This window comes from Scyliorhinus canicula, chromosome 8, assembly GCF_902713615.1.
Source record: "Scyliorhinus canicula chromosome 8, sScyCan1.1, whole genome shotgun sequence".
NCBI classification, from domain to species: domain Eukaryota; kingdom Metazoa; phylum Chordata; class Chondrichthyes; order Carcharhiniformes; family Scyliorhinidae; genus Scyliorhinus; species Scyliorhinus canicula.
In genome coordinates this window covers 12,424,518-12,568,696 of record NC_052153.1, presented here as the reverse complement: position 1 = coordinate 12,568,696, position 144,179 = coordinate 12,424,518, and the positions used below count along the sequence as shown (strand labels likewise).

The window sequence follows — 144,179 nt, the reverse complement described above, 5'->3', positions numbered from 1 at the left end:
ACTGCAGTAATAAGCACCCATTTCTCAAAAGTATTCTCACTACAGCCATTTATCTACACCCCCATTTATAAACACCCATTTCTTAAATGTACATTTCTTAAACACCCAGTTCTTAAAGGTACTCTCACATGACAGTGGGACTTTGTGATTTAGGGTTTGGCATTGCCACATGAAACAAACACCAACTTGCATTGATACAGTGTCCCTAACACAGTAAACCATCCCAGGGGTGGTCAGGGGGGGAGATCTCACAGAAGGCATAATTTGATACCAAGCTCCATAAGGAAATATTGGGAGAGATGACCCCAGCTTGGTCAGGAGCGGTGATTTTAAGGAGCGAGTTAAAGCGGGTGGGGGGGCGGGGAGAGAGGGTGATGTTAAATGAAGGTAATTTCTGAGCTTAGCCACAAGGCAACGGCACACATGATTGTCAAGGGTAGCTGGAAGGAAATCGGAGATATCAAGGCCAAAATTGGCAGTGCAAAAAGGCCTTCAAGAGTTGTAGGTCTAGAGGAGCCTCGAGGGATGGTAGTGGGATGTGGGGAGGGGGTGTGTGGAGGTAGTAAAAGCCATGGAAAGACTCAAACACAAGGAGGAGAACTTTTAGATTGAATTCTGCCGGATTGGGAATCAATATAATTCAGCCAGTAAAGCACTGGGATAGTCAAGTCTGGAAGTAACTAAGGAATGAATAATGGCTTCGGTAGCAGATGGTCTGAGGCAAGGGAAGAGGTGGGATCATCTTACAACACCATCAAATGGGAGGTTGTCAGGAAGTTTGTGTCTTCTTGCAATCTTCTTATACTAGATTTGTTGATCCTATATGGAATGGAAATTAGCCATTGATGCGCAATAAATTACCACAAAGACGATAGTGGAATAATCGAGGCTTTATTGAGGAAAGATGTTGTGCCTCCTGTAGCTGGAACCAGAATGGCTGCAGCACCGGCGAGCACACACATTTATACTCCGCCTACTGGGCGGAGCCAGCAGGCAGGGATTTACCCATGCACCTCTAGTATATGAGTCTTACCGTACTACATCTAATACAGCTAGTGGTGACTACCACAGCCATCTTCTTCATTGGGTAGACTAACTGATCCACCAAATTATAGTTTAAACGGTGAAGGTTTATCCAGACAAATTTGCTGTTGCCAAGCAATGAGAATCTGGGGAAAAAGCTCCACTGGCTGGAGCCGTATCCAAAACAAAGGAAGATGATTGTTTTTGTTGGACGTCAATCATCTCAGACCCTGGACATCACTGCTGATATCCTTCAGAATAGGCCCAGGCCCAACCTTCTTCAGGTGCTTCATCGATGGCCTTCCCTCCCTCATAAAGGGTTGTGCCCTGATGATTGTAGTGTTCACTTCCATTCGCAGTTCCTCAGATAACGAAGCAATCCATGCCTGTATGCAATCAGATCGAGACAATATTTATGTTTGAATTGATAAGTGGCAAGTAAGATTCGTCTGACAGGTTCCAGGCAATGAGCATCTCCAAGAAAGTGTGTAAACATCTCCCCTTGACAATTCTCATTCGGCCGACGCCAATATCGAGAAAGCCGACTGGGCGGAGGAGCGATCTTGATGCCGAAATCGTGGCCGGTGTTGAGTTCACGCCAAATCATAGTTTTCCGCTGCCTCGATAGCGACGTTAATGCGTTCCACTCCACATGTACAGTAAACACCGTTTGCATATCATTAGCGGCCTGACCCGGTATTCTCCGGGGCCTCCGCGATGCTCTGCCTCCACTGGGGGAAATTCCTGATGGTGAGTTTAACTTAGAACCATAGAAGAATCATAGAATCCCTACAGTGCAGATGGAGGCCCTTTGGCCCATCGAGTCTGCACCGACCCTTGGAAAGAGCACCCGACTTAAGCCCACGCCTCTGCCCAGTAGCCCCACCTAACCTTTTGGCCAATCCACCGAACCTGCAATCGTTGGACAGTGGGAGGAAACCAAAGGACCCGGAGGAAACCCACGCACACACGGGGAAAAAGTGTAAACCCCACACAGTCATTCAAGGTCGTAATTGAACCCGTTCCCCTGGAGCTGTGAGGCAGCAGTGTGAACCACTGTGCCACCATGTCACCCATGTGCAACTGTGCCGCCCACTTGCACTTTGAAAAATCAGGAAATAGGCGTGTGGGAGAGAGAGGAGGTCGGGCACGAATGGGTTGACAGTGAACTGCCCGTCCTGACACATGGTAGGCCTGACCAGGGCCGGGTAGGGGGGCGGAGGAGGGAGGGGGGAGTGACAGGGGGACAGGCTGTGGGGCCAGGGTAACCCCGCATGGGACCAAGTGGTGTCCAGGAATGGACCGCCATTTCTGCAGACAGCAAGACAACCATCTTGCTGCGCATCCCACTGACCACCCACATTGGCCCGTGGTTCTGCAGAGTGGCACAGGCTGCATGGGTGCCCCCACCCCACCACCGCCACACCCCAGCACCCACTCTCCACCCCTCCAGCCCTGAACTTCAACTCTCACCCACCACCGCACCACCCCGCACTGCGCACTCTGCTGTACCACCCTCTCCAACCAGCCGCCACCACTGGAGGGGCATCACGTGGCCAATCCAGGGCAAAGTCACATTATCCCCTACAGGGGGGCATGGATGGGCACCGTGCAGCGTACGGCTGGCAAGGACAACGGCAGCCGATGGTACCCCTGTCAGCAGGGACGGGCCCCAGGGCTCGAGGCCCCCACTGTGCCAGGCACGATGGGGCCAGGAGTGCAGAGATATGGGAGAAGGGGGTCAAGCGAGTGCAGAGTCCGCAGTGCCAACCAGGGCCACTATGGAGTGCGAGCCCTGGGTCGGATGATGAAAACCCACCCGCTAGGCCGATGAGCTCTGGTATTCTGCATCGTTTCACAATGTCTGACTACTACCCACAGCAGCACTTTCCACTGTCCATCTGAATGATCCCTGCCGGCAAGCACACGGTCCCATTGAATCCCTGAGGTGACAGAGGTCGGGACGTTGAGGGGGTGGGGGTGCTGGAAGGGGATAGGGGATGGACAACGGAGCAGTGAATGCTGGCTGAACTGCGGTCCCCAGGCCAATCCCACCCACAGGATCTGTCCATTCCACTCCCACACCCCGGCTCACCCACTGCGGCCTGCCCAGATCACCTCATTCCTCTTTCCCATCTGAGGAAGCGCCAAGGCAGGTTGTAATGTTGCGCACAGGTGTCAATGTTAACAAATATTTACAGATTTGTGCCCTAGCCCCTATCACTAAACTGTGCCCTTCACCCATGCCAACTTAACTGGTGTCTACTCTTCTGGCCTGTGGGACCTAACGCTACATCTAGGTGGATCCCCAGATGGTACAGCCGGAGTGGGGCGGCCTGCTGCAATTCCCCCTGTGAGCTGGGTCCCCTTTGGCAGCCGTATTCTGATGCGACCGGGCCTGGACGGGCCCGGCTGCTGCCCGGGTGAACCACGTGGCTCTGTTCTGCCTGCTGCCCATGTGATGTGCCAGGGACAGGAGGGGGGGGTGGGGGGTTGGAGTTTGAGGCGCTGCGGTGTTCTGGCACCTCCCCCGTGGGAGTCACCGGCATGGGCCCCATTGCCTCCTCCTCCTTCGGGGTTCCTGATGGCCCCTGGGCTACTCCATGGGGTGGGGATGCGAGTGGAGCTAACTCTTCAGGCTCACAGGTCACCTCGTGCTGGCAGCCCTGGAGGCCCACTCTTGTCCCAACCAGGGCCCGCGCGCTCGTGGTCATGGAGCACAGGGAGTGGACCACCTCCGCCTGGGACTGTGCCACATCAGCCAGTGACTGGGCCACCTCCCTCTATGTCTTTGCTAAGTCGGCCAGCGGCTGGGCAATTCCGCCGATGCTCTCAGCCACGGCCCGCTGTGACTGGGCCACGCTCAGGAACGCTGCTGCAAGGTAAAGGTAGCTCTGGTACGCAGCTCCCTGTAATAGGGCAACCCTGTCTTGGGCCTCAGCCACCGCCTGCACAGATTGCCCCATGCCTTGGACATGTTGCCCATGGCTGAAACCTTCGACCCAAGGCCTCCCCCACGGACACCACCCATGCGGTGTTGGCCTGGATGACACCTGTAGTTGCCGGATTCTCGCCGACAACCCGCCACGGAGTCTCTGACTCCGTGACGGCATCTCCAATCGACGGGATGTCCATTCCAGAAACGTAAAACATGTCTGGATGGCAGCTATTCCCTGGGGTCAGCCCACCTTTCCGACCGCCCGCCCCGTCCGGAGTTCCTACTGCCATCTGCTGCGGTGGAGCAGCTGTGTGGTGAGCACCAGATAGTGCCCAGGGAACTTCTTCACTGAAGTTCCCAATCGAGGTGAGCGTCTCCGGGATGGTGGGGGGTGTTGGAGACAGCTGTGACGGGAAGTCAGTGTCATATTAGGACTCGAGCTTGAGGGGGTTGTGGTGGGTGTGGGGCCGGTGTGCTCTGGGGGTGGTATGGGTGTGGTGGCGGTGGGGGGATGGCGTCAGTGTGGGTGTGGTGTCGGTGTGGGTGTAGTGTCGGCGTGGGAGTGGTGAGTTGTGGGGGTGGTGTCGGTGTGGGTGTGTGAGTTGCGGGGGCGCACGGTCGTTGGTGTGGGGAGAGGTGTGGGGGTGGTGGCGTGGTGGGAGTGGGTGGAGGGATGGTGGTGGGGGGCGACGCACGTGCCATGGGGAACCGCAATGCCACCAGAGCCTCACTTCCTCACCCGATGCTGGTCTCTGCCCCGGTGACTGCCCTTTCCCCGGTTCCTCGGACCACGTCCCGAGCCCTCTGTTCTGCTGCAGTGAGTGGTCTCAGGCCTGGCGGTCCCCTCCTGTCTTCTCCAGCTCTCGGCAGTGTGCGCGGCCTTCTCCATGGGGCGGCGGGGGCGGGGGAGGGGGTTGCAGAAAACGCACATAATGAGACAGACCAACACACGCAGCCCAGTCAGTGGGTAGCTGGTGGATTCAGTGGCAGGGCACCTCACCATGGTGGCCAATATGGGTACCGGCATGTGGCGCAGGATGGGGGTGGGGTAACCAGTGTGTGGGACAGGGGTTGGTGCCAGGAGCACAGGGCTGCCTACTCACCCCAGCAGTTCCAAAAGAGGCCACGCAGTTTATTTTGGCATTGCTGGCCGGTCTGGATGTTGTTGCCCACGGTGCCGATGTCGTCTGCCTCCTGTGCATAGGCCTGGCAAATTGCTGCTGGCAGCCTCCTTTCCACCCCGAGGTACAGGTTCGTCCGCCTCTCCTTCATGGCGTCCAACTCCGAGTGGGTAAATCTCGGTGCCTCTCTCCTTGCTGCCATCTTGCTGGCTGGGAAGGTGTGTGTGCGGAGTGCGGTGTGCAGCGGTATGCGTCTGCAGCTTGTTAGCCTCCTGGGTATCATTCACGAATTCTGACACCGTTTCTCATAGGAATCGATAGTGTTCCACGTGGCGCCTTTGCCAGCCCCTTAATGGTCATTGAATTGGACCAGATACAGCGGCAGTTTTGCTGCCCCGGTGGCGAGACTTAAAGCAGGATTCTCTGACCCCCGCCGGGCGGGGGGAGGGGTGCCATGAATCCATGAATACCGCCCCGACGCTCCGACGCTGGCTACCAAATTCTCCGGCGCCGGTTTTTTGGCGGGGGCAGGGATCGCACCGTGCCGGTCATGGGCCGTTGCCAGTGCCACCCCCCCCCCCGCGCGATTCTCCGGACCCCAATGGGCCGAGGGCGGGCCTGTGCCATGGGGCAACTCTTTCCCTCCGCACCGGCCTGTGTAAAGCTCCGCCGTGGCCGGCGCGCAGAAGCAACCCCCTGCGCATTCCCAGTGGTTCTGGGAACACGCTGGCGCTCCTGCGCTTGTGCCAACTCGCGGTGGCCGGCGGAGGCCCTTAGCCGCCAGTTGGTGTGGCGCCAATCACTCCAGCGCAGGCCTAGCCCCTGAAGATGCGGAGGATTCTGCACCTTCTGGGAGGCCCGACGCCAGAGTGGTTAACGCCACTCTTTTTGCGTCGGTACAGCCCACCCCGCTGGTTCCGGAGAATCCCAGCCTTAGTCTCAGGAATGGAGAATCCGGATGCAAGGCTTTACTATCACTTACTGATGCTCACCCAGCTTTCATCTCATCATATATTATCTCATATCCACATATCCTTCTCTTCCTTTTTCCCCCTCATATCTTCCAATCAAGTATTTGCCGCCGCTTCTTATTTGTTAGCGAGTTCCCCCACATTCTAACAACTCACGTGAAGTTTCTCCTGAATTCCCTATAGAATTTGAAATAAGGTCTCACTCTCTCAAGGAGCAAATCCACTACACTTGCGGATCAGATTGCAAAGAAAGAAGCAGATTTTCTGTCAACTGAAAGAAAATGTTGGAAGTTCTGGACTATTGATTGAATTTTGTCTGTACCCAGTCTCTCGGTTCACCTCAGCATTATCTTCATTCTGGCTGACAAGGAAATATTCAGAGCAAGCAACTATCGGCCTTTTGTTTTCAGAGAAAAAGATCATTTTAAGTCATCCTGTGGAAACTTAAGAATGCAAGTTAAATTGATGAGCATTGAAAATCAAATAAATTACCAATGGAGAAATTCAAAATGTCCCCAAGATGTTGTGAAAGTCGCTTTTGTACGTTTTTACCCAATATTGCGATTGTTTGTCACAAGAGTGTTCCATGGATTGAATTTTGTTAGAATTAACATATTTGTTCATAGGATTCTTGAACTAATTATTCCATCATAAAAGACAATCTTGCATTTATATAGCGCCTTTCATGACCTGAGCACCAAAGTACTGTACAGCCATTAAAACACTTCTGAAATATAGCAACTGTTGAAATGCAGGATATATGGCCGCCAATTCCTGACCAGTATGATTCCACAAGCAGCAAATAAATTCAAGTCCACATTGCAGTGTTCAATGGTTGGATTGATCTGGGTTAGATTGTGATAGCCTGTTGACTGATCTATGTTCACTGTTCTTGAGGGCAGCACGGTAGCCTTGTGGATAGCACAATTGCTTCACAGCTCCAGGGTCCCAGGTTCGATTCCAGCTTGGGTCACTGTGTGGAGTCTGCACATCCTCCCCGTGTGTGCGTGGGTTTCCTCCGGGTGCTCCGGTTTCCTCCCACAGTCCAAAGATGTGCAGGTTAGGTGGATTGGCCATGATAAATTGCCCTTAGTGTTGGATGGGGTTACTGGGTTATGGGGATAAGGTGGAGGTGTTGACCTTGGGTAGGGTGCTCTTTCCAAAAGCCAGTGCAGACTCGATGGGCCGAATGGCCTCCTTCTGCACTGCAAATTCTATGATTGATTGATTAAGTCTGGGTGTGGGCTCTGAGAGCTGAAGTAAGCAGGAGCTTCCGGAAAAACCTAAGATGCCCGAGCTGTGAACATGTGTGTGGAATTCCTGCGATTGCTGAGATATTTTAAAGTATTGTAAATAAGCTTGCTGTAGATTTAGAACTAGTGTCATCACTGCATAGCTCTTAGGTAAATCAAATACATAAAATAGACAACAAATCAGTGAATACACGACACTGTTTGTTTCTATTTAGCTGTTGATTTAGGGATAAATATTGGCCAGGGCCTTTTGAAAACTACCCTTTTTTGTCAAAATAGCGCTGAGAGAGCCTCAGCTAAAACCATGGGCATTTAAACACTCCGTTCTTACACATATGCCATTGATCACTGATAATATCGGCATGATATCACCTGAAGCCAGAAGTACTTCAGGCATAAAGTTCAATAAAAACTTGAGCATTAAATAATGCTTACGCGTTTCGACATGGACAAACATGGGGTGGCATTCTCCATCCTGCCAGCCCCGTTTCCCAGCACGGCGCGCCCCCGCCGGCAGCAGGAGTCTCCGTTCCCACAACTGGCCAATGGGATTTCCCATTGTGGCCACCCCCTCGCCGTCGGGAAGCCGACGGTCATGGCTGCACTGCCAACCATGCAGAGCATACCGCCGAGGGAAAATTCCGCAGACATTCTTCCAGTTCCCTGTTTGATTTGCAGCGGCCGGGGTGTTATTAGTTCCTCGTCCAGCAGTGTTCCAACTCTGTAAAGGTGGCCTTTCAGAATTTTTCCTGCAGGGCTGGAGATTACAGAAATGCAAATTGGAACGGAGCGCAAGAACCACTTGTGCGAAAAGTAGAACGTTGTTTTCAGCACTGTTCCAATCCGTGCTTCCTAAGACCTGATGCAACGTTTGATACCAGCGCACAGAAGCAAATTTGGAAAGATTGAAAGTGGCATAAGAATAAATACAATGGTGCCACAACGTGGAGTACAAGCTTGGATTGCTACCTGCCAGCTGGACTCTCACTATGCGAGACTGGGCTTTGCATCAAATTGTGAGGCAACGGAGAGGATTCTCAAGATTTCTGCATGTTCTCTCACATAATAATGGCAGGTGTTATCCTTCCCAGCGATCTAATTATTTTCCGCTCAACTCTGACTGTGTAGCTGTCTCTATTCCGATTTAAATATTGTACTTCTCAAACCCATTTTCTTCCAGAGATTATCAAAGGTTCCATGAGTTTGAAGTTTCCTTTTTGCGTTGCTTGTCGTTTGTGGATGTCCGCGCACAGATCCGCATCCAACGCATAGGCCTGGTCCTCTGAGTCCTGCTGCGAATAATATGTAATCAAAAAAAAAGAATTGCTCCTTTCTAATGCTAATTTGAATTAAAAATCCTGGCAAAAGGTCAGGTTTGGATTATTCTGCAACGTCTCACACTAATGCAACAAGGCAGCATCACTGATTGCTTATCATAAAAGGGCCACGTTTTGAAGGTTGAGAGGAAGCCAAAACATTTGATGAGCCAACAAACAGGTTTCAGTTTTGTCTATCAACCCTTGAAATGCTGTCTTCACTGACCTAACGGCATTCAGAATCAGCACCCACAGTGGAGCTAGAATTAGCACTGCTGCCTCACAGCATCAGGGACCCGGGTCTGATTCCGGCCTCGGGTGACTTGTCTGTGTGGAGTTTGATCTTTCTTCCCGCGTCTGCATGGGTTTCCTCAGGGTGCTCTAGTTTCATCCTACATTCCAAAGATGTGCAGGTTAGATGGATTGGCCATGCTAAGTTTCCCCTTGGTGTATGAAAGATGTGCAGGTTAGGTGGGGGAATGGGTCTCGGTCGGGTGGTCTTTTGGAGAGTCGGTGGAGACTCGATGGACCGAATGGCCTCCTTCCTTTAGGGATTCTATCAGGGGAGTGGGTCGCCTGTTCCCTTCTCTGAAGGGCATTAGTGAATACATTAGGTTTGTAAGGTAGTTTTATTGAGCCAGCCTGCAAGTTCACAACTTGCAGAGGAGCATTCGATCTTACACCTGTGGCTTGCTAGTCCAGCAATAATAATTATGAAACTAATGCACCACACAATGTACGGACTTCAACCAATCCAGTCTAAGAATAAGCAGCGGACAGCTAGATTCAGGTATCAGACCTGAGGGACCTATACTTAAGAAGGAAAGGTGTTGCATTTATGAGACATCCTGAAGCACTTGACAACCAATGAAACAAAACTGAGTGTGGTTGATGTTGCAAACATTGCAAAGAACCTATACCCAGCAAGATCCCGCAAATCACGGGAGAGAAAATCCAACGCTGACTGGGAGACAAAATGGACGACAGCAAGTCAGTGTTAAATAACAGGTGGTCAGTTCACTGCCTGTTAAACTTGAGTTGCGTCCCTTTTTTAAAATTCAGATTCCAAATTAGAAGTACAGATTACCTACTGTGTTTCCATGTTTGTGTCCAAAACCCCAATTGGTTCCTTCGCATGTCAGTCAATTGCCAATATGATTCACTCCAAGGAATGGCTGAAGGCACTGGATACTGCAAAGGCTATGGGTCCTGACAATATCCCAGCAACAATACGGAAGATTGCCCCTAGCCAAGCTGTTCCAGTACAGCTACAACACTGGCATCTATCCAGTAATGTGGAAAATTGCCCAGGTATGTCTTGTACACAAGAAATAGGGCAAATCCATACCAGCCAATTACCGCCATATCAGTCTACTCTCCATCATCAGCAAAGTGATGGAAGGGGTCATCCATAGTGCTATCAAGCAGCACTTACTCAGCAATAACCTGCTCACGACTGGCCCAGTCCGATTCTGCCAGGGTCACTCAGCGCCTGACCTCTTTACAGCCTTGGTTCAAGCATGGAAAAAAGAGCTGAATGTCCTAAGTAAGGTGAGAATGACTGCCCTTGACACCAAGGCAGCATTTGACCGGGTATGGCATCATGGAGTCTCAGCTAAATTGGAGTCAATGGGAATCAAGGAAAAAACTCTCCACTGGTTGGAGTCATACCTGGCACAAAGGAAGATGGTTGTGGTGGTTGGAGATCAATCATCTCAGCTGCAGGAGTTCCTCAGGGTAATGTCCAAGGCCCAACCAAATTCAGCTGCTTTCCGTCATAAGGTCAGGAGTGGGAATGTTTCTGGATGACTGCACAATGTTCAGCTCCATTTGCGAGACTCCTCAGATAATGAAGCTGGCCATGTCCAAATACAGCAAGACTTGGACAATGCCAGGCTTGGACTAACCAGTGGCAAGTTACATTCGTGCCTCGCAAGTGCCAGGCAATGACCATTTCCTACAGGAGAGGATCTAACCATCACCCCTTGACATTTAAAGGCATTACCATCGCTGAATCCCCCACAATCAACATTCTAGGGGTCACAGAAGCTAAAATGTACTAGCCACATTAATACTGTGGCTACCAGGGCAGGTCAAAGGTGAGGCATCCTACGGCAAGTAATTCACCTCCTGACTCCCCAAAGCATGTCGATCATCTACAAGATACAACTCAGGAGTGTAATGGAATACTCTCCACTTACCTGGATGAGTACAGCTCCAACAAGACTCAAGGAGCTCAACACCACCCAGGACAAAGCAGTCTTCTTGATTGCTCCCCATCGACAAACATTAAAACTCTCCACCATCGACAAACAGAGGCAGCCGTATGTATCATCTACAAGATGCACTGCAGTAACTCGCCAAAGTTCCTCAGGCAGCACCTTCAAAACCCACGACCATTACCATCTAGAAGGACAAGAGCAGCAGATACCTGGGAACCCCACTACCTGGAGGTACCCCTTCAAGTCACTCACCACTCTGACTTGGAAAATATTGGCGTTCCTTCACTGTCACTTGGGCAACATCCTGGAATTCCCTTTCTAACAGCACAGTACATGTACCTACATGACAGGGACTGCAGCAGTTCAAGAAGGCAACTCACCACCATCTTCCGAAGGGCAACTGGGGATGGGCAATAAATGCCGGCCTAACCAGCGACGCGCACATCCCGTAAATTAATTTTAAAAATAAAATGACCAAATGCCTTTTTGCAGCCGGTTCCATCCTCATAATGTCGGCCCAACCTCCAACAATATGGGATTCCACTCCGTCAGAACACCATTGTTATCCTCCAGTGATGGCTATGGTTCAGCCAGTACCATTCACGGCTCAAGTCAGAAGGATGTGAGTTTAAATCCCACTTCAGGGACTTGAACACCAAAGTCTAGGCTGGCACTCCGGTGCAGATCTGAGGGAATGCTGCACTCTCCGCCGTAGCTGAATTTCGGACGCGACGAATCAAACAGATCCGGCTCGCTTTTTCCAGTCAGCGTGAAAGATTGTATGGCACTATTTAGACGAAGAGCAGGCAAGTTATCCCCAGTATCCTGGCTGATATTTCGCCCTCAGACATCACTAAAACAGATTATGTGGTAATTATCACACTCCTGCTTGGGGGAGCTCATGTGTGGAAATTGTTTTTTTGTACATCAGCGATAACGCTTAAATTGCATTGAAGTGGCTGCAAAGCACTTTGGGGAATCTTGAGATCAAGAAAGGCACAATACAAATGTGAATCTTTCTTGCTGGATTTACAAGTGACTATACAGTTCCTCTTTTAAGTCGGAGGGTGCCTGAATAGTTAAAAACAAACACAACGAGGAGCTCTAATCCATCGAGCTTCGATCCATATTTTTACCCTTTTAGACTAATCCACATTTTTAAGAAAGAACATATGTCCCCTGCAATTCTCCTCCATCTGAAGATTCTCATCAAAAAGAAAAGGACAGTAAGAAGTCTTACAACACCAGGTGAAAGTCAAGCATGTTTGTTTCAAACACTAGCTTTCGGAGCACTGCTCCTTCCTCAGGTGAATGGAGAGGTAGGTTCCAGAAACATATGCGAGCATTTGCAGGTAATTACCTGCATTACCTGCAAATGCTCACATTCTGAGCATTGTCTGGCATCTTTCAATTTGTCTATATATATGTTTCTGGAACCTACCTCTCCATTCACCTGAGGAAGGAGCAGTGCTCCGAAAGCTAGTGTTTGAAACAAACATGTTGGACTTTAACCTGGTGTTGTAAGACTTCTTACTGTGCTCACCCCAGTCCAACGCCGGCATCTCCACATCAAAAAGAAAAGGATCGCAGGAGCTCGCTGGAATTGTCTGATAGACGATTGCAACTGAGGTCTTCGTATATTTCCAATAGTATAAGGAACATGTTGAATTTCCACAGATGTTTTCCAATATGAGAATGAAACATCTTGTACAGTTATGGACATTTGACCAGCGAGCCATCCATAAGCAGAGCAGTCAGACCTAAGAAAATCCCCAGGAATGAGAATGCAAGAGTCACGATCATAGGACTCGATTCAAAATAAATTGATTTATAACTTAAACAGCACCTTTACCGTAACAAAACATCCCAATGTGCTTCAAAAGCACATAATAATAATCGCTTATTGTCACAAGTAGGCTTCAATGAAGTTACTGTGAAAAGCCCCCAGTCGCTACATTCTGGCGCCTGTTTGGGAAGGCTGGTACGGGAATTGAACCCGCGCTGCTGCCTTGTTCTGCATTACAAGCCAGCTGTTCAGCACACTGTGCGAAACCAGCCCTACATGGGCGGCACGATGGCACAGTTGGGCAGCACAGTGGTAGAACGGTTAGCACTGCTATCTCACAGCACCAGGAACCCGGGTATTGATTCTGACCTTGGATAACTGCCTGTATGGGGTTCGCACGTTCTCCCGTGTCTGCGTGGGTTTCCTCCCACAGTCCAAAGATGTGCAGATTAGGTGGATTGACCATGATAAATTGCCCTTCGTGTCCAAAAAGGTTGGGTGGGGTTACTGGGTTATGGGGTTATGGGACTACGGGGATCGGGTGGAGGTGTGGGCTTAAATGGGGTGCTCTTTCCAAGGGTCGGTGCAGACTCAATGGGCCGAATGGCCTCCTTCTGCACTGTAAATTCTATATATAATGGTTTATGCTTCCTTTATTACTTGAATCATGTTACACTGCACTGAGCAGAACAATAAGCAAAAGATGTGTGTTCTGCGATTTAGACTGATGAATGATTATATTCAAAGACTGTTGAATTCCCTTCACCGTTAGAATAATGGTCTTTTCAGCTGTGACGCAAGGAATAGATCACCCATAATGCCCCCAATTACCGAGGCAAATAATTTGCACTAATTATCGTTATGACAACAAACCCACAAAAATACTTAACACCTGTAAGTTTTTAGATCGGCGCATTAAACCTTGCTGCTGAAAATTCATTAGAGTTATTGCCAGCCTAATGAATCTGAAATAAGGGATTGCTTCAATATCTTACAGTGTTATTTTTGAGTCATTTGGATCACGGGAATTTTCCCCTTCTCGTTAAGTGCTGGGAGACGCAACGCTCTTTTATTTTTCTAGAACCAGCGTCAATCCCTTTCTGGTTAGGCACAGCATGGCCCAATCGTGTGTGTAAAAAATAATTTCCCGGATTCCGACCAGTATTTAGGCCTAAACTGTGACATAATAATCTTTATTATTGTCAAAAGTAGGCTTACATTAACACTGCAATGAAGTTACCGTGAAAATCCCCTAGTCACCACATTCCGGCGCCTGTTCGGGTACACAGAGGGAGAATTCAGAATGTCCAATTCTCCTAACAAGCACGTCTTTCAGGAGTTGTGGGAGAAAACCGGAGCACCCGGAGGAAACCCACGCAGACACGGGGAAATTGTGCAGATGCCGCGCACACAGTGACCCAAGCCGTGAATCAAATCTGGCACCCTGGCACTGTGAAGCAATAGTGCTAACCGCTGTGCTACCGTTCAGTAACGTCAGGGAGCATTTCTATTGCAACACTTCCATTAGCTACTGTAGCTATTGTGATTTGGAGACTGCCAGATGGACACTCATTCCTGTGCCGTTCACGCCGCTCCAGCCTTACTTCCTGGCATGCACTGGGGGCGGCGCCAACCCGCGCATGCGCAGTGGCCTTAATGAACGCTCCAACCCCGACGCAACATGGCGCGGGGGTTCTGGGGCCGGACGCGCAACAAAGTAGGCCCGGGGAGGGAGAGGCTGGCCCCCGATTGGTGGGCTCCGATCGTGGGCCAGACTCCATCGGAGACCCCCCCCCCCCCCCTCCCGGGGATGGAACGCCCCTCATTCCCCTCCCCCCACACAGGCTGCCCCCCCCCCCCCCGACCCTTTGCGCAGAGTTCCCACCGGCAGCGACCAGGTGTGGATGGCGCCGGCGGGACTCTGCTTTTTCCGCGCGGCCGCTCGGCCCATCTGAGCTGGAGAATCGGCGGCCCCGCCACGTACAGCGGCCCGCGGCCGGCGCCGCGCCAAATGCGCCGGCGCAAACGGCGCCGATTCTCCGCACCTCGGAGAATCGCGCACCGGCGTCGGGGCGTCGGGGCGGCGTAGCACGGTTGCGCCGATTCTCTGGCCCGGCGCGGGGCTGGGAGAATCGCGCCCCTAAAACGGAGAAATGATACTGGTCTGAACTGGTCTTGTGGACTTCAAAATGGAACACTGGTGCAATGGGGGAATACCCGAATACTGGTCTGAGGTGTTATTACCCTCTGCCAAACTAGCTTGAGTCCGGACAAAGGTATTTCATCTTCAGTGGCCATAATCTGAGGGTTAGGTGGGCCTAGTGTTCAGGTTGCTGCACTCGTATTCCACGAGGGCTAACACTCTGTCAGTGCGAATTCCAATCCCACCATGGCAGCTGGTACAGCTGGAAGCGCAGCAGAAACTCAAATATTGTGGATCTTAGTCAAGAAACGTTGGAAGGGTTGGCTTGTTTTGAGGAGCAATTTGAACTGAACTTCCACAATTTACTTCCACTTTGTAGCCACAGCTTTGATGTGGGGAAACTTTGATATCAGTGAAAAAGGGATTTTGGCAGATTATGTCGACGCTGAGGAGATGGCTTGCTGTGAGAATTCGCAACGTGATCAGTGGTCTGTTCCAAAAAATTAAATTGCAGCCTCAAGTGTTAAAAGGGCCTGGGCCTCAGGCGTAACTGCACACCCACCTCGCAGTCTCCCAAGTTAATGTCAGGGCCATGCTGGGCTGTTGCTCAACAAGCACGTCGAGACGAGATGATGGGCAGGCCTTTCAGATTAAGAATTTTTTTTTTTAAATAGAACTCCATGCTAAGTGTGGTTAAAATGCCATAACCAGCAGAGGATGAAAATTAAGAGCCCAGAAGGACTGATTTATATTCGGCATTGTGGACGCCTTTCCTGATTCAGTGATAATGAAGAGCGGTTCCCAAGGGAAAGCTCAACTGTAATAGCTTGGTTTATTTGAAGTTTAAATTATGCTTTTCGCACAGTAGTAATGCAAGCAACTATCAACTCAGATTGCAACATACTGTCAGACGGGTTTTATGAATGGGAAGAATTCTAAATCGAAAATATTGCACACATTCAGCGGGATTCTTCGTCGGGGGAATGCTCCAGTCTGCCGGCAACGCACCCATGCCCGCAGCTTTCCCGACGGCCGGGGTGGCCACAATGGGAAACCCCATCAGCCAGCTGCAGGAACGGAGTATCTGGCTGCCGGTGGGGGCGTGTCAGAAACTGTGGCTGGCAGACCGGAGATTCTAACCCATTGGGTTGAAATTTCTGTTGCGGGGACATGGCAGCATGGTAGCATTGTGGATAGCACAATCGCTTCACAGCTCCAGGGTCCCAGGTTCGATTCCAGCTTGGGTCACTGTCTGTGCGGAGTCTGCACATCCTCCCCGTGTGTGCGTGGGTTTCCTCCGGGTGCTCCGGTTTCCTCCCACAGTCCAAAGATGTGCGGGTTAGGTGGATTGGCCATGATAAATTGCCCTTAGTGTCCAAAATTGCCCTTAGTGTTGGGTGGGGTTACTCAGTATGGGGATAGGGTGTTGATCTTGGGTAGGGTGCTCTTTCCAAGAGCCGGTGCAGACTCGATGTGTTGTATTTTATATTTTTCCCACGTCTCGACTGTGATAGAGAAAATCAAACATGATTCATTAGGTAAGCAAAACTGAACTTTATTTCCAAATTAGAACTCACTGCTAGCAGTAAATGGCTGATACTTGGAGTCGGAAGGCAGTCAATTACAAACTGCGGAGTCCGTCCCAAGTCTGCGATATTACAGGAAAAGAAGGCGATTCTTATACATTATAAGATCAAGATAACATGAATACAGCTTGGTCAGGAATTTGATTGAAAGTAAAACATAAGTAATAATCGTTACAATGGCGTCACCTTGCTGACCTCCAGGGGACTTGAGTTTCATATCATTATCTTGTCTTTGTTTTAAGAAAGGGAAGAAGTTGTTTAGGAACAGGAAGAAATAGTTGTTCAGCTTGTTATTTATTGAGACTACTTTGGTCTCATGATGAACGAACTTTATCTGAGTGTTAGAGTCAGCCAGTTCTTAGTTGACCTCGGCTGTTTGTATCTGTGCCTTAGGTTTAAATTCAATTGTACTAAGAAGACTTGACTACTTTTCCCATCATGCCATTATTTGCTTCACACAATACCACAGATGGGCCGAATGGCCTCCTTCTGCACTGTAAATTCTATGTAATCTATGTCCTGGGAAAAGCTGGTATGGGGGAAAGGCACAGCTTCCCATCCTGTGGCCCTCAGTTTATAAAGCACGTATGGTGAATTGAAAGAAATGAACTGGCATCGGTTACACCAGTATTCTGCCAACACAGACTGCCAGCCAATTTTCCAGTCAATATTTGGACGACTTCCTGTTACGTATCAGAGAATACATCCCTACTGGTGAAGTGTGACAGGAACTGTAATGACGTCAGCAGTGAGTAGTTTGCACGGGCTTCGGTTCTGCGTCTTAGATTGTATGAGCAACATCTTCTGATCAAACATCTCATCGTGTTTTTAAGAATCCAGAGTGCCCTCAATATCTTTCATCTTTGCGGCAACTCAGAGATACAACAAAAGATAAAACTGGCGACGGGGATCGGGGCAAAGAGACGGAATTGCTGACCGAGAAAACAAAAACCGTCGACTGAATCGGTGGAGGTGGGTTCGAGAGCGGAGAAAGATTCTCGGGACCGGACGCACGCCCACACATGTTGGGCGAAGCATGCTGAAGGATTTTACAAAAAACAGTTGACTACAACCCATAAGCAAAAAGAATGACAGCTCAAAAATCTGCTTCCCGTTGAATGGGGTTGAGTCTGGCTTGCAGGGACTGCGCACGTGGCGAAGCCAAAAGCCTGTAGGAGCCGGGAATCAGAAGTCTTCCAACTCACACTTCAGGTGACGTCCTGAGGCCGACCCAACGGCGGCGGTGTACCCCACGATGACGCCATTTTGGAAGGGGCGGAGCATCCGAAAACACATGCCGTCCCCGATTTTGGCATCAAAAGGGATTCTCTGCCCGATCCACGATTACGATATCGGCATCGGGCAATGGAGAACATCACCCTAAGTTCTCTCACCGGAGCTGAATTGCCTCAGTTCCGCACTGCTGTTGGAAGTGGCGCCCAGAAGTGATTCAGTGCCCTGTGCTATACAAATATTTGCACTTCAGCGATTGCAAGGGATTCCATCGTCAATCTCACATTAGGCCACCATTTTGAGTGGGCGGCCCGAAAACCAGGTCTGGCGGCTGTTCCCCTCCCACCCCCACAATGCAAAACCTGCACCCTGACAGGTAGGGGCATCCTCCCCTATCCCGCCCCAAAATGGGATTTCTGGTTCACCCCACCCCTCCATAGAACAAATGCATGAGTATGACCTGATTCCCCAAACAACTCCCCAGCAGAGACCCCAACCAGAGACACCCCCATCAGAGACCCTCAGCAGAGACCCCATCAGAGGCCACCCATATCAGACTCCCCCATAGCAGAAACCCCCATATGAGAAACTCCCATAACAAGCTCCCATAACAGATGGGCAGCAGGGTAGCATGGTGGTTAGCATAAATGCTTCACAGCTCCAGGGTCCCAGGTTCGATTCCCAGCTGGGTCACTGTCTGTGTGGAGTCTGCACGTCCTTCCCCCTGTGTGCGTGGGTTTCCTCCGGGTGCTCCGGTTTCCTCCCACAGTCCAAAGATGTGCGGGTTAGGTGGATTGGCCATGCTAAATTGCCCGTAGTGTCCTAATAAAAAAGTAAGGTAAGGGGGGGTTGTTGGGTTACGGGTATAGGGTGGATACGTGGGTTTGAGTAGGGTGATCATGGCTCGGCACAACATTGAGGGCCGAAGGGCCTGTTCTGTGCTGTACTGTTCTATGTTCTAACAGTGACCCCCCTTATCAGAGACTCCTCCCATAACAGAGACCTCCCCAAAAAACAGAGAAACACCCAAAATAGAGAACGTCCCCTCCCAATCTGGCACCCCAGACTGGAAGCTAAAGAGCAGTACAGACAGAAAAAGAGAGGAAAAAAAAGTCACTGCTTTAAAACTCACCTGTCCCTTACAACTTGCGCCTCAGGCAGAGAAGGCAGCGGCTCTAACTTCATTGAAAATGAAAACTGCATCACCAGCGTCTAAACCCCCTCAGATCCTTTGGACTGCAAGGTTTCTATTCACTTCAAAGAGAAAAGGCTTTTACTGGGCTGTAATTGACAGCTTCCACACAACCAGAGGTCTGGATTGCTTAATTTCATATCCCTTCATGCTTGAGTGGTTTTCAAGTACCATGCTGTAAAAGTAACCACAATCTTTATAAACATCTAGCTGTGATTGACAGCTCATGACCACATCGAAAGGAGTTAAAAGTTTTCTGAGAGGAAGTGAAAGCACTTAACTTCTGGACGTTTAGAAACATTGTTGTTAGTGGGGATTGGGCTGAGGGGGATTGTGGTGGGTGGGAGGGGTGATGTCGGGTCTGGCTGGGGAGGAAGGAGGGGGATCAGGCTGAGAGGGAGGATGGTGGGTGGGGAGGGGTAAGGAGAGAGGGGGTGTCAGGCTCGGGTTGGGTTGGGCCGGGTCAGGGACCAACGGGGGGTTGGTGGAGATCAGGCCTGTAGGGGGTGGGGGTTTCAGGCCAGGGTTGGGGGGGAGGGGTTGGTTGGGGGGGGGTGTGGGGGGTGCCCTTGTGGTTCGGGGTGGGCGGTGTCCCATGCGGAGCTAGGTTTGACTCCTTAAAATAGTTACTCAGAAGTTAGAACTGCTTTTATTCCTTCTAACTCTTTCAGAGTAAGTATGCGGGTAAAACTGACCCAATCAGCCAAAGTTAGTGATTTAAACCATTTTGTTGGCTCGTTCCTGCCCAGCACAATTGTCCAGGGGAAGTTATAACTTCTGGGCAATTATTGGGTATACCCTGACCAGTGCCTCCTTCCACTGACCACCTGCCCTTCTCCCTCTCCTTCACAATGTTCTCCTCCTCCTCACCGGGAGATGTGCCTTCCTCAGGGACCACAGTCCCCAAATCGCTCAAAGTACAAAGTCTGCAAGTGTAGATGAAGCGCTAAGTGCACAATTCTGCAGTCAGGTTTCAGGATTAAAACCCTTAGTACACCCCAATGAATCCTCACCGTCCCAGAAGAACCACTCACCATCTGTAACTGCTGAAGCCACACACTGACCCAACTACAAACTTTAAACTCGGAAACCATGGGCAAAAAAAAACTGAGTTCCCTGTGTTGTTGAAAACTCACCACTGTTCTTAGAATTCCCCCTATACCAAAAAGGGTCGATATTCTGAATGGTGAACAAGGTTTCTCACTCCCTGACTCCGATGCAGGGTTCGGTGGGTGCTATTCAGGTCAAACTATATTTTCAAGTTATCACCCGGTATAACCCATACCTTCATCGAAGATTTCATCAACTTACCACTTAATAGCATCGATCCTGGGTCCCGCATTGCTGAGTAAGTAAAGTAGACTTAGGAATAACCACTGTTTCAGGTTAAATTAAGTTATTTTATTATTATATTTTTACTTTTAAAAGCTGCAATCACTGTCCTTACAGAAAGGTAAAAAGATCTTGCTTCTGGATCCTTCTGGTTGGTTGAAGGGACCTTCAGGCCCAAATTGACAATCAATCTTCTTTTTAAAATCTGGTCTTCTTTAGATGTATTCGCTGATGAGCTTGGTTGCTATGTCCAATCTTTCCCATGTACTGAGCTATGAGAGCTGGCTCTGCTGGCTATCTCTGAGCTGACACTGCCTCCTCTTTAAATTCTAGTCTTCCTTAGATGTATTAGCTGTTTTAGCTCGGCTGCTGTGACTTATCTTTCCCATCACCGAGCTGACCGTAAGCTGACTCTGCTTGCTTCTCTTGTTCCTTCTCTGCTTCTCTCCTCTCTCTGAGTTCTGGTAGTCCCTGCTCTGGTCTCTGGGTTTATATTCTCTTTTTAACAGTTATTAAGTTTTTATGACTTTATTGTAAAGTAACTTTTATTTCACTTTGATTGTAAAAAGTATCTTTGATCTAAATATACTTATACAACTAAGTATTCATTTTGACATGATCTCATCTCTCAGGTCTCTGATTACATTGTTTTCTTTGTGATGTTCAAAGTTTCTTTGTGATATTCAAAAATGCTTTGATTTCAATAGAGGTGTGAATTTTGGTTTGGTTCCTGTCATTTCCATATTTTTATTTTCCAATTGTGTCCCCAGCTCATAACTTTGACTTTGATTTTAGCTTTAAATTATGTTTCTCATAGACTGATAGTCTCCAGTTTTCTTTAATTTACCTGGTGTTAGCAGAATTTCACACCTAGACTTGTCACCAAATTCAACTGAACCTCATCCTTTCCTTTCCAGCTGCTTACTAAGGTAGTTAACTTCGATGAAGGTGTGAAACATTGCTTTTAGCGTAATGCTAGAAATCCACTTGGTTATAACTTGAAAGGTTTACATTTATCACTTAGCTCAATTGAAACCCTCATCCATGCTTTTCCAGATGCTGACTGAGATAGTTACTTTCAATGAAGATGTGAACCATTGTTTTTACCTTCATACAAGGTTTGATAAGCCTGTTTGGGAGAAAGAATCTGCATTTTATAATCCTGCTCTTTGCAGCTGCTGTTAACCCTTCGTGGGATCTTTCCCTGTATCCTCTCATGTTTCTCTCAGACCAGATAGTGCCAGACTTCCATTTTCCAAATGACACATATTTTCAATAACACCTGTCTTCCCCGTGCTGTGAGCGGACTCTTGCAGTTGTTGGGACTGCAAATTAATTCAGCCAACCCTTAATTGATCATTTGAAATGGGCAGGTGGGGGAAGCTCCTGATTTTGAGGGTCACGCGCCCATTGTATAATTGCTTCCCAGCCTGATGACATCGGAAATGCGACCCAGTGCTATCCCGCCGGATCTTACGGACACGGCGCAGTCCTGTTTAAAAGTTGTGTTATTCAGCCCATATTCTTGTTGGGTTTGCTTTCCCATATTCTTGTTGGGTTTGCTTTCCCTTGTGTTCTGTATCGTTCATATGGCCGTGATTCACCTGTAAATTTACATTGAGTTTGCGTTGATTCTGAATCATATTTAAGTAAAAGGTTGCAAATGTGGAAACATGCTGATAAGTTCTCCATGTTATGGAGGTCGTCGGGTGCCTTTGGTTATTTTGATTGATGGTTTCCCCTCGGGCATCAAAAGAAGGATGCACAAAACAAACAGTTCTTCCAACAGGGATAAGGGGTGGGATTCTCCGGTACCCCAGCCGCCTGTTCCCCGCGGGATTTTCTCTTCCCGCCACCCGCCCAGCGGGATTTCCCATTGTGGCCACCCCTCGGCCGGATTGGAAGATCCCACCAGCGTGAACAGACGGAACGTCTCGCCCGAGGAGTGCAAGGGATTTGAACAAAGGGTTGAGAATTTTCACGCTGAGACATTGCCGGCACAGAAGCTGCAGTGCAGTGTGGAGAATGACGAGGCATTTGTCCTCAGCCTGAAATAGTGGCATCCATCTGAATAACTGTGGCCTGTTGGAGGTTCGTGTTCACACATATGAATTGAAAATGAGAGCTGTGAACGTGACAATAGGGCTTGCCAGGAAGCTGCAATCTTTCTTCCAGTTTGAAGGAATGACTTAAAGTTCAATCATCAAAAGCTTGTGCAGATGGTTCAATTATTGCATGGAAAAGGTCAGCGAAAGTGAATAAAAAGGGGAATTTTCTTTCACTAAAACTACCAATGTAGAAAATGTCACCTTTCGGTACCCTCTCTCTGATGGTGGTGATCATCGCTAGATGGTCCTCAAAGTGCTGTTATGACTTTGAAAAGGACAAGGTCGATAGGAATTCTGATCCATCACTTGATATATTACTTTGATTGCAGAGATTGCGATAAGTGCAATGTTGTGATTTTCAGCCCTGTATCAGGCTTCCTTTATTTTGGAGCATGGGGGCTTATGGTGGTTCAATAACATGAGCCAGAAGTGCATCAGACACTAGGGCGCGATTCTCCCAAACCGGGAGAAATCGTAAGGCTGGCGTCAAACCCGGGCGGGTTTGACGCCAGCCCCCCCCTTCCCGACCGGGAACCGATTCTGGTCCCCGGTCGGGGCTAGCAGCCCGACGCCGTAAGCTCCGGCATCACGGGCTTAACGAATTTCGTTAAGCCCGCTTGCCCGAGTTAGCGCCGGCTGACGTGTCATATGACGTCAGCCGCACATGCGCGGATTGGAAGACTCCAACCCGCGCATGCGCGGATGACATCATCGCGTATTTGCGCGAAACCAGCGCATGCGCGGGCCGGGATGCCCCTCAGCCGCCCCGCGAATGGATACTGCGGGGCGGCGGAAGGACAAATAGTGCGCGGGCATCGGGCCCGCTGCCCGCGATCGGTGCCCACCGATCGCGGGCCCATGGCACCCTTGGCACGGCCGTGGTACTGCCGTGCCAATCGGTGCCATGGTTATAAAATGCGAGTGTTTACGGCCGTTTTTACGAACGGCCAGACCAGGTGTGTTTGCCGTTCGTAAAAACAGCCGTAAAGGGCTGGGAACTCGGCCCATCTATCAGCTGTGAATCGCTGCCGGCCGTAAAAAAAACGGCGGCAGCGATTCGTGTCGGGAGTTGGGCGTGGGGGGGGGGGGGGAGAATAGCGGGAGGGCGTCGGAACAGCGTGGCCGTAAAATTTTACGAGCCACGCTATTCTCCGCACCGTCGGGAGTGCGGAGAATCTCGCCCTAGGGGTCTCTATCAGTTGGATTAACTTGCGTTTTCCGTTGAAATCAGGCGGTTTAGCGACATTAAACAATGGAAAAGTCAGGTTGAGCCGCCTCAGGCTATTTCCTGGCCTACCTACATTTTCCATCTCACACCCTCACCAGAAGTGACGATGACCACGTTGTCCACACTTGTTTCTTGCAAGTATCCGTGGGGACAGGTTTTTTTTGTCACTTACCTCAGTTAGCACCCTGTTTTTGAGGCCATCCTGTGGAAGGGAGGCTGAGAGGCCCTCGGAAGCAAATACAATAGTCCCTAGGATAGGAGAGAGCGTCCTAAACACCTCCACCCCCCCCCCTTCATTTCACCCCTAACGCTTGCCTTCTAAAGATCTCGGTCTCAGGTGAGGCCCAGAGTAGATGGCAGATGTGGCGAAGATGGCAGGCCTGGCGAAGATGGTGAATGTGCAGTGCTGGCAGAAATACCACAGAATGGAGAACGATTAGAGAGAAAGAATAATTATTTGTTCTTCGAATTGTTGTAATTTCGGAATTTGGGCTCAATAGGATTTTGTTGGTGGTTGACACTGGTCGCTCCCAGGTGCATATGAAGCATTCAAACAGTTTCTGGGGAAATTTTCATTCAGAAATAGAAGAAGCATATCTATTCTCCTTGGAACTATTTTGGGAAGGATTGTGCTCCCACTTTATCGGATCCAGTTTCTGTCACTCCCTGTGGTCGAAATGTTCCCAGTTTGGACGATCAAATTAATGTCATTCCGAAGATGGGTGAAGATTTGTCAACAGAATTGCAGGCTGTGCAAACTGACTGGTCGAACCAGGAGGTTCAAACACCTCGATCTTTTGTGCCTGTTGTTTGGAGCTTGATTCATTTAGCATTACTGGAGGAAGAATCGAAATGTGATGCTATATTTATCAAAGGTGAGGAAATCGAACTGGATAAGGATTTTCCGCCTGAATTGTGTGACAAATTGGATTTTCGGCCAAAACCAACGAGGATGCAATGTCTAGGAAAAAGGTTTGGACATCTCCCTCGGCTATCTAAAGCTACTATTCCAACCCAAGTTGATGCTTGGGCATTCCGTGCATGTTTTGAGCGAGCTACGAGAGAGGACGTTAGCCTCTCAAATATTCATACGGCGCCCCAGCCCCAGAGGGATGAGCGGGTTGTTTTTGGTAAACCTTCGTTGAATTCAGCAGAAGAGCAAGTGAACAAGGGAAAAAGGAAAGTTACAGTGAACATGATGATGGACAGATTTGGAAATACTGTCAAGGAAATTATGGGAAATATGTTCATGGCCGCTCTTGGAAACAATCTACTACTGGTAAGGGAAATTAGTAAATGGCTTTAAAAAAAATTTATTATTAAGGCTCTAGCATTTGTAGCAAATTGCACTTGTGGCATTTTAATATTTTAAAAAATAAATTTAGAGTATTGTCATGTGAGAGTACCTTTAAGAATTGGGTGTTTAAGAAATGTACCTTTAAGAAATGGTATTTATCAGTGATGTCAGAGTGTGGGTGGAGCTGGGCTGTCTGTCAGCTTTTTACTTTCATTTTAGGCTGTTTGCTGCAGGGTGTGTTTTAGTTTCGCTTTCAGTGTTGGAGCAGAAGCCAGACAGAGCAGGTGTACTGCTGTTCTCTCTGCCATGAAAAGACTATCTCTTGATCATTTGGTGAATTCAGAATTATAAATGTTCTCAGTAGTGAATGTAAACCTAATGTGCTTCTGTTAAAAGGTGTTTCTTCTGTCTTCTGGATGTTGTTTGGGAAGTTATTAAGGGTTACTTAGTGCTGTATTCTTTGGGGGTTATATTTGAATTGATGGTTGCTAATATATTCTGTATGTTTTAAAAAGGTTAACTTGAGTTCATAGAATAAACATTGTTTTGCTTTAAAAAATACTGTTCCATTTCTGCTGTACCACACCTGTAGAGTGGGCCATGTGCTCCCCAAACCACAATCTATTAAAAGTTGTGGGTCAGGTGAATGCCATGATACACTTTGGGGTTCTCTAAACCCTGGCCCATAACAGTATCCAATTTTTTTTTCTGATTAAGGGGCCAATCCATTTACCCTGCACATCTTTGTGTCATGAGGGTGAAACCCATGCAGACACAGGGAGAATGTGCAAACTCCACACAGACAGTGACCCGGGACCGGGATCGAACCCTGGTTCTCAGCGCTGTAGGCAGCAGTGCTAACCACTGTGCCACCGTGCCGCCCGTTGCATTTTTACATGACCCCGACTTGTAACCTACTTTGCAGTGATCGGAGTGTGGGCAACTCCTCAGTTATCTAATGCTGCGCTTGCTGTGCCAAATTATTGTTGCTACAGAAAGGATCGAACTGATCGATGTAGAGGAGGGGTGTTGCTTTATGTGAGCAGGGATTTTACCTCATTGTCTTGTACACGGATGAATTATGTTGCATTTGAAGATTCAACTTGAGCTGCTGTTACTCTCCCTAATCGTGCTGGAATAGCAATAGGAGCGGTTTACCAAACTACTGATTCGAAACAAAAAACACTGACTTCATAGATTATCATAGAATTTACAGTGCAGAAGGAGGCCACTCGGCCTATCGAGTCTGCATCAGCTCTTGGAAAGAACACCCTACCCAAGGTCAACACCTCCACCTTATCCCCATAACCCAGTAACCCCACCCAACACTATGGGCAATTTTGGACACTAAGTGCAATTTATCATGGCCAATCCACCTAACCTACACATCTTTGGAAGGAAACCGGAGCACCCGGAGGAAACCCACGGACAGACGGGGAGGATGTGCAGACTTGGCACAGACAGTGACCCAAGCCGGAATCGAACCTGGGACCCTGGAGCTGTGAAGCCATTGTGCTGTCCACAATGCTACCGTGCTGCCCACGTACTTCATACTACAGAATTTGCTTGGGGTAGTGGGTGATCAAAAGACAAATAGTTGCGGGTGATTTTAATACCTGCTATTGACGGGGAGGCCTTTCAATGGACACCACAACTTGATGATCTTATGGATGCAATTCTCGATGGTGGATTTACACAGCATGTCAATCAAGCAACTCGGGGAGGTGCTGCTTTTCGCTTCTGACCCGGCCCTTGCTTTATCCATTGAAACTCTTGAACCGCTTGGAGACTCAGATCACAACATTATATCGATTGACCTTAACTTGGAGTTAAGGCAAGACAGTGTTAAATTATTAAAACCTGATTATGTGGCGACTGAGATTATTTTCAGGAACCTTTGCAAGAGAAAGACTGGACTGCAGTTCTCCTCCGTGATACAATCGATGATGTGCGGGCACAAATCTCATCTGGGATTTGTGAGGCTCTTGGCAGGTTTAATCTTGATCCCTGGGAAATCACTGCATTTGGGGAATAGCCCGGAATGAAGTTGAAAAGAGGCGTGGGAACGTTGGTAGACCTGATACTCAAATGTGGCCTCCCAAGGGAGAGCAGGAATCGACAATGCCACTACAATGTTGAACTAGAATGTCGGCCGGAGGAAATTGTGATCAAATCATATGGTGTTTGCAGAAGTAAAGTGTCAGTCAAAGAGCAAAATGGATTTTATGTAGCCCTTTCCGTGGCCTCAGCATGTGCCAAAAAGCGCTGTGGCCAATGAAGTACTTTTGAAATATCGCATAACAGAGGCACATTAAATTCCCATCGACCACATGATCAGAAAATTGTTTTTTCTTGCCCATGATGTTGGTTGAGCAATAAATATTAGTGAGGACTCTCTGGAGAGCTTTGTTGCTTTCTCCTTTTGCATCCATCTGAAAGGGCAAATGGTTTTTGCAAGAAAACACCTCCAACCGCGCAGTGTTCCTTCAGTAATGCACTGAAGTGTCAGCATCAATTATGTAGCCAGGCCTCGGCTGCCAACTGAACCATGACTGAGACCAGTCGGATATACGGGAGAAATCAAGCATTGCTGGAAAAATTTATCCCCAGCAATAAAGGTCCGATCTATTGGGAAAGTAGCAAGTAGTTGTACTAAACTAGAAAACTGTTTCTATCTTCTTTGTAGAAGTCGAAATGCTCGCTCGCCATCTTTCCCGACCTTTCTTGCTTAATTTCTGCTCAAGTTTCATGATTGTTAAGCCCATTTCTCTGAAATCCATGGAATCCATAGAATCTCGACATTCGGCCCATCAAGCCTGCAGTGACCCTCTGAAAGAGCAACCTGCCTAGGCCCACTCCTTTGCCCTAATCCCGTAACTCCACTGGACACTAAGAGACAATTTTAGGCATGGCCATCCCACCTAACCTGCACATTTTTGGACTTTGGGAAGAAACCGGAGCACCCGGAGGAAACCCACGCAGGCACGGGGGGAAAGTGCAAACCAAAAACAGACAATCACCGAGGCCGGAATAGAATGTGGGTCCCTGATGCTGTGAGGCAGCAATGCTGAACACTGTGCCAGAATTCTTTGTGTACGATTCTATGACTTTCAGCTGAAAGGCAGCAAGATTACAAAACTGATAAGATTGTTCGCGGCTTAACGTGCTTTTGAAATTGGCCTGTTTCTGTGGACTGTGCTTTGCTCTTTTGTTTCAAGTGTGGCAACTGATGAAGGAATACAGGCTGTATCCTCTTTGTTGCAAATAACTGGGGCCAGTAAGCTGACTAAAGCAGCTCTGAAGAGGAGTCATGCAGACTTGCAAAGTTGACTCTGTTCCTCTCTCCATAGATGCCACCAGACCTGCTGAGATTTCCCACCACTTCTTGTTTTTGTTTCGCTGAGCTGATCATCATCCTGCAATGTCTGCAGTCTTAAGAAGCCCTTGTTCCTGCTTGATTCGAGTGGATGGGATTGGTAAAGTAATCGTTGTGGTCATATTGTAACTGAATGGCTCAGCAAGCCTGCGTTGTGGGGCGGCTGCTACAAAGTCAAGATAAAGATGGAACTCAATTAAACCGCGATGCCGATTACGCTACAGAAACTAACGAGAAGCATCTATAGACGTGATTGATTTGAACTTTGCAAAGTCTATCGGACTTGCGGAAACGACTTTCTCGACTGATCTTGCAAACATTATCGGCATAAATTGATGCCGGACCTTACAAGAAAGCCACAAATCACCTAAAAAGGAGAAGATTGCACAGCCTCGGGTACTGCAGTTGGGGAGGAGCAACTTGGTCAATAACCTGAAGACGTGGAGAGACGGGATGACGTGGCGTATCCAACCAGTGAAATCCGTTCGCACCTATGGGTAACTCAGAGATTCGGGGCATTGTAAGTGTAATTTTTCCAGAAACCGTAATTTACAATAAACGCACCCATCCTGAGTGGAAACAAATTGAATCTGATCTGAGTGTATCTCATTCATAATATTCTGGAGTGAGACTCCAAACTTGTGAATAAGGGGCTGGATTCTCCGGCTCTCCAGCCATGTTTTCTCGGCAGCGGGCCGCTTGCTGGTGGCAGGATTTTGTAATTCTCATGAATATGTGTGAACGACTGGCTGACCAAGTGATTAGGACCTCAATGTTATGTTAACTGGCACAGCATGGGAAAACAAGAGTGTCACGAGGGGAACCCTGGTGAGACTGGCTTGGATAGCAAGGAACCACAATGAGAACAGGTCAGCAGAATGGATTCTCTGCTGAGGGGGGTGAGATGATGCATTTTGGTAGAAGAAGAGGAAATATTGTTTAATGGCACAGCTCTAAGGAGTGTGCAGGGACAAAGGGTGCATGCGCATATTTGAAGGTGGGGGAAAATATTTTGAGGGCAGGTTGCAAAGTATTTGGGATCTCGGGCTTTGAATTGAATTTGTAAAGCTTGGGTTAGGCCTCCATGAGAGTATCATGTCCAGTTCTAGTGACCAGAGCTTTGGAAAGGATCTGAGGGTCCTTGAGGGTGGATTTACCTGAATGTTTCTGGGGATGAGGGAGTTTAGAGACAGGGTTAGCTTGGAGAAGCTAGCGGTGTTCTCCCCGTAGCAAAATAATCCATGGGGAAATTCTGAGAGAGGTGCATAAAATGTTGGCAGGTTTAGACAAAGGAAACCTGTTCACCTGATTTCACTCCACCATCCCCCTCCCATCTGATGCCATCCCCCTCCTTCGACCCACTCCATCTCACCCACTCCCCCCATCCGCTCGCACCCCTCCCAGCCCCTCCCCGTTCCCTGATCCAACTTCCCGCCACCCCCCCCACCGGTCTGAACCCACCCTCTACCCTCCCGGTCCAACCCACCCCCCCACCCCAACCGATCAAACTACCTTTGCCCCCACCGTGCTCTCCAGTCCGACCTGTCATAATATACACACAAGTATATGATGGTGCCCAGACAGACATTGATTGACACACAGGATGACCAATGAACACACAGAACACAGCAGCCAATCACCAGACAGGACATGACCACTATAAAGCCAGAGGGCACTAGTTTTCCCGCTCTCTCAGGATCCAGCCGCTGAGACAGTCAGAGCCCGTGAGCAACAACTAGTAAATACACCATGTGGTAGTAATATAGTCTGGTCAGGTTAGCCTCAGGTCTCCAGTCAGTCAGCATAGTGTCAACCCAAGTTAAAGTATGTATGATAGTTAAGAGTTCAATAAAATCGAGTTGCATTTCTCCAAGTGTTGGAAGCCTGTCTCTCTCACTGCTGCAGTAAATGCAGTCCTCGCAGACCCAGCTTACCTAACACATCACGACCCATTCCACCCACTCGTCCCTCCGATCCGCCCCAGCACCCCCACCCCGGTCTGACACCACCCAACCCCCCCCCCCCCCCCGTCTCCCCTGTGACCCAACCCCTCCACCCTACAGTCAGACCTATTCCCACCCCCCACCCCCACTTCGACCCAACTCCCCCCTTCTCTCTGATCCACTTACCTTTGAAATTTACTTTCTCCTTCTATCACGGCATTGGGCCATCAAAAGTGGACATTTATTTCTCCCCTGTACCGGAAATTGCCACTCTGACGAAGTTAGGGGCCAAACACTTAGAGCCACCATGGACTCAATGGGCCCAGTATCCTCCTTCTCTTCTCTAACAATGGCTCAATGACTGTTCGAAGACACTGCAATGGTGGTTTTTCTCTGCTGTGCCTTTTGTGGTCGATATTTTGCGTGGTTTTGTTTAGGAAATGAAGAAATCTAAAGAGATCAGTGGTCACACCTCCTACATATGGATGTTGAACATTGGGACAACATGCATAATATGCCATAGATCACCGTACTCACCATGCTGAATGGTGCCTGGGAACAATAGGGAACTCAGCTCTTCGATGAATATTCCCAGTTCAGATGTGCAGTTCCACCTCTGGAATGGCTGATTTGCTTGTCTGACTCAGGTTCACCAGTGAGAGAAGTGGAACAAAATGGCACGTCCATTAGATCAAGCAACATGGGGAATTGCACCTGCTCTGGTTACTGCTAAATCCAGTGCAGAGCCCAGTCATCCAGTTACTTATTATTATTTATAGGAAAAGTTAAAAGAAAGTTACGAGATACTAAATGAATACTTTTTGTCAGTATTCACTCAGGAAAAAGATAATGTTGTGGAGGAGAATGCTGAGACCCAGGCTATTAGAATAGATGGCATTGAGGTGCGTAGGGAAGAAGTGTTGGCAATTCTGGACAAGGTGAAAATAGATAAGTCCCCAGGGCCTGATGGGATTTATCCTAGGATTCTCTGGGAAGCCAGGGAAGGCTTTGATTTTTATGTCATCATTGGCTACAGGAATAGTGCCAGAGGACTAGAGGATAGCAAAGGTGGTCCCTTTGTTCAAGAAGGGGAGTAGAGATAACCCCGGTAACTATAGGCCGGTGAGCCTCACGTCTGTTGTGGGTAAAGTCTTGGAGAGGATTATAAGAGATACGATTCATAATCATCTAGATAGGAATAATATGATTAGGGATAGTCAGCATGGTTTTGTGAAGGGTAGGTCATGCCTCACAAACCTTATTGAGTTCTTTGAGAAGGTGACTGAACAGGTAGACGAGGGTAGAGCAGTTGATGTGGTGTATATGGATTTCAGTAAAGCGTTTGATAAGGTTCCCCACGGTCGGCTATTGCAGAAAATACGGAGGCTGGGGATTGAGGGTGATTTAGAGATGTGGATCAGAAATTGGCTGGTTGAAAGAAGACAGAGGGTGGTGGTTGATGACAAATGTTCAGAATGGAGTTCAGTTACGAGTGGCGTACCACAAGGATCTGTTCTGGGGCCGTTGCTGTTTGTCATTTTTATAAATAACCTAGAGGAGGGCACAGAAGGTTGGGTGAGTAAATTTGCAGACGACACTAAAGTCGGTGGAGTTGTAGACAGTGCGGAAGGATGTTACAGGTTGCAGAGGGACATAGATAAGCTGCAGAGCTGGGCTGAGAGGTGGCAAATGGAGTTTAATGTAGAGAAGTGTGAGGTGATTCACTTTGGAAAGAATAACAGGAATGCGGAATATTTGGCAATTGGTAAAATTCTTGGTAGTGTGGATGAGCAGAGGGATCTCGGTGTCCATGTACATAGATCCCTGAAAGTTGCCACCCAGGTTGATAGGATTGTGAAGAAGGCCTATGGTGTGTTGGCCTTTATTGGTAGAGGGATTGAGTTCCGGAGCCATGAGGTCATGTTGCAGTTGTACAAAACTCTAGTACGGCCACATTTGGAGTATTGCGTACAGTTCTGGTTGCCTCATTATAGGAAAGACGTGGAAGCTTTGGAACGTGTGCAGAGGAGATTTACCAGGATGTTGCCTGGTATGGAGGGAAAATCTTATGAGGAAAGGCTGATGGACTTGAGGTTGTTTTCGTTAGAGAGAAGAAGGTTAAGAGGTGAGTTAATAGAGGCATACAAAATGATCAGAGGGTTAGATAGGGTGGACAGCGAGAGCCTTCTCCCGCGGATGGAGGTGGCTAGCACGAGGGGACATAGCCTTAAACTGAGGGGTAATAGATATAGGACAGAGGTCAGAGGTAGGTTTTTGCGCAAAGAGTGGTGAGGCCGTGGAATGCCCTACCTGCAACAGTAGTGAACTCGCCAACATTGAGGGTATTTAAAAGTTTATTGGATAAGCATATGGATGATAATGGCATAGTGTAGGTTAGATGGCCTTTAGTTTTTGACTTCCCATGTCGGTGCAACATCGTGGGCCGAAGGGCCTGTACTGTGCTGTATCGTTCTATGTTCTATGTTCTAAAGCAATCAGCTCTGAAGTGCTACCTTTGATTCTATGGCCCACATTTTACAGTCAGCGGACAAGCAATGACGCTCGGCGCTGACTTTAAAGAACGCTGCCCACGGAAATCTAAGGCTCTCGATGGAGTATATTTCCCCATTCCCAACAGCTGCTTGCATCTAGATCCAAGTAGAGGGGAGCTCCAGGTGTGGAGCAACAGTCATATCAGCAAGCAGGCCAATCGGCCAATCGTAGATTTCATAGAATTTACAGAGCAGAAGGAGGCCATTCGGCCCATCGAGTCTGCACCGGCTCTTGGAAAGAGCACTCTACCCAAGGTTAACACCTCCACCCTATCCCCATAACCCAGTAACCCCACCCAACACTAAGGGCAATTTTGGACACTAAGGGCAATTTATCATGGCCAATCCACCTAACCTGCACATCTTTGGACTGTGGGAGGAAACTGGAGCACCCGGAGGAAACCCACACACACACGGGGAGGATGTGCAGACTCAGCACAGACAGTGACCCAAGCCGGGAATCGAACCTGGGACCCTGGATCTGTGAAGCGATTGTGCTATCCACAATGCTACCGTGCTGCCCTTGGCATTCCGACAGAAAGTAAACCAGAAAGTTATAAGCACCGGTGTCACTTTACTTTAAATTTAAATGGGTCCCTCCAGCCATGTTGTCAGGCAGCAGACAACCTAGAAATCCCCTTCTTGGCAGGTTAGAAATTGTCATTGGAATGGCATTGGGTCCACTCAACTTTTGAATGTTAACTAGGTCCAGCTTGCGAGTCTTTTACTGCCTGCTTGATTTTGAGGCAATGATTGGTTAAGCAGCCAGGGTGGTGTTTGGGTGGCTCGATTTCAATATTTAACCCACCCCACTGCGCTCCCCACCCTCTATCCTTCCTCACCATAGTTACATGAATCAGGGCTGAAGCTGATCCTCACAAGACTGAATGACAATCAACCGGATAATCTTCATTAGTAGTAGGGCATCCGACTGAAGCTGGACAAGTAAGGAAAAGCAATTCTTGGTTCCAAACCATCTTGAAGGGAGCATTGCAGACACAAAATAAGTTGCTTCAACTAGTGATTAGCACTGTGGCTTCACAGCGCCAGGGTCCCAGGTTTGATTCCCTGCTGGGTCACTGTCTGTGCGGAGTCTGCACGTTCTCCCCGGGTCTACGTAGGATAGGGTGGAAGTCAGGGCTTAACTGGTTCGGTGCAGACTTGATAGGCCGACCGGCTCCTTCTGCACTGTAAGTTCTATATTCTATGTTCGTCTGAGCATTCGGCAGATGAACAGATTTCGGCTGAAGTGATAAATATTGTCTGTTTTCAGGGGATCCAATTTATTGGATGCTTTTGTTTGTAAACGAGTGGCAAATGGTCAATGTGCCTTCAGGAGGGTTTGAGTGGATGAAGCAGCTGGACTTAAGATGGCATCAAGTCCACATGGGTGCCAATTTGGAGTTGGCTCCATTACCTGAAAGGAAGTCACTTTTTGACTGGTACATTTCTCATCGCAGGAGAATAGAGAATTGCAGCTCATCCTTGCTTTTCAGAATCGAGGGAAAAAAATCCCATTCCCATCTAATTAATTTCTTTGTGTCAGGCACCTCGGGCAGGAGTCTCCCTTTTAGGGACTAAGTCCCCAGGCCCGCCAGAAAACGAGTGAGAATCACTCCGGACTTTTTCCTCAAAAGTCCGGGGTGATTCTCCGTTTTCCAGGGGGCTAGCAAAGCCCCGGCATGCGTCCTGCAGCTCTGGCTGCCGGGCGGGGCCCTGCCGTCCAGACCGTGCGGCCGCGCATGCGCACGGCAGTCACATGCGCGCGGCGGCCCACTTCAGCGCGGGCGCCGGCGACATGGCAAAGCCACACAGCAGGCCCACGCGGAGTAAGGTAGGTCCCCGTCAGATAGCGATGGCCCACCGATCGGTGACCTCCGACCGCGGAACTGGCCACCGCTGAGGCCCCCCCCCCCCGGGAGTCAGATACACCTCCCCCCCCCCCCCCCCCCACCAGGACCGCCGCCGTGGCTGCGGGTCCGAGCTCACACCGGGTGGTACCAGATGTAAACCACGCCTGGGAGAGTTCGGCCGGTCGACCATGGAGAACCGCCATGGGGGCCTGTTCCAACGGCCCCCAACCTGCGCCGCGTCTACCGCGTGCTGGATTTTCAGCGTGAACGGCTATTCTCCACCCCCGTGCCGGGCGCGATTCCGGCGCGGAGGGTCAGAGAATCCCGCCCCTTCTCTCTTGCCTTTGCTGATTCGATCAGCTGTGTTCCATGTCATAATATACACATCAGTATATGATGGTGCAGAGACAGACACTGACTGACACACTGCAACACCAATCAACACACACAGCACAGCAGCCAATCACCAGTTCGGGCACGCTCACTATAAAGCCAGAGGGCACTAGTTTTCCTGCTCATTCGGGATGCATCCTCTGAGAAGGACAGAGCTCGCAGCTTGTAGCACAGACCTTCACCGTGTGCTAGCAGTTTAGACTGGTCAGGATAGGCATAGATCTTCAGTTTAATCTAACATAGTGTCGACCCACAGTGCATGTATGTTCAACAGTTCTTCACTTAATAAAATAGTGTTGTACTATTACAAGTGTTGGTAGCCTGTCTATGTTACTGCTAAGGTAAACGCAGTCTCCACAGATGCAGAGTACTCAACACATCATTCCATACGTTCATTACCCTCGTTTTCAATATTTAAAATCAAAGCCATCTTTTTGCCCTTCTTTCAAGTTCGAGACCACATGTCCTCATTCCAAATCAAGCCAGGCATCAATAATCTTCTGGGAGTCAGTCAGTTCAGTTGCCCCCCACAAGCTGACTGTAAGTTTTAATGTGCCAGAGTCCACTTGGACTGTTTAATATCTGCTAATGTAACAGAGTGACTCAAAATGGACAGCAGTACCTGAGATCGGAACTGACTATTCATTTTCCTATTACGTGAACCTTTGACTGATCCGGGTGATCGGCAAAGGAATTGACACCGACAATAGAACTAACGTTTTTACACAGTGTGATGATACGCATAAAGCAAATTTGTACATACTGTTATGCACGACCTCCCACCACTAGGTGGCAGTGTAAACCCGTGACTCTGTGGCTGGGTGTTGGGGGTAGTTGGTGTTGGAGGACAGACGTATTTTGCAGTGGCTCAACAATACTTAATCAGTGTTAGTAGTTTGTTATTTTATTTATACTAGTTATCTTATCAGGCAGTTGTTTAATAATAAATTATTTAAACTCAGATGTTCTGTGGTGCTTCATTCACTTTGGCCAGTCTGCAGAACGTGACACACAACATTCTTCTTCAGTGATCACTCACTAACAGGTATGATTGTCCACCTAAGAAACTCCATGTTACCGGTCATGGGCTCTTGCGTGACTGATAAGCCCGATCCTCGAGCCGCATCTCTGACCGCGCACTTGGTTAGGGTCCAGACTGCACTGTCTGAACGTATGCTGGAAGCAGACACTATTGGGGCTTTCAAGATGGACTCAAATATGTGCCTGAAGAGAAAATAATCTCGGCACGAGGCAGAAAGGGAGCAGGAGTGGGACGAGTTGAGTTGCTCTTGTGGAGAGCCAGCATATGGAAGATTGTCTGAATGGCCTCCTTCTGTGTTGGTTCTGTGTAACCATTCTATGACCGGCACCCCTCCCTCAACCTCTTTCCTAGTGAGACTGACGAAAGTCTGAGCAAAGTGAGACCGGTTATAAATCATCAAGTGGCTTCCGATACTGCAAGCGAACACGCAGAGTGTTTATCATGATCGATTTGCATAACTCAATCAGTACAACCCATCAATGTGTAACGATACAAAAGAGTGACCACGCTACGCATTCCCACGTTATAATTACCTTACTGCATGCTCCATTTAAGTTTGGCAGAAGCTTGCTGCTACCACTTTATGTTCATGTTTCTTTCCGCATGAGGGGACCGAATGAATGTGAGCTAAATTTACTGATGACACAAAGATAGGCCAGAAAGAAAGTTGTCAAGAGGATGCAAAGAGTCTGCAAAGGGATATCGATCAGTCAGGAGAGTGGGCAAGATTTTGGGAGGGGGAGTATAACGTAGGACAATGTGGTGCGGCGCGACCCCGCCAGCAGTGGGGGCCCTCCTCCCCGGTAGCCAGCCAATAGAGTTTCCCATTGCAGCCACCCCCCCCCCCTCCCGCCGTCGGGAAATCCGTGGGCGCGAATGCGCTGCTGGCCAAGTGGAGGATCCCTCCGATGGAGAATCCCACCTGTGAACCTTTCCACTCTGGCTCGAAGAATGGAAAAGCAGTATGTTATTAAAACGGAGTGAGATTGTTGAACTCCACAGTACAGAACGTACCTGGGTGGCCCTAATACACAAATCACTAAAAGTTAGAATGCCAATTATTAGGAAAGTAAATGGAATATTGTTCCTTATTGAATTGTGTGTTGTAGGGAAGCTTTGGTGCGGTTGTTCAGGGTCTTAGTGAGTCTGTACCTGGGGTATTGTGCACAGTTTAGGTCTCCTCATATATTTATGGATAGAATTAGGTTAGAAGCAGTTCAGAAAAGGTTCACTTGACCGATTCTTGGGTTGAAGGGGTTAGCTTGAGAGGAAAGGTTGGATAGGCTGCGCCTACATCCATTAGATTTTCGAAGAATGAGAGGTGATCCTATTGAAACATGGGCCAGAATTTAACTTTGCTCAGATGGACGTGCGCCTGACTCAGAAACATATGAAATGTCGCTCGAAAACGATGAACATGTATCCTGAAATCATTACGCAATATTTCGCTTGGCGGGCACACGCAAGAGTCGGAGGCACGCCCACCGACAATCAAGCAGGCACATTTAGTCCATGGAGGGGCCAATTGGATGAAATTTTGCGTGGCATGTCTGTTCTTACGGTTGGCAAGCGGGGCGAATGGTCGGGAGGCCTCTACGTTTTACCTGGAAATGCTTCCAGTGTGCGTTCCACGCTGGCTGTCCATTCATTGGTCAGCCGGCATGGAGGCACTGTTCGGGGGCCAATCGGGGCTCGGAGTGCATTTCATGCCTGCTTCCAAGACCGCCAACTTCCCACGCCTGACATGCAGAACATTAAGGCACAGAAGGTTGAAGGGACCTGAACACTGGAAGGAACCTATACCGTCATCACTTTGTGTCGCCACTCTCTGGAAACCAGGAAGAAGTGGTTTTGGTGAGAACAGAGAAGGAGATGCCTTGGATGTTTGGATAGGTCAACGCAGTGGAACCAGGAAGAAATATTGTGATATTGTGTGTGTTTAAAAAGTTACTTCATCTAATCTAAAGTCATAGGGCGCAATTCTCCAGCCTCGTCCCGCTCTCGCTCAAGTGTAAGAGGCCGGTGAATAGCGGGAGAGGCCAAAACCGAGATCCACGCCAGGCCCCAAGCAGTTTGTGATGAAACCGGCCCGCTCCCCGTGGGCAAAATCAGGATCTCGCCGCAGCGTGGTGAGAAACCTATTATGAACACACAAAACGTCTGAACGCCCCAGGGGATGGGACACAGCTCTGGGGACATGTCCACGGCCGGAGATTGGGTAGTTGCCTCGGGGAGGAGGAGATGCCTGGAGAGATGGGCAAAGGGTCCAGGGTTCAGCCCGCATTGCTGAAGTGACAGAGGCATCATAATGGTTGTGCAAAAAGGAGTTTAATGTGCTGTACAATACCCCAAACCCATCCCCCTCCCTACCCTCGACCGACAGCCCCCCCCCCCCTCCCACCCCCTACATACTTCCCCGGAACCCTCTGTGATCCTCGGTGTGCTTGGCCCTCCTTGCTCTACTATTATGTCTCGGTGTGTCCCCAGGATGCACATGTGAGGTGGAGGCAGCCAGCTGCCTACCTCGCCCCGTGGTCCTCGACACCCGTGGCAGGCGTCCTCGGGGGGCTCTGGGGCTGGAGGGTCCCGGCTCACTTGTCCCGTGTGCTGACTGTGCGACGCAGCCGCATCATAGGGTTGGAACTCAGAGGAGCTGGTGGCCACTGTCGCCACTCCACGGGACGGGTCTGGGTTGACACTCAGTGCCTCCTCCTCCCGGCCAGTGCCCATAAGACCCTGGTGTCCACCTTGGGGTGGAGGGGCAGCCGATTCGAGCCCTGTGTCGACGCCCTCAGCAATGCTCCTCAGTGACTGGGACACATCCCCCAGTAACCGGGCCATGCTCTGCAGCGCCTCGGCAATGCCCACCTGCGACTGGGACAAGCTGCTCAGCACTGTGGCCATTCTTATCCGAAAGCGGCACATGCGGGACGGCACGGCAGCACAGTGGTTAGCACTGTTGCTTCACAGCTCCAGGGTCCCAGGTTCGATTCCCGGCTTGGGTCACTGTCTGTGCGGAGTCTGCACGTTCTCCCCGTGCCTGCGTGGTTTTCCTCCGGGGGCTCCGGTTTCCTCCCACAGTCCAAAGATGTGCAGGTTAGGTGGATTGGCCATGATAAATTGCCCTTAGAATCATAGAATTTACAGTGCAGAAGAAGGCCATTTGTCCCATCGAGGCTGCACCGGCCCTTACAAAGAGCACCCTACTCAAGCCCACGTATCTACCCTATGCCTGTAACCCTGTAACCCCCACTTAACCTTTTGTTTTGGACACTAAGGGCAATTTAGCAATCTAACCACTATGCTACCGTGCTGCCCTGAGTGTCCAAAAACTTTAAGTGAGGTTTCTGGCATACTGGGATAGGGTGGAGGTGTGGGCTTAAGTGGGGTGCTCTTTCCAAGGGCCGGTGCAGACTCGATGGGCTGAATGGCCTCCTTCTGCACTGTACATTCCATGATTCTATGATTCTAAGGCCCGCGGAACCTCACCAAGGTCAGCCTGGTACTGGGTGACATCCCCCATTGAGGCAAACATTCTGTCGAGACCCTCGGCGGTGGCTGTCACCAATTGCGCAAAAGCCTTAGACACCTTCACTCATGGTGCCGACATCATTCACCACTGTGGTTGCCACCCTAGCAGTGTTGGCCTCTGTGCCTCTCATTGCCGGCGCCATCTCCAATACTCGTAGCCTCTGGGACTCCGCCAAGTCGGCTGGAGTATCGCTGACATCTCCCTCTCAATGTCCTGACCGCTCCCTATCGTCTCCATCAGCTCCGGGTAACCCTCTTCCAAATGGGCCCTGGTATCCAGCAGCCCTCAGACTGCTGTCATGCCTGGGGGCTCCGGCTTCCACCAGATGTGCATCAGCAGCAGAGTGGAACTCGCCAGATTATTTCCCAAGAGCCTGTCCACTGACATTTCCCACCGACACGTGTGCACCTGTGCTGGTGGAGGATGGGGAAGACATCTGAGATATATCGACTGTGGTACCCTCAGATCTCTCCTCCGAGGTCTTCTCCTCGGAGTCAGGAGAGGGGGGCCACCCAGGATGGGCCAGCTCTGTTGGCTGGAGTACCTGTGGGAGAATGGACATGTGGTCAGTGGGAGGGATGGGTCAGTGAGACAATCCTCCGGGTGGAGCCTAGTGGTTCCTCATTTCTGCGGCCTCCGTCAGACTCCGCATTGGCGATCGCCCTGTCCTGGACCAAACCGGTCACACACAGGGCCCGCTCCTCAAGGGTGGTGAGGATTCTGATGTCTGGCACCCCACTGCCAGTCTGGGCCCTCCCCCTGCCGATTGTGGGAGAGTTTTTCCTGAGGAGACACAGAGAGGGCATCGTTAGCCGCACGCGTGCTTCACAGTTGTGTGGGGGGGGGGGGGGGGGAGGTGGTGTGAAGGAGGGTTTGGGGGAGTTAAAGGGGGAGTGAACGCTCCCATGGGGGGTTGAGAGTTCTCGATGGAGGGAGGGGTGGGGGTGGGTGGATGGGGGGGGATATGGGAATATGGTGTCTACTCACTCGTGCTGCCTGGTCTTACAACACCAGGTTAAACTCCAACAGGTTTGTTTCAAACACTAGCACAGCTCCTTCCTCAGGGGAATGAAGAGGTATGTTCCAGAAATATATATATAGACAAAGTCAAATATGCAAGACAATGCTTAGAATGCAAGCATTTGCAGGTAATTAAGTCTTTACAGATCCAGAGATAGGGGTAACCCCAGGTTAAAGAGGTGTGAATTGTCTCAAGACAGGACAGTTGGTTGGATTTCGCAAGCCCAGGCCAGATGGTGGGGGAGGAATGTAATGCGACATGAATCCCAGGTCCCGGTTGAGGCCGCACTCATGTGTGCGGAACTTAGCTATAAGTTTCTGCTCGGCGATTCTGCGATGTCGCGTGTCCTGAAGGCCGCCTTGGAGAACGCTTACCCGGAGATCAGAGGCTGAATGCCCTTGACTGCTGAAGTGTTCCCCGACTGGAAGGGAACATTCCTGCCTGGTGATTGTTGCGAGATGTCCGGTCATCCGTTGTCACAGCGTCTGCATGGTCTCGCCAATGTACCACGCTTCGGGACATCCTTCCCTGCAGCTTATGATGTAGACACGTTGGCCGAGTCACACGAGTATGTACCACGTACCTGGTGGGTGGTGTTCTCACGTGTCAAACCCGTTGACAGGGAGTATGAAATACAGTCCTTATTTCACTGTCCCCGCACACCTTGACACTAAATTCACCATTCTCTCATTTTCCAGGTCAAACTACACCCTGTTTATTTCACAATCCTTCAGTGCGATATATGAATGAGAATCCCAATTTTATGCCCTTGCCAGGTGCTGGTTGGTTAACCATCTCCCACTTCCAATAACTCTCTCGAAAATTAAATAGGCGAGGACAAGTCTATTGAATTGCAGGCATTGACCAGCTCCTTGTTACAGTAAATTTTGATCTCGTGATTGTTTCTTTAAACTGCGTTAGCTTTCGGTGATGGATGACAGGCGGCAGCAGCCAATTTTCACTCCATATCACTGTGAACAGCATTGAGCGAGAGAGAGTGGGAGGAAAGATAACTTTTGAGGTCTTCTTTGCGATGCCTGATGGATCATCATGGTAACGTGTCATATTGTCTAATTTCAGATCAATTAATAAAAGGAATTTTCACTGTGCATATTTATATTAATATTGCATGAACCTATTAAATCAACACTTTTTTAATGAGCAACAAGCTTCAAAAAACTCTCAGTGTAACATGAGGAATGAAGGAGCACTTTTCATTGAATCCATGTCACGCTTGGGAATTTAGGGCGGGATTCTCTGATCCTGAGGCTAAGTGCTGATGCCCTCGTAAACGGCGTCGTGTTTTACGACGGCGTCGACAGACCCCCAGGAGCAGCTATTCCGAGCTCTACAGGAAGCCAGCCCGGCATTGGAGTGACCCACGTCGTTCGAGCTGCCGACATCGGCCTCAAATGGGCGCCGCGGATCTGCGCACATGCGCTGCGACCAGCGCGCATGCATGCATGCGCACCACGACTGGCGCAATTGCGCGCATGCACGGTAGCTTCCTCCTCTGCGCCGGTGCTGACGCAACATGTCGTAGGGCTGCAGGGGCCGGTGCGGAGCAAAAGAAGCCCCCAGCCCGACAGGCCGGCCCACCGATTGATAGGCCCCGATTGCGGGCCAGACCACAGCGGAGGACACCCCCTGGGGTTGGACCCTCCCACCCCGCCCCACTAGGCCACCCCCGAAAGGATGTGGGTCCCGCTGGGTAAGACCACACGTGGGCGGTGCTGACGGGACTCGGATTTTGTTTGCTGCCACTCGGCCCATCCCGGGTGCAGAATCGGCAGGAGGGGGGGGGGGGACCGCGTAGAGCGGCCCCCGACCGGCGCCGTGCCAACTGCGCCGGCGCCAATGGCGGCCGATTCTCTGCTCACCGGAGAATCGGCGGACCAGCGTCGGGGCGGCGTTGCGCAATTCACGCCGGCCCGCCGAGTCTCCGGCCTGACGTGGGCTGAGAGAATCCCGCCCGTATTTTCTGATCAGCAAAGATTAGGTGCAGGTTAGGTTATGGGGTTAAAGGGATAGGTCAGGCTGGACATAGGTAAAGTGCCCTTTTGATGGATCGGTGCAGACTCGATGGGACAAATAACCTCCTTCTGCACTGTAGGGATCCTATGCTCCAAAATTACAGTACGCTCAAACAAAATTCCGGTTCGGATAGCCTCTGGGCACACTGCCACCTTTCCTTTTGGACTCTTTCTTTGGATTTTTTGCTCAAAACACCGACAATCAATACCCATCCTTGATGCCCTTTAGAAGGAGGCAGTGATCCCTTCCTAAACCGCTTCAGTCTTTGTGCTGTCCGCGAGGACGTTACAGAAGCTCAGCACAGCCGCAGTGAATGAACACCAATAAATGAAAAAATGAAATGAAATGAAATGAAAATGGCTTATTGTCACGAGTAAGCTTCAATGAAGTTACTGTGAAAAGCTCCTAGTCACCACATTCCGGAGCCTGTCCGGGAAGGCTGGTACGGGAATCGAACCGTGATGCTGGCCTGCATGGTCTGCTTTAAAAGCCAGCGATTTAGCCAAGTGAGCTAAACCAGCCCCTATATAGTTCCACACCAGGGGAGTGCGTGACGTGGAGGCGCACTTTCAGGTCGTGAAGTCCCCATGCATCTGCTGCCTTCAACGTGCTAGAGGTAGTTGTGATGTTCTTTGCTTTGTGGATGAGGATGGCTTTGAAATTTGGTGTCTTAACAAGAGCATCAAGCTTTGTTTTAAACCAAGCCTATTGATTAACACTACAACCAGACTAGCTTCCGACTAACTTCCTGAGATATAAATATTACAAAATACACTGAGACGATTATTCTATCTGCAGAGTTTCTGAAAACACGACTACTCTCTGTCCTGCCTAATCACTTACTCCCAGAATCAAGGTATCAAGGTGATTCACATGGATGCTTTTGATCACCATCTAGTGGTTGGAAGCATTCACATCAAATTGTGAACCCTTCATTGTCACAGTGGTGAGTTTGGGAGATGCTGCCGAAGATGCCTTTGTGAGTTGCCGTAGTGCATCATGTAGATGGCACACTTTGTTGCCATGTGTAAGTGTAGACGTAGTGCCCGGGACACTAGGCTCTCGCAGTGCTTAGAAACACATAGCTATTCAACACGACCCACTTTGATTAAGGGGCTTGATTGTGGAACATGTGGCTAAGGCCGCACATGGCCCCGGCATTTTACAATGGGGAGCCCCGCTCACCAGAACTCCCCATTGTAGCGAGAGAACTGGAGGCTCCAAAAAGTATCACTGACCTCCGCTCCCCCCCCAGCTTGAATGCAACATGGGAGGGTCCCAAAGCCTCAGGTACCTTAGGAATCTACACATTAGAGTAAAGCTTGTGCTGAATCTCGCGAGGCATTGCGAGTTGGGTAGATCACTGGGTCGGGGTCTCCCGGCATTCACCGGTCACGCTGCGCCGTGGCCAGCTGCTTTTCCGACGCATAGTGACCGGACGATCGTGTCCAAAACCTAGGAACACGGTGTCCTAGCCAGCAGGCTGCTTCAACATTGAGTCTAAAATCCAAAGATGTGCGGGTTAGGTGGATTGGCCATGCTAAATTGCCCGTAGTGTCCTAAAAAGTAAGGTTAAGGGGGGTGGTTGTTGGGCTACGGGTATAGGGTGGATACGTGGGTTTGAGTAGGGTGATCATTGCTCGGCACAACATCGAGGGCCGAAGGGCCTGTTCTGTGCTGTACTGTTCTATGTTCTATGTTCTATTTCCTACCTCTGAAAGGCACATTCCAATTGTGGGAATGGGCCAAAATAATAAAATAACAGGAAAGAAATGGTAGCAACAGGAAGGACTCTTGCACCAGGATGAAATTTAACTGAAGGACAAGGGATTGTAAGTTGTGAATGGCTGGAAATAAAAGTTGTGCTATTAACTGCTGCAGGCGGCACGCTGTGGAGTTTAAAACACGGTAGCAGATTCCCTTTGGTATTTGCATGTCACTATGTCGCAGTTGGCTGCAGGTTTCTCAGGAGCAATTTTGCTGTTGACAACATGCCTGCTTGATCGGCGAGTGCCAAGTACTGATGAATCTCTTCTGATGCAGTCAGATTACATCACCCTGAACCTGATACCGTCAACAGATACTGGCAAGAAAAGGGGCAGACGTCCCGTTGACGGCGTGTGCACGAGCCTCACGCATGCACGGGTGGCCAGCCACCTCGGCACCAACAAACACAGTGGGCGGGATTCTCCGTTGCCCCACGCCGAAATCGGGAGCGGTGATCGGGCGACGAATAACTCGCGACGCCAAACTCATGGCAGGCACCAGTTTGGCAGCAAATCGCGAGGCTCCGTTCCCCCCCCCCAAAAAGGCATCATTGCGCTGCAATCCACGCGTAGTTGCAACCCCATTCGCATCTCATTATCGGGCCCATTCACAATGCTCCGCCTCCGACGGCGCGGGCCACGTGTCGTCTCAAGAGTGAGCCTGGCATGGTGGCTGCTGAGAGACAGAGAGAGAGAGGGCGTACGGACAGTGTCCAGCACCGCCATACGTCTCCAACAGTCGTGCCGCTGGCCGGGGGGGCTTCTGCCAGGGCTGGGGGGACTAGTGGCGGGTAGCTGTCGGGTCGGAGTGGGTGGGTACGCGGTCCAGCACAACCGCCGCCATCTTTTCCTTCGCGATCGCTGCGTGTGTGTGTGGGTTGTAGTGTACGTGTGGTTGCAGCTTGTCAGCCCTGCGCGTGTCCAGCACGGACCCGGTGATTCTCCACCATTTTTCGCTTGATCCGTGGGAGTTTCACCCGGCGCCAATGCGAGCCCCTCGCCAGTAGCCGAATCGGTGTGAGTGTGGAGTCGATTTTTCCATCGCGGAACTCTACGGATCCTCCATTGGTGTCAGCCACTTAGTCGCAGAAACGGAGAATCCTGCCCAGTGTCTTTTTTCAGGGTATGCGGCGGTCTGTCCTGGATGAAGCTATCCGTGTGGCTGAATAACGATGGAGATAGCATGCTGGGAGTTTTGTTTTCTTTTGCTTATTGTCACGGGTGTCGAGGTGCAGTGAAAAGTATTTTTTCTACGAGCAGCTCAACAGATCATTAAGTACATGAAAAGAAAAGGAAATAAAATAACTCTTGTACGATTTGCAGTCGGCCTGTTTATGCACTAAAAAGATAAATAAACCATTTAATTTAATGTAATGGCTGCAAGAACACATGTCTGATATCTATCTGGAAATATGTGGCAGATAGCAGTCCTATCCCCCACTTTCCCCTTCCAGACAGCTGTGGGGGGGGGGGGGGTTGTGCTGTCCCACCTGAATCTGGAAATTGTGGGTTCAAGACCCATGCCAGAAAAATGAGCAATGGACCTTGGCTGATGTTCCCAATGCAGCACTGCGTGAGTCCTGCACCATCAGAGGTACCATTACTCAGGTGACACATTCAACCAAGGTCCCATCCGCTCTCTCAGGTAGACGCAAAAGATCCCATGCCATTATTTTTAAGAAGAGCACGGGGAGTTCATCTCGGTTCGCTGACGAACCCCTCGACCAACATTATCAAAGCAAATGGTATTGCGATGTTATTGCACGTGGAGGTTTGGCGTGTGCACATTGGCTGCTGCATTACCTCCATTCCAACAGTGCTGACCCTTCGTAGCTACGTCATTGCCTGTAAAGCGCCTTGCGATGTCTTTAGGTTGTCAAAGAATAAAAATGTACCCCTTTCGTTCTTTCGACCCGACATTAATCTCCATCAGCAGCCCATGACCCTCCCGCCAGAGAAAAATGAACACGGATCAGGAGTACAATGGTGTTGAAAACAAACAATAAAAAAAAACAGGAGTGCTATCAATAATGAGAAAAAATAAAAGATCTGCCAGAACCAGCAGAAGCCAATATGCCTCATAAACCTCACTCGATGACCTCTGACCATCACTTAAACAGCAATCTTTATCATGGGATTCTTCCAGGGATCCTATGATTGATTGACAGCAGAATTTCATATACATTTTCTGGACTACCCATAAACACGCAATTTCTAAACTCATTCTTTTGCAACATGTGATTTGTCACAAAGCATCTCAGCAGTCTCAGAAGCGCAATATTTCAGAACCCGCTGTTATATTCAAGAAAGCCAGAAGGATAATGCTAGAGCCAATCTCTTCTCTGCCTGACATTTATTTGCAGAGTGAAATGTCACAAACATACGCTTCCTAACTCAACCATAGCCCAGTTTCAATTGATGCCCTCCACTCGCCATACAAAACTAGCAGCTGAAATGGAGCAAAACATGTGACGACAGATGCTCTGCACTTTCCTATGACATCTATGTATTAATTCTACCATTAAGTGGAGGTTTCAGGGCCTTCTTATGTTCTGTATTGCATTCTGTAATAAAACAGCGTAACATTGTGGAATGATCAGCAGAAATCAGCGAAGTGAAAGATATATAGGGGAACACTTGCCACCGCATGGCGTCCAAAAGTAGTTTGTGCCATGCACCAGATACAATGCGATATTCCTGGCCCGTGACCCCGGACACAGTCTTGCTCATGCCCTTGCTGGGCATGAACAGATGTCCATATTTAAATGAGCAATTGAACTCACTTAAATAAGTATTTCTGGGTTTCAGACGAAGTCTCCCAGCTCCCGGGATTCACTGTCCACGATAGCGCAGTGTGAGGCAGGCGGGAATCACTACGGGTCACCATCAACGGAGACCAGGTGTGATGACTACGCCTGGGGGCTCCGTGACCATTAGAGGACTGGGTGGATGAGGACAGGGCACTGCCTGGTTGGCACTGCCAAGGTGCCAAGGGGCACTGCCAGGGAGCCAGGGTACTGGGGCAGTGCCAGGCTGCCAAAGGGCAGTGTCAAGGGGTGGAACCTGAGATGAGGCGTGGCCATGATGGGGGGGGGGGGGGAATTGAGGGGAGGGGCCTGGGGGTCTGAAGAGAGGGATTAAGGGAGGGTCGGGGGGTCTTAAATGGGGGACCCTTCCAGGAGGGCCTTTGCGATCCAATAGCTGTGTGTCAGTCATCACTTTGGGAGCGGGGCACTGGTACCAGCGATAGCGGGGGGGTTGGGGGGGAGCCTGATGCCCGCGGGTTGGGGGAGGGGTTCCCTGACAATGAGTAGGTGTGGGCGTGCTGTAGGGCTGTCTGCAGATTGGGATTCCCTTTAAAAAAGGGCATCCTGATCTCCGAGAAGTCGCTCTTGCCAGAGTCTTCCCAAGGGTGGGTGAATTGTTAACTGATTCATCCCAAACTATCCTGCGGGAATCTGACCGGTTTTTCTTTTCAGGAGAATGTTTTGGGGAGAATTCCACCCATAAGCACCTATTTTAGCAAGTAATACCAGGAAAAGGATAGCTTACTTGATCCTGCCTAGTAGAATAATCTTGGAAGAAGTATATTTCTGGAATTTAACAAATGTGTTGCATCTCTTCCTGCACCTAGCGGTGTGCACGGCAGACCTTCCTCTGTTTTTATATCTAGTTTTTTTTTTCCTGGAATAGGTTGTTGCCAGAGCCTTATAGCTTGAGGGGCGACACTCCACATCAAGCATAGTTGAACAGGAGTCTCTCCCGCTCTTCCCGCCAGCCATTAGCGGGTGTTGGACGCATTTTGCAGGTGGATAAGCAACCTGTTGGTCACGTTATGAACACAGCTTCCTTGGCCATCAAGTCCTGGGATGGAACTTGAACCTGGATCGCCTGGCTCAGAGGATGTTACCCAGATTAGAAATCAGCAGAGCGTACGACTAAACCATTCAGTCCCTTGAGTTTGGTCCACCTTATAATTGCCTTTGTATCCAAAAAAGTTAGGGGGGGGGTTATTAGGTTATTGGGATTAGGCTGGAAGTGAGGGCTTAAGTGGGTCGGTGCAGACTCAATGGGCCAAATGGCCTCCTTCTGCACTGTATTTTCTATGTATCTATGTAATGTGAATCGAGGCGAACTCCATTCACCTGTCTCTGATCTACACCCCTTAACGCCCTTGGTTAACAAAAATCTCCCAATCTCTTATTTAAAACTTACAAGTGACCGAGCATCAGTTGCTTCTTGTAGAAGAGATTTCCAAACCTCCTCCATCGTTTGTCTTTGTGAAGAGTTTCCTCATTTCATTCCCAAAAGGCATAACACTATTTTTTAGCCAATTTCCTCTGGGACCAGACTTCCTAAACAATAAAATGCCGATCCTATCTGATCCACTTCGTATTTTGAAAACTGGGAGGATTAGCCAACCATAGAATCAATGAGAGCAAATACATAGCCCATGATGAGCCTGAAGTCTTTTACTGAATAACTAAAATCTGTAATGCTTAAACGCCCGAACGAAATGATAGTACGGAAGTTGAATATTCCTGAAAAAAAGAGACACAATGCCAATGCTTGTTGCCTTGAACTCAACAGGGCAAATGCAGGAATACCAAATTTAAAACTATCACAACAACTTGTACTGCAGCAGAAGAGGGTGCAAACTGACGAGGTTGGCAAGTTGACTCTAATTGGCCGCTCGGCATTGCCATGGAGAAGACAACAGAGATCCTCACAGCATGAATCGCTTTTCAGCAACCTGAAGCCTCTCCTGAATTGGTTTGGATTACCTCTGGCCCCCAACAGATCCAGCACAGGTAAGTACATGTACAATAATTATTGTTAAATATGGGAAATCCAATGGGTAGTATTATTTTAAGAGAAACAAGATGATCTCTACACAGTGCTGACTGTATGAAATTATGTGCTATGCACCACAGCATATATCTTCCATCAGATAACGAGCAGATTTGAATGTAATCTCTTTCTCTACAGGCTGTTTTGCCGCTCAGTAATGAGTTATTAAAACGAGTCACACTTGGATTCCTCCGGCCTCTGAATGGAATTCGCTGCGTATTACAATTCTGGATTTCTGCAACGGGCAAAACAATCATCGCCTCCGGGTGTTTGTGCACCACAGAGTTTTGTTATCAAGTGAAAACCTTCTGATTGATTTTGGTCTGTGCAGGCTTTATCCCATTGCACTGTGAACCAAGATGTGTTCATCGCAGTTTTCACCAAACACACCCACTGGCAACAAGGGGCGGGATTGTCCGTCCCGCCAGCCCCGCTTTCCGGCACGGGGCACCCCCGTCAGCAGCGGGATTCTCCGTTCCCGCAGCGGGTCAAGCTCTGCAGCTTCTTCAATGCTTGTGCTCTGCACGCGCTCCTGGGAATAACCCCCGCACTTCCAGGGCTGACTCCAGCACTGCCGGGGATGACTCCCGGGATCCCGCCAATGACCTCTTTTGTCGCCGCGTCATCACCTTCTCATGTGACCACTCGGTCGAAAGGTACAATGCCAGTTTTTCACCCAGCCCAACATTACTCTCCACTGACTTCCATGTAAAGTAAAATTAGCTGGGATGAAGTCAGGGTGAATGGAGAAACCCAAGGGGGCTTTGATATCGGGGCATCTGACCCAGTTTGAACAGGAACAGCACTGAGGGTGGAGCCCGAGGCAGTGAGCGAAGCGAGGTTGGGCTGTTAATGCTGCAGCCTATGGACCAGTAATCACAGGCTGGGTGAAGATTGAACGTGGCTCCCAGAGAGGTGGTCCCATCCTCTACAGAATTAGGACACTTTGTGCCTGAAAAGCAAGTGCTGCACAGCCCAAGTTGACAAAATGCTTTGTTTCAATGTGAAGGTACTGTATAAATCCTCCCTCAAACAGGAGGATAAATGTTTATGTGTTGGCACGTGCGGTGGATGATGGGTGGACCAATCAGATAGGGCACGGTGGTTAGCACTGCTGCCTCACAACAACAGGGACCCAGGTTCAATTCCAGCCTCGGGTCACGGTCTGTGTGGAGTTTGCACGTTCTCTCCATGACTTTGTAGGTTTCCTCCGGCTGCTCCAGTTTCCTCCCACAGTCCAAAGATGTGCAGGTGTGGTGGATTGGCCGTGCCAAATTGCCCCTTAGTGTCCAACAGTGTGTCAGTTCGGTGGGGTTACGGGGATAGGTTGGGGTGTTGGGTCGAGGTAGGTTGCTCTCTCAGAGAGTCGGTGCAGACTTGATGGGCCGAATGGCCTCCTTCAGCTCTGTAGGAATTCTATGGTTCTATACCAGTAAGGATCACAAATGCTTTTGATGATTCAACCCCAAAGGCACTCACAGGCAAGCTACCTACATACTCACAGCACTGATTGGCAATTCAGTGAAGAAGAGGACGGGCTATTCCCAAGAACATGATGATTATTTAAAGTGAGCTCACACCTCGTGAACTGGATGTAGCTTTTAACTTGTCACTTATTCTGCCCAAGTAGAGAGAGAGTGAGAGGGAGAGAGAAACAACAAGATGTCCCTCACATCGAAGCCTATAAGTAATGACTCGTACAGTTCCTAAACTAAAAAGTATCTTCAAAACCACACAGTGGCAGAATATAAAACAGGATAGAGGAGGAGGAGAAGAATGTTGCAGGGAAGGAGGAGGTAGAAAAGAACTTGGATAGGACAAAGTGAGATGGAGGTGCTGAAAAGTTTTAAAGAATGCAAAATTGGAAATCAAATCTTCTGGTTGGGATATACCCTAAGGGTGAAAATTGTGGGCTCTCTGGTCATAATTTTCCAATGCCCCGTAGATATGGCAAGCGATCACTAGGAGGGCAGAGGAAATGCTACAAGGACACTTTGAAAGCCTTCCTAAACAAAATGCGACATTCCCACCGACACGGAATTGCTTTGCACAAACTGGAGAAAAAGCATTCACAAACGCGCCAATCACCTCGAGCGCCGCAGGGCGGAGCACGCGGAGGCCAAGCGTAAATAGCGGAAAGAGAGTGCTGAATACAGAGCATCCCACCCGCCCACCTCATCAAACACCACCTGCCAAAACCCGTGGCAGAGTCACCGGATCCAGGATCGGACTATTCAGCTACCGGAGAACACACCTCCCCGGAGTGGAAGCAAGTCATCCTCGACCCTGAGGGACGGCTGGAGAAGAGAGAGAGAAGAGGTGCCAGAGCACAGGAGGATTGTGAGCATAATGGCTTGAGTGCTCTGCCTGTAGGCAGGCCTGGCGCACAGCACCACAAACTCTATCAGGAGTAGTTGCAAGGAGTACGCATGACACTACTTCACAGCTAAAAAGAGTTTTGGTGGATGTCTACTTATCATCCACCATAACTCCTTTTAGCTGTGAAGCATTGTCATGCATACTCCTTGCAACTACTCCTGATAGAGTTTGTGGTGCTGTGCGACAGGCCTGCCTATCGGAATAGAGGGAGACAGACACCAGCGTACTACAGGGTTCTTTCTGATATAAATTTGCACCACTTGGGCTTGGTGAGGGCAGGGCAAAATTTTAGACGTCACAGACTTGGAAATATAGTCAGCCAGCCACGCGGGCAGACAGGGGCTGGTGAAAAGGGGCAAAAACACAGCAGATAAATCTAACGCAGATCAAAATTGTACAAGAACTGAGAGGCCGTACCTGTCACAGAAAGATTGGAATGCCTGACATCTTTTGCTGGGGAACGGAGAACACAGCCGGGGTGGCCTAATAGAGGTCTTCAAGATAATGAATGGCTTTGGTATAGAGTGGATGTGGAGAGGATGTTTTTGTTGGCAGGCGACACCAGAACGAGGGATTATCATAGAATTTACAGCGCAGAAGGGGGCCATTCGACCCATCGAGTCTGCACCGGCTCTTGGAAAGAGCAGCCTACCCAAGGTCAACACCTCCACCCTATCCCCTGTAATGGACAATTTTAATACTTAATATTGAATAACTGCTTAATAGTGTGATTACCTAAAGCTGCAGGCGTTTGTGTGTGAGTGCAAGGTTAGAGAGATAGAGAGAAAAACTGATATTCCAGCTGTCTGAAGGTCGAGAAAGTAAAGTTAGGAGAAAAACAACTCCTTATATGGAATGGAGATTTACTTGTATCTTTTGAATGAATAAAGACTGTAGCTTGCTGCGCTCGGCTCGCTTTCCTCGCTCTCCTGTAGAGAGAGGAGGGTGTCCTCTGCAGAACTAAGAAATAAACTAAACTTGCTCTTATTCATGACTGATTGTTTCTGAGTTTTCCTTTTCCCACCACACTCCATAACCCAGTAATCCCACCCAACACTAAGGGCAATTCTGGACACTAAGGGCAATTTAGCATGGCCAATCCACCTAACCTGCACATCATTGGATTGTGGGAGGAAACCGGAGCACCCGGAGGAAACCCACGCACACACGGGGAGGATGTGAAGACTCCGCACAGATAGTGACCCAAGCCGGAATTGAACCTGGCACCCTGGAGCTGTGAAGCAATTGTGCTATCCACAATGCTACCGTGTGGCCCGAAATCATAATCATAAATATAAACTAAGAAATCTAATTCCGCTGACAGAATGATCCTCTGAAGCCAGAGAGTTTTGAGACTGTGGAACTCCCTGACACAGAGTGCAGTTGAGTTGAATGGCATAGATGCACATAAGGAAAAGCAAAACAGAAGGATGTGCTGGTTATTTGAAGGGGGTACGAGGAGACTCATGGAGGATAAACACTGGCAAAGCCCAACAGGGGTCAAATAACTGACCCTATGCTTCTGTGTTAAAAAAAAACCTCAAGAGAAAGTCCTAGTCTGTTCGATTAACAACCATCAATCAACCTGCCTGTTTATTCTCCATGCTCCAGCATATGCTCGGGCAACAGTGACAAGAATTAAGAGCTATTTCTTGTCTTCTGTAATCGAGAACATTCTTTCCAGCTGATAAGCCTGGACAAGTTGAAAGTTCTTTGTACTTTCCTTTTCAAGACGTCTGCTTCTCCAACAGTAGAAAAATCTACGCTTGCTAAAGAATTAAGAATGTTACCTGCATACAGATTTACATTTTCAAAAAGGTCTCATCCTTTATTGATGTTGAAATACATATTTAAACACGGCATTGGTATGAAGGAACATTTTGACTGCACTAATACAACGGTGGTTCAGATTCTCTTCCTGATTCACCTTTTTTCCCCCGGACTAGCATTCTTTCTGTAGCTATTTTGCTTTGCTCTATGGTTGAGAACAAACGTTCAACCTTGAAGGTTTCAAGTTATCACAAACCAAAGGTGTGAGTCAGACAATCTGTCTAATTCGACTCGACAATTCTATTTCGATACCTTTTCGCAAATCATGAACAGTACTAATAAAAATGCAAACAAAACAATTGGGTTTTTTTTAAATATTCAATGCATTCTTTATTTTTTGTTCTTTGAAGGTCTGGAATCATAAGAATCAATTAGCATCACTGCCAAAACTTCTATCAGGATTGGAAGTAAATAGTCTGATAGAAAAACAGAAAGGGTGCGATTCATCAGACAGAAGTTGAAGACCGCTTTGGGGTTCGTATAGAGGGGTGATGCTCGGGGCCACAGCTCCGAGATGTACTCAACTGTTCCATGGCACTTGCTGGGTTTTTTTGGCCTTGGAGGCCCTGGGAGGGTCTCGCCGAAGAAGACCCCAGCCAGGTGCCGTTTAGCACTGATCACCACAAACGGGGACTAGGCAAAACACCCTTGGGGAGGGGGGGGGTCTCCCAGACAATTGAAGGCCCCCCTGTAGGTTGGCCTCCGGGCAGAGTGGCAGCCTGGCACTGTGCATGCCACCCGAGCACCTTAGCACTGCTAACCTCGCACCCTGGCAGTGCCACCTGGGTGCCAGCCTGGTACCGCCAGAGGGCCCAGGTGGCACTGCTAGGGTCCAAGGTTGGCAGTGCCAAGGTGCCAGGCTGGCATTTTTACCATGCTGGTGATCAGGTGTGGGGTGCCGTGCCCGTTTGGGGTCGGGTGCCTGGGGTGCCCCCGAGGACCCCAATTATGTGAGTTGGAACATTGCGGGGGTGAGGGGGGGGGGGGGGGGGGGGTCCAGGGTTGTGTTGGGGGGCTGGGGCACCATATAACGGTGTCCGATCTCTTCCTGTACTGAGGGGCTTTGCTCTTTTAATGCTGATTTTTTTTTCAGAAGCGTTATAAATTTGGTTCAAACGGAAGAGTTTTAAGTTGCAGGTGGCACATATTGTTGAATGTAACACCAGCAGGTGACGACACCTTCAGTTCCGCATGCTTCCAATAAGAAGGGACAATTAGGGCAGCACGGTGGCCAAGTGGTTAGCACAACCGCCTCACAGCGCTGAGGTCCCAGGTTCGATCCCGGCTCTGGGTCACTGTCTGTGTGGAGTTTGCACATTCTCCCCGTGTCTGCGTGGGTTTCGCCCCCACAACCCAAAAATGTGCAGAGTAGGTGGATTGGCCACGCTAAATTGCCCCTTAATTGGAAAAAATAATTGGGTAATCTAAATTTATAAAAAAAAAGAAAAAAAAAAAAAAAAAGAAGGGACAATTGCAGTCTTTGAAACAAAGCAGCTACCTTAATGTATATAATTGTGCGCAGGATGACCTACACACTTTCTAAAAATAAATTTAGAGTACCCAATTCATTTTTTCCAATTAAGGGGCAATTTAGAGTGGCCAATCCACCTACCCTGCACATCTTTGGGTTGTGGGGGCGAAACCCACGCAAACACTGGGAGAATGTGCAAACTTCACACGGACAGTGACCCAGAGCTGGGATCGAACCTGGTACCTCGGCGCCGTGAGGCACCAGGGCTAACCCACTGCGCCACCGTGCTGCCCTACACACTTTGAATCTCAAATTCTGCAGCACACCGATGCAAATCCAATCACGCAGCAGTGAAATAAATTGCTGTGCAATGAACTGTTCAGCTCACCACCACAGCCTTGACTGCTCAAATCTCTACACTTCCCACATTCTCACAGAGACCACCCTTCAAAGAACTTTCATCGTCCGTGACCCACCGCCAAGCATCCTGAGGTCATGAAAATGCAAGTGTCTTTGTACTTGTTGCACATCCCTCGATACGTTGTTTATTAATACAGAACCAATTCTCTTTTAGATGCTGTTTATGTTGCTGCGCCATGGTAACCCACGATCAAGCATTCCCTCTGTTCGCAATAGTAATATTTTAACGTTGAGTAAATTCCAACCTCTCTCCTCATGTCTCCAGTGACAATCCATAGTCTGTGTTCTCGCGACAGATTCACCAACCCGTGAAATCTTTCATATTTCAAAGTTCTCAACAAGTATCTCATGAGTTTGAAAACTTATAGCCCAGCCCTAACAGCACTGTGGGTGTACCTACACCACACAGAGTGCAGCGTTTCAGGAAGTCAGATCACCACCACCTTCGCAAGGGCACCTGGGAATGGACAGTAAATGCTGGGGCCATAATCAGTGACGGACATATCCCGTTAATGAATGCATTTTTAAAAAATAATCTCTCCTATCTAGTCTATTCCAGTGAAAAGACGGGGGGTCCCCTTCCACTGGAGAACATTTGCTCCTCTGAGCTCCACAGGGTTTTTTATTTCCCAATTTTTTTTCCCCAACCTATATTTAAGTTGGCAGGCAGGACGGCCCATTGGCTAGCACTGCTGCCTCAAGGTGCCCAGGTCCTGGGTTCGATCCGGGCCCCGGGTCACTGTCCGTGTGGAGTTTGCACATAGTCCCCGTGTCTGTGTGGGTCTCACCCCCACAAGCCAAAAAGATGTGCAGGGTAGTGCAGCCACCTGGGGTGGCCACTGCCCAACACAAAATGGAAGATTGCAAGGAATGCAGGGAAAATGGACATGTTGTAAAGCAAGCAGCTTGCAAAGCGCTTGTGTATTGGGACTGCTGCAGAAACCAGACAGCACTGTGAAAAGAAACCAGTTAACATACTAATGAGGCGATACTGGGTGATCCCCAGATACAATGGAAACAAGTTAAACACAGATCGATACATTGAATGGATGGCCAGACCTTTCGGCGCCAGAGAAGCCCAAAACAATAAGTCCCAAGAACCACCCCAGTGACCGAGGAACTGCCCCATTATTGGGGGATTCAAACATAATCGATTGGGAAGAGACCCAATCGATTCCAAGCAGGTAAGGGAGTCCGCCCAAAGGGGCGCGGATCCCCTGGGACCTATAAAAGACAGGTCCCACACATGGTTCAGTCTTCTGATCCAGCCCTCCAGCCCTTCTCTCTCTTTGACCAACACTCCTCCGTGGACCAGCACCTCGACCAGCTTTTGCCAAGAAGATCTTGAACGAGAGAGAGGAGAGGGTTTGGACAGCAGCCGCCAACAAGTAAGTGTCTCACAACGATCGCTACCAGGGATAGGCACTCCTGACCCCTTTTAACTTATACCAACCTGAAGTCTGCAGACCAGAGCAGAGCAAGAGGCCTTGTTCCCTGACCCGGCAGTTCCTTCGAGATAAGTATTAGTTTATTTAGCGGTAGGAATAGTTTAATCCTTTTAGCGTGTGCATGGGTAGTTATTATAATTGTATTATAATAAACTCAGTTGTTTGGACTTACTAATTGGTGTATGGTTTTATTGCTTTGAACTTCACCTTGAAGCTTGTGGCGGCGTCTTAACTACACCTGGCGACTCCAGAGCTAAGTAAAGAAACAGAGCCAAATTGAGTGTTAAGCACACTCACCCAGAACGACCAACAGTAGGTGGATTGGCCACGCTAAATCGCCCCTTAATTGAAAAATAAAAGTTGGCAGGCGCAGAAGCTGCTGGTGAACTCCGACTGGAGTGGGTCTAAAGCCTTCGCCTGCTCATCATCCATTATTTTCTTAATGGTTTTTTGCAACAGATACTGTGGTGTTCATTAAATTCAGGATGCTTGGCGTAGTGTTCACATAGGCCACAAAATAGCTTTAACTTGAACAAAGCTATAAATGTATTCACGCTGCTAATTTGGATTCAACACGTACTCCTAAATAATATACAGTTGATAATTAACACATAATCTACACTCACCCACAACTAAGCTCTACACTATAATAAAATATGATCTGCTGTGACTCACACTATATTTACTTCAGTCTGTCTCGAGCGAACCACATCACTTCTCTCCCCCCCCCCCCCTATAAAGGCTCAGCATCAATGCCTTATATCCTTGTAGCTGTAGCTGCATCGAGTGGCTGATCTAGCCATTTCATTAACCCTTGCTGTTCTTACATTTCTGATAATACCACAGGTACTAGTTCCCCTATATTTGCAAATTCGGAGTCCGATGTCTGTTTCAGGCTTCCAGACAGAATGCATATTCCAAACGGCCCAAAGGTTTGGCAGTGCCTCTGGTTTAATTGTCCCAGCATCAAGGACCAATTGCATAGGTCACACTCGCTGAACCAGGGCTGACCTGCTGAGGTGGCAGTCAAGGTAATGAAGTTGTTTGAACGGAAACCATCTGAAGATTAGTCTTGAAGATTTCAAGTGGCGGGGACTATAAGTATTTCCTTTGGCCACTTGTTCCATTGTGGGCATGTCCTTGGTGCACACCATGGCAGGCATGTGGTTGCTCCCAAAAGATAATAATTTCCACTCTGTAGGCCCCTTGCGAGCAGCATTATACAACAGAACACAGCCTTCAGTGTCACCACTTATTATCGGTTCCCTGCTAAATTGTCAAGATTGTGCTTCATTTTCCACTAATTAAAAGGCGATCACTGCTGTCTCACAGCGCCAGGGACCCGGGTTCTATTCCGGCCTTGGGTCACTGGTCTGTGCGGAGTCTGCACGTTCTCCCCGTGTCTGCGTGGGTTTCCTCCGGGCGCTCCGGTTTCCTCCCACAGTCCAAAGCTGTTCACGTTAGGGTGGGGTTATGAGGTTACACTGGGAATACCCAGCAGGCCACAGGGCATCTGCGGTGACAGAAACGGAGTGAACCTTCCATGGCGATGGCCTCATGTTAGAACTGGGTTCAGGGAATGCTGAATATTATCAACCTCTGAGCCAGGGTGCTGTCGAAACTGGAATCCAAAGCTGGAATAAGTCGGAGGAGGAGACAGCTTGCTGAGGAAAAGGGAGATGGCTGTGAAAATGAGTCTAAATAGACAACTAATCAAACATAGAATCCATGCAGTGCAGAAGGAGGTGGTTCAGCCCATCGAGTCTACACCATCCCCACCAAGAGCACCCAATCTAGCCCCTCTCCCCCACCCTACCCTCGTAACACCACCTAATCTGCACACGTTTGGACTGTGGGAGGAAACTGGAGCACCCGGAGGAATCCCACGCAGACAAGGGAAGGAAGAGCAAACTCAATACATGGAGTCACCCAAATCCAGAATTGAACCAGGGTTAACACAGCAGTGTTAACCCCTGTGCCAATGTGCCGCCTAAGGCTCATGCCTGTGCAATTGCTTTTCCCGATACAACCTTTAATCTTCACATGATCGTTTTAGGTGTTTTTTAAAATATAATAAAGTATTTGTTAGGCTTCCATAATATAATGATATAACTGCAGGATAGGGATGGTATTGGAAGGTATCTCATTACCATGTTGTAATTACTCCATGCTGAGCGAGAATAATTGTTGGTGCAGCAAATATTCTCATCTTCTTTGACTAATTTAATGATGGCTAAACAGGGACGCACCTGGGATACGTAAGCTTAGAGAAACATTGTTCATTACTGACATCGCCAAATTAACATAATTGTTTGATGTAACATCTAGTGTTTAACAGGATAAGATTTAAGAAGAGCAACATTCTGGCCACTCGCTGCTATGAACCAGTGCGGAATACTATTGAAGAAGGCGATTGGGATGCCATTGGGACTTGATGGTTTGAGTTATAAGGGGAGGCTGGATAGACTGGGGGCGGTATTCTCCGCCGGCTCCAAAAATCGCAGAGGCCATCGTGAACACGGCCGAGGTACACGACGGCCTCGGGGCCCGCTCCCCGCACCTAATTCACCCCCACCCGGGGGGCCGGGAGCGGGCCCCCGTCATTCCCGGCCGCGACCTCGGCCGCCGGAAATGACGCCCCAACGGCACTTCGCGGATGACATCAACGCGCAGATGACGCGAACCCGCGCATGCGCGGTGCCGTCTTTCTCCACTGCCGCCCAGCAAGACGTGGCGGCTTGATCTTGCCGGGCGGCGGAGGGGAAAGAGTGCGTCCGTTTTGGACGCAGGCCCGATGATCGGTGGGCACCGATCGCGGGCCTGTCCCCTCCGGAGCACAGTTGCGGTGCTCCCGTCCCAATCGGGCCCCTGGATGCCCCAAACGGGCATCCGGCGCCTGTTTCACGAATGCAACGACCAGGTGTGGTTGCTGCCGTGGTGAAACGGGCGTGAAGGGCCGGCCACTCGGCCCATCGGGCTCGGAGAATCGCCGTTCGTCGTGAAAAACGGCGAGCGACGATTCTTCCGAGAGGAGGGGGCTGAATCGCGGGGGCGCCGGGGGGGGCGTAAAAAATGTCAGGAAGACCTCCCACGATTCTCCCACGCCACATGGGGAGCGGAGAATTCCGCCCTGGGACTTTTTTCCCTGGAGCGTAGTAGGCTCAGGGGTGATCTTTTCGAGGTCTATAAAATAACGAGAGGCATAAATAAGGTAAATAGTCAACATCTTTTCCCAAGGCTAGGAGAGTCTAAAACTACAGGGCATAGGTTTAAGGCAAGAGGGGAGAGATACAAGAGGGTCCAGAGGGGCAATTGTTTTACACAGAGGGTGGTGAGTGTCTGGAACAAGCTGCCGGAGGCAATAGTAGAGGCGGGTACAATTTTCTCTTTTAAAAAGAATTGAGAAAGTTATATGGGAAAGTTGGGTACTGAGGGATATGGGCCAAATGCAGGCAATTGGGAAGAGCTTAGCAGTAAAAACTGGTTAGCATGGACAAATTGGGCCGAAGGGTCTGTTTCCGTGCTGTAAACCTCAATGACTCTATGAGGCGAAAATTGACGATCCTGCTGGAAATATTAGCACTTCCAGATAGCTATCGGGAAGAAGGGAACCAATGGTGAAATTTGAGCAAGTGAAGAACACATTCCCGACAGAAAACAAAAAGGTGGAAAATACTGGAATGGTCTGTCCCGCTCGGAATTCTCCTTTGGCCACTAGCCGAAGGTGAGTTTACTTTAGATGCAAATTTTAACGACGGCATTACTGTGGAGCCAGCGGGGGTAAGGCTGCTGAATTCCACAGTCACCTTAATCATTGTTTCCCCACCCACCACAAGCCCCCGATCGTTCCCCTCCCTCAAATACCAACCTCCCTTCCGGGACTGACCCGCGCAGCCTTTGAGCCTGAAAACAAACTCTGCCAAATTCATATTAAATTCAATATTGAATAAGTGGACATCCACTTCCCTCCCTCTGTAGCAAGTACATCCTTCACCCTTCATTCAGGAAAGGGACTAAACCTGTACGTAATATTGCAAGTATAGTCTAACCAAGGTTCTATACAATTAAAGCAAGACAATTGTCTTTAATCCTATATTTAAATCCTCTTAAGGCAAAGGCCAACATATTGGGTGGGATTCTCCGACCCTCCGCCGGGTTGGAGAATCTCCGGGGCGGGTGGGGGTGGGGGGGTTGGGGGGAGGGGGGGGGGGGGGGGGGCGCCGCTCCAACGCCGGCTGCCGATTTCTCCGGCGGCGGTTTTCAGGCAGGGGCGGGGATCGTGCCGTGCCAGTCGGGGTTCGTTGGCAGCGGCCCCCCGGCAATTCTCCGGTCCCCGATGGGCCGAGCGGCCACCCGTTTTAGGCCAGTCCTGCTAGCGTGAAATGGACATGGTCCATCCCGGCAGAATCTGGCTTGGAGGGTGGTTAGCGGGGTCATCGGATAGGCGTGGGGGGGATCTGGCCCCGAGGAATGCCCCCATGGTGGTCTGGTCCGCGATTGGGGCACACCGATCTGCGGGCAGGCCTGTGCCGTGGGGGCAGCCTTACAGAGGCCGGCGCGGAGAAGAAACCCCCTGCACATGCGCCAACTCGCACTGGCCAGAGAATTCGGCCATTGTTTGTCTTCCTAATTGTTTGCTGCAGCTGCAAGCTAACTTTCAATGCGTCCTGGACAGGAACATCTAGGTCCCTTTGCACTTCAACAGTTCTCAATATCTCACTATTTAAGAAATACTCGGCATCTCTATTCTCCTACCAAAGTGGATAACCTCACAGTCATTAACATCATTGTCCATTTGCCATATTCTTGCCCACTCACCAAGCCTGTCCAAATCCCCTTGAAAGTTCTTTCTGACATTTTTTAAAAAAGAATCATTTTACGGGATGTGGGCGTCGCTGGTTAAGTTGACATTTACTGCCCATCGCTAGTTGCCTTTCAGAAAGTGGTGGTGAGTTGCCTTCTTGAACCGCTGCAGTCCCTGAGGTGTAGGTACACCCACTGTGCTGTTAGGGAGGGAGTTTCAGGAATTTGACCCAGTGACAGTGGGGGAACGGCGATATATTTCCAAGTCGGGGTGGTGTGTGACTTGATGGGGAACCTCCAAGTGGTGGGGTTCCCAGGTATCTGCTGCTCTTGAACTTCTAGATGGTAGTGGTCATGGGTTTGGAAGATGCTGCCTAAGGAACCTTAGTGAGTCCCTCCAGTGCATCTTGTTGATGGTACACAGGGCTGCCACTGTTCGTCGGTGGTGGAGGGCTTGAATGTTTGTGGAAGGAGGAGCAATCAAGCGGGTTACTTTGTCCTGGATGGTGTTGAGTTTCTTGCATGTTGTTGGAGCTGCACTCATCCAGGTACGTGGAGAGTATTCCATTACACTGATGACTTATGCTTTGTAGATGGTGGACAGGCTTTGGGGGGTCAGGAGGTGAGTTATTCACTGTAGGATTTCTCGCCTTTGACCTGCTCTGGTAGCCACAGTATAAATATGGCTAGTCCAGTTCAGTTTCTGATCAATGGTAACCCCCAGGATGTTGATTGTGGGGGATTTAGCGATGATAATGTAATTGAATGTCAGAGGAGGATGGTTTGATCCTCTCTTGTTGGAGATGGTCATTGCCTAGTACTTGTGTGGCGCGAATATAACTTGCCACTTGTCAGCCCAAGCCTGGATATTGTTCAGGTCTTGATGCATTTGGACAGGGGCTGCTTCATTATCTGAGGAGTCGCCAATGGTGCTGAACATTGTTCAGTCATCCGCGAACATCCCGACTTCTGATCTTCTGATGGAAGGAAGGTCTGTGATGAAGCAGATGAAGATGGTTGGGCCTAGGACACTTCCCTGAGGAACTCCTGCAGTGATGTCCTGGAGCTGAAATGATTGACCGCCAAACACCACAGCCATTTTCCTTTGTGCCACGAATCCTATGAATTCAACCAGCGGAGAGTTTCCCCCCTGATTCTCATTGACTCCAGTTTAGCCATGACGCCATATTTGGTCAAATGCTGCCTTGATGTCAAGGGCAGTGACCCACACTTCACCTCTAGCATTCATCTCTTTTGTGCTCATGTTTGAACCAAGGCTGTAATGATGTCATGAGCTGAGTGACCCTGGCGGAACAGAAACTGAGCCTGACAGGTTATTGCTGAGTAAGTGCTGCTTGATAACACTGTTGATGACTCCTTCATCACTTTACTGATGATGGAGAGTGGACTGATAGGGTGGTAATTGGCTAGGTTTCATTTGTCTTGTTTCTTGTGTATAGGACACAAGAATGTTCCATTTTGCTGGGTACATGCTAGTACTGTAGTTGTAGTTGGGTGGCATGATGGCACAGCGGTTAGCACTGCTGCGATACAGTGTCAGGGACCCGGGTTCAATTCCGGCCTTGGGTGACTGTCTGTGTTGCGTTTGCACTTTCTACCCGTGTCTTTTTTTAAATAAAAATTAAATTAAATTCAGAGTACCCAATTCCTTTTTATCCAATTAAGGGGCAGCATGGCCAATCCACCTACCCTGCACATCTTTGGGTTGTGAGGGTGAAACCCACGCAAACACGGGGAGAATGTGCAAACTCCACACGGACAGTGGCCCAGGGCTGGGATCGAACTTCTCCCCGTGTCTGCATGGGTTTCCTCCCACAGTTCGAAGAGGTGCAGGTTAGGTGGATTGACCATGCTAAATTCCTTAGTGTGCAAAGGTTTGGGATTTGGGTTTTGGGATTGCAGAGGGGGGGAGGGGGGCGGGCCTTGGTAAAGTGCTCTTTCGGAGGGTAGGTGCAGACCAGATGGGCTGAATGGTCTCCTTCAGCTCTGTAGGATTTCCATGAGTCTCTGATTCTGTACTGGAGCAGCTTGACTCGGGGTGTCGCAGGTTCTAGAGGACAAGTCTTCAGTACAATCGCCGGAATATTGTCGGGGTGCGAAGCTATTTTTTAATATCCAGTGCCTTCAGCCATTTACAGATATCACATGGAGTGAATCGTATGAGCTGAAGACTGACATCGGTGAAGCTGGTGACCTCCGGAGGAGACCAGATGAATCATCCGCTCTGCACTTCTGGCTGAAGATTGTTGCGAATGCTTCAGCCTTATCCTCTGCCGAGATGTGCTGGGCTCCTCCATCATGGAGGATGGTGATATTTGTGCAGCCTCCTCCTTCAGTGAGTTGTTTAATTGTTCATCGCCATTCATGGTTGGATGTGGCAAAACTGCAGAGTTTAGATCTAATGTGTTCCTTGTGGAATCGCTTAGCCCTGTCTATTACTTGCTGCTTATGCTGTTTGGCGCACAAGTAGTCATGTGTTGTCACCTCACCAGGTTGATAGCTCATTTTTCTGTATGTCTGGCTGCTCCTAGCATGCTCTCCTGCACTCTTCATTGAACCAGAGGTGATCCTCTGGCTTGGTGGTGATGGTAGAGTGGGGGCTATGCCGGGCTGTGAGGTTGCAGATTGTGCTTGAGTACAATTCTGCTGCTGCTGATGGCCCACAGCGCCTCATGGGTGCCCAGTCTTGAGTTGCTCGATCTGTTTGAAGCCTATCCCATTTAGCTCGGTGGTAGTGCCACACAACACGATGGAGGATGTCCTCAATGTGAAGTTGGGACTTTGTCTCCACAGTGGTCGCTTCTACCGATACTGTCATGGACAGATGCATCTGCAGCAGGCAGGTTGGTGAGGATGGGGTCAAGTATGTTTTTCCCTCTTGTTGATCCCTCACCACCTGCTGCAGTCCCAGTCTAGCAGCGATGTCCTTTAGGACCCGGCCAGCTCAGTCTGTGGTGGTACTACCGAGCCACTCTTGGTGATGGACATTGAAGTCCCCTCACCCAGAATATACTCTGCTTCCTTGCCACCCTCATTGTTCCCTCCCAGTGGTGTTCAACATGGAGGAGTACTGATTCATCAGCTGATGGTAACCGGTATGTGGTAATCAGCAGAAGGTTTTCTTGCCCAGCTTTAACCTGAAGCTATGAGACTTCATGGGGTCCAGAGTCGATGTTGAGGGCTCCCAGAACAACTCCCTCCCTACTGTATACAACTGTGCCGCCACCTCTGCTGGGTCTGTCCTGCTGGTGAGACAGGACATACCCAGGAATGGTGATAGTGATGTCCGCGACATTGTCCGTCAGGTATGAGTCCGTCAGTATGACTATGTCATGCTGTTGGTTGATTCGCCTGTGAGATGGTTCTCTCCTAACAATCCCCTGATGTTAGTAAGGAGGACTTTGCAGGGTCAACAGGGCGGGCCGATATCGGGTGGTCAGTCTGGTTTCATTTCTTTTTTGTGTATTTGTAGTAGAGCTTCAGGGGGCATTTGAGAGTCAACCACATTGCTGTGGGTCTGGAGTCACATGTAGGTCAGACCAGGTAAGGACGGCAGATTTCCTTCCCTCAGGGACATTAGTGAACCAGATTATTTTTTTATGACAATGGACATTGAAGTCATGGTCATTAGGAGACTTTTAATTCCGGATAACTTATTGAGTTTAAATTCCACCACCTGCTGTGGTGGGATCTGAACCTGGACCCCCAGATCGTTGATCGGTCTACTTACCAGCTCTTTATATCTGAGTATATTTCTCAGATATTTCTTTGCAGTCACAATGCTGTGGCTTTAACACTCTCCAGTCTCTTGCCCTTGTGAGTTTGTTGTGGAATGATCCAAAAACCGAACGTCGCCTCATGCCTTGCAGCACATTCTAAGGCTGTTCACCATGTTGTTCCGGTACTTAACCCTGCTCACCACCCCGATCACCATTTCATTTTATTGTGAAGATTTAATACCTTGGGTTTCTTTACTGTAAAAGACACCAATCACCAATCACTCATAAGGTTGGGGAAACACATTGTAGTTTCATTTACTATGTTGAGGCACATGAGGATAATTATACAGAAATATAAAGCTTCACTTCATTTAAGAGTACCTAGTAATTTTTTTTCCCAATTAAATGGGTAATTTAGTGTGGCCAATCCACCTACTCTGCACATCTTTTGGGTTGTGGGGGTGAAACCCATTCAGATACGAGGAGAATGTGCAAACTCCACACGGACAGTGACCCAGAGTGGGGACGGAACCCAGATCCCCAGCGCCGGACAGCAGTACTGACCATTGCACCACTGTGCCAAACTAGCTTCAACACTTCAGAGCTGTGTGCTTGTTCTGATCACAGCAAAAATGAAACTAAGACGAGATCACATGATACATTTGCACCAGTGCGGCGCCCCCCTCAATTCTCATCCTCCACCAGTGCAGCGCCCCCTCAATGCTGATCCTCCACTAGCGCAGCGCTCCCTCAATACTGATTCCCCACCAGCGCAGCGCTCCCTCAATACTGACCCTCCACCAGTGCAGCTCTCCCTCAATACTGACCCTCCACCAGTGCGGCACTCCCTCAATACTGATTCTCCACCAGTGCGGGATTCCCTCAATACTGATTCTCCACCAGTGCGGCACTCACTCAATACTGACCCTCCACCAGTGCGGCACTCCCTCAATACTGATTCCCCACCAGCGCAGCGCTCCCTCAATACTGACCCTCCACCAGTGCGGCACTCCCTCAATACTGATTCTCCACCAGTGCGGCACTCCCTCAATACTGATTCCCCACCAGCGCGGCACTCCCTCAATACTGACCCTCCACCAGTGCGGCACTCACTCAATACAGATTCCCCACCAGCGCGGCACTCCCTCAATACTGACCCTCCACCAGTGCGGCACTCACTCAATACTGATTCCCCACCAGTGCGGGATACCCTCAATACTGAATCTCCACCAGTGCGGCACTCCCTCAATACTGAATCTCCACCAGCGCGGCACTCCCTCAATACTGATTCTCCACCAGCGCAGCGCTCCCTCAATACTGACCCTCCACCAGTGCATCGCTCACTCAATACTGACCCTCCACCAGTGCTGTGAACCCTCAGTATTAGCCCTCCAAAAGACAATACTCAAGGTTAGATATATTTAGTGGTACATCTTATGGAATGATTGGAGGTTATTGCAATAAAAATATCTCAAATTTCTATTGGGTAGATTCTCTAATGGCTGATACCTGAGACAAGGGGCAGGATTCTCTGATCCTAAGGCTAAGTGTTGATGCCGTCGTAAACGCCGCCGTGTTTCTCGACAGTGTCAACATGGCCTCAGGATCTGCGATTCTGACCCCGACAGGGGGCCAGCACGGCACTGGAGCGACCCACGCCGCTCCAGCTGCTGATCCTGGCGTCAGATGGGCACCGCGGGTCTGCGCATGCGCAGTGGGATCATCGCGATTGCCGCGCATGCGCGGTTGCTCCCTTCTCCGCACCGGCCCCGACGTAACATGGCGTAGGGCTACAGGGTCCGGCGCGGAACAAAAGAGGCCCTCAGCCCGAGAGGCCGGCTCGCCGATCGGTAGGCCCCAATCACGGGCCAGGCCACAGTGGAGGCCCCCCCCAGGGGTAGGAGCCCCCCCCCCCCCCCCCCCCCCACCACCAGGCCGCTCCCGGATCCATTCACACTGAGGTCCCGCTGGGTAAGACCAGGTGTGAACGGCGCCGGCGGGACTAGGGTTTTTTTGTACCCCCGAGAATCGCCGGGGGTGGGGGGGCCCGTGGAGCGGCCCCCGACTGCGCCGTCACCGATGGTGCCGATTCTTCGCGCTTTGGAGAATCGGCGGACTGGAGTCGGGGAGGTGTCGCCCGATTCGCGCCTGTCCCAGTGATTCTCCGGCCCGGCCTGGGCTGAGAGAATCCCGCCCAGCGAGGTGCTCATGCAAACTGGCCTCAGGGCTAATTCACCCCCAATTTGCTTCCTGCACAACTTCATTATTTGGTAAAGAGTATTTACAGAATCACAGAATAGTTGCAGAGTAGGAAAGGCCATTTGACTTTTCGTGCGTGCACCATCTCTTCAAATGAGTTATTTACTTTGTGCCATTCTCCGACCTTCTCGCCGTAACCCTGCGCATGCTTCCTTTTCAGTTAACAATCTAATTCCATTTCGAATACTCTGATTGAACCGGCCTCCACCACACTCTCAGACAGTGCATTCCAGATCCCCGACACCTGTTGCACGGTTCATCCTCATGTTGCTGTTGCCTTCATTTGCTGATTACTTCAAAGCTGTGCCCCCTCATTCTTGATCAATTCATCAGTCAGAACACTTTCTCCCCGTCTTCTCTGTCCCGACTCCTCATGATTTTGAACACCTCTATCAAATCTCCTATCATCCTTCTCTTCTGCAAGGAGAACAGCCCCAGGTTATAGAACATAGAACAGTACAGCACAGTACAGACCCTTCAGCCCACGATGTTGTGCTGACCATTTATCCTAATCTAAGATCAACCTAACCTACATCCCTTAAATTTACTGCTGTCCATGTGCCTGTCCAAGAGTCACTTAAATGTTCCTAATGACTCTGTCTCCACCACCTCTGCTGGCAGTGCATTCCACACACCCATCACTCTCTGTGTAAAGACTCCCTCTGACATCTCCCCTATACCTTCCTCCAATCACCTTAAAATTATGTCCGCTCATGACAGCCATCTCCACCCTGGGGAAAAGTCTCTGGCTATCCACTCTTTCCATGCCTCTCGTCACCTGTTACACCTCTATCAAGTCACCTCTCTTCCTTCTTCACTCCAGTGAGAAAATCCTCAGCTCCTCAATCTTTCTTCATAAGACATGCCCTCCAGTCCAGGCAGCATCCTGGTAAATCTTCTCTGCAAACTCTCCAAAGTATCCACATTCTTCCTATAATGAGGTGACCAGAACTGGACAGAATATTCCAACTAGAGTTTTATAAAGCTGCAGCAAAACCTCGCGGCTCATCAACTCAATCCCCCTGTTAATGAAAGCTAACACACCGTATGCCTTCTTAAGAACCCTATTGACCTGGGTCAGAGATCTATGTACGTGGACACCAAGATCCCTCTGTTCCTCCACACTTCCAAGAATCCTGCCTTTAACCCTGTATTCAGCATTCAAATTCCACCTTCCAAAATGAATCACTTCACATTTATCTAGGTTGAATTCCATCTCCAGCACGGTAGCACAAGTGGCTAGCACTGTGGCTTCACAGCGCCAGGGTCCGAGGTTCGATTCCCTGCTGGGTTACTGTCTGTGCGGAGTCTGCACGTTCTCCCCGTGTTTGTGTGGGTTTCCTCCGGGTGCTCCAGTTTCCTCCCACAGTCCAAAGACGTGCAGGTTAGGTGGATTGGCCATGCTAAATTGCCCTTAGTGACCAAAAAGGTTAGGAGGGGTTATTGGGTTACGGGGATAGGGTGGAAGTGAGGGTTTAAGTGGGTCGGTGCAGACTCGATGGGCCGAATGGCCTCCTTCTGCACTGCATGTTCTATGTTCTATCTGCCACTTCTCAGCTTGGCTCTGCATCCTGTCAACAGCCCTTGACACAATCTACAACTCCACCAACCTTCATGTCATCGGCAAACTTATTAACTCACCCTTCCACTTCCTCATCCAAGTCATTCATAAAAACCACAAAGAGCAGAGGCCCCAGAACAGTTCTCTAACCTATCTTCAAAACAAAGTTCTGTATTCTTGAAGCCGTTTATGTGAATCTTTTCTGCGCCCTCTCCAATAACTTCACATCTTTGCTAAAGTGTAAACGCAGTACTCCAGTGCTTTCACAAATTCAACATAATTTCCTTGTTCTCATTCTGGTTCCGCATCAAAGGGACAATCCTTTTACAGCGTTTAAAATAACCCTACTTACGCATCACAGCTGTTGTCACTCAGGTTCCATCTGAATCTATTTTAATTGATCTCAAGAAACTCTGAAATTATATATTCCAAAACAGCTGGGTTTAAATGGAATAATTTCCCACTGCTCCATTGTCCCAGTCTGTTTTTTTAAGCTGTGCTGACAATATATCAACCAGCTGGTGTTACTGCTGTACGGAAAGATCCCAGAAAGGAACCTTTGCTCTGAAGACCAAAACTTCTACTTTGTTTTGTGGAACACATGAAAGAGCAGAGTCACAGGGATGCCAATTAGCTTTTAATAACAACAAATAACATTTATTAACCATGAACGGTTTGACTATGATACAATACTCCTACACTCCCACTTACTTTCTCAAATGTTTCAGGGATAGTATTCCTCTCTGAAGCCGAGTAGCAGACACCACTCAATTGAGCTTCTGTGGATTTCTCCTCAAATTTCCCCTGATGATTGCCAGATGATGAGTGTTTCCAAACTCTACTCTAAAAAAAGGCAAGCTTTAAATCTTCTTTCATACTGTGCTTACTCTCAGCTGCATTGATCAAGGATCCACCTCCAGGTTTTCCAACTCTCCTTTCAACATTTCTTTGCCTTGACTGCTTTTACTTACACAAAAACTCAGTACTCTGTCCCTAACAATATACTATTATTTTCAAAGGTTGGAAATAAGGATACAAAACCTATAATTGCCTCCAATCTCTGGCTTTTCTCTGGCCAATTTTACAGTGCACTTGCTGTTCTGTCTTTAGCTTTAGTGATGAGTACCCTGTTCCATTGGCAGTTCCTCTTTGTTCCTTCAGCTTCAAGCTTCCTGGTAATGCCTGGTTTCCAAAACAGTCCTTTAGCTTCTCTAGAAATTGCTTTCTTACCCATTACTCCATTGTGTAGCCTACCTGCTTCTCGCAAAAGCGAAGAGGGATATTCTCTCTCACTGCTAAGCTCCTCTGGCTTCCAGTTTAAAGTAAAATCAAAAAGATATATTCCCAAAAGCAGCCCTTGGTTTTGAAGCAATTTTTTCCTCAAGCTTGAGTCTGCTTTTCCCATTGTAAACTCTCTCAACACAATAAAACCACAGTTTGCACTGAAACCAAAACCACATTCACGCAAAGACCTTTGTTTAACATGATTCTAACTAATGCTGTATACTATCCAACACAAAACACTGCATTAAAGCCATTCAAATCCATACCTTACTTCTAATATTAGCAATATACATCTGATATACAAATATACATCTTGTTAGAATCTGTCCTTGTGATTTCCCTTTGTTCCCATTTTATTTTATTATTCTTGGCCCACAGACCCATATCCAGTGGATGAATCAATCTAAAGCAGCCTGCTGGTCAGGACATTGTGTTTCTCAGTTTTGTATTTTGGAGAGGAGAAAACAGACTCATCGAAGGTGAGTCTTAAGAACCAGATTGGAGGAAGTTGTTTGATTGGTTGACTGGCAACCTGCGAGTTTGCCAGGGACAGTGTTCTGGCTGACAACAGTTTGTGTTTGGTTCCTGCATGATGCTTCTGAAAAAGTTGGGCAGAAGTGATGAGACCTTTAAAGGAGAAGGAACCCTTCTTGCTGCTGAAGTAAAGAACTGTTTTGCTGTTCCAAAACCAATGAGTTCCTGGCAAATCTTTACTATATATTTGAAATTATCTTTAATCTACAGAGAAAGTAGACCGCATTTCCAGAGAAAACCATCTCAACCGAGGAAGAAGAAGTATCAAAAAAGAAGCATGAACTCCTGAAAGACTTTAACTGTAAGCCATCTTAGTGAATCAGAGGTTCTGTAACCTTTTATTTTTTTGTTATTTTCTTCCCTCTCCACCACCCTTTCCCTTCTGTTTTGTGTGTGTGTGTGTGTGTGATGCCATGACCTCCTGGGCTAGTGCGTGGTTAATTCCAGACCGACTTGACCCGGAGTCACATTACAAGTGAAATTAGATGCTATTTTAAAATACCTAAGGACCTTGGCTGAGCCAAATAAACTGTAGTCACCAGGTTTGTAACTTCCACACACGTAAACTATTATTATAAAGAACAAAGAACAAAGCAAAGTACAACACAGGAACAGGCTCTTCAGCCCTCCAAGCCTGTGCTGACCATGCTGCCCGTCTAAACTAAAATCTTCTACACTTCCTGGGTCCATATCCATCTATTCCCATCCTATTCATGTATTTGTCAAGATGCCCCATAAATGTCAGTATCGTCCCTGCTTCCACCACCTCCTCCGGCAGCGAGTTCCAGGCACCCACTACCCTCTGTGTAGAAAACCTGCCTCGTACATCTCCTCTAAATCTTGCCCCTCGCACCTTAAACCTGTGCCCCCTAGTAATTGGCTCCTCTACCCTGGGAAAAAGCCTCTGACTATCCACTTTGTCTATGCGCCTCATAATTTTGTAGACCTATATCAGGTAGTCCCTCAACTTCCCTTGTTCCAGTGAGAACAAACCGAGCTTATTCAACCGTTCCTCATAGCTAATGACATCCATACCAGGCAACATCCTGGTAAATCTCTTCTGCACCCTCTCTAAAGCCTCCACATCCTTCTGGTAGTGTGGTGACCAGAATTGAACACTATATTCCAAGTGTGGCCTAACTAAAGTCCTAGACAGCTGCAACATGGCTTGCCAAGTCTTATACTCAATGTCCCGTCCAATGAAGGCAAGCATGCCACATGCCTTCTTGACTACCTTCTCCACCTGTGTTTCCCCTTTCAGTGACCTGTGGACCTGTACACCAAGATCTCTCTGACTGTCAATACTCTTGAGGGTTCTACCATTCACTGTATATTCCCTACCTGCATTAGACCTTCCAAAATGCAGTACCTCACATTTGTCTGGATTAAACTCCATCTGCCATCTCTCTGACCAAGTTTCCAAACAATCTAAATCCCGCTTTATCCTCTGACAATCCTCATCGTTATCCACAATTCCACTAACCTTTGTGTCGTCTGCAAACTCACTAATCAGACCAGTTACATTTTCCTCCAAATCATTTATGTATACTATGAACAGCAAAGGTCCCAGTACTGATCCCTGCGGAACACCTCTAGTCACAGCCCTCCAATCAGAAACACACCCTTCCATTGCTACTCACTGCCTTCTATGACCGAGCCAGTTCTGTATCCATCTTGCCAGCTCACCCCTGATCCCGTGTGTCTTCACCTTTTGTACCAGTCTGCCATGAGGGACCTTGTCAAAGGCTTACAGAAGTCCATTAGTAACCTTTTATTGTTTAACAGTCAACTGACTTTCCTCACCACCACCCTTTCCAACTCGCACTGCTTCACAAACACAAACACACACGCACGCATTTTTTTTGATACTTTCTCCATCTAGTCTTGAGACTGTTTTCTCGGGCAAGGCTATCTACTTTCTCTGTAGATTCAAGATGATTTCAAATACATAGTAAATAGGTGGCAGGCACTCACTGGTTTTCGAAAGGTAAAGCCGTTCGTTAGTTCAGCGGTGAGAGAGAGCATTCCTTCTCCTTTCAAGGTCTGATCACTTTTGCCCCGCTTGCTTGGAGGATAAGCACCGGCAGAGACAAGTTGGGCCAAATGGCCTGCTTCATGCTGTGCATTCCTCCCATTCTTCTAAACTCCAAGCAGGATTCAAAACATCTGGGAAAAACTTACAAGAAATACTTAAAAAGCTCAGACAAGTTCAACCCATCCCGGTGCAAGTTAGAGATTCTTGTGATGGTCATCAAATCGAAGTGTGACCCGTAATTGTTTTGCGTCCTTCCAGATGCAGAGCCTTTGTTTTTGATTGAAGTGGTCCCAGATAAAAGGAAGGGTGCTGTGAGAATCAGAACCACACTGTTTGAATCCATCAGCAACCATGGCTGCAGGTTTTGACATTGTTAGCTGAAGAAATTGCTATGTGTGTCACAGAATTGATATGAGTAATAATAAAGATGTCTCAAGCTTATAGCAGCACAGGGCAAGGGAAAACCCAGTAGGCAAGGGGTTAAAATGTTGAATCTTAAAGAAACAGTCACCGGCAATCGAGACAATGCAATCTTCCTGCAGGGCATTAGGATAAGAATGGGGACCCATGTCACAAAACCAGGGTTCCAGCCTGTCTGTAGGAGATGATTCATTGTCCAGCCCAGAGCAGGGAATAAAAACACATTAACACCCCATCAAGTGATGTGTTATCTGTGTTGGTCTAACATCGACTGCAACTGGATGCAGTAAAACGAGGTACAGGCTTCCGACACAGGAGATGGTCCAAAACTGTTTTATTGAACCTGTTGATTGCTGTACATAATCTGCTGTGGGTTGACACTCTAGTAAACTAATGGATAACCTCCTATTGGCTTAACCAGACTAGCTCTCTATCACATGGTGATGATGTTCATTGACCTGTGCACAGCGACTATCTTGTTGGCCGTGTCCTGTGTGAGAGAGCAAGAACCTTAATGCCCTGTGGGCTTTATAGTGGTGGTGTCCTGCCTGGTGATTGGTTGTTCTGTGTCGTGTGTTCATTGGTTATCCTGTGTGTCAATCACTGCCTGTCTGCATCTCATGATTTACATGAGTGGATATTATGACATCAAGGAGTTCAGGTTATGGGAAATATGGTGAACAGAATCCTGGAGAGTGTAAAGAAGCATTGTATTAGTTGATTGTTTTCCCATTAAAGGGCCCAGAAAATATGTATCCTGATCACCTTGTACTGTTCCAAATGAATCAATGACATCAATGCCTGCTTGTAACTCTGAAAGTACTTTAAATATACATATGCATGTAACTCTGAATATGATCAGAGCTGACTTTAGCGAGCTAAGGGTAGCAGCAGAATCTGTCTCTCCTGTGTGCACACAGCAATTTCGAATAAACGCAACTTTTACAACTCCGCGCGGTGGGGGACACACTCTGAGCATTTCTTCCCCCCAACAGACACGCTTACAGAACCATTTACAACCGGGGATACAGATTCAAGATCATTTGCAAAAGAAACAGGGTGGGAGGGGGAACTGGAGCAATTCATTTTCAGTGCTGTGTGAGCCTGAGGACAATTGACTGCAATGGGGTCAGAAGGGAGCTAATGGTGGAGTTGTCTCATTTGCACATGGTCACTTGGAACTTAGCTACAATCTAAGGATGGCCACGGCAGTCAACGATGCCATCAACTATTGTGCCTTCGACTTCGCCATTACTGAAGTGTCAGCAAAAGTACTGTCCGCACATGCATCAAATCAATGGTGTTAACGTGTCTCGGGGTGATACCCTCTTATTCATAAGGTTGTGGGTTCAAGTCCCATCTTGGGTAAAATACTTAACAGAGGCTCTGCCTGCCTCCTTGTGAAAGGATACAGGGTACTCTTTGCAGAAGAGCAGGTGGAGTTCTCTATTACCTTGCCACAAATGTCCCCCAGCCAGCACCGTCAAAACACGTGAACAGGTCACTTACAATGTGCAAATAGGCCAGTGTTTATCTCGCAATCACACTCCTGAAGTGGTTCAAGGACTAGGAAGTGTCTTGAAATGTCTGGAGGTTGTGAAAGGCACTGTGTCACAATTCACTGGTCAGTACGGGCAATGCCTCAATATCCTTTCTTACTGAAAAGTAACTCGACTGCGGCATAGTTGTCCAGTTTCACTCCCAACGCAGCATTTCCCAAAGAGCGGGGGGGGGGGGGGGGGGGGGGGGGGGGTGGTCACTGACAGACTGAAGGCAGGTGAGGTTCTCCTCTGCCCCCTGCTCCTCATCTGTCCACACTCCCTCACCCAACGCTACCCCCTTGAGCTCACTATCTGCATTCTTCAGGATTTGTGTCGTTTGTTTGATGCCTGCGAACATTGATTTGCACGACGGGGGAAGCAATGTGATGCTATCTGAACTACCAACATTATTGGCAGGATGTTTTGAATGGGAGTAAAAGCAACAAGGCTTTAGAATGTTCAATGAGTGGATTACACAATGGGAGAAAGCAGAAGGTTTATGGCATCTTTGGTCTGCAGTGTTATCAAAGAGATCATGGCTAAATGTCTACAATAACGCCAGTGTCCTACTATCGATCCCCACGGCCCTTAATGTCCTTTGTGCCCAAGGATCGATCGATCTCAGTCTTGAATAGACTCATTCTCTGCACATCCACAACATGCTGGAATATAGAATACCAAAGGTTCACAAACTGCTGACTGAAGAAATGTATCCTCTGTCCATCCAAAATGAGGGGCCGCCACAGCGTGCGACTATGACTTCAAGGGTGAGACACTCCCAAGCTGGGGGAAACATCATCTCAGCAGTTCCGTGCTTCAAAACTGAAGCATAAGTGACTCACCCCTCAGCAAGACACTGCGGCACAAGTTTTTGAATAACAAGCTAAGCAATAGATCACGGGCAGCATTCTCCGTTCCTGAGGCTAAGTGTTGATGCCGGAGGAGGATTCGTGGACTTCCACAACAGCAAAGCTGGCGCCGCACCTGGACCGATTCAGAGACTGTTAAAGGGCCAGCACCGGCGACAAATGGAACACAATTGATTCCAATGGGAAACGGTGCCGGATTCGCCAGATTGACACTCAGGAGGCTGACAAGCTGCAGCCGCACATGCACCCTTCACTCCCCAAACACACCATCCCAGCTGACAAGGTGGCAACGAGAAGAGCAACACCCCATTTCACGGATGCCGAGCTGGAGACTCGCCTTGACGCGGCGGAGGAGAGGCGGGTCACCCTGTACCCCGGCCCGGGAAGGAGGATGCCAGGCACTGCTGGAAGCAGGTGGCAGAGGCTGTCAGTGCCACGAGCAACACTGTCCGGACTGGCCTGCAGTGCTGTAAAAAAACACTGCACAACCTCCTCAGGACGGCCAGGGTGAGTAGGTAACACTGTGCCCCCTAGCACTAACCCCATCGCGCACATCCTTACCTCGACCCCCCCCCCCCCCCCCCCCCCCAGCCCAACTCCCCACTAGGAGGGCATCCGAACCCCCCACCCTGCAACACATGCCGGCATCCACACCAGTTACCATGGCCGGGTGCCCTGGTCACTAGGGCCACCAGATACCCACTCCTGGGCATCATTCATCGGCCTGTCTAACACTGTTTCCGCACACACACACACAGCCCCCCCCCCCCCACCCCTCCCCAGGAGAAGACCGCCCATAACCAGCGGGAACCACATCTTCAGGAGGCTGAAGGACTACTCGATCATGCCCTCTCGGTCTTGCTGTCGGTCTGCGGCCTCCGTACAGGCGTCATAAGCAATGACTGCGGTGGAGACCCAGGAGTCAACCCTATGCTGGGGACGTGTCTCGAACATGTCAAGAATCATCGAGTGTGCCAGGATGAAGGTATCCTGCACACTGCCTGTGTATCGGGCACAGGCGTGCATGACGCACATCTGATAGTCACGTACCAGCTGCACGTTCATCAAGTGGAATCCCTTTCGGTTTGTGTAGGGCAGCCTGTCATCTGTACATGCTCCTAAGGGGATCGCATCGATCACCCCCTGGACCCCGGGGCATTCCGTCGATTGCGGTGAACCCTGCAGCCCAGGTATCCTGATGGACTTGGTCCACATAGAATTGGATGTATTGTGCCACCTGGGTATATAGATCATGCCCTCGACTGTCACCAGGAGCAAGTGTCCTCCCCCATTCCCCTGCGGTGCGAGGTGCACCATAACCTGGCAGATATGTAGCATTGTCTCTCTGCTCAGCAGAAGCCTTTGACAGCATGCCCGATTCAGCAGGTCCTCCAATGACAGGCACTGCCGGTACTCGGGGAGCCCCATGCGGTGTCTCCTTGGTACCTCCTCCCCCTCCTCGGCCTGTTGCTCTCCAGCTGGGGCGGCTGCCTCCGGTTCCTCTGGGGCACGCTCCGCTTCTGCACGCTCCGCTGCTGCAACCTCCTCCTCCTCGAGGAGCTCCAGCTCGTACAGCCGCAGTGTATCCCCCAGGGATGCTGCAGGAAGGCCACCATTGCTGGTTGAATTCCAATATCCATTATCTGCAGGGGGTGAAAGGCCGACGGACGTGTTGGCATGGTGCGTACTCCCGGCCCAACCATGTCCAACGGGCTACATGGTGGCCCCGTTTGGCACTGCATGCTCTGCCCCCGCATGTCTCTCCCCCCATTCCCCACACCCCTGGCCCATTCAGTGCCCGGCACCATTTGGACTCTGGCCCTTCCCAGCGGTACACTCCATGGCTCCCGTCCGCCACATGTTCCCCCCCCCCCCCCCCCCCCCCCGGGGAGACTACAGTGGGCGATACCCTTGGAGAGCTGTCCAATGCCCCACCGGTGGGTGGCAGCCGGTTGGGTTGTTGGGTCATGGCGGAGGATGGGGGGTGGGGGGGCCACCCATACGGCAGGTGTCACTGTGCGGAACAGCCAAGGTGGGTGGTCAGTACACTGCGCAGCAATATGGCCGCCTTGCAGGCTACGGCAATGGCGGTCCATGACTGGACACTGCCTCGATCCCATGGGGGGGGGGGTCCACCCCGGCCACTGGCCTGTTCCCCCGTCCTCCCCCCCTAGCCCTGGCAGGGCCGCCTACCCCGGCTAGCCCAGCCAGTGTCTGGTCGCTCCTCTCTGTGTGCTACCTCCTTTCTCTCCTTCAGCAGCCATGATGCCGGTTCTACGATTTTTAAAAGCACAAGTGAACCGCGCCGTCGGGAACGCGGCCCATTTGAGGCGGAGAACCGCAGAGGCCCCGGAGAATAGGAGGAACTTCTTCACCCAAAGGTTTGTGAATCTATGGAATTCCTTGCCCAGTTAAGCAGTTGAGGCTCCTTCATTAAATGTTTTTAAGGTAAAGATAGATAGATCTTTGAAGAATAAAGGGATTAAGGGTTATGGTGTTCGGGCCGGAAAGTGGAGCTGAGTCCACAAAAGATCAGCTGTGATCTCATTGAATGGCGGAGCAGGCTCGAGGGGCCAGATGGCCTACTCCTGCTCCTAGTTCTTATGTTCTTATTATACCTATTCGGGTCCGCTAATGAAATGGAGACGATGTTTACTGTACCTGTGTGTTGGAGCACATTGTCATCGCTGTCGAGACAATGGGAAATTGTGATTTGGAATCAAATCAGCGCCCGCCACGATTTTGGCTTCAGAGCCGATTCTCCGCCTAATCGCGTTTCCTGATTGCCGACGGAGACGCCCGCCTCACCATTTTCAGATATTGAAACGTGTGATATTTGCAGAATGGTCTGTATACTGTAATCCAGTTCAATGTTATTTGTGAAGTAGACTGACATAATGATGGACAAGAGAAATAAGACACAAGTGACTACTTCTTGCACTTGAATCATCAAAAACATTGTGCACTTGGCGCCTCAAGGCAGACTTGGCTTTAGCGCTGATCGATCCTAATGGGCGGGATTCTCCGTCGGCCGTGTCGGAATCAGGAAACGCGATCGGACGGAGAATCCCGCATCAGCCAAAAATCGAGGCCGGCACCCGATGGAGTGCCATGTTCAGGATCCTCGACGGTGGCGTGAATGCATTCTACGCCGCACGCACAGCTCCCGCGATGCTCCGCCTCCACAAAGAGGATTTACCGACGGTGAGTTTCACATGTGGTTTTAAAAGTCGGGAAACATGCGCAGTGGCTGCTGAGGGAGAGAGCAGGCAGGGCAGGGCAGGCTGGGGGGTTGCATCTGTCTGGGCTAGGAGGAGTAGGGAGGGGGGAGTGATCAGGGAATAGGGCGTGGTGATGGGGTAACTTCTGAAACTGGGGTGTCTACGCATGGATCGCCCTTGCCGCTGTTTGCGAGGCAACCACCTTGCTGCGTACCCCGCTGACCGTCCGCCGTTACCTGTCGTTAAATAAAACGACACCGACCGTACGGGTGCACCTGTCATTCGAGGACCTGTTGGTCCTGGCATTCCGTCGAAGACTCCAGCTGAGCAGGGGAACCATGCGACATATCTCCCGGATCATGATCGTGGGGGTATGGGCGAGGACACTCATTCCCGCTGCCTATCAAGTTGGCGGGGGCCCGGAACGTTTTCGCCACAGGGTCCCTCCAGGCACTGAGTGGGGTCCTGTCAGGGATCTCGCAGACTTTGGTGCACAGGTGCATCCGCGCCATCACGGAATCCCTGTACGCCTACTTGACACAATATATATAAGTTTCGATGTGTACCGAGCCCACCAGGATGCCTGGGCATTGCCGTTCGCCACCATCGCCAGGATGCCTCATGTTCAGAGGTTGATCGGCAGAATGCATTTCCCCCCTGCGGGAAATCAAAAGGAATTCAACTCCAAGAACTTGCAGCTGCTTTGTAACCACGGGATACGCATCATGCACGTCTGTGCGCAGTCCCGAGGCAGTGTGCACGCCTTCATCCTAGCACTCTCAATGCTTCCCAACACCTTTGTGGTGCTCCCCTTGGCGAGGAGTTGGCTCTTGGGTGACAGAGGCTATCGGCTGCGGTCATGGCTAATGCCGCCTATCTGAGGCCAGAAACCAAAGCGGATACCAGCTACAACGACGCCCATGCCGCCACCAGGCGGTGCTTCGGCATCCTGAAGATGGTTCAGGTGCCTGGACCTCTCTGGAGAGGCCCTCCAGTATAGCGGCAGGAGGGTCGCCCACGTTGTGGTGGCCTGCTGCGTCATCCACAGCATTGCGCAGCAGAGGGCGACGTGCTGGAGGAGGAGGATGTACACCAGGCCTCGTCTGAAGAGGGGGATGCGGGGGAGGGGGAGGATGGGTAGGACATGGAGCCTGGGCAGGCATGGGAGGCCTCACAACATGTGTGCCAGGTATGCCGCCAAGGGGGCTTGGCCGACGGCAGCACGAACATCCCCTCTAACCCCCACACCCCACCTGGCCAACCACCCCCTTTCATAGCCACCCTCCCTGTACAAATATCATCTCCGCCCGCCTCAAACCTGCAACCCCCTCTGTGATTCATACCTGCCCCACTATGGGGTGTGGGCCCTGGGTTGGCAGTAACGGCGGGTCTGGTCCATGGGATGGAGGATGATGACGACCCGCTCTGCAATGAGCAACGGTGCTCGGCATCGTTTGACAAGGTCTGACCCCTGCCCACGGTAGCACAGTCCACCATCCACCCAGATGAACCCTGCATGCGAGCTGGCCATTCCATCGCACGGTCCCACCGAACCCTTGGGGTGACAGAGGTGGGGGAAGGGTGCGGGAGGGTACCCACTCCGACGGGCGCCCATCACACCCCACCCCTCCCCCCACCCCAGCGTCCCCTCGGCAACCAGCCGAGCCCATCCTTCACACCCTTCTGACAGAGCCGGTTGAAACATTTGTGAACAGTGGTTTACTGTGCGAATGGGTGGACATGTATCTACAGATTTGTGTCATAGCCCCTAACGCTACCCTGTGCTGTACCCAATGCCAACTCTAGTTTTCTGGCCTTACAGGCCCTCACGCTAGATCTAAGTGGATCCCCAGGTGGTACATCCGTGGTCGTGATGGCCTGCTGTTGTTCCCGCCCTGTGACCTGGGTCCCCTTTGTCGGCCATCCTCTCAAGTGACTGGCCCTGAACAACCCCCAGCTGTATTTCGGGTGTCCCTGGTGGCATAGTGCCACCCTGTTCTGTCCGCTGTCCATTGGATGCACCAGGGACAGAGGGAGGGTTAGAGTCCGAGGCACTGAGATGTTCCAGCACCTCCCCTGCGAGAGTCACTGGCACAGGCCCCATCACCGCCCCTCCCTCGAGGTGCCCGATGGCCCCCCGGGCAGTCCTTGGAATAGGGGTGTAGCCAGGATGAGCTCTGGGGCTCCACACCATCTGGTGCTGCCAGCCCGGGAGGCTGCCTCTCGTCTCGACCTGCGTTTCAATGCTCACAGCCATGGAGCACAGGGACTTTGCCACCTCCATCTGGCACTGTGCCACATCCTCTGCGAATGGCTCAGATAATTCTGCACCCGTGCAATGCTATCGTGCCCCCAGCCATGGCCCAGGTGGCTTTGACAGAGCAGCCCTGTCCTGTACCACAGCCACTACCCGCACAGATTGGCCCAGGCCTTGGACATCCTGACCCATGGCCAATACCTTCGCCCCCAATGCCAACACAACACCCTGGATGCCACCCGTGTGGTGATGGCCTGGGTTGCACGCATGGCCGGCACCATCTCCCTGCGGTTGTGCGTCGCCTTCTACTGGGGGAGGGGGGAGGGGGGACAGAAAAAGCAGTGATACGCGGGATTCACAAGGGATTGGCACTGGTGGCCTTTCTGATTCAGACACCCGGCCATGGTGGGCAGTATGGTTGCTGGCATGTGGTGCTGGGTGGGGTGCAAGCCGACTGCCGGTGGGTGTGGTTCGGTCACACTCCGAGGATGGGGGATTGTGGCTACGGGTGTGTGGGAAGGTGGTTTGTGCCAGGGGCGTGATGCTGGCTACTCACCCTGGCCACCCTGAGATTGTGCAGCTTTTTCTTGCGTCCTGCGCCCAGTCCCAGTGCCCAGAGACAGGTGGCAGCCTCCTTCCCACCCCATGTGCCCCTCCCCTCCTGCACGGCGTCCAGCAGGATCTTGAGCTCTGCAATTGCGAACCGGAATGCCGCTCTTCGAGCTGCCATCGTGTTAGCTGGAATGAGTGAGTGTGGGGCGCGGAGTGCTCATGTACGGCTGCAGCTTGTCAGCCTCTCGAGTGCCAATCCCGACCCCGGCAAATCGGTCATCATTTTTCACTGGAATTGCTCTAGTTCCACGTGGTGCCGGCAATTGTACTGGGACGGGCACTGTACCCATGGTTGCAAAACACCACCGATTCACTCCTGACGTTGGCATCTCTGAAACGGAGAATCCCGCCCAATATCTCTGGGCCTCAAAACAGCAAAAATGAAAAGAGCTTTGAATATTAATAATAATAATCGGTTTGAATATTAAAAATTATTTGAATATTAAAAATAAAAAAGATTTAAAAAAATTAATATTAAAAATTTAAAATAAAAAATAAAGATAAAATATTAAACATTGAATATTAAAAATAATAATTGGTTTGAATATTAACAATTATTCGAATATTAAAAATAAAAAAATTAAAATAAAAAATAGAAATTAAACATGAAACTTTGAATATTAAAAATAATAATTGGTTTGAATATTAACAATTATTCGAATATTAAAAATTAAAAAATTAAAAATAAAAAATAAACATAAAATATTAAACTTTGAATATTAAAAATAATAATTGGTTTGAATATTAAAATTTATTTGAATATTAACAATAAAAAATGTAAAATAAAAAATAAAAATAAAATATTAAACTTTGAATGTTAAAAATAATACTTGGCTTGAATATAAAAAAATATTAAAAATAAAAAATAAAAATTAAAAATTAAACTTTGAATATTAAAAATAATAATTGGTTTGATTCACACATTTGCGATACTCGTTCATATGCAATCGTTTATCTGGTCAGTGAAAATGAATGGAAATAGAGTTGTTGTCGAGGATTGGACAGATTTTCTGCCTCGCCTGTTTGGCTTGTGGAGTAACTCGAAGCCCTCAAGGTTGAACATTTGCTCTCAATTATACAGCAAAGCAAAAGAGCTACTGAAGGCAGACCTGTAGGGGAAAAGATTTTTCAGGAAGACAATCTGGACCACCACTGTACTGGGGTAAAAATGTTTCTTTATATTCAGTACCGAGTTTAAATATGTATTTTGCCATGAATAAAGGAAGGGGCCTCTTGAAAATGGAAATCTTAATTCTGTAAACCAACATAGATTTCTTTACCAGAGGAGAAGCAAAAATTTTGAAAGGGAAAGGACAAAGGACTTTCAGCTTGCCCAGTCTTATTTGGCAGAAGCAGTGGCGTAGTGGTTTTGTTACTGGACTAGTAATTCAGAGACCCAGAATAATGTCCCTGGTTCAAATCTAGCCACTGCAGATGGTGAAATCTGAATTCAATAAAAATCTGGAATTAAAAGTCTAATGAAACCACTGGATAAAAGCAGATTACTGCGGATGCTGGAATGTCAAACCGAAGAAAAAATGCTGGAAAATCTCAGCAGGTTGGGCAGCTAAGAAAAGAGCTAACAGCTTTGACAAAGGGTCATCTGGACACGAAACGTTTGCTCTTTTCTCTCCAGAGTCCAGATGACCCTTTGTCAAAGCTGTGAGCTCTTTTCTCTCCCTACAGATGCTGCCAGACCTACTGAGAGTTTCCAACATTTTCTCTTTGGCTAATGAAACCACTGTTGATTGTTGTAAAAACCCTTCTGGTTCACTAATATCCTTTAGGGAAGGAAATCTGCCATCCTTACCCGGTCTGGTCTACATGTGACTCCAGACCCACAGCAATGTGGTTGACTCTTAATTGTCCCTCAAGGACAATTAGGGTATGGGCAATAAATGCTGGCACAGCACAAGTCCCATAAACAGATTTTTAAAAATCAGCTGTAAAGAATGGTCTCGATTACAGAAGACAAGAAATAGTTCTTAATTCTTGTTACTGTTGCACTAGAATGTGAAATTAAAGGGGAGATTGATTCACTACTGCTTCTTCAAGGGATAAACCAGTCTTTGTATTTTTAAACATAGAAATGGAGGAACGCACAGCATGAAGCGGTCATTTGGCTCAATTAGCTTCTGTCAATGCTCATCCTATTAAACGCTGGGTAACACTGAATAATAAAATTACAAGCCAGTTCTGAAATTGGGTAGGTTTCATAATGGATTTTCTGAACATAGTATAACTATTAACACTTGGATATTCTTCCGATCTGCGCAGTTAGCATTGCTGTGAGGTCAGGGTGCCACTTCGGATTGGTACATGTGAGAAAAATTCCATGGTTTTTAAATTAAGAAAAGAGGTTTTATTATACAAGAGTCAGGCAGTCAATACAGTCGGGGGGGGGGGGGGGGGGGGGGGGATAGTGGACATGGGTAGAGTGCTCATTTGAAGGGTCAGTGCAGACTCGATGGGCTGAATGGCCTCCTTCTGCACTGTAGAGATTCTACGATTCCATGAAGATATAAATTTTGATTTCTCTCAACAGCAGCTTCAAGTCGGACTGGAAGCCCTCCAACTTCTTCCGCCTGCAGTGAGTTGCCAGGCAACTGGACTCCAGCACAGTCTGCCCCAACGACTGCTCACCTCCCAGCCGCTCAATTGCTTTGTCCGTGATTGCCTCCCACTGGGTTGGCCAGCCAGCATTCCGGCATTTAATCACTAGCATCCAGCCACACTTAGCGGATAACCATTGCTGACCCACAGGCCTCTCTGAGCCTCAGCTCCACTGCGTCGCGAAGCTATCGACAGCCTCTTCAGTTTTCAATCAGCTGGCAAATAGTTACTCCTCAGCACTGAGCAGAGAGCCTCTCCTGCTTCCCTGAGCAGACACTGCTTCCCATCTCCATGGAGCAACTGACCACAACCTCAGCCTTTTCTGCCTTGTGAAATGTTACAACAGAGATCCGCCTCTGTTTGGAGACAGGGTATAATGCATCACCACTTCACATAAATATTTCAAAATCCAGTTTGCCTCCCAAAAATCCAAAAATCTTCTGACACTGCCTACTGTTTTTCCCACACCCATCACCGAGGCATCAAAAGCTTCTTAATAGATTATCATAGAATTTACAGTGCAGAAGGAGTCCATTCGGCCCATCGAGTCTGCACCGGCTCCTGCAAAGAGCACCCTACCAAAGGTCACACCTTCACCCTATCCCCATAACCCAGTAACCCCACCCAACACTAAGGGCAATTTTGGACACTAACGGCAATTTATCGTGACCAATCCACCTAACCTGCACATCTTTAGACTGTGGGAGGAAACCGGAGCACCCGGAGGAAACCCACGCAGACACGGAGAGGACGTGCAGACTCCGGACAGACAGTGACCCAAGCCGGAATCGAACCTGGGACCCTGGAGCTGTGAAGCAATTGTGCTATCCACAATGCTACCGTTCTTGGGCCTCATCGACTGCAATTTTGCCAGCCAGACTCTGCGACTGTCATAACAAAGAACAATACAGCACAGTGTTGCAACCAACAATTCTACGGACACGTGCTTGTAGGATTAGAATAGCGGTTTTAATATACTCACAACAGAGCCAGCCTATTAGCCATTGAACTTTCGGTGAACTGGCCGGCTGACCATGTGGCACTGATCTTTTATGCAGCAGCTTCCGGGGGCGGAGTCCTGGGCAGAGCCAAGGGAGAAGCCCCGTACAACTCGAGCATTCCCAGAGCTACTCCCCCTGGAGGACAGGTAGAGCAACTGCACTTACAATACAGACACATGTATATACAGATGATAATCCGGTGTGAATCACATTCACCACACACAGGAACAGGCCCTTTGGCCCTCCAAACCTGTACCGGTCATTATATCAACCTTGGCCAAAACCCTCAGCACTTCTTTGTGCCGTATCCCTCTAAAGAACAAAGAACAATACAGCACAGGAAAACGTCCACATATTTCCTATATTTGAGGCCGGAAGAAGTAAGGCCACCATTAATGAGGATCAGGGAAAGAATTGTCCCTAGCCACGAGCCCTGAGGCACGCCAGCTATATCGAACGTTTTCAGAAAGCAGCCAGCGCGTAGACTTCCAACACGATTGGAAAAATCAGTGCTCCACAAACTTTTATGAGCTGTGACCGAGTATGAGATTTTTTGGAAGGGTGGGGTACAGGAATTGGTGAGTGGGGCTTTGGCATTCAGCTGCTGAGTGGGGGCGGATGGGGTGGATGATGAGGGTGGTGTGCCCTTCAGGTGTATTATTCGTCTTATTGCTTCCTGCACTGCAGATGTACGATAAAAAACATCAAACCCAATCAAAAATGTTTACTTTTGGAATTAAATGACTGAGCTATCTTTATTACAGCTTGCAGTCGATTCCTTTTGACGCCCAGCTGTAATTAGAAAGTCTGATCCAGGTTGCTTGGCATAATCACCAGAACCTTGCAACTGCTTATTTGAAATCTAGCCCACCCACACACCAGCACTCCGAATAAGTTTTCAAACCCTTGTTTGGCTAAAATATTTCTCTTTTCCCAGCCTTTTTCTTTTTCAACAGGAATCAGTCCTCAAAGAGCCGCTATCAGCGTGGGATTTTCTGGGCCCCCAGGCGCTGCGCCGTTCACTGGCGGCAGGATTTTCACTTCCTGCCGCTTGTCAATGGGATTTCCCCTCAAAGCCATCCCGCGCCGCCGGGGAACCCATGGGCGGGGGTGCGCTGCCAGCAGGAAAAGAGAATCCCAATGGCCGGAGGATTCCGGCCATTATTTATGTCAACCATGGCATGTGGCAATGAGGTCCACATTCATCTTTTCATAGATTTTCATCGAATTTACAGTGCAGAAGGAGGCCATTCGGCCCATCGAGACTGCACCGACTCTTGGAAAGCGCACCCTACCCAAGCCCAAGTCTTTGGCAGAAGTTTCCCCGAAATGCCTGATTGGATTTATCTGTGGCCATCTCATGTCTATGGCTCCTTATTGCCGCACAAGTTGTAACATCTCCTTCCCTACCCGATACAAACCCTCTTGCAATCTTGAAGACCTTTATCATTAGATCACATCACCTTCTGGTAATAGGCAAGATTGTGCATTTTGCTGAGGAAAATCCGATTCTGTTATTCTTCTGGCAATTGCACGCAGGGCGATTGCATTCCGTGCTCAATGCGTCAGACGGAATTCTCCGTTTGGTTTAGGGAGGACCTGACCTGCGTGTACCTTCGTGACTGCCCCCCTGCCCCCTGTGTGACTTTGCATGAGATTTTCCTCCGTTCACACGGGTGCATTTGCAAGCCTCGATGGGGTACATGAGGAATGTTATTTAAAGGCCCTCCTAAACCTGACCCCTCACATCCCCCGCCATCCGATACCATGTCACAATCCTTCTTGTCTATTTCCCCCCATTGTCTCTCATCCAGTTTGTACTATGTACATTTCTCAGGAGCCGTGCAATAGCAATGGAAATTATTTTCAGATCATTGGGAAGAACATTGGACCCCTAAGAATCAAGTCTTTCGGGACATTGCAGGAGGAAACCGGAGCACCCGGAGGAAACCCACGCCGACACGGGGAGAACGTGCAGACTCTACACAGACACTGATCCAAGCCGGGAATCGAACCTGAAACCCTGGAGCGGTGAAGCAGCAGTGCTACCCACTGTGCTACCGTGCTGCCAATCGTTCAGGAGATATTAAGGTCAGAGAACATTGCGCTAAAGAAGGGGAAACGAGGGAGACAAAAATGTTTAGGGAGGGGATTACATGACTTTGAGCCTGGGCAGGTGACAGACACTGAGTTGTAAATAGCCACAGAAAGCTGGTTGCGAAGGTTGAACTAAAAGGACCCAAAATGGTGGCTGGAGCAGGCCGGGACACACAGAATAGTGGCAATAATGTGCTAAGATATATAAAATGATAGATGAAGCAAAATTAAAAGACTGTTGTTCGTTATTTGTATTCAATTAAAACGATACAAGAAAATTGGCTGATCACAAGGAACGTGAACATTTCTTCCTGAGATTGTCAAAAAATTTGAGGCAGTCCAATTTAAACATGATCCAATTAACTAAGCTCCTCCAGACAAAAAAATATATATATTTTGCATTAGTGTGATTCAAGCGCACATGGTGATTAATCATTCTGCTTCATGGCCTCAAAAAAAACTCAAAAATTTTTAGCATTGCAGATTTTCTTTATAAGATTGGCAGCTGAGATGCGTATTAAATGTAAGATGTAACAGACCATTTGAGATATAATTCATATATTCACCATCAAGCCGGAATTAATCACACCCCTAGCACTTAACAAGCAGCGAACCAGGGTAATCTAGATACATTGATGTGTCTGATACTAATGCTTTGGAAGTCGATGCAAATCGTGCAACGCTCTTAATACATTTTTAAATTGAAATTGGTTTTCCAACAACCACATGGGAAAGACTACCTCTACTGGACTTGCACATCAATCCCATACCCTCCAGTAAATAAATGGCCCTGGTTTTAGAAACTCCGTCAGCGAGACAACAGTAAGTATCAATAACGAAAAAGTCAAAACATGGGGGGGAGAAAAAGGGCATTGTTCGTTTCTCCAACTCTCAACGTGACAAAGACAAGTTGGAATTTTAAGATGGCTTAAGAGTGGTAGGGGTTTGAAACACTGCGAAGGGTGGAGGTTAAGGATAAAGTTAACACAGGGTTCATTGTATGGAGGGATTTGGCGGAATAAATTGAGAGAAACGTGTTCTGCCTTTGGTGGGGTGGAGGCGGACTCGATAGCCGGAGGATGCAGATTTATGAGGCAAAAGAGCCAGAGGGGAGATGAGAAATCTTTTGGGGCAATGAGGTGTGAAGCCCCTCATAAAATGAAGCCGATTAAACCGCAACTTTTAAGGGCAGCACCGTAGCACAGCTGATAGCACAGTTGCTTTGCAGCTCCAGCGTCCCAGGTTCGATTCCCAGCTTCGGCTGCTGTCTGTGCGGAGTCTGCACATTCTCCCTGTGTCTGGGTTTCCTCCGGGTGCTCCGGTTTCCTCCCACAGACCAGAAATAGTGTAGTTCAGGTGGATTGGCCACGCTAAATTGCCCTTGATTATTGTTTATTGTTGGGTGGTGTAAATTTGGGAGAAAATGTGAAAAAGGAGAATAAAAATATTTTTTGAAAAAAGCGTCCAAAGAAAGATTAGGTGGGGTTACAGGGATAGGGTGGATGTGTGGGGACAGGGTGGAAGTGTGAGCTTAGGTAGGGTGCTCTTTCCAAGGGCCAGTGCAGACCCGATGGGCGAAATGGCCACCTTCTGCACTGTAACCTCTATGATAACTTTCACAAGGGTTTGAATAGAGTCGTGGATGTTTACAGCATGGCACCAGGCCCTTTGGCCCAGCTTGTCCATACCGCCCAGTTTCCATCACTAAACTAATCCCACTTGCCCTGCATTTGGCCCATTTGGGGGGTGGGGGGGGGGGGGGGGTGACCAGGAGGAGGTGGCTAGCCACATAATGAAAAGGTATTGCGAGTGAGGGGAGAAAAATTAGACTCCGATCTTCATGTCAGTCACAAAGTCTGGACATACACTGGTGACTGCACAAAATACAAACTTATCCAATTGATGGTTTGAAGGGAAATGGCTCTCTGCTTGCTTCAGCAGGGCAGAGTATTAAGTCAAGCAGTTTGGGTAGTTCAGTGCGGCTCGCTATCAATGAAGCCATGTCCCCTTTTGACATCACGAGCTAAAGACATGTTTGGAGAGGTCTGCATTCAGCTCCATAACAGTTAGGTTTATTTTGAAATGATTTTTTATATTTTAAAATAATTAGGACATTTTTCAATGGTTTTCATCTTTAAAATACATGTAACACTTTTATAACCAACTGAAACATTTTCCAGGGTTTATTTATTGGCTACTCAGCTACTTTTCCTCACCTGGATTTCCCCCTGGCTCCACTCCATGTACCAGCCTCCCCGGACAGGCGCCGGAATGTGGCGACTAGGGGCTTTTCACAGTAACTTCATTGAAGCCTACTCGTGACAATAAGCAATTTTCATTTCATTTCATTTCATGTACCCTGGCTTCTCTCCAATATTACCCCAAACACCTAGTTCCTCCCAACCCCCCCCCCCCCTCCCCCACACCACCCTCTACTGTATTTCCCTGGTCCCTCGGCTCCTCCAATGCCACCTGAAAGAGATCTACCATGTGGACCTAGTGGCACTTGCGAACAGTAAAACTCAGTAGAAATTTGAGTTAAAACTTTTCGGGTGCAAACAAGAATCTTTTATTGCCTCTATTTGATTACAATTGAGAGTCACTTAAATCCTATTCCTTAATAAGTCCGGCTTGCAAAAAGGACTTTAAGAGAAGCAACTTGTACACAATTTAACTTTTAAAATAATACAGAAATGGTTTCTTGCTTACGGCAAACAGCTTGCATTTACTTCAAGAGTTAGAGTGGAAAAGTGAAAATAGAGAGATAGAGAATAGTTTAGATCAAAGTATAGAATGATCCGGATAAAGATGGCCGTACGGACCCTCACTGTTATACTAAATCATATCAGTCTTTAGCCACCTATCTACATCCCTATGTAATCCTAATTGGTTTGGGTTAGAATCAAATGAGTTTGATTTGATGGTTAGCTGTCAATTTTCAATGTGCAACATTGGCTTTAATTGTTTCATGTCTGAATACTTGTGCATGCTATGGAATGCGATAATGTGCTGTTATCGCGACCAGCTTAAACTGATCTTCTGCTGACTTAGCTGTTATCACCATTATGGACATGTGCCTCCATATTTCTGTGGCGTTGCTATTGTGTTGCTATGTCCTTGATCCGGCAGCACAAGTATAGTGTCAAACTGTCTTGCAAATGTGCTGTTTTTATCTAGAATGGAATGATGCTGTGTCATGCTGTTCTGTTGAAGCTGTATGTTTTTAAATGACCTGAGGTTATGAGTGAATTTAAAATGGGTATTTAGAAAGACTGGGGCTTAATATTTACCCTAAATAGCTGTCTTTTACCTATATAGAACATAGAACATAGAATAGTACAGCACAGAACAGGCCCTTCGGCCCTCGATGTTGTGCCGAGCAATGACCACCCCACTCAAACCCACACATCCACCCCGTACCCGTAACCCAACAACCCCCCCCAAACCTTACTTTTTAGGACACTACGGGCAATTTAGCATGGCCAATCCACCTAACCCGCACATCTTTGGACTGTGGGAGGAGGGGTGTATTAGAAAATAGTTGGCTTCTACACCACCACCCCACCCGCCTCCGCACATGATTCCTTTCTAATATTACCCCATACACCAAGCTCCTCTCCACGCTTCTCATAAATCTACACTGCACTCCATCCACGGCAGAGAATATAAGAGCAGAAAGGTTCGCTGGAACTACATGAAACACGAGCTAGGCCACAACTTGAGCATAGCTACGTGCAGCTCAGAAATGATGTCATTGCGTCAGAGGGGATTGACAGGGATTTTGCCTGGACTGGGGAAAATTGCAGTTCCGAGGAAAGGCTGGACAGGCTGGGATTCTTCTCCTAGGAGCAGCGGAGGCCGAGGGCAGGTTTGATTGAGATGTCCAAAATTGTGAGGGGCCTGAATAGAGTGGGTGGGAAGAGTCAATTCACCTTAGGAGGGAGGTCAGTGACTAGAGCGCATAGATTTGAAGTGAATGGTAGCAAGATGAGAAAGGAGGCCTCCCCCTCATGCTCCTAATGTGTCTGTTTGTACATCTGTCTCGTCCGTAAGAGCATAGATAAAGGCTTCTGAATTCTGATGCCACCCTCCCAAAGCCCACTGCCAGAGATGAAATGAAATTAAATGAAAATCGCTTATTGTCACGAGTAGGCTTCAATGAAGTTACTGTGAAAAGCCCCTAGTCACCACATTCTGGTGCCTGTTCGGGGGAGGCTGGTACAGGAATTGAACCATGCTGCTGGCCTGCCTTGGCTTGCTTTAAAAGTCAGCGATTTAGCCCAGTGTGCTAAGCCAGCCGACAGTGCAAAAGGAGGCCATTCGGCCCATCGAGTCAGCACCGACCCTCTGAAAGAGCACCATAGCTAGGCCTACTGACCCGCCATATCCCCACAACCCTACCTGACCTGCACATCCTTTGGACTGTGGGAGGAAACCGTAGCACCTGGAGGAAACCCACGCAGACATGGGGAGAACGTGCAAACTCCTCACAGTCACCCAAGGCCAGAATTGAACTCGGCTCCCTGGCGCTGTGAGACAGCACTGCTAACCACCGTGCCACCGTGTCGCCCACTGAGCCAACACGTTGCCTGAAATGCACAACAGCAACTTGCTGGTCAAATTTGACTAAGGGTTGAGGCCCACTTTCAAGCAAGCTTTGGGCCTACCTGTTCCACTGCTGAGGTCATTTCCATTCATGCCAGCGTGGATTGCTACTCCACCTTTACTGTACTGGTTGATGGGATGTGAACGTTGCCGGAAAAGCCAACATTTACTGTCCCCTTCATCTTAACTCTCTCCAGAAGTTGTGTTGAAATCAAGAATTTACCACAAAGAAATAATCGCATGCTTTGACTAGCTATGGCTCCCTGTGACAGGAGAATTCCAATTCTGCGATCAACAAAGAGCAAAGAATTGAATTTGATTTCCACTCTGGATATTATTGATGCGTGCTCTATGTTTTCAGGTCTCTGAACATATAGATTTTATCAGTCGCCGATGGTCTACTCGTCCGTTCCTTCACATCATCCAAGCCACGCCCATATTCCCAAGTTTCCTGATTATTTACCGTCACTTTCTGCGCCGGGCTCGTGACAGCTGGAGCGTACTGAACCTGCACTGTGCCCGTCTGAGAGGAGGGGAATGGACAGACTTGTAAGCTCAACCTATTTACACAGTCTGACCCCGACACGCACTGGTGCACCCCTCCTATTTTTCCTTCATCCACAGTGGGTGCAGTGACAAATTGCGTTGTCATGGAGAACGTTGAGGCAGTGGAGAGGGGGTGGGGAAGCTGAGTGGCGTGATGGGTCAGGATGTGCGGGGCACAGGTGTGACACGGCATGTTTTCTGCCCACTTTATCTTTGCTGCCCCTGGAAGCTGATTCCCCCCCCCCCCCCCTCCTCCCCCCCCCCCCCTCCCCCCCCCCCCCCACCCCCCCCCCACCCCCCCCAACCCCCCCCCCCCCACCCCCCCCCACCCTCTCGTCACAACAAAGAACCGGCCACTAAATACGACCATTAATCTTCATATTGGGCCATTTAAATCTACTTCAGGAAGCAGACCAGTCTCTGGCAACCATCTTAAATGGACGGGTAGATTAATCAGCAATGTCCCTGTGGGAACGCTGGACAATCGAGTAATGGATGGCATTCCATTATCCTGAGATCATTTTAATATTCCAAATGGCTAGCTGATGGGAACTTCAGTTTCCGGAAGAAAACCTGGCTACAAAATGCAATTTGACACTAAATGGGTGGAGGACCATGGTGATAGATCTCTCTACCCTTTCCCAGTCATTTATGGCATTTACGGGATGTAAACGATGCAAAATTCGTGGCCAGTACATCATTTTATATCTCATTATAATCAGCCTCATCAACTTCCTTCTCTCCTGCAAGTTCAACGCTCCTCTCATTCTTCATGTCCAATTAATTTCCAGCACACACATCCGAGGCAGCAGAGCTTGAATGCCTCCCAACCTGAAGACAGTGTTCAAGGGATCTATTCTGACAACCATGTGAAATCGCTGAGCGTACACAACGCATTATGCTTCTCGTCAACTTGATGCCAAGATTGCACAGAAGCTTCTGCACGTCATTAAATCACTCCCTTGTGCAGTTCCTCAGATGGTACTGTGCAGAAAGAGGCCCAAATGGTCCGTGGTGGCTGTTACGCCCCACACACGAGCCTCCTCCCACCCTACTTCATCTCAGCCGATCGACAGATCCTTCCGGGACTTTCTCCCCTGTGTAGAACCCGAGCTTTGTTTCTTACTTCGAAGCTTCCAACTGCCGCCTTTGCCTAATTCAAGTGACAAACCACATAAGTACAGAAGGATATGCACGCGAGGGAAGCAATCTTTCTTCCCAAATCTCCAGAGGAAGGGAAAGGAGAGAAATGGGTAAAAATATACTGTAGCTGGGAGGAATAACGCAGACAGGTGGAAAGGCACGGCTGACAAATTAGAGCTCAGTCGCATAGCTGCAGAATCTCTTTTTAAAAGGAGCAGTTTTTTTTTCCCTTCTTGTACCCATTTTACAAACCTAGGGGTTATTTTGGTCTGGCCTGTTAATGAAATAATAAATACGACCAGACTGACGAACCAAAGTGTTACATAGAACATAGAACAGTACAGCACAGAACAGGCCCTTCGGCCCTCGATGTGCCGAGCAATGATCACCCTACTCAAACCCACGTAACCCGTATACCCGTAACCCAACAATCCCCCCATTAACCTTACACTACGGGCAATTTAGCATGGCCAATCCACCTAACCCGCTCATCTTTGGACTGTGGGAGGAAACCGGAGCACCCGGAGGAAACCCACGCACACACAGGGAGGACGTGCAGACACCACACAGACAGTGACCCAGCCGGGAATTGAACCTGGGACCCTGGAGCTGTGAAGCATTGATGCTAACCACCATGCTACCGTGAGGCCCCGATGTTTTTTGCCATCGGTATGACTAATGCTCCCAGTCTGCCATGGGTATGAGGAGAGAGAAAGATAGAAATATTTCTAAATCTCTCCCTTCATTTAACCTCCTCCCACCCCACCCACCCACCCATATTTGCAGCCACCCCTGATGTGTTGGGCAGGCTGGGTCTAGGTGGACTGCGTTTGATGCAGTGTAGCGAGAGACAGACTTCCAATACTTGATGAGATGCAACACGATTTTATTTAACATCTAACTATTTTACGTGTCCAACTGTGGGTTGACACTCGATGGACCGAAGATGGACTTGGCTGGAGACCTGATCTAGCCTGACCAGACTAACTGACGACCACATGGGGTTTGCACTGGCTATGCTCACGAGCTCTGACTGTCTCAGAGTCTGGATCCCAAGAGAGCGGGAAAACTGGTGCCCTCTGGCTTTATAGTGGTCGTGTCCTGACTGGTGATTGGCTGCTGTGTTCTGTGTGCTCACTGGTCATCCTGTGTGTCAATCACTGCCTGTCTGCACTCCATTATATACACGGATGTATATTATGACAACCCCCTCGACCTCACGATCTCATGTGGCCTCACTACTCCAATCCTGTCTATTACAGATAAGGCCATCTCTAATCTCGCTCCTTGTATCACTCTGCACCCACATCTCCCTTCGCCCTCACAACCCCGCTAAACCATTTTCGCCCCATTTTCATAGAACCCCGACAGTGGAGAAGGAGACCATTCGGTCCATCGAGTCTGCACCGACCTTCTGAAAGAGTGCCTTACCCATGTCCACTTTCCCCATCCACCCTGCTGTATCCCCATGACACCGTACATTAACCTGCATATTCCTGGACATTAAGGGGCAATTTTCTATGGCCAACCCACCTAAACCGTCCGTCTTTGGACTGTGGGAGGAAACCAGAGAATCGGAGGAAACCCACGCAGACATGAGGAGAACGTACAAAATCCACACAGACAGCCACCCAAAGTCAGAATTGAACCCGGGTCCCTGTGAGGCTGTAGTGCTAACCACTGTGCCAGATTCTGCTGAATCTCCATGTCACGCCCACTCCAATTAAGGCTAATATGTCCTTCATCAGGCAGGTCCAAGAGGGTTATTCTTGGCCTTTGGACCACGTATAGTGGTTGAGACTTCCTGTACGCAGCCTCAACACCACTTCACCCATCGCCCTCTGAAAGGCCTGGGCGACAGTGATTACTGAACATGGGGCTGGTTTAGCACAAGAGGGGCTGGTTTAGCACAAGAGGGGCTGGTTTAGCACAGTGGGCTCAACAGCTGGCTTGTAATGCAAAACAATGCCAGCGGCGCGGGTTCAATTCCCGTACAGGCCTCTACGAACAGGCGCCGGAATGTGGCGACTAGGGGCTTTTCACAGTAACTTCATTGAAGCCTACTTGTGACAATAAGCGATTATTATGGGGCTGGTTTAGCTCACTCAGCTAAATCGCTGGCTTTTAAAGCAGGCCAGCAGCACGGTTCAATTCCCGTACCAGCCTCCCCGGGCAGGCGCCGGAATGTGGCGACTAGGGGCTTTTCACAGTAACTTCATTGAAGTCTACTCGTGACAATAAGCGATTTTCATTCATTTCATTTTTCACATGATGCTGTTGATCCTTCCCCTCCAAGCCTTGCTCTAGAACCGGGTTGAAATAATTGTGCCCAGGGTTATGACAAGAAGCTTCGGGAAGGCAACAAAATTGCAGGAGAATCAATCTGACATCTACCTTGGCTAAGCAAACTGCAAAAGAGCATATGATCCACGAGTCAGTAGCTGAGATTTCTGAAGTACTGCTTTAGAAACTCCGAGGCCTGAATTTTGCGCCTATTGCCCACGTGCACTTAGTGGGTCTGGAAGCCGGCGCGAGTTGCGTTTCCGGCTACGATCGGACCGGAACACGAGTATGTGCTGGCTGGGCAATTAACAGGCAGCCAGCGTGAAACGTGCGCTGAGAAAGGCTCAACGCTGCCTGGGCGGATAGGATGAGGATGGTCACCGAGAAAAAACAAAGGTGCACGCTGGCATTTCCATTGGGCCCTCTCGAGGCGGGCAGCTGCTGCAATACTGTCTCAGGGAGCTGCAGGCCTCTAAAAATTAAAAGTGATGAAAATAAAAGCAGCAAACTGTGTCCATGCAGCAGTCAGATACCCGACAGCAGCATTCAGTCCCCTGATACCTTTTTTTAAAATCAAGTTCATCTCAGGCGTTTCTTAACATCTTCTTCATGGGCTTATTTGCTGGTTTATTTGTCAACGGACGCAGTTCTGATTCACTAGCACGCCCGCCGAGCCAAATACTGTGCATGTGCGCACTGATGTTGGCATACGCCCCTGATGTCTTCACACGCAATTTCACATGCCATTGGGTCAGGCACGCGGCCGCTCAAACATCATAAAATTCTGGCTTTAGACACCAATCCCACTGGGTTTTGCTGGGGTTACAGAACGAGTTGGAGTATCAGCGATTTCAGGGTAACATTTTATTTGGAGACCGATATGCCCTGGGCTGGGCATCTGACCTGAAACTAAGTGAGTTAAAATCACAGAGGGGACGGGAACGGAGCAGGAAGATTGTGAGGAGACCCTGGATACATTTCAACCTCCATCCACCCTAGGCAAGAGGTTTTGCGATGGAATGGGTAGCCTTCCTGCCTCTGAGCCAGAATCTCCGCGTTTGAGACCCACCCCAAGATTCAATGGCCAAAGAAGCATTCACAACGCAGCCAAACAGGTTGAATATCAGCTTAAAAATCCTGCCAAAAGACGGCAGTGGAAGGTGGTAGGCGGGGGGGGGAGATTCCTAGTCAGCCAAGCGATGGCAAAGCTTCGGAGCCTTCACCATCAATATCCATCGCTCCAGACCACAATTTTGTCCATGCGAAATTATGTGCAATACATTAATGCTCAGATTATCTATAGAAATTATAAGAGTTCATTAAGTTAAGAATTGGGACTGGTTTAGCACAGTGGGCTAAATAGCTGGCTGGCAATGCAGAACTAATGCCAGCAGCGCGGGTTCAATTCCCGTACCAGCTTCCCCGAACAGGCGCCAGAATGTGGCGAAAAGGGGCTTTTCCCAGTTACTTCATTGAAGCCTACTCGTGACAATAAGTGATTATGATTATAATTTACAATTGTGATCTTTGCTAAAATGGAAGATGGGGAATTCACTGAAATTTCCACATCATAAAAATCAACTACATATAGTAGAAAAGATTTATCTATTGCTTATTAAATAATTCAGCATTGTTCGCTGCAGCGTAACAGAGGCCAGAGTTTATTTCAATAAATACAATGATGCAGAAGCGAGGACACAAAGAGTAGAACTTACTCCAACGTCTCTGTAATGCGACCCCCCCCCCCCCCCCCCCCCATCGTTTTGGGGCCTGCGGCACTGACCTCACTCTGATATCTTGCACTTGGGGGTTTTCAAGACCGTCAATGAGGAGGTAATCAATAGCTGAAGTCCTTTAACCGCATCATTTGGAATTTCTTAAGTGCCTGCATGCCCTGACATTCATTCTCTTCATAGTGATACAGAAAATGATTGAGACAAGTGAAGTAAATATAGTGCAGGAAGCTGCAGCAGACGTATCTGCTCGAAGCAGATATTTCACAAACACCCCAGAAGAAATCCCAAAAGCTTTCTCAACAATCGGCGGATCAATAGTCATTATTTTTTATCTCTCAGGCGGATGGTCGGTGGAAGCTGTTTGGTGAGCTGTTCACAAATCAAAATCTGAAGCAAAGCAGAGTGTAAACATCTTCCAGCATGACCCCATAATGGTGGCTGTAATCATGGGTAATTAACTCGTCCCTGCCTCTATCCAATATGGTATGTCACTCTCCACATGGGTTCAATCAACAAAGGACAAAGGATATTGCCAGGGCTTGAAAATGGCCACTTTGAGGAGAGCTTGGACAGGCTGGGGTTGTTTTCCTTAGAACAGAGGAGGCTGAGAGGTGACCTAATTGAGGGGCGTACAAAATTATGAGTGGCCGAGACAGCGAGGACAGGAAAAACTTGTTTTCCCCTGGCTGCGGGGTCAATCACCAGGGGGCATAGATTTAAGGTGATTGGTAGAAGGATTAGAGGTGACATGAGGAAAATCCTCTTCACCTGGAGGGTGGAGGGCATCTGGAATTCACTGCCTAAGTTGGTGGGTGAGGCGGAAACGCTCAATTCAATCAAAAGGCACCAGGATTGGCATGTGAAATAAATGCTGTAACCTGTATGACCAGGTGCTGAAAAATGGGATGACAACGAGAGGCCAGTTTCTTTCTTTGGCCGTTGCAGACACGATGGGCTGAATGGCCTCTTTCTGTGCCATGACATTTTTGTTGTTCTCTGGTTGTATATTCCAGAAGAGGTAAGGCCTGTGTTAGAAAGTGGTGGGAGCACAGTTGCCGTTTTACTGGGTCAGGAATCCAGAGGGCTGGGTTTCTTGTTTTGTGAGAACGTAACTTCAAATTCCACCACAGGCTCCTTTTCAAAGAAAGAAATGCAAATAAAACCAGCAGTGCAAGTGACAACAAGTGTATCTAAAAGCCCAACTGGGTCATTGTAATGACCTCCAATTAGCATTATTGGTTGGCCAATTGGAGTATGAGCTCCCTCAATGATAGCTCATTGAGGGGGGCCCATATAAGCACCTGTGGAGGCTTTGTGAGCCAATCTCAAGCTGACTGGAATGCTAGCAGCACTGTTTGGAGCTGCTCGTGTATCTAGTTATTGGCAATAAATATTGGTGTGGTGATGGGACTCCTGCCTCCTGTGGATTATTACAGTGGCGACGAGGTAAACAAAGAACTTTGCGGAGACCAGCTGCTGCACTCGGAGGGTAAGCCTTGCTATTTCAAAAATGCCGTTTTTTGGGAGGTTAGATGCATTTGACCCGGCTATTGAGGACTAGTCCCAGTATGTGGAGAGAATGTGTTACTTCTTCCGAGCCAATGATATAATTACGGATGAAAGGAAACGGGTTATCCTGCTGTCGGCGTGCGGACCCTCCGCTTTCGCCATTATACATAGTCTAACTTATCCTGATGCTCCTGACACGAATTCTTTCCAAGAATTAACGGAATTGGTGAAAGAGCACTACAACCCAAAACCGCCCCTCATTTTGCGTAGGTACAGATTCTACACAGGGAAGCGGGAAGACAGGGAGTCAGTCACGAATTTCTTAACCCGCCTGAGAAGGCTGGCGGAAAAATGTGAGTTCGGCTCGACGCTAAAGGGCAGCAGGGTAGCATGGTGGTTAGCATAAATGCTTCACAGCTCCAGGGTCCCAGGTTCGATTCCCGGCTGGGTCACTGTCTGTGTGGAGTCTGCACGTCCTCCCCCTGTGTGCGTGGGTTTCCTCCGGGTGCTCCGGTTTCCTCCCACCGTCCAAAGATGTGCGGGTTAGGTGGATTGGCCGTGATAAATTGCCCGTAGTGTCCTAATAAAAGTAAGGTTAAGGGGGATGTTGTTGGATTACGGGTATAGGGTGGATATGTGGGTTTGAGTAGGGTGATCATGGCTCGGCACAACATCGAGGGCCGAAGGGCCTGTTCTGTGCTGTACTGTTCTATGTTCTAAATGAAATGCTTCGGGACCGGTTAGTGTGTGGCATAAACAACCTCCTCGCAATACAGAAGCGCCTGTTGTGGGAAACGCAGCTAGACTGCAGGCAGGTGTTACAGCTCGCACTGTCCCGAGAAAAGGCAGCAAGTGGGGTGCAGGAACTACAGGGCATGCCAATGGAGGTAGATACCTGTGAGAGGGACTACCACAACGGGTCCGGCTACCAGATAGCCGCTCTGAGGAATAGAGGGAAAACCCCAGAACTGTCCTCAAGTCTGCTAGGACTAACGAGACAGAGGGAAGTACCGGCTGAGGCTCCCCGCAACAGAGAAGGACCGTTTTTGGCACCAGACAGAGTGGGGTAACAGCGACAGAAACCCTAGAAGGAGGTGGCAAAAGAGGAATAGCAGGTGGGGACGCAGGGAAGTATACAACCTAGACGCCCCATCCTCCTCCAAAGGGGAACAATTATATAATATTGCGATGAAGAAAGCAGAACCTTTTAAGATTACCCCATGGGTGAACGGTCGGCCGACAATAATAGAAATAGACACTGGGGCGGCCGTATCAGTAATAGGAGTGGCAGCATTTAGAAAAATCAAAGATGGACTCCAGCCACTAACCCTAACAAAAACATCGACGAAACTTAAAATCTACACGGGGGAACCCTTGGAAGTTCTAGGCACGACTCATGTACCCGTGGAATATGAGAAACAATTGCTCAGATTAGCATTGACGATAGTAGAGGGCTCCGGACTGAGCTTAATTGGACAGAACTGGCTAAAAGACCTAAAATTAGATTGGATGAAAATTTTCCAGAGTGGAAGCGGGCAGTTGAGTGGAGTACTCCAAAAATACCCGGAGGTCTTCCAAGAAGGTTTGGGGGAAATCATAGGCGCCAAAGCAACTTTGCACGTGGACCCAGAAGCCCTTCTGAAATTTTGTAAGGCCAGGGCGGTACCTTTCGCGCTAAGGAAGAAAGTAGAGGTCGAAATAGTAAGGTTACGGCGTGACGGCATTATCAGACCAGTACAGTTCTCGGAATGGGCAGCGCCGATGGTACCAATTTTGAAGCCAGACGGCTTGATACGTCTCTGTGGAGATTTAAAACAGACGGTAAACAAATACGCACTGCTGGACAAATACCCGATCCTGAAAATAGACGACCTATATGCCAAATTGGCAGGTGGGCTTTTGTTCACAAAACTGGACATGTAGCCACGCCTACCTGCAGTTAAAACTGGACAAGGGCTCCCAGAAGTTCGCTATGATCAACACCCTGAAGGGCCTTTTTCGTTATACTAGGCTACCTTTCGGAGTGTCATCAGCCTGCGCTTTATTCCAGCGTACGATGGAAAATATTCTGCAGGGACTACCGCAGGTGGCGATTTATTTGGACAATGTCTTAATCACGGGTATGACAAACAGAGAACACTTAAGGAACCTGGAGGAAGTGCTCAGGCGTTTCGCAAAGGCAGGCGTACGGCTTAAAAGAGAAAAATGTGTTTTTTCTGGCCCCACAAGTGACGTACCTGGGATATAAAGTAAACGAGTCGGGCTTACACCCATTGGAAGACAGAGTAAGGGCAATAAAAGAAGCCCCAGCTCCCACCATGATCCAGGATCTACCATCATTTCTAGGGTTGGGAACCTATTATGGCAAATTTATTGAAAATCGGGTGTCCATCCTAGAACCCCTCCACCAGCTACTAAAAAAGGGGCAAGAATGGAAATGGTCCGCCCGCCAAAACCGAGCATTTAGGGACATTAAGGAACATCTGTCATCTGAAAATGTCCTAGAGCATTATGACCCAAGGAAGGAGTTGGTGGTCACTTGTGATGCATCCCCCTACAGGGTAGGAGCCGTCTTAGCCCATAGAGGAAGGAATGGGGAAGAACGGCCAATAGCCTATGCTTCGAGGACCTTGGCGATGGCTGAGAGGAAGTACGCCCAAATCGAGAAGGAAGGACTGGCGGTGATATTTGCAGTAAAAAATTTTCACCAGTATCCGTACAGGTGGAAATTCACCATAGTGACGGACCATAAGCTGTTATCAGGGTTATTAAAAGAAGACAAGTCAATACCCCCGATCGCATCAGCTAGAATCCAACGCTGGGCGTTTCTACTGGCGGCGTATAGATACGTTCTGGAGCACAGACCGGGAACGCGAGTAGCAAATGCAGATGCTTTGAGCAGACTTCCCCTCCCGGACACCCTGCCGCTAATACCGAAAGTAGAGGAGACAGTAATGACTCTAAATTTTTTGGACACCCTACCAGTGGACGCACAACATATTCGGTTGTGGATGCAAAAAGACCCAGTTTTAGCCAAGGTGAAGCATTTACTGCTAACAGGGGAACTGGAAAGACCAGTGGAGCATCCGAATACACGCGCCGCCCCCCCCGATTCGGTCGTAAAAAGGAATTCTCCACTCGATTGCCGATTCCGAAATCGGCATTGGGGAACGGAGAACCCAGGCCATAGTCTCCCATACGGAAAATCCCGACCATAGACTGGGATGGAAGTAGCAGCTCCTCAAACTGATCTCTGAGGAACTGAATGCTTGGACTTTGCAAGAGCGGACATAGACACGGTGGAACAAATGGCCTCTTTCAATGAAATGAAAATGGCTTATTGTCACGAGAAAGCTTCAATGAAGTTACTGTGAAAAGCCCCTAGTCGCCACATTCCGGCGCCTGTTCGGGGAGGCTGGTACGGGAATCAAACTGTGCTGTTGGTCTGCTTTAAAAGCCAGCGATTTAGCCCAGTGTGCTAAACCAGCCCCTGGATATGGGGGGGAAGCAGGATTCGGCTTTTGAGTTGGATGATCAGAATATATGGCGGATCAGGCTCGGTGCGCTAAATGGCCTCCTCCTGTCTCTATTTTCTGTGTTTCCATATCAAGAAATGGCTGAAAATATTGGATAGTGCAAAGGCAATGGGCCCTGAAAATAATTAACAAAATTCCTTAAGGCTTGTGCTCCAGAATGTGCCACGGTCCTAGCCAAGCTGTTCCACTGCAGCTCAAGACTGGCATCTAACCAGCAATGTGGAAAATTGCCCAGGTAGGTCCTGTACACACAAATCAGGACAAATCCAACTTGGATCAATTGCCATCCATCAGTCTAAGCTTGATAATCAGTAAAGTGATGGAAGTGGTCACCCACAGCGCAATCCAGTGGCACTTGCTTAGCTATAACCTGCACACGGATGCTCAGTTTGGGTTCCGCCAGGTCCACTCAGCTCCTGGCCTCATTACAGCCTTGGGTCAAACATGGATAAAAGAGGTGAGGTGTGAGTGACTGCCCTTGACATCAAGGCCACATTTGATTCAGTGCGGCATCAAAGACCCCAGCAAAACCGGAGGCAATGGGAATCAAGGGGGAAAATCTCTACTAGTTGGAGTCATACCTCACACAAAAGAAGATGATTGTGCTCATTGGAGGTCAGTCACTTCAGCTCCAGGACATCACTGCAGGAGCTCCTCAGGGTGGTGTCCTCGGTCATAGATCACAGAATCCCTAGAGTGCCTACTAGGAGGACATTTAGTACTGCGAATCTGCACCGGCCCTTGGAAAGAGCACCCCACTTAAGCTTAAGCCCATGCCTTCACCCTATCCCCGTAAACCAGTAACCCTGCCGAACATTTTGGACACTAGGGGGCAATTTAGCATGGCCAATCCACTTGCACATCGATGGACTGTGGGAGGTAACCGGAGCACCCGGAGGAAACCCATGCAGACACGGGGAGACAGTCACCCGAGGCCAGAATTGAACCCAGTTCCTAGAGCTGTGAGGCAGCAGTGCTAACCATGTGCCACCGTGTCGCCCATAAGGTCCATCTTCAGCTCCTTCATCAATGACCTTACTTTGATCGTAAAGTCAGAAGTGGAGATTTACTAAGGCATGGCTGATGGCAAATGCCGGGCTTCCCAAATCCCAAAGGGAAACTTGTAACAGCTGCCAAAACATTTTTTTTTCAATTTGTATATTATGAGGAGGTTTCCTGAAATCAGGAAATTACCTCTCTGACCAACTGTAATGACTTCATAATATTTATTAAACATTTATTAAAATAAAGAAAATATTTTAAATGTACACTTAAACCCAAGAATAGTGTCACAAATTTAACAATGCTTCAAAACAGTGAGGAAAAAGCATCTTAACCTAAACTGCACTGAGAGTTAACCTTCTCTTTTCTGATGGTAACAGAACATACAGAATTTTTAACATATACAATTCCAGTGACTGCGCCACATAATGCCCTTTAGCTCTTAAGGTGTTCTTTGATGGTGACAGTAAATTGGTTCCCTGGTCCACACAGAGTCTTTTTTTAGCTATTGCCAGCCACCACACTATCTGCTTGGAGATTGCCATATTCCATGCTGTGTTCTGGGAGATTTAAGCAGGTATCCTCTCACATAGACATCAGTGGTTTCTTAAATATGTTCCTTGCCTTTGATCTCTCGACCCTCCATCGTTTCATACAGTCTCCCAGAAGTCCCCTTTCCATGGGCGGCATGGTAGCACAGTGGTTAGCACTGTTGCTGCATTGTTGCTGGTGAATCCGAGGGACTCACCAAACGATCTCCAGTGAGATCACCTTACTTGACATCTGCTGCTGGGTCAACAGCAGAGCAACAGGTTCGATTCCTGGCTTGGGTCACTGTCTGTGCGGAGTCTGCAACTTCCCCCTGTGTCTGCGTGGGGTTCCTCCGGGTGTTCCGGTTTCCTCCCACAGCCCAAAGATGTGCTGTTAAGTGAATTGGACATTCTGAATTCTCCCTCTGTGTACCCGAACAGGCGCCGGAATGTGGCGACTAGGGGCTTTTCACAGTAACTTCATTGCAGTGTTAATTTAAGCCTACTTGTGACAATGAAGATTATTATCGTTACCCAGAACTGATCAAACCTCTTTCTATTCCCTTATAGCTCCTATATTTTAAAAAGTAAACTTACCCCATCTTTGTCTCACTTACTTACAATTTTGCAATTTGCATATGTTCCGCTTTGAACGATAACAGCCGACTTCAAACTCCTTATTTATTGTCTTATGCAAATTCTTATTTACATTCCTCTTCGTTCCTTCTGTACATTAACATAACAAACTCACATCTTACCGATGCTTACATGCTTGCGGTCTCCCTATCTCTCAATCCATTTGCACTAATCACACCCCCCACCAGTCCGTTTCCAGTATCTCACAAATATGACAGCGTTATTATCAAACTGGCATTGGTGGCCTGACCTGTCAACACCCCGATCTGAAAATTCTCATCCCTGTTGTCAAAGCGACATCTCATACTCCGCCTTAGCTCTTCTTCAATTTAATGTCTTCGAGTAAATAAGCAAACAAACATGAATTGTGGCATGCTCAGCATTTAAGCTTCATGCTGAACCTCACTGGGAATCTGCCAGCACTATTAATTAAACCTATCCTTTGTAATTGCTTAATGGGAGTTTACTGAATTCACTATCTTTGGGACCGATGATGTAACGATCTTTTGCGCAAGAGTGTCAGCTACATTCTTTCTGAAACAGATAATGATACAGGAAGCATGCTTTAAGGATGCATGAGTATTCATGAATCTGCCACCTTCTATACCAAGACAGACTAATTGGCTTCATATTTTGGAAACTGTCAACGAACCAGGGTTCATCAATGGCCGCATTACCAATGCCTTGACAGATGGCGCATTTATACAGACTTTTGGGAGGTTTATTATGCTTGCTTTATTTATATTTGAGTTTAAAATTATGTTGGGTCGATCCTCTGTTACTGTAAGTACAAATTGTACAGGCAATAGCTTTCTCGCATCAAGGGCGGCTCGACACATCAATCCGAATTTCTGTCATTGCTAATTAATCCCAGAGCTGGTGCACATTGGTTCTGGCCTATCTGCTTTTACCCCATCCAGCCTTGCCGTAAGGTCATATCTCATTTTCACAACGCGCTTGTTTTTTCTCTCTTCCGTTTTGGATAGATCCTGCTGACAATTACATTTTGAGGAAAAAGTAAGACTTGCATTTATATAGCACCTTTGACAACCACCAGTCGTCTCGAGGAACTTTACAGTCTACGGACCCCGGGCTTCATGATTAGGGGCAGCGAATACACAAGCAGCATAAACATTTATAAAACACTGGTTCGGCCTTGTGTCCAGTTTGAGGTGCCACACTTTAGGAAAGATGTGATGGAGTAAGGCAGTGTTCTTCAAACTTTTTTTCCGGGGACCCATTTTTACCAAGCGGCCAACCTTCGGGACCCATCCCGGCCGACCTGCGCGACCCACGCCGGCCGACCTGCGTGACCCACCATTTTCTCTTCCCTTGTTTGCTGCTGACAAAAATGGAGGAAATGGTTTGGGGTCCCTCTGGCCCTCGTACACATTCCTCCAATGGAACCTGTTGGATGAAGGTGAAGCCTTCCGGTGTCGGAAAGTATGGAGTCTCCATCTGTCCAAAGTTCTGCATTTTTTTCCTGTAAAATTTTATTAAATAAACCCCCCCCCCCCCGAACTTGGAAAGAAAAAGAAAAAATAAAATGATTAAAATAAATGAATAAAACCCCCCCCGGAACTTGTAAACAAACATAAAATGAATAAAATAAATGAAAAAAATGAATAAAATCCACTACAGAACTTGTAAAACAAAAAGCTGCAACCGTTTAAAAACATAGTGTCCGTACTACGCATGCGTGCCGATCATCGTGCGCGCATGCGCAGTGCGGCCAAATTTTTTTTTACCATGTTCACGGCCGCTTGCAGTCGGCGTTATGAAAAGCCGGCTGCTGCGCGGGGATTTGCGCGATCAGGAGCGCCGCGGACAACGGCTCTGCGACCCTCCCGACACCCACCCGCAGGTTGCGCCCCCAACTTTGAAGAACACTGGAGTAAGGGATGGTGTGGAAAAGATCCAGGACAATGAGTCCCCAGCTACCTGGATAGGTTGGAGAAGGGAAGAGGGGATTTGATAGAGGTATTCAAAACCATGAGAGGCCTGGACAGCGCAAATAGAGAAGATCTGTTTACTTTAGCTGGCATAGAATCCCTACAGTGCAGAAAGAGGCCATTTGGCCCATCGGGTGTGCAGCGACCCACTGAAAGAACACCTTTCCTAGGCCCAAATTCCACCCTATCCCTGTAACCTCAGCCAACCTGCAAATCCCTGGACACGAAGGGGCAATTTAGCGCGGCCAATCCACCTAACCTGCACATCTTTGGACTGCGGGAGGAAACCGGAGCACCCGGAGGAAACCCACGCAGATGCGGAGAGAACGTGCAGACGCCACACAGTTGCCCAAGGCTGTAATTGAACCGGGTCCCTGGCACATTGAGGCAGCAGTGCCGACGACTGTGCCGCCGTGCCGCAGAAGATCGCGAACACCGATTTAAGGCGATTAACGAAAGAAGCTGGACCATCCTGCCCGAGGGCGAGGCGGAGGTCGAATCAATTAAGTTTCCAAAAGGGAATTGGGTATCGAGAAAATTCTTCGCAGGGAAAATGGCGCGGGCGTGGGAGTGCGCGAGCTGCTCTCGCAGACAGGTGACGGGTACAAGACGGACAGAAAGGCCACCTGCTGAACTGCACCCTTTCTGTGATTCTGTGAGAAGTGTAGTCCCTGTTGTAATGTAGGAAGTGCAGGCACCGTTTGAAAGATATTTGGCAAACTTGATCCTTGTGCTTGTTGGGAGCAGAGAAACCTTTTTGGGAAAATGAATTCGGATCTCCACAATGGGCGAATCAACAGATTTCAAATGAACAATTGCATGCTCCGACAATCGTCTGCCAGCACCTTGTCCAAGTAGCCATCCCCTATCTACTGGCGTAAGAAGCTTACCCACTCGCAGTGCTAATCTAGTTTATCCCCTTCTCCCTTTTCAGAACAAAGGAGTGACATTGAAAACCTCCAGTCCCCTGCACAGCTTCCACATGCAAGAAGGTTTGAAAGCTGTCTGAGCTGCCTCGGGTATTTTCTCTCCAACTCACACACAAATATTGAAAATGTATGGCGCAGAAGGAGGTAAGTCAGCCCATTTTACTGTTTCGGCCAACTGGTCAGCTGCTACACTCGGTTCATACTCCTGTGGGTTATCAAGTGCACATTCAAGTGTTTTTTTTTAAAAAAATGCGATTAAAGTTTCTCCCTCCACCATTTTTTTCAGGAAGTGAATTCCTGACCCACTCCCGCTCTGGGTTAAAGATCCCTTCTGCCACTCCCACCCAATCTCCTGACAATTAGTGTTGTTGAGTATTGTAGGGGCCTGTTGCCAATCGGTTCTGTTCTTGGCCCACACCCAACATTGTTTTCTCAGCGGTATATCTTCATCGATTACTACACTATCAGATTTTTCCATCTCCATCTTCCTGTCACAACTTTATGTGAACACCAGGACTGAGTAGTCATTCTGAGCTAACACCATCCCTGCAGCAGGTAACTGGTATCCAAGGGCAACATCCCCTGCTTTTGTCCCCTGCCGCCCCCACAGATTCCGTTCGCTAAGCCACCATTATCGGGAAGCACAGCACCGGAGAATAGCTCAGCCAAAGTCACCACTTGCTAAAGGAACTTCTCATGTATGAATTCATGAAAACGTTATGGTTTTCAATCCATCAGTGTCAGCCTTGACATCTAAAGGTGGCTTTTGTCAGGTTGCAAGGTGCCTCACTGAAGATCAGGAGGCTTGTGCTGTTAAAGGTGAACTGCTTATTGTTCACACACAACTCTGCAGCTAGGTGATGGCTTCATTCCGATTTCTCTCAGGCTGTCTCTACACGCGGTTGACCATCACGTGACTCTCCACAGCGCATCGTGGGCAGCATTGTTTCCCCAGTCCCACCTTAACCCTTACTAACCCAAACACCCTTATACTACACCTCCCCAAATTCCTTACCCAGATATATTTACGATATAATAGTTGGAATTTTCCGGCCGTTGGGATTCCGTCTTCCCGTTGGCACTGCAACACCGCCCACGGGCTTCCCAGGAGCGTGACTTAGCTTCATTTGGATGGTGAACAATTGACAAAAGGCGGGACTTGTGAATACCGGCACCAGCGAACGGCGCACCATCGAGAAACATGCGGCTGGGGGAACCGAGGAGTCTCGTGTCCATGCCAGACCCACAAGTCTCTGACTTTACAAGTTCAGAAGGTCTAGGGGCTCTTCCTCTTCTGACAAAGAGGAGCGATATCCCAGTTGTTCTGGGCTAACTTTGTTGGTTTGAAGTTGAAATTGTAACATTTGGGGCAGGATTCTCCGCTGGCCGACGCCGCAATCGGGGCGTGCGATTGGGCAGTGAATAGCTCCCGGCGCCAAAAACGTGCCAGGCGCCAGTTTGACGCCAAATCGTGATGCTCCGCCTCCTCAAATGGCGTCAATGCACCGCACGCTGCCACAGTTCAAACACCATTGGCATATCATTAGTGGGCCTACCTGTGGTGCTCCGCCTCCGATGGGCCAAGTTTCCGACGGCGCGGTACAGGTGTGCTCTCTCAAATCGTGAACCTGGCATAGTGGCTGCTGGGAGATGGAGAGTCCATACGCAGAATGTGCAGCACCGCCATACTCCGCCGACAGCCGTGCTGCTGGTCGGGGGCTTCATCCAGGGCCGGGGGGAGCAGTGGGGGATGGCCAGGAGGTGGGTCCTGGGGTCAGGGTGCACGGGTACGTAACACCATTACCGCAGCCGGCAAGGCAGCCATGCAGCTGCGCATGCCGCTGACTACCCGCTTTAAACCTGATGCCCTGGGTCAGAGGGCGACCCCCCCCCCCCGGGCACCCCCTGTGTGCCCTCTGGCCCCAGCCGACCCATCAGCTGTATGGGTGCTCCAGCACAACCAGTGCCATCTTTCCGGCCCCAATCAGTGTGTATGTGTGGGGGGTGTATTGTTTAAGCGCGGCTTGTTAGCCTTGTGAGTGTCCATCACGGACCCGGCGATTCCAGCACCGTTTTTCGTGGGTTTCGAGGATGTTCCACGTGGCGCCAGCCCCTCACCGGTAGCAGAATTGGTGTAGGTGTGACACTGATTTCTCTGACGTGAAAGTCAACAGTCTTCTTTGAATGGATACCAAGGGCGTATCCAGTTCCTTGCAGAGGGAATGTTCACTATGTTCATTCATAGAGCAGATCCCCCTCTCGTTTTTCCACGGGGTCTGTCATGTTCTTCCTGGAAGTTGACCTTTTCAACAGTGGAACCAGTTGGCTGTTAATAAACGGGAGACAGAGGGCACAATCGAACGGCCACATTGCGTCTGAAAGCTAGTGCGCCGAGGCGTAACGTGGTTGGTAGAAGCCGGGAGACCCCGCTCTCAGAATCTATCCGTCTCGAAATGCCTTGCGAGGTCTAACGAGATCTTGTGAGATGTTGCAATGTGAATCATGCCCATTGTGGGCGGGATCAATTTTTGGCAAACCTGAATATTAGGGCGAGACAGCTGGTGTCTCTCGAATATTCCATTTCTTGAGATACCTGAGGCATTGCGATCTATCAACTTCACGTCAGAGACCTTGAGCGATTGCTGTTCAGTGCTGGTCTCCACAAACGAGTGTCATGATGTGCAAACATGCAACCAATGAACACTCAGAATAGGACACAACCAATGGGCAGTCAGGACACTCAGAGGTGGCATCACCACAAGGGTGCATGACATAAGCACTATAAAAGGGATGAGGCACTCACACCCTGCCTCTTTCCACAGACAGACATCTAGAGAGTTAGACAGGGTTGATCAGCAGCATCACACCCCAGCACGTGGCTTCGAGCAAGCTGGTACAGTTAGACTGAGTTACTACAGTTAGATTAGCAGAGAGTCGAACTCATTTGAGAACTGTGTTAATAGTTCAATCAACACGTTGAACTCATTTCAGAGTCTGGAGCATCCTTTGGTTAAGACTGCATCAAGTAGCAGCCTGTGTTATCCGAAGCAGCAGAACACAACTGTTGTGGGAGAGATGTTTTCAGAACCCCAAAATGTATCATGGAGTCCAACCAACCCCTCCCTTTAATGGATTGTTGCTTTTGAAGCACACGGCTTGTTCCCCAGGTGTAGTATTACAGTTATGGACACGTGGTTTTTAAAACAAAACAATGTTTATTTCATGAACTCAAATTTACCTTTTAAATAAACATTGGATCCCTCAACACCCCTTACTTCGAAGATAACCCCGAAAATAATACAACACTACCCAATCCTGCAAACACATCCAAAAGACTTAACAAATCCTTCTAACAGAAGCACATTAGATTTATATTCAATACTGAGACCTTTTTACAATTCTGATTTCACCAAAGTGCTTGCCCCTTGGGCAGAGGGGGCACCCTGGCACTTCTGGTCCCACACAGGCAACTTAGTATTGCCAGTCTAGCACTGCCACCCTGGCATCCTCTCCGTGCCACCTGGGCACCTTGGCAGTGCCAGGCTGTCACCCAGCTGTCAGGGGAACAGCCAGGTTGGCACTGTCATGCTGGGGGGGCCTTGAGCGAGTGGAGGGGGGATGCCCGGGAATCCCTTCATAGTAAGTTGGGGCTTGGGTGGCAGTCGGGGGTCACGTCGTGTGCTCCAGAGATTGGGATGCCATTTTTAAATGGTGTCCTGATCTCTCGCTACACTGCAGATAAATGGTCTATGTGCACCCTCTGTCATTCATTCCCAGCTAAGGCCCCCTATCTAACCTGGGGCGCATTAAATAGTGGGGTATTTCTAGGCGTTGCGAGCGCCGGGAACACGGCGCTAAATTAATTTGGTTAAATCTCGCCCAGTGTTTACACCCCTGAGTGGCAGCACGTTCCACCTCCGAGAGCTGCCAGTCAATCAGATGCCATCAGCTCACAACCCTAATCCCAGCAGTGGCGGACTGAGGCCCTTAAGTGGTCAATAATTGCCAACCCTCTTGCCTGGTGAAATGCCCCCTCACAACCAAACCCGCCCTTAGTGTGCGGTAAATGGGAATGGGGCATCTAGCCTTCTGCAGCCACAGACCATGAGAGAAATCTCTGGGGTGGGATTTTCATTCCTGCCGGACCCGTTTTCTGGAGCGGCGCACGCTCCCGTCGGCAGCGGGATCCTTCGACCCGGTAGCAGGTCAATGGGGTTTCCCATCGTGGCCACCCCCACGCCATCGGGAAATCCGCGGGCGTGAATGCACTGTCGGCAAAGCGCAGGATCATGCCGATGGAGACTCCTGCCCCTGGTCTCTGAACACTGGCTCCTTTCGGGAATTACTGGCTCCCTGGTGCATCGTAAGGACCACAGCTATTTTAGTTGTGCATCCAATTGCGCTTTAAATCCATATAATGAATCCTCTGGGATTGGGTGGAATTCTGTTTTTTTTAACCACGCCCAATTTCAGGCTTTGTTAACGTCAATGGAGAGTTAAATAGGACAGGCTTTAAAACTGGCAACTCCCATTAGTTAGTTTGATTCATCATCACGGGGTTTGGTTAAAGTTGCCATCCAAGGGATCTGTCACATAATGAAGAATTATCCATGTGAAGCATCCGAAGATTTGTGTATCTACAGAGTCATATCCCAGTACTTTTAGTGCTGTCCTAAAGGAGAGGGCGAGTGTGAGGATAGATGAAGGAGAAAACTAAATAAAAGAAAAGGTTATTTAAAAGATTTAAATTGTTTAAAAAAAAAAAAGTCCAAAGAGCCAAGCTTCGTGACTTGGACATTTTCTTCTTTATTTTCCTCATGTAAACCATACAGTTCGCAAACACAGAACCACAGAATTCCTACAGCGCGCAAGGAGGCCATTCGGCCCATCGAGTCTGCACCAACCCTCTGAAAGAGCACCCGAGCTCGGCCCACCCCCCCCCCCCCCTCCCCATAACCCCACCTAACCTGCACATCTATTGGACACTAAAGGACAATTGATTATGGCCAATCCGCCTAACCTGTACATCACGTGTGGAGGAAACCGGAACATCCAGGGGAAATCCACGCAGACACGGAGAGAATGTGTAAACTCCATCTGATATGATTTATATAATTCACGCACGGTAAATCCCAATTCCATTGACGTTAGCATTTACGAAATAATAACGGCGCGTAGCAGGTTAAAACCTCATTCCAACTGATCTTTGTGTGCTGAATCCTGGCTGTTTGGGCCAGGTGGTTTCACGCTATTGAAGCGTCGTTGACTTCAAACCCGCACCAAGGTACTTGTTAACGACCAGGTCATAGGAGACCCAAAGAAATTAAATGAAAATGAAAATCGCTTATTGTCACAAGTAGTCTTCAATGAAGTTACTGTGAAAAGCACCGAGTCGCCACATTCCGGCGCCTTTTCGGGGAGGCCACATTTTTAATGGCTCTATCAAGCAATCATCGGATAGAACCACAGAAAAGGTAAGGTGTATAAAGAGGCCATTCAGCCCATCCAATCGTCGTCGGCAAAAAAAGAGAACAAAGGAGCCAGCCACTCATTTTAATCCCATTTTCCATCACCTGATCCAAGGCCTTGCAGGTTACAGCGCTTCAAATGCAGATCCCGGTACCATTTAAATGAGTTGAGCATTTCAGCCTCGACCACCAACGTAGGCCGTGAATTCTAAAGGTCCACCACCCTCATGTCCCCTCTAATCCTTCTACCAATCATCTTAAATCTATGCCCCCTGGTAACTGATCACAGCACGGCCCTGTCTTGGCGTCTCATAACTTTGTGCGCCTCAATTAGCTCACCCCTTAGTCTCCTCCGCTCTAAGGATAACAACCGTAGCCTGTCCAATCTCTCCTCACATTTTCTGGCCCTAGCAACATTCCTATAAATCTTAAAGAACAATACAGCACAGGAACAGGCCCTTCAGCCCTCTAAGCCTGTACCGACCATGGTACCTGCCCAAACTAAAACCGTCTGCCCTTATAGAGTCCGTATCCTTCCATTCCCACCCTATTCAAGTATTTGTCTCGGTGTCCCTTAAATGTCTCTATCGTACCTGCTCCCACCATCTCTCCAGGCATTCCATATATTTACCACCCTCTGTGGGAAAAAAACTTGCCTCACACATCTGTTCTAAACTTTTATCCACGCACTTTAAACCTTTGTCCCCTAGTACTTGACTCTCCGACCCTAGGAAAGAGCATCTGGGTATCCACTCTTTTCATGCCCCTCATAATCTTGTGGACCTCTATCAGATCACCTCTCAACCTCTGACGTTCCAGTGAGACCAGACCGAATTTTCCTAACTTTTTCCTCATAGCTAATGCCCTCCATACCAGGCAACATCCAAGTAAACCGCTTCTGTACCCTCTCCAAAGCATCTACATCCTTCTGGCAGTGTGGCGACCAGAATTGTTCGCAATATTCCAAATGAGGCCTAACTAAGGTCCTGAACAGCTGCAACATGACTTGCCAATTTGCACTCTCTCCAGATCTTCAGTCATTAAAGAAGACAGAGCAAACATACATTTGCCTCATATCCATCACGTCTTCAGGCTGCTCCAGAATACTTCAGAACCAGCGAATTACTTTTGAAATCTCATCTCTGGGCTGATGTTGCTGAAAACCACAGGCAAGTTGCACAATGCAAGCTTTCATAAACACCGACGAGGTACAAGACCAGTTGATACGTTTCTGGAAGTGTTGGGAGAGGGATAAATGTTTTGCCAGGACGTCGGGAGAAATTCCTTCATTTTCTCCAAAAAGTGCCGTGGTTTTTTTTAAATAAATAGGCCGACAGGCTCTCAGTTTACCATCTTATCCAGACCTTCAACAATGCAGCACTTCGTTAGCATTGCACCAAAGTAGATTGCGAGGATTGTAAAGTCGGCATGAGGCTCAGAATGCCATCAATGAACCCAATTAAACGTCCAAAGGAAGGACTGGTGTGGGGGGGGGGGGGGAGTGTATGTCACTAGCTTCCCTATGGAAAGTCCTGTTAGGAAGTAAACTGAAGCGAGGAAAGACGTTGTCAGATTCCAGCTCATGGCACATAGATTGTAACAGTGCCACAGCAATTTGTTGGACTGGGGCTGCAGGCAGTTCTCTACTTCAGCCCTTGAATGGGAAATCAAGTCCTTTCTCATTTTGTGTACACAGAGCAGAAACCACACGCCAGCCAAGGCCAAGTTGCTAACTAGCTTTGTGACCCTGAGGGACTGACCATCTTAACAGGTTTCCTCTAACAGCTTGGCAATTAGACTTGTCTTTCCTGCTCTTCTATATTTCTGCTTTGTTGAGGTGTCTGCAAGATTCTTTGAGGCACGTTGGGAATAACAATGACTTTGGGCAATGGGTAAAATATGTATTGTAAGGATGTACTTAAATTTATTGCTGAGGGGTGGTGGAAATAAGCTGACCCGAGGAAACCTGTTGAGGCTTGAAAAACCGTCTGTCCGAAAGAATTGCTTTGCCAGTGTTTTTTCAACTGGCCTTTGATGCAGGGAACGAGCCGGGACTTGTGGGTGGTTGCATACCTACCTGTGAGACAATTCGACCAAATGAAGCAAATGTCAAGTGTCCTGTGAACATAGAACATAGAACATTACAGCGCAGTACAGGCCCTTCGGCCCTCGATGTTGCGCCGACCTGTGAAACCACTCCTAAAGCCCATCTACACTATTCCCTTATCGTCCATATGCCTATCCAATGACCATTTAAATGCCCTTAGTGTTGGCGAGTCCACTACTGTTGTAGGCAGGGCATTCCACGCCCTTACCACTCTCTGAGTAAAGAACCTACCTCTGACATCTGTCCTATATCTATCTCCCCTCATGTGTAGGCTTTAATCTTTTTCCAATAGAAGCTGTTGGATTTGCAGTGAAATTGTATCAGTTGTCACCCTCAGTTTCTCAGACATTATGTGGGCGATTCAGCAGGCAAAAGTTAAAGTCCGGTTTTGGATGGATTTAGCAGGGGATTACGGGTCGGCCGTGTTGGAGAGATCATGACCTGTATTCAACGGCAATTGGTGCCAAAAATGAGCCCTCAGGTGAATCTTACCATACCTGGCTCTCTTGCCTTCTGATTCGCCCATCTCATGCCTCAGCTGCTCATTGTTGACAAGGTGGAGTTCGGGGGGGGGGGGGGGGGTGTGCTGATGTTAAACTTTCCCTCTTCACTCACTCACAGTAAACACACAAGAATGGCAGCGCGCAGACCTGCTCCTCGCTTTGGCGAAGCCGAGCTGACGAGGCTTCCCGACGCTGTGGATGAGAAGCGGGCCTCACTGTCCTACCAAGGGGGTTGGCGAACCAGCAGCAGGGTCAGCAATGCCGCCGGGGAGGCAGTGGCAGCGGCTGTCAGTGTGGGCAGCATGACCAGGAGGACCGCAGTCCAATGTAGGAAGAAGACGAGCGACCACCAACGAGCTGCAAGGGTGAGTCACCACCTCTCTCCTGGCATCAGTTCGTCCCCCCCCCCCCCAATTCCTCTGGCTGACAACTCACACCCTCCCCACACCCAACCTTCAAACGTTGTCCTCAGAGCTCCCTGGCACCAACTAGCACAACCCCTTCATGTCCAGATATGCTGCCCACACATGTCACCTGCTATAGAACACTTGACTGATCAAGCATGCGGCTCACAATGTCCTCTCTCTGGCCCGCAGGATAAGGTAGCCCATAATAAGCGGGCAAGGGCCAAGATGGGAGAAGGAATCCCAGAGATCCAAATCCTCACCCCCTATGAGGAATGGACCCTGGAAATATGGGGTCTCCTGAGGGAAGAGCAATCCACGATGGCGAGGTTGGCCTGAGCCAGATAAGTGATTGTCCACTGTCCCTTCACCCAGAAGACCTGTCTCAAGTGAGTTGTTTACGGAAGACAAAATGATCCTCCCCTCTCACTGACCACATGTCCATTGTCTCGCAGGATCTCCATCTGATGCGGCCAGGCCATCTGGGGGGGGTCATTCCCTCTCCCGCGACCCAAGGGAGCATCGAGGAGGAGAGGTCAGCAGAGACCACCATTGGGGAGTTGTACACATCAGTAAACCTCACCCCCACAAACCAAATATGTGAAAAGATCTGGCACCTATGTAGTCACCAATCTCTGAACAGGCTGTCTACTCTGTTGTTCCTCTTCCACCGGAACAATGTTTTTTCTTCCCACTTTAATAAACCCTACTGACTTATCCTGTTTTATCAAGTCTGTCTTCCCAGCACTTTTCTTAAGCCACCAACACTTCACACATCCAACTTAATTACGATGAAAACCTTTAAGCTTTCTTATCTCGTGTCCACTTTCCCATGTTTCCTTTTTAAACTGAAGCAATGTCCCCTTAATATTACCAACCAGACCTCCTTCGCCATGACTGCCTGTGAATTTCTCATTTCCCCAGTTTCATTCCTTTACAGATCGAAATTGATGTTGCAAACCAGACTTTGTTTTGTGAACTATTTCAAAATCATCTGCCATTTCTGCTGCCGGTCTAGCTGTTTTAACTCATTGTTCTTCCACATGAGTTCCCACTACTATGGAAAGTGAATCTTTAAATTCCTCCAAAATAATCATTTCCCTAAGAGTGTCACACATTTGGTCTATTTTCCATGCTCATATCTATCTATCAAAATTATTTTGTTTCATTCTTTCAAATTATAGACTGTCTGATCTGATTCTTTCCTCAGATTTAATATCACACCAGAAAATAACATACAAATACCCCTTAAATAATGCTAATTAATACAGTGAATGCAGTAACCCTTAACTGCTATCTTTATTCCCACTCCAACAGCAACAACAAAAATCATCTCTGCTCTCAATCCGCTGTTAAATACAGTTTGCTCTCAAGGATATTTGTTTTACAGAGATGTTCTTTGACAAAGCCAGTTCTATTCACACTGCTTTAAAGAAAACACCCTGAATCCTGCCAGAACCATGCAGAAACTCTGGCTATAGGGGCTGGTTTAGTTCACTCGGCTAAATCGCTGGCTTTTACAGCAGACCAAGCAGGCCGCAGCACGGTTTGATTCCTGTACCAGCCTCCCCGGACAGGCACTGGAATGTGGCGACTAGGGGCTTTTCACAGTAACTTCATTGAAGCCTACTCGTGACAAGCGATTTCATTTTTCATTTCATTATTTCAGACGTTGCATCAGCTTGTTGCAGCTCACCTTCTAACCACACTCTTCTGAACTGCTTGAAAAGAAACTGCTAATTTATCTCCAGACATATCTTTTAATTGCATTGACATGCTTGACCTCTGCTCACATCTTCATCTAAACTTTTTTTTTTAATTTAGAGTACCCAATTTGCTTCCTCCAATTAAAGGGCAATTTAGTGTGGCTGGGGAGTTGGGAAATTCCCGGGAGACTGCGTCAATCTCATTAATGAATGCAAATGAGGGTTAATGATATTCTTGCCAATTGTGGGCGAGATCCGGAACTCGCCATCGGGAGTGGGCTGGGTGAATCGGAAAATGGTTCACTCCCGGCGCGAATCTCGATTTTGCCCTCTCCCGTTATTCACCCCGTGCACCCGGATCCGCGCCGTCCGCGGCACAGCAAGAATCGCGCCCTCTATGATTCCAGTGCCTGTTGTACATTATTTCTCCAGATTTTTATTTCTGATTCACTTCACTGCGTTGTCTTTTCTGTAACTGAGATCCGACTCACCAAACACAGATTAGCTTTAAACTCTTCAGCCGCCACAGAAGCACATTTAGTCGAAGACAAAAGAACAATTCTGCAAATGCAATTTTACATGACTATTTAGGCAAGCCAATTATTTCTATCCCTTGTCAACCTATTATCTAAAGCAAATTTATTCATGAATAAAATGAATCTAAACTTTAGCCCGAGTGTTGCAACTGTCTCTTCAAACAACTTCAGTCACCGACCTTGAATCAGTTTGCAGCACTGTCGCTTCTATAAGTCAAAATATTGTGAGTTCAAGAGCTACTCCGTGTACATAAACGCTAAAATCGAGGCTGCTGCTCCAATACAGAACTGAGCGAGGTTGGAAATGCCACTTTTTAGATGAGGCATTAAAAACGAAGGGCTCAATGGGTGGGTGTAAAATGTCCCATGGTGCTATTTCAAAGAACAGCAGCGGAGTTATATTTCTGGCTGATATTTATTCCTCAGTAAATAGCGCGAAAACAAAGATTCGCTGATCATTCTGACATTGCTATTTGCGGGGTCTTGCTGTCCGCAAATTGGCTGCTCTGTTTCCTACATCACAACAGTGATGACTCTTCAAAGTACCTCATTGGCTTGGGAACATCACAAGGTTGTGAAAAATGCTCCACAAATACAAACCTTAGGACAAGATTTTCCACCCATTCCGCGACATGTTCTGCAGCCGGCAGAGGACGGCGCCAGTGGCCGGCGGCTGGATTGTCGAGTCCCGCTGTTGTCAACTGGGTTTCCCATTAAATGCACCCCTTACCGCTGGGAAACCCGTGGCAGGGGTGCACCGTCATCGAGACTGGAAGATCCCATCAGTTGTACCTACACCACATGGACTGCAGCGGTTCAAGAAGGCAACTCACCACTATCTTCTGAAGGCAACTAGGGATGGACAAGCAGCACGGCGGCACAGTGGTTAGCACTGCTGCCTCACGGCGCCAAGGTCCCAGGTTCGATCCCGGCTCTGGGTCACTGTCCGTGCAGAGTTTGCACATTCTCCCCGTGTTTGCGGGGATTTCACCATCACAACCCAAAGATGTGCAGGGTAGGTGGATTGGCCACGCTAAATTGCCCCTTAATTGGAAAAAATGAATTGGGTACTCTAAATTAATTTTAAAGAAATTAGGGGTGGACTATAAATGCTGACCTAACCAACGACGCCCACATCCCGTAAAATGATTTTTTTTAACAAATGGCACAAAGAGGTTTCAAGGGGATTTGGACAGGCTTGTTAAGTGGGCAAGAACAGGACAAATGGACAATAATATTAATAAGTGTGAGGTTATCCACTTTGGTAGGAGAAATGGAAATGCAGAATATTTCTTATATAGTGAGAGATTGAGAACTGTTAAAGTCCAAAGGGACCTAGACGTTCCTGTCCAGAACTCTTTGAAATCTTACTTGCAGCTGGTGCAAACAATTAGGAAGACAAACAATATGTTGCCTTTACCATCATGTGTACCAAGGTACGGTGAAAAGTATTGTGCTTACAGTCCAGGCAGATTGTTCCATGCATGAAAAACGCAGGACATACGATAAATACACAATGTAAATATATAGACACCAGGTGCATCGTCTGGAATTTAGTGCTACAGCTGTAGAGAAGGTGCATAGAGAGATCAGTTCAATCCACAAGAGTGTTGTATTCTCTATTCTACTTTATCTGGATGGCTCGGATGTGTAATGTTGAACAAAGGACACAAAGCTTTGTTAACGAACAAAACCATAAATTTATTACACTACTAACTAAGATTCGTTCACATTCCTGAAGTGGAAGGTTATTATATAAAACTATGCTATCTCTAACTTACAGAACTCTCAAGTATACAACTGCTCTCTATGCCTGACACTCTTCCAGCTCTCTCCTAACTCTTAACTCCCAATCATTTAATCATCTTCTAATCATCTAATCCCAGAATCCCTGAAGCCACATGATATATATGACTGTTCTGTGGTTCCCTCTAGTGGTATGAATCATTATCATGAACTTGTTAACTCTTTACATCTTAGTCAGTATACATATCATTGTCAGCAGACACATTCAGGAACTGCAGGGGAAGAAGCTGTTTTTGAATCTAGTGGTGTGTGTTGTCAAACTTTTGTATCTTCTGCCCGATGGAAGAAAGAATAATCTGGGTGGAGGCGTCTTTGATTATGTTGCCTGCTTTCCCAAGGCAGCGGAAGGTGCAGACAGACTCAATGGATGGGAGGTGGACTCGCGTGATGGACTGGACTCTCTGTAGTTTCTTATGGCCTTGGGCTGAGCAGTTGCCATACCAAGATGTGATACAGCCTGCTAGAATGCTTTCTATGGTATATCTATAAAAATAGGTAAGAGTAATTGAGGACATGCTGAATTTCCTTAGTTTCCTGGGGAAGTATAGCCGCTGCTGTGCGTTCTTGGTCGTAGCATGAATGTGCATGGACCAGGACAGATTGTTGGTAATGTTTACACCTAGGAATTTTAAGCTGTCAACCATCTCCACCTTGGCAATATCGATACAGACAGGTGTGATTGTGATACTTTACTTCCTGATGTCGATCACCAGCTCCTTAGTTTTGCTGACATTGAGGGAGAGATTGTTGTCATTGCATCATACAACTAAGTTCTCTATCTCCCTCCTGTACTCTAACTCATCGTTGTTTGAGATCCGACCCATTACGGTCATGTCATCAGCAAACCTGCAGATGTGTGTACAGAGAGCATAGTAAGGGGCTAAGCGCGCAGCCTTGTGGGATCCCTGTATTAAGGACTACCGTGGAGGAAGTGTTGTTGTTTATCCTTACTGATTGTGGTCTGTGGGTCAGGAAGCTGAGGATCCAATTGGAGAGGGAGGAGTCAAGTCTAAAGTTTTGGAGTTTGGATATGAGCTTAGCTGGGATTATGGTGTTGAAGGCAGAGCTGTAGTCAATTAACAGGAGACTGACGTAGGTGTCATTGCTGTTGAGATGCTCCAGGGATGGGTATAGGGCCAAGGAGATAGCGTCTGCTGTGGACTATTTCTGGCAGTATGCGAATTGCAGTGGATCAAGGCAACCTGGAAGGTTGGAGTTGATGTATCTCATGACTAATCTCTCAAAGCACTTCATAATGATAGATGTCAAGGCCACCGGTCAGTAGTCGTTGTGGCACGTTGCCTGGTTCTTCTTTGACATGACAGTGATCGTCTTGAAGCAGACGGGAACCTTGGAACGGAGTAGGGAGAGGTTGCAGATGTCCGCTAACACACCCACCAGATGGTCCACAGAGGATCTGAGTGCATGACCAGGCACTCCGTCAGGACCCATTGCTTTCCATGGATTCACTTTCGAGAAGGCCGATCTAACTTCTGAGGCTGTGATGGTAGGTATGGGTGTGTCCGAGGCTGTTGGGGCAGGTGACATTGGTACATTGGCTTCCTGCTCAAAATGAGCATAGAATGCATTGAGTTAAATGGGGAGGGGAGCTCTGAAGCCATAGATTCTACTCTGGTTTGCTTTGCAGCCGGTTGCATTGTTTAAGCCCTGCCACAACCGACGAGAGTTTGTGTCGTTAGTCTGGAACTCCAGCTTCGTCTGGTATTGGCTCTTGGCATCCCTGATGGCTTTGCAGAGGGTGTACCTAGATTTCTTGTATCGGTCAGGGTCACCCGTCTTGAACACCTTGAACGGGAACGCATGTACGACCTTCTTTGGTACGCAGTCTTCGTTACACTTACTGATAAAGTTTGTGACGATGGTGGCACACTAGCCTAGGTTGGCTGCTGAGTTCTTGAATATGGACGAATCCACTACTCCAAATAGTCAGGTAGGAGATGTTCCGTTGCCTCGGACCAGCATTAACCTCTTAACCAGATCCTCCCGCTTAAGTATCTGCTTGTATGCTGGGAGAAGGAGCACCGTCTTGTGGTCCGATTTTCCAAACTGTAGTCGGGGAATGGAGCGGTAGGCACCCTTGATGTTTGTGTATCAGTGGTCAAGGATTTTAAACCCCCTGGTGTGACGGGAGATGTGTTGGTGGAATTTTGGCAACACACTCTAGGTTGGCCTGGTTAAAGTCGCAAACATGATGAACAAGGCTTTGGGGTATTTCATTTCTAGGTTGTTTATAGTGGTGTACAGCTCATCAAGCGCCTTCCTCACTTCCGCCTGGGTTGGGATGTAAACCACTGTGATGATGGTAGAAGTGAACTCCTGCAGAAAGTACTATGGACAGCACTTCACGGTCAGGTACTCCACGTCCGGGGAGCAGTAGCTCACAAGGATCACCACGTCCGAGCACTAGGATGTGTTGATGAGGAGGCAAACACCTCCACCCTTTGCCTTACCCGAGGACACCATGCGGTCCATCAGGTGAATTAAGATGCCGTCAAGTTGTATGACACAGTCCGGTGAGGCAGGAGTGAGCCATGTCTCTGTGAGTCATAGCACACAGCAGTCTCACACTTCCCTCTGAGAGTTAAGTCTACTGGCAGGAGACCCAATAGATGCAGAGGGTGTGTTTTCCAAGGATGGGGTAGGATTTAGAACCAGGGGACACAGCCTCACAATAAGGAGTAGGCCATTTCGGACTGTGACAAGGAGGTATTTCTTCACTCAAAGGGTGGTGTATCTTTGGAATTCTCTCCGTCAGGGGGCTGTGGAAGCTCAGTCATTGAGTCAGTTCATGACTGAGATTTATAGATCTCTAGATATTAAGGACATCAAGGGTTATGCTGTTGAGGTATATAATCAGCCATGATTGTATTAAATGGTGCAGCAGGTACGAAGGACCGAATGGCCTACTCCTGTTCCTATGTGTCGGAAAAATATGTAAAGTCTTATGAAGCAGAATCGTTGAATTTACAGTGCAGAAGAAGGCCATTTGGCCCATTGAGTCTGCATCGGGCCTTGGAAAGCGCACTCTATCTAAGCCCACACCTCCACCGTATCGCTGTAACCCAGTAACCCCACCTATCCTTTTCTTTTGGACACTGAGGGCAATTTAGCACGGCCAATCCATCTAACCTGCACATCTTTGGACTGTGGGAGGAAACTGGAGCACCCGGAGGAAACCCACGCAGACAACGCGCAGACTCCGCGTCTGAGTGATCCAAGCCGGGAATCGAACCTGGGACCCTGGAGCTGTGAATCAACAGTGCTAACCACTGTGCCACCATGCTGCCTATAAACGAGGTTATTAGAGTGAGCAGGACTGAATCATTCAAAAGGAAAATTTGTCAAAACTTGAATTGAACTGAATACACCTGAGGGGTAATTTTTTATCTTCATCGCCTCAGCGGTCATCTAGTCGGATTGATCCATTATCCATTATAGAATCGTCTCATTCTCAATCCTTTCATTTCAATGGATTGAATGCTGGGCCGGATGCTCAATGCGCAGGCGAATTGCTGGACCAGATTACGGCCCATAGGGCACTGAGCCATGATGCTCGTTTAGAGAGCTGGTAAAGACACAGAGGGCCAAATGGCCTTCTTCTGTGCCGTCACAATTCTGTGAGTCTCTGAAACTCACCCTAGCTGGAATTCTCCGACCGTTCTGGTCCCACTGGTAGCAGAACCCCGCCGGGGGTTTCCCGACGGTGTGGGTTGGCTTCAGCGGAAATTCCCATTGTCAACGGTAGGAGCAGAGAATCTCGCCGCCAACAAATGGCGCACCGCCTTCCGCCACCGAGAAACACAGGGCTGGGAGGTCGGAGCATCCCGTCCCCTGTGCCATTCTTCATTCAGGTGAAGCAAGTCAGCTCAATTCCAACGTGCAACGGGCACCAAGGGAAAATATTCCGGTGATGAGGAAATTCTCTGGGATTTGAATTTGGCGGAGCCTGTTTTCAGGCTCAAAGGCTGGTCGGGTCAGTCCCGGAAGGCGGGTTGGTATTTGAGGGAGGGGAACGAATTCCGAGCGGGACAGACCCGATGCCTGAATAGAAGCACAATACTCCGGATGCTGGAAATCTGAAACAAACAAACAGAAAATGCTGGGAAAACTCAGCAGGTTTGGCAGAATCTGTGGAGAGAGAAAATAGAGTTAACGTGTTGAGTCTATACGACTCTTCAGAGTTCAAGAGAGGGAGAAATGGTTGGATTAAATACTGTATCAGAGGGTGCGGAGCACTGGGATAGTGTCAAAGGTCAATGGAAGGAGGGAGCTGAGGGAGATTACAACAAAGATGTGTAGGCCACAAGACAAAGGGAGTGTTCATGGCAGTGTGGCCCCTGAAATTAGACCTTACCGATTTCACACCGACAACCTGCACCCACTAAATTCCTATTTCTATTCCTCTGGCAGCCACTCGAAGAAAAATTGCTTTCTAAAAAAAATTTCTAGAGTACCCAATACATTTTTTCCAATTAAAGGGCAATTTAGTGTGATCAATCCACCTACCCTGCAGATCTTTGGATTGTGGGGGCGAAACCCACGCAAACACGGGGAGAATGTGCAAACTCCACACGGACAGTGACCCAGAGCCGGGATCAAACCCGGGACCTCGGCGCCGTGAGGCAACAGGGCTAACCCACTGCGCCACCGTGCTGCCCTGAAAAAATTGCTTTTTAACATTTGCAGGATATCTCGCCTAGCCTCGGCACTTGTTCTACAACATCAACCTCTTTAAGCAGGTTTCCAGTCAATTTTTATATCCAGGGAAAGGTCTGTAATGTGGCGAGAGTATGTTATTTTGTCACCAATTTTTCCAGACAGATCGGATTCAACAGCATCTTTCCACATTGCAGTGAGGAAAGCTCAGGGGAATGGACTAATTGGGCAGCTGTACCTGCAAGCTAGCACAGGTTTGATGGCTGAATGGCCTCCTTCTTTACTCTGAACATATGAATTCCTGTGTTGAAGTTGAACTTAATTGGGGCATCTCAAGGGCATTTTGGGATGGGCAGCAAACGGTGGCTGAGCCTGCAATGCCCACATCCCGTAAAAATGAATCAAAATTCGAAGGGCCCGAAAATCCCACCCCCCAGGGCGGGATTCTCCGAGCCCCGCGCTGGGCCGGAGAATCGCCGCAACCGTGCCATGCCGCCCCGACGCCGGCACCCGATCCACCGAGGAGCGGAGAATCGGTGCAATTTGCGTCAGCGCTTTTGGCGCGGCGACAGTCGTGGGCCGCTGTCCATGGCCAGGCCGCTGATTCTCTGGCCTTGATGGGCCGACCGGCCGCGCGGGAACGGCAGAGTTCTGCTGACGCCGTCCATACCTGCTCGCAGCTGGCGGGAACTCTGTGCACAGGGTCAGGTGGGGAGGGAGGGGGGCTCCTTCACGGTGGGGGGCGGGGGGTGGGGGGGGGGGGGGGTCCGGTGGGCTCTCGCCCACGTTCGAGGCCCACTGGTCAGCCCCGGCCCTATTTTGTTACGCGGCCGGCCCCTGAACCCTCATACCATGATGCGTCGGGGCCAGCGCGTTGAGGAAGTTTCCTGCGCATGCGCCGGTTGGCACGGCGCCCAGTTGGCACCTGGGAAGGGAGGCTGAACCGGCGTGAACCGCCCCAGCGACGCGCTGGCCCCCTGTGTGGGCCAGAATCGGTAGTGCCCACGCCTGTTTCGCGCCATCGTGAAATGCGACGGCGTTCACGGAGACGCGGAAACTCTGCCTCCATTTGGGAGAATCCCGCTCCCAGTTTTGTTTCCCCCCCCCCAAATTCTATTTCAGCTCCCATGAAGATGGTTCATCATTGAAAATAACTGAAATTGTACGTTCGCTGGAGATATAATATAAGAATATTATTTGAGGCCGGGATTTTCCATTCTCTCACACCATAGGACTGGAAATTCCCAGCTGAAGTCAACGGACCTTTGGATAATCCGCCAAATTCTCTATCTTACCAGCGATGATTCCGGCTAAGGGGGGGCAGATCCAGATAATCCCAGCCTCGGTCTTAATTAGAAAGTTGAAGAAAACCTTCAACTAACTTTTGTTACAGTATTTAGGTGTATCAAATATATTTCATCGTCCATGACCAATACACTCCATGGTGGTGAGTGGCATGGTGGCATAGTGCTTAGCACTGCTGCCTCACAGCTCCAGGGTCCCGGGTTCAAATCCGGTTTGGGGTGCCTGTCTATGTGGAGTTTGCATTTTTTTCTCCGTGGTTTTCTCCGGGTGCTCCGGATTCCTCCCACAGTCCAAGGATGTGCAGGTTAGGTGGATTAACCATGCTATATTGCCCCTTAGTGTCCAAAAGATTGGGTGGGGTTACTGGTTACGGGCATAGGGTGGAGGCGTGGTCTGAAGTAGGGTGCTCTTTCCAAGGGCCAGTGCAGACTTGACGAGCCGAATGGCCTCTTTCTGCACTGTAAATTCTATAAAAAGCACATGTGATTAATGATGGGTGAGTACTCCAACACTAAAAGGGTTCCAATTATTAATTCCAGATCTTCACGTAAAATTATTGTCTTCATTTCCTGATCCACCCTCACTCAATTTAATTTATGTCGCGACAGGCTTCAGAAAATTGCTGCTTGTTGACTCTGAACGCTCCTGAAGTAAACATAATTATCGATGGCTCAAAGGCCTTTATCATTCATGGTGAGTTAGTGGATACCCTCTGTTTCATAGCAACTAAATATGGTGTATGTTTTACAACCCAATTATGGCACTTAAACAGGACAGGCTTACAATCATGAAGGAAGGTGGGGGAGGGGGGGGTGGAGGGGAGTTGTTGCTTTTTGACACCTACAAGGGGCTCCGGGAGTTTGGCAGTACTTTCAGGAGGAGCCCTTGGATTTGGAAGCATGAGGGAGACAGCCATTGGCATATGCAGAACTGGGGAGGGCTGTCTTTCAGCTCTGAGGTTAGAACATAAGCGTGTGCTGAAAGGCTCCCTGCGTCTGGCACTGAAGTGTTGGGCAGTGTAGACTTGTGAAGCTAACATATGCCACCAACACTGAAGAAGGTTCAACTCTATTTTATTAACTACTACTAAAATAATAGAATACGAGAACTGTGGGTTTAAATGATGCTAGTTTAACTAGAGACCTGTGCCTGTCCGAACCAGTTGAATCTCTCAGCACGTGGTGTGAGTCTGTGCTAAACTTGATGAGCTCTTGTGCTTCTGAGAGGCAGCATCCAGAATGAGTGGGAAAAATGATGCCCTCTGCCTTTATAGTGTGTGTGTGTTCTAACTGCTGATTGGCTGCGGTGTTTGTGCATGTTGATTGGTCCCAGTGTATGTCCCTCAGTATGTGTCTGCACCATAATATACTGGTGTATATTATGACAGGCACCACCAAGGGAGAGCCTAGGGTCAGGAGGGTGGGGTGAGTGCGTTGGGGGAGGACCAGCGGGCGTGGCAGCCAAACCAAGGTAGCAGCTGGAGTGTGCAGTGACTGTGGTTATAATGGGAGCATTAAAAAATCTGGCCCCGTCACGAGGGCAACACAACGTCAAAGCAATAGCACTGACACATGTGTCATCAACCCAAACCAAAATTGCACGAATAACACAAATTTAGAACAGCCAAGTCCAGGAAAGGAATCAAATCTCCAGCCAGCTTCTCAAAATTGACGCCTTGGCTGTCGACTCAGGATTAGGGCTGGATGAGAAAGGTTTTTGACTGATAATTTCATTTATTCAGAAACTCTACTCGGTTACGCCAATAGGAGTTCCCTTCAGGGAGGGGAGCAGACCTGAGGAATTTTGCAGCAGCATTTTACAAATTTACAACTCTTCAGTGCTGTCCTCTCTAAGCTTGAATATTAAAATCTTTTGTTTCTCTGCATGGTAATTGTGCCAACTTGGTATTCAGAGAATGCCTACAGTGCGGAATGAGGCCCTCACCCTGTAATCCAACCTTGGGGCAATTTAGCACGGCCGATCCACCTAACCTACACATCTATGGACTGTGGGAGGAAACCGGAGCGTCCAGAGGAAACCCACGTAGACCATAAGACATAAAGCAGAATTAGGCACTCGGCCTATCGAGTCTGCTCTGCCATGATATTTTTCTCATCCCCATTCTCCTGCCTTCTCCCCATAACCCGAATCCCCTTATTAATCAAGAACCTATTTTTCTCTGACTTAAAGACATTCAGTGATTTGCCTCCACAGCCTTCTGCGGTAAAGAGTTCCACAGATTCACCACCCTCTGGTTGAAGAAATTCCTCCTCATCTCTGTTTCAAAGGAATGTCCCTTTAGTCTGAGATTGATTCCTCTGCTCCTAGTTTATCCTACACGTGGAAACATCCTCTCCACATCCACTCTATCCAGGCCTCGCAGTATCCTGTAAATTTCATTAAGATTCCCCCTCATCCTTCTAAACTCCAACGAATACAGATCCAGAGTCCTCATCCGTTCCTCATACGACAAGCTCTTCATTCCAAGGATCATTCTTGTGAACCTCCTCTGGACCCTTTCCAAGGTTGGCACCACAGGGCCCAAAACTGCTCACAATACTCCAAATGGGGCCTGACCAGAGCCGTATACAGCCTCAGAAGTACATCCCTGCACTTGTATTTTAGCCCTCTTGACATGAATGCTGACATTGCATTTGCCTTCTTAACTGCTGACTGAACCTGCACGTTAACCTTAAGCGAATCTTGAACTAGGACTCCCAAGTCTCCCAACACATGGGAAGAATATGCAAAATCCACAGTCACCCGAGGTCGGAATCAAACCTGGGTCCCTGATGCTGTGAGGCAACAGTGCCAACAGCTATGCCACCGTGCCGCCCCTGTCCCTCACCCCGGCCATCATGAATTCCCTTCCTGGGTCAAAATACCAGGGATTTGTTCAAACCTTCAATGATCTGATCTTGTGGAATTTAGTGAGGTCAGCTCTCCAGGAAAATATACCTCCAATGTGTCTCTATCAATCCACTTGCACTGTGCTGGGAATGTTAATTTGGCCCTTGTCACCTACACAATAGTTTGTGGGGGAAATTACCTCAGGAAATGTTGAAACATTCATGCCCTATCTTTCTTTTTCTGTCTTCTTTAAAATTAGACAAATTCTGGTTTATTTCACTACCTTCAAAATAACCCCTTTAATTATGAATAATTTCTGTCAACGGGTGCTATATTTAGAAACTAAACGTGATCTGGTTAGGTTTGCCATATAGAGATATTTCATAACTTGTGTTAACCTTACAAATCTGTATATATCTGTAAAGGTACAACTGGGATGAAGCAGTCGCCGTCATCAGCACTAGTTTCCTGTTGCAGCAACGTACTTTGAACATTCCCCCTTTTCTGTGAATCGGATTGCCCATTCGCCTGACAACCCTCACAAGAACCACGGGTGAACACACACTGGTCTCCCTGTGGGGCACGTTGAGTACCGGTTCCCACGGTAACGGGCGTAGGCCCTGTGTTGTTCCTTGTGTCTTAATAAAGCTCGGAGTCTTAAAGTTGAAGTGGATGTTTTAGAACATAGAACATAGAACAGTACAGCACAGAACAGGCCCTTCGGCCCTCGATGTTGTGCCGAGCAATGATCACCCTACTCAAACCCACGTATCCACCCTATACCCGTAACCCAACAACCACCCCCCCGTAACCTTACTTTTTAGGACACTACGGGCAATTTAGCATGGCCAATCCACCTAACCCGCACATCTTTGGACTGTGGGAGGAAACCGGAGCACCCGGAGGAAACTCACACACACACGGGGAGGACGTGCAGACTCCGCACAGACAGTGACCCAGCCGGGAACCGAACCTGGGACCCTGGAGCTGTGAAGCATTTATGCTAACCACCATGCTACCGTGCTGCCCTAAATGCTACCGTGCTGCCCTTAAGTTATTGTGAGTTTGTTTCTCTTCAGTGTTTAACTTAATGTTACATCTGAGCTCCCTGCCTGTTCTGCTTCCAGCTGCCGTTCCTGTGAAGTGTGTCCTGACTTCCTGTTTGTGTGTTTTTATACCTCCCATGCTCGCTCTAGTGATTGCTCAGTTGTATTGCATCTACATTGTCCCTTGCTTAATATACACAAATATACAGATCACCACATCCCCCCCCTTTTTTCTTTACATATTTTCTGGACAGTGTTAAAGAAAATTGTACAAAACAGTTAGATTACTTATGATATATATTTCTGTACAAGTGATGATGAAATTGGATATTTTACAAAGCCAATTAATATTTATGAGTCCAATCTTAATAAAAACATATATGAGTCCAAACTTGGTGAATTTGTTTGTTGAGTTTTTTCTTTTCGTTGTTGATGTGGTGATATTGATATTGCAACTATGTTGTGAATGTTGACGGTGTTCTTGTCTTTTTTTAAGTAACCAACACGTCATCCCAAGGTGTTTGAATGGTCGAACCACTGATGTTGACTGACATGGATTTTTTCCTGTGCTTGTGGTATGGATTTAGTGTGTGATCTGCCTTGTAAGCTGGTGTGCTTGCTTGTTCTGGAGCAGATGTGAATTCGTGAGATTCTTTGTCATGCCATGGCATGTTTGTAGTCTTGTCATTGTTTTGCAGTGTGCTGTGGCATTGTCTTTCATGTGCAGAGTTGTACCATTTTGTACAGGTCATTGTTTCATTGTTGTTGTTTCTGTCATTTCTGTCTTTGTTGTTTTCGTTGTCGTTTTTGTTGTTGTTTTTGTCGTTTCTGTCTTTGTTGTTTTCGTTGTCGCTCTTGTTGCTTCTGTTTTTGTTGTTTTCGGTGTTGTTCTTGTTGTGCTTGTTGTTGTCTTTGTTATGCTTCTTGTTGTTTTTGTTGTTTTTCTTGTAGTTTTTGTTGTTGTGCTTGTAGTTTTTGTTGCTGCTGTTGTTGTTCTTGTTTCGGCAGTGCTTCTTGCGATTTTTGTTGTTCTTGTTGTGCTCAATGAGTGTTCCGTGTGGATAATTTGAGTCATTGTCATAGTTATTGGTGCGAGTGTCCTTTGTGGTATCTGTTACATTGAGCATTTCGTCTAGAGAATGGTCTGATGTTGCATTGATGTTGGTGACATCAGTCATTTGTGGTGGATTTGATTCCCCTTCTTTGCTTCCTTGCTGCCCCTCTTCTGGAGTCAAAACCTTCACGATTTCATTTTCTTGTTGGTCTTGGTGCTCCTCTTCTGGAGTCAAAATCTTCAAGATTTCATTCTCTTGTGCGTCTTGGTGCTCCTCTTCTGGAGTCAAAATCTTCACAATTTCATTTTGTTGTGGGTCGTGGTGCTCCACTTCTGGAGTCAAAATCTTCAAGATTTCAATTGATGTGGTCGCTCTGGACTTATGAGTAGCCCTACTCTGTGCTTCTGTACAGACGAGCTGAGATCTGTCAGTCTTGCTGTGATCCTGCACCTCCTGTATGTCGATAGTAATTACACTGTTACTGTTTTCGCATGCAGTGGGTAGTCTCACATTGCCTTCTTCTTGATTATTTGAGCTTGATAGACTTTCATAGTCTGCTTGTGGTTGCTCAGATACGGTGGGTAGACCTTAATGGTCTTGATCATGCATGGCGTTCGGTATGAAGTGTTTGCTTGCTTCCATTTTGGAGTCTGTCAACAAGCTGTCCGTGGAGGCTTGCGTTGCTCCCTCTGTGGAGACTTTCATCATTCTCTCTGTGGAATCCTGCAGTGTTCTCTCTGTGGAGTCAATCTGTGCTCTCTCAACGGAGTCGTTCTGTGCTCTTTGTGTGGCATCGTCTTCTTCTTGGGTATGGCTGTCATCCAATGTCTCGACGATCTGCCATGGCATCATGGTATTGGATTCATCTACCATGAGTAGAGTCGTGTTGAGCTTTGCAACCGTGTTGCCAATGCTGTGATCAGCATATCCGCCATGTCTGGGTAGTATTGCCCGAAAAACAAATCATCTTTTTTTGTTTCGGATTTGTTATCGTTCTCTTCACTTTGGGTGGTGCAGACTGTTTGTTCCAGGGTGTTGTGAAAGTTATCTTCCACTGCTGGTTTAAGTTCAGGCATTTTTCTGTCTTTTGAGGTAAGAAAATTGGGTTTTACAGCTTTAAGTTTCTTGTTTTCATTTTTCGGGCATTTTCCTTTTAAGTGGGCGCAGTCCGGGTCCTCTGATGTCATGACGTTCGGTACGTCATGCATGGGGCTCGATTGCGCATACGCAAATCGATCGTCCTTAACTGTGCGCTTTTTTGTCCACTGCGCATGTGCGGCTTCGGTTTCCTGCGCATGCAAATTTTCATCTTTTGTTCCCTGGAGACTGTAAAATGTGCTCAGATGCCATTTTTCAGCGTTTCTGTTTTGTAAGACATTAATGTTACTTTTTTCTTTCAATCTGGATTTTTCAATCGCGATTTTCAGAGTTAACCCTTTCTGTTCTGGTTTTGATTGTTTGAGTTTTCCATCACTCATTCCCTGTGCAATTTCGTCTCTGGGCATTGAATGTTTTAAAGCAGCATTGTTACTGATGTTACAGTAATCTTCAATTTTTTTCAGTATTACTTCTAATTTGGTGCTGTCTTCACCTTTCAGGTATTTAAAGCAATTATAGATTTTTCTAGCTTTCTGTCCCGCTGTTGCGAGTAGCAGCGCTATTTTTGATGCATCAGAGACTGCTTTCATATCATTTGCTACGATACATATGTCGAACATTTGTTTAAAGCCTTTCCAGTTATTACTTAAATTACCGGTTGTTTCCAGCTGCGGTGGAGGTCCAAATTGCAGTAAATCAGCAAAGTCTTCCAACATCTTTCTTGCCATTTTGGTCTTTCTGTGTCTGCAGCTTGTGTAATCTTATAGTAAGCGTTCTGAAGCCACTCGTGGTACCATGTGTTGTTCCTTGTGTCTTAATAAAGCTCGTAGTCTTAAAGTTGAAGTGGATGCTTTATTGTGAGTTTGTTTTTCTTCAGTGTTTAACTTAATGTCAGGGAACTTGAATATGGTCAGAGAGCATGCAACATCTCAAAACTGCTGTTTCTGATGTGCGGTGAACTATTTCAATGTGGGTTTGGCTTGTCCAGTCCTCAGCCCCACACTGCAATGGAAATCATTGCTCGAGACATTTCAAACAAAGAAAAGATGGTTGTATAGGTTGATCTTTTTCTGACCAGTTTTGTGACATTTGCAAACCGTGGCTGCCGTTTAGAAAGCTGAAGTTAAAGTCTGCTGAAGGACACGTTTAGCGGGCAGTTTCTTGGTCTGTGCAGTGCCGAGAAGCTCCCTGCTATTCAATGGCACTTTGCTCTTTTTTTGGCCAAGGGAGATTCTCTCCGCCAACGCTGCATTTGGAGTGACGTCCTGCTGGTGAGCCGATCGGGGCACATTTTTGTCCAGCAGCCCCAATCTTTCCCCCGCCCCTTTCAGCCCTCCCCTGCTCTTTTGACCCCCCCCTTTCACCCCCCCCCAACATTGGGGAGACCCCCAGGAACCACCCCCCTCCCTCAACCCGCCTCTATTTGGCAAGGCTCCACTGGTGACAATCAGGCCACCCTGGCATGCCAACCTGGAACCCACCCAGGCACCCTGGTTCTTCCCAGGTGTCACTGCCAGGATGCTAGGTCAGTAGTGCCTGGGTGCAAGCGGGAGTGCCAGGGTGTCTCCCTGCTCTGCGCCTAACCACCCCGGAGTCTCCAATGGCCTGGGAGACTCTCATCCAGGCGCCATTATTACTGACACATGTTTGTATGGACCAGTACTAAACGCTGCCCTGGTGAGGTCTCCCAGGAACACCCTTCTCTGAAGGTTAGGAGGGGTTATTGGATGACGCGGATAGGGTGGAAGTGAGGGTTTAAGTGGGTCGGTGCAGACTCGATGGGCTGAATGGCCTCCTTCTGCACTGTATGTTCTATGTTCTCTGAAGCGTATTGCAAGTGATTTGCCTGCTTCAACTCTCCTTTTAATAGGTAAACATCTCTGACCATCATATTTGAACTTGGTGCTCCCAGCAGCATCTCTTTGCCGCATTAAGAACTGACATTCCGGAGGTTCAATCCATCAGCTGCCCATTTTCAGATGTGCACGATCACAACATAATCAAACGTGAGGCAGTCAGGTGAAGGAGTGCCACCTGCCGGAATGTACGCACTTGCAACATTCTGGATGTAACATCCCGAGTCCCGTTCACCGGCGTAACGCCAGACACTTCAGCTGTGGGGGCACAGCTTTGAAACAATTGACATTGAGGATTACATAATCAGGGATATGAGTTAGAGGGCTCAGCGACGAACAGGTTGCGATGAATGATGAGCCCAGAGGTTTGAATCCTTTGAGGCAAAGTGAGTTAAAAAAGCAATGTCACGGCCAAAAATAGACTGGCGGCTTCTCTTGAAAATGGATCAGATCCCAAAATGGCGAGACTGCCTTGGAGCGTATCACCTTGTGGAGATGAACCTTGTGCTGTTGATTGATCGAAATATTACAGCAAGCCGCTCTAAGCATGTCCCTTTTGATTCTGGGTTCCAGTTAAAGCCAGCAATCTTTGTACTCGATAATTAAAATCGGCATGATCCTGACAAGCATGCTCTTCACACCAAATGACTGTTTGTTTACGAGTACGCTCTGGGCTGCTTTGAAGTTATTTTCTTGTCATGTTCCTGTGCAATGAAACTCTTTCATCTTCCATGATCAGGTGCAGTGAGAGATATAATTGAATAAAAATGGAACAAGTGCTGTGAGGAAAAGTTTCTCAGCGGTATAAATGCCATACAGGGATTAAACTCAGCAATAATCGACTGAGTGTACGGCATTCCCTATTCACAAGGCGGTCTCCTCTGTATTGGGGAGACTAAACGCTGACCAGGCGATCACTTTGCTGAAGGCCTCCTCCCAAGTGTGGCCCCAAGCTTCCAAGAGTGCAACCTTCTGTCCAAGTCCCACTCTGACTTCAGCCCCCCCCCCCCCCCAACACGGCTCCAATGAGGCTCGGCGCACATTTGAGAAACTTTGCGAGATTTTCCCTTCGGGAGACCGTTCTCCCACTGGAGGAGAATTGCTACTGATTTGCGTCTCTTGCTGGGAGCACAAATCATGAAGCAGTTCAGTATCCCTCACCGTGGCGAGGAATACGAGGGATTTCCGAGGGAATCCCACTATCGGGTCGCTAGTGTGATCAGGCAAACCGATAATGAAGCCCCACAGACGACCACACCCCCACCGCAAATCAGTCCCCCACGCCCCTCCCATTGAAAAGCAGCGCCCACCCCCAGATTTTCAGGCTCCACTTCATTCCCCCAAGTACGGGGTAACCCAGCAAAGCCCTACCCCCAGAGACCCCCTGAAGAGGGAGATTCCCCCATAGAGACCCCTTAAATAGGGAGACACCCACATAGAGACCACCTAACTAAAGGGACCCCTGACCAGAGTCACCCCCCCCCCCCCATACACCCTTTTCTGTTTTTTTTTTGGGAGGTACCTTTTGTTAGGGGATCCCTGTGTGGGGTCCATTTAGGTAGGAGGTCTCTGGGTTGGGGTTCCTTTTGTCAGGAAGACATTGTGGGGAGTTCTCCCTATTTAGGGGGTTCCTTTAGTTAGGGAGTCTCTGTGGGGGGGTCTCCCATTTTAGGGGATTTTGCGGGGGGCGGTACAGAGAGGGGATAGGGGAGGGGTGGGCGGATAGCGCATTGTGAGGGGTAGGTGGCCCTCAGATGGACGTTGAGGGAACTCCCTGAAGGAATTACCCCCCCCCCCCCCCCCGCCTTGGCCGACCCCGAGGACCATTATGTCAGATTCACGTTTAATGACGCCTGCAGTGATCCAGTGATCCTCGGCCACTTGATTTCTGGCCCGGAGAATAACAAGGACCCAGAGACTCTGGTGCCGGGCCTGCCAAGTGGATGCAAATGGGTAATTAGCTGTTGGTTTGGCGCCCAGCGCGAATCACGATTTCGGCAAGGCGTCCAGGCCACTGCCTCATCTTTCAATTGAACACTTCTGGGCTCAATACTGACTGCAACAACATCAGGTCATCGCCCCAGCTCCTATTATTTTGGACAGTCGGCGCTGTCAAAGGTTCTGCTGCTGCCACTTACATCGAATCTTGACCCAGTTTTGGTTTCTTCACATGTCCCATTGTCATCCCCTTGCACCACAATCAATTTCTCCACTTAGTCAGTTCTACCTGCCCCCGCTCTTTCCATTTGTTCTCCTCTATCCCACACCATCTATTAAGGGTACAGATAAAAACCAAGGAGTGACAGAAGAGAGAAAGCGGCGATGTAGTCCGGAGTTCTCCGGCTGCTCACTGGCGGCAGGATTTTTGGGTGCCGCCGGCAGTGCACCCCAGTTCGTGGGTTTCCCAGCAGTGTGGGGTGGCTTCACTGGGAACTCCCGTTGACATGCGGCCGGAGCAGAGAATCCTGCCACCAGCGAATGGCACGCCGCCTCCCGCTGTCGAGAAACGCACGGCTGGGTGGCCAGCGAATCCCGCCCTTCGTGTCAATCTGATCCAGAAAGGGGAACAAAAGAGTGAAAGAAAAATTGAACTGAGAGGAAATAAAGGGTCGGAAATGAAAAGTCAGAAAGAAATGGCAATTGTAATTTATTTTTAATAATTGCTTATTTGAATGTGCCTCCATCAATTGTTCCCTTTCCAGGCCAGAGAGTCTGAGAAGTATGATGGCATCATAAATACCCTCATTTGCAAAGTACTTAGGAACCAGAGATAAATACTACAAATGCTCCAACTCTGAAACAACAGAAAAGTACTGGACCTATGCAGTAACTCAGGCAACACCGACCCAGCGGGCTGGAATTTCCCACTTTGGTCACAGCCCTGGGGCGGCATTCTCCCCTACCCGGCGTGACGGAGGGTCCCGGAGTAGGGGAGTAGCGACAACCACTCAGGGGTCGGGCCTCCCCAAAAGTGGGGATTTCTCCCCACCTTTGGGAGCCAGCCCCGCGCCAGAGCGGTTTGCACCAGAAGACTGGCGCACAAAAACGGCGCCCCCGGCAGCGGGGCTGGCCGAAAGGCTTTCGCCGGTCGGCGCATGCGCCGGCAGTGACGTCAGCGGCCGCCGGCGCATGCGCGATGTGGGGTTCTCTTCGGCTTCCGCCATGGCGGCCGCGGAAGGAGAAATAGTGCACCCAGGGCACTGGCCCGGAGTCTGAGCGGGGGGCCGCGATCGCGGGCCTGGCCACCGTGGGGGCACCCCCTGGGGTCCGATCGCCCCCCGTCCCCCCCCCCCCCCCCCAGGACCCCGGGGGCCCGCTCGCGCCGCTGATCCCGCCGTTCCAGAGGTGGTTCAAACCTCGGCGGCGGGAGAGGCCTCCCAGCGGCGGGGCTTCGGCCCATCCGGGCCAGAGAATCACCGCAGGGGCCTCGCCGATCGGAGTGGCGAGATTCCACCGCTGCCACTTCCCGGGTGGCAATCTCTGCCACGGCGGGGGCGGGATTTTAGGCGGTCCCAGGCGATTCTCCGACCCTGCTGGGGGTCGGAGAATTTTGCCCCTGATGTCAGCCTCAATTCTAGAATTTTATGTGGTGGGGTGTTGGTCCTGATCTTCTCGGGAGCTGCCAATTAAGAAGCCACTTCCAGGAGCCCTGTACAATTAGGGTTGGCAGGTAGATCAGAGAGGTAGGAGGCCAATCAGAAGGCCCATTGCAACATCAGGCCAGCAAATTGTAACTGGATATGACTCGATGCAAAAAGACCTGGGGCGAAATTCTCCGACCCCCAGCATGGAGATGAAAGAGGGGATTGGAGGCTAAGGACGGGATAGAGGCCCAAAACCTTGATAGGAAATTTGATATCTCATGTGCTGATGTTGAGGAGAGATGAGAAGGGTCAGGAATGGCATTGTCCAATGATAAAGGGTTATCCAGGCAGGCACACGGAATTCAACAAATGTATGGAAAATCGCTTCCCTCCAGGTTCCAGCAGTCTTTGACTTCCTGGGAGAACAAGAAAGAACCCTGGTTAGACCTCACTTGGAGTCACTGTGAGAAGTTCTGGACACCACACCTGAGGAAGGATATCTTGGCCTTGGAGGGAGTGCAATGTAGGTTTACAAAGATTATGTCTGGACTACAGGGGTTTAGTTATGAGGAGAGATTACTCAAATTCGACCTGTTTTTGCTCGAGTTTAGTAGGCTCAGGGGTGATCAGATCGAAGTATTGAAGATATTAGCAATGAAAGATAAAGACAAATTACTTCCACTGGTTGGAGATTCTACCAATAGGAGACATAGTCTGTCTAAAAATTAAGGTTAGACCATGCAGGAGAGATGTTGGGAAGAACTTCTTCACTCAAAGGGTGGGAGAGGTTTGGAATTCTATCCCAGCATTTGAAGCTGGATGTTAATTTTAAATCTTGAGAAGGGTTTTTGTGAAGCAAAAACATTGAGGTATATGTGCCAAAGGCCGACATTTGGAGTTAGGTCACAAATCACCATGGTCTCATTCAGTGGCTGGACAGATTTGAGGGGCTGAATGGATTACTCCTGTTCCTAGGTTCCTGTGACTGTTTACCCGCCCTAAAATCAGAAACAGGAGGGTTGGGATCGGGATCTAGGCCTATAACACTTTAAAACCCCGACTGGACCTCAACCTGTCCTTTTTTGTGGTTAGCATCTCTTCCCGGCCTGTGAATAATTTAAGAAATGGAGTAAGTGTGGCACGCTTGGGGAAAGAAGTGACTTTGGCGGTCTGCTTCCTGTGGTATATTTTATATATAGGATCTACGCAGAGATGGCATCCCAGCTTTTATACCTGTACCAGGTATTATTTAAAGTGTGGCATGGTGGCACAATGGTTAGCACTGCTGCCTCTGAGTGCCGGGGACCCGGGTTCAATTTTGACGTCGGGTGACTGACTGTGTGGAGTCTGTACATTCTCCCCGTGTCTGCGTGGGTTTCATCCGGTTGCTCCGGTTTCCTCCCACAGTCCAAGGATGTGCACCCTTGGGTGAACTGGCCATGCTGATATTGCTCAACAATTAGGTGGGGTTACGGGGATTGGGCCCAAGTAGAGTGCTCGATTGGAGCAATGTTGGGTGCAGACTCGACGGGCCGAATGGCCTCGTTCTGCACTGTAGGGATACTATGAGTCTATGCTTTAAAAATCCACGTGTCCAGCTCTGACTTCCGGCACTTTCCACAGCTTTGTTTACTTTACTCTGAGTCCACGCCCGAACTTAACAAATCAAGTACAGTGAGCGTAGATCAGTCAACAGACACACACGATCAAACACAGAATAATTGGACATTACAGTTCCCAGAGCTCTCCACCTCTCCACCCCATCTGTATCTGACTAACTATTCAGCATGATTTGGCTACAACTGCATTTTTACTTTGTCTGATTGTCCACACGGGAGAAGGCTCGCATTTTCTATCTTCTACGTATTATACATCATCTACTTCAGATAGCTTTGTTTACATTCTGTTTGGGAGTTATGGTCCCAGCGCCAGTTATTGACTGAAAACATTATCACAGTTAAGCCAGGATAACCATAACAAATGGACCCAATCCCTACAATGGAGATAACTAATTTTCAAAATTTGTATCAATGGGACATATGGGGCGGGATTCTCTGACCCCCCCCACCCCCCGGCCGGGTTGGAGAATCGCCGGGGGTCGGTGTGAATCCTGCCCCCGCCGGCTGCTGAATTATCCGTCGCCGGGGATTTGGCGGGGGCGGGAATCGCGCCGCGCTGGTCGGCGGCCGCTGGTAGCGGCCCCCCCAGCGATTCTCCGGCCAGCGATGGACCAAGTAGCCGCCTGTTTTCAGCCAGTCCCGCCAACGTATGTTACACCAGGTATTTGCCGGCTGGACCAGGCTGTGCAGGCGACATCCGGTGTCCTCAGGGAGGCGCCGGGGGTTTCCAAGGCGCCGGGTGCCCCAAAGGTGGCTTTGACCACAATCGGAGCCCACCGATCCGCGTGCGAGCCTGTGCCGTGGGGGCACTCTATTCTTCCGCACCGGCGACTGTATTGGTCCGCCATTGCCAGTGCAGAGATGAAGCCCTCTGCGCATGCGCTGGGATGACGCCAGCGCACGCTGGCGCTCCCGGCGGCTGGCGGAGGCCCTTCGGCACCAGTTGGCGTGGCGCCAAGCCCCTTCCCCACCGGCCGACGCGACGCAAACCACTCCGGGGCCAGCCTAGCCACTGAAGGTGTGGAGGATTCCGCACCTTTGGGGCAGCCCGATGCTAGAGTAGTTCACGCCACTCCTCGGCGCCGGGACCCCCCGCCCCGCTGGATAGGGGAGAATCCTGACCATGTTCACATTTTTCAGTGTGTGTCATCCTCTCAAATAAAACTCTTTTGCACACTAAGCACATATTTATCCATATGACTTGTCCATTTCTCTGCACAGGTGTGTGTACATTTGCATGGATGTGTAGAGATTTCTCATAATTTATTTTAGGTTTGCAATTCTGGGAATTTTTGAAAACCTGGGCCATAATAGAAAATGTATTTAGTTCCAAACACAACATGGGAAACTGAACTGGACTAGCCATATTAATACTGTGGCTACCAGGGGAGGTCAAAGGCTAGGAATCCTATGGCGAGTAACTCACCTCCTGACCCCCCAAAGCCTGTCCACCGTCTACAAGGCACAAGTCAGGAGTGTAATGTAATACTCTCCACTTACCTGGATGAGTGCAGCTCCAACAACACTCAAGAAGCTCAACACCATTCAGGACAAAGCAGCCCACTTGATCGCTCTGCCTTCCACAAACGTTCAAACCCTCCACCACCGATGAACAGTGCCAGGCGTGTGCACCATCTACAAGATGCACTGCAGTAACTCTCCAAGGTTCCTCAGACAGCGGCATTCAAACCTTCAACTGCTACCATCTAGAAGAACAAGAGCAGCAGGTACCTGGGAACCCCGCCACCACAGGTTACTCGCCAAGTCGCTCACCAGCCGTTCCGTCACTGTCACTGGGGCAAAATCCTGGAAATCCCTCCCTAATAGCACAGTGTGTGTACCTACATCTAAAGAACTGCCGTGGTTCAAGAAGGCAGCTCACCTTCACATTCTGACGGGCAACTCGGGATGGGCAATAAATGCTGGCCTAACCAGCTACACCCACATCCCGTAAATGAATTTTTTTTAAACTCGGGGAAGGGAAAACCATTAGATGGGGGTGTTTATCAATGTCCCATTATGTGTACCAGATATAAAATTTGTGCTTTAACAAGCTCACTTTTTGCCAGATTTACCACGAGATAGGCTTATTTCAAGTGGTCTAGCGATTCCTCTAGGTGGTGGAGATGCTTTTCCCAACTCTTGCTGAATATTAATAATAACAATCTTCATTAGTGTCACAAGTAGGGTGACATTAACACCAAAATGAAGTGACTGTGAAAATCCCCTAGTCGCTACAGTCCGTTGCCTGTTCGGGTACACCGAGGGAGAATTCAGAATGTCCAATTCACCTAACAAACATGTCTTTCAGGACTTGTGGGAGGAAGCCAGAGCACCCGGAGGAAACCCACACAGACACAGGGAGAACGTGCAGATTCCGCACAGACAGTGACCCAAGCCACACCACTAAGTCATCAATGCGGATTGCGCAGTGACTCAGTGCTCGATTCAGTCTGTCGCGAGCTTCTGGAAAGCTGTGGGGTGTTCTTCCACCCGGACAGCGGAACTTTGAATTGATAAACCCCTTGTGGCATCACAAAAGCGGAGACCTCCTTTGCTCTTTCAGTCTGAGGTACTTTCCAATTGCTCTTTAGCAAGTCTATTTTGGTGATGAATTTCGACCATCCAACGTTTTTGAAGCAGTGTTCCAAATGAGGAATAGGAAACAAATCCCTCTTGGTTACTTCGTTCACCCGCCTGTAGTCCACACACAGTCTCTGGGTTCCATCTGATTTGGGCATCGTGAAGATAGAGGAGTTCCAATCACTAGAACTCAATTCATGGAGGTCATTCTGCGGCATATCCTCAATATGCTTATGTAGGGTCTTTTATTCTATCTTCTAACAAGAGTTGTTATGCAATTGACTGGAAAAGTCCAAAATACAACTTTATTGCTGATTATTCACTTTAATATACTTGCATAAGAACTAAATCAAAACTTAGATCAAATAATTTCAGAAGGCGTTTGACAAAATCCCGCATTAGAGATTATTGCGCAAGATTAAAGCGCATGGGATTGGGGGAAGTGTCTAGAGGTGGATAGAAAACTGGTTGGCAGAGAGGAAACAAAGAGTAGGGATTAATGGGTCCTTTTCAAGTTGGCAGGCAGTAACTAGTGGGGTGCCACGGGGATCGGTGCTGGGACCCCAGCTATTCACAATATATATTAATGATTTGGATGTGGGAACAAAATTTAGCATCTCAAAGTTTGCAGATGATACCAAGTTGAGTGGGAGGGCGAACTGTGGTGAGGGTGCAGAGATCGTACAGCATGATCTAGACAGGTTGGGAGAGTGGGCAAATCAATGGCAGATACATATAATTTGGATAAGTGTGAGGTTATTCACTTTGGAAGCAAAAACAGGAAGGCAGCTTACTACATGAATGGTTGTAAATTGGGAGAGGGGAGTGTGCAGCGGGACCTGGGTGTCCTTGTGCACCAGTCGCTGAAGGTAAGTATACAGGTGCAGCAGGCGGTAAAGAAAGCTAATGGTATGTTGGCCTTCATTGCGAGAGGTTTCGAGTATAGAAGCAGGGATGTGTTGCTGCAATTATACACGACCTTGGTGAGGTCACACCTGGAGTATCGTGGGCAGTTTTGGCCTCATTTTCTGAGGAAGGATGTTCTTACTCTCGAGGGAGAGCTGCAAAGGTTTACCAGACTGATTCCAGGGATGGCGGGACTGTCATATGAGGAGAGATTGACTAGGTTTGGATTGTTCTCGCTGGAATTCAGAAGAATGAGGGGAGATTTCATAGCGACTTATAAAATTCTAACAGGACCAGACAGAGTAGATGCAGGGAGGATGTTACCGATGGTGGGTGTGTCCAGAACCAGGGGTCACAGTCTGAGGATTCAGGGTAAACCATTCCGGACAGAGATGAGGAGACATTTCTTCACCCAAAGAGTGGTGAGCCTGTGGAATTTATTACCACAGGAAGTAGTTGATACTAAAACATTGAATGTATTCAAGAGGTGGCTAGATATAGCACTTGAGGCGAATGGGGTCAAAGGTTATGGGGAGAAAGCAGGATTGGGTTATTGAGTTGAATGATCAGCCACGATCGTGACAAATGGCGGAGCAGGCACGAGCGGCCAAAAGGCCTCCTCCTGCTCCTATCTTCTATGTATCTATGTAATACATAAACTGGTCAGAACATAGCAAAAAGTGTGAAACATGAAATCATAAGAAAAGTAGAAGAAATAGATGATTCAAGAATTCAGGAAGACAGGAAATCAAGAACGAAACCCAGTCCACGAGGTCTTACTTTTAAGGGAATCCATATCTATGGTCTAATCACTCATTTACTCTCATCGGCTTTTAATTCTCAGCTGAAACTTCCTGATTTGTTCAAACAGATGTCTTTTTCTCAGAAAATGATTTGTTACTCTATCATTGGTCATTACTTAAGATTTACTAATGTCCATCAAAAATTAATTCAGTGTGCATGTACCACCTCACCTTATGAAGGTGCTTAGTCATGACTAGCCAGTAGCCTTGCTGTTGCTAGGTATTTGATACATTTTCATGACTAAGTGCACTGGGATACAACGGTCTTATTCATTACATGAAACATTTATGAAACATTTTATGAAACAATGTTTGAATTTCTGCAGACTTGGCACCAAAATTTAACAGTTTAT

General features: G+C 48.7%; 1 protein-coding gene across 1 annotated transcript; it reads left to right on the top strand.

Annotated features, from left to right (window-relative positions):
* The first annotated feature begins 48,777 nt into the window (after nt 1–48,777).
* On the top strand, nt 48,778–117,414 carry LOC119970671. The gene is made up of 4 exons (XM_038805660.1): nt 48,778–49,072; nt 107,920–108,058; nt 116,111–116,357; nt 117,337–117,414. The coding sequence occupies exons 1-4, from the start codon at nt 48,778–48,780 to the stop codon at nt 117,412–117,414; spliced, it is 759 nt and encodes a 252-aa protein (XP_038661588.1).
* Nucleotides 117,415–144,179: the final 26,765 nt, after the last annotated feature.

Excerpts from the sequence above, each read along its gene's own strand:
- LOC119970671 (XM_038805660.1), top strand. The coding sequence starts at position 48,778 with ATGATAGTACGGAAGTTGAATATTCCTGAAAAAAAGAGACACAATGCC. Across the intron at positions 108,059-116,110 it reads AATGTATGGCGCAGAAGGAG|TAAACACACAAGAATGGCAG; the intron begins GTAAGTCAGCCC and ends ACTCACTCACAG. Across the intron at positions 116,358-117,336 it reads ACCACCAACGAGCTGCAAGG|ATCGAAATTGATGTTGCAAA; the intron begins GTGAGTCACCAC and ends ATTCCTTTACAG.